We start from the raw sequence: 140,006 nt of genomic DNA on the forward strand, positions 1-140,006 counted from the left end.
AACCAGTCTGCCCATTCTCCTCTGACCTCTCACATCAACAAGGCATTTTCGTCCACACAACTGACCGCTCACTGGATGTTTCCTCTTTTTCGGACCGTTCTCTGTAAACCCTAGAGATGGTTGAGCGTGAAAATCCCAGCAGATCAGCAGTTTCTGAAATACTCAGACCAGCCCGTCTGGCACCAACAACCACGCCACGTTCAAAGCCCCTTAAATCCCCTTTCTTCCCCGTTCTGATGCTCGGTCTGCACTTCAGCAAGTGGTCTTGACCACCTCTACACGCCTAAATGCAGTGGTTGAGATCTTCCCTCTGAAATGAGACCCTCAAATAAAAGAGCATCACTTCATTAACAGCTACCAGCGCTGCTCTGTAGGCGACCCTGCCCGTCTGCAGGGACAGCAGAGGAGGGGAAAGTTCAGCTCCTCACTGCTGGGCTTTAGTTACATTTAGGGATCATACGCCTTCAAAGAGGGGGGCAATTATTTATTATCACCCCCCCTAATTCTTCAGTGATATGAAGCTGAAGTCAGATATTCTCCAGATTCTCACTCAAATTTTCCCGTTCCACCAGCAGTTACATTCTGGCACTTCAGGCATCAGAACTGCTGGACTGTTTAAGGTGGAACGGGAAAGTTAGCTACTGAGACATTCGCAATCTATTAGTGATTTTTTGTGCTTGTTATGAAGAAAAACGACCAGAATCCACTGACACTACATTAAAGTAAGAGAATGCAGTGATTACCTTTATTTTAACGGAGAAAATTCTCATGTTTGTGGGTTTCTTTGGTCTCTTCTGCTCCATCTCGCTGTTCTTTCGTTATTCTCTCATATCTCTCCGTTTGGAGATTCTGAAAAACCTCCGTTTGGAGGGTCATGTAGCCCCAACACTTCACCCCACCCCTCTATCTCAACAAGAACTGGGACGCAATACACCCAGACGAGAACCTGCAAAACAGAGGGCTTAGGGCTGAAATGGGACTGGGCCCAAGTCACAATAACCTGAAGTGCTGAGCAGACTATATAGTTTTTAGTGAGCTATGGTCAGTGGCTAACTGGCCAGCTCAGCACACTGTGAGGGGCCTGAGGTGACCATATTCTGCAGTCTTATTACATTTTACGGCATTTGGCTGACGCTCTTATCCAGAGCAACTTACAACTTGATCATTTTACACAGGCAGGCCAAGGTGGTGTTAGGAGTCTTGCCCAAGGACTCTTATTGGTATAGTGTAGGGCGCTTGCCCAGGTGGGGATTGAACCCCAGTCTACAGCATAGAAGGCAGAGGTGTTACCCACTACACTAACCAACCACTGTTCTGAGTAACCAACTACTATTGTGAGTAGGTTTTGTGGACAGTGGTGGCTTGAAATACTAATAAAGGAACTGTGTCTGTTTCATTCTGTGTACATCTGTCTACTTTCTTGTTGCTAACCAGCTGGCCAGCATTGGAGAGCTGCTACTATGGATGGACTATGGATGGTATAATCTTGTTTGTTTACAACTTTACAGTGAGAAAATGTACTGAATAAAACAGGAATGGCTAATGAGCTCTTTACCGGCGACACTATAAAGACGTTAAAGACTGACTGCTGCCGTCTTAAACACAAAGCTAAATTTATGTTAAGTGTAAGGCTTTTAATATCTGATCAATCAAATCAGTGGAATAGGTCCCTCACGATATTTATAGATTAAAGGACCATAATAACATCATGACCACCTCGTTTCTGTGCTCACTGTCCACTTTATCAGCTCCACTTACTGTATAGCTGGTCTCTGTAGTTCTATAGTTACAGACTGTAGTCCATCTGTTTCTCTGATACTCTGTTACCCTGTTCTTCAGTGGTCAGGACCCCCATGGACCCTCACAGAGCAGGTACTGTTTGGGTGGTGGGTCATTCTCAGCACTGCAATAACACTGATGTGGTGGTGGTGTGTTAGTGTGTGTTGTGCTGGTCACCGTATTTCCCAATGCGCCTCAGCCCGGCTATTTTAGATGGTCTTATCAAGCCACCAAACCATGAGGCAGCCCAGCGTCTCAGCTGGTTCCTGATGGTTTTGTAACATGTTCCGGCTTTTTTAATGGGTAGAAATCACAGCATAATGGTGTAACAGATGACCAGTGCCTGATTCGAAGTGCTTTTCATTGTTTCCTATTGGGATCTACAGGATACTAGTGGTCTCTATTGGACGCCACTAAGTTAACTGCCATTAGAAAGCAAAACAATTAGGTTGTGATCCTAATGTTTTCTAATGGTCCTTTTTCAGCAGGCAAGCCATAATCAAGGAATTGGCCTATCTTAGCTACAGGAAGGCTGGGCACGACGCCCATGGTCGGCTGAAACAGGGTACCGAGGCCCGGATTCACCTGATGGTGATCAGTGAAGCACTCCAGAGAGACATGCACGGCACGAAGCCTCCAGCTGGTGGTTTATGTGTTTTCATACTTCCCTTATATGAGACGCCGCTGACGAGCCCTCGTTGCATCAGCCAGGAAGTGCTGCAGCTGTAGATACGGCTTAGACTTTACATCATAACTGTAAATGGGCAAAACGAACATTTTACGAATAAAATAAAAAGTAAAGAAAGATTTAAAAGGTTCTTTAGTTCAGTATTGAACTTTGTTTTTATTGTCTCTCTTGGTTTTATATTTTTATTGAATATTTATTTTACTTTCTTGTTGGTTGAATTTTTATAGTTGTTTTATTTAGATGTTTTATCTTGTGCATTTTAATTTAAATTATTATTAATATATGGCCTTTTCAGCTTTGCGTTTATTTGATGCATTTTTATTTGTATTATTATTTATTTTAATTTTAATTAAATTTTAATTATTATTTGTTTTTAATTTAATTTTATTTGTTTACTTTTTATACTTTTTCGTACTTTCCTCTTCCTCATTTGTTTTTACTTTGTGTTGTGAAGCACTTTGAGCTGCATTTTTAATGTTTGAAAGGTGCTACATAAATAAAGATTATTATTATTATTATTATTATTATTATTATCAAATTAAGGCACATAATGCTAGCACATGCTAAATCTAGATACAAATAAACGTAAGTAGATTTAATAACAATAAAAACTACCACTATATGAATAATAACAATAAAAATTTCTTACAATTATACAAATGATGACATCAAATGGTAATAAAAGGCCTAAATTGATAAGACATTCAAACAAGTGGATAAAATAGCAGGTTTTTATAATTCGGGCTGCCTCCACTTCTGTGCCACGCCTTTCGTCATGGATTGGGTTGAGGCTACAGATCCAGCGCCGTTGAGTTTTCAGGGTCTCGGAGAGAACAAACCGTGACCTGAACACCAAAACCTCATTAACGGAGACTGTAGAGTTTGTGTTGGACAGTCACTGGTACCACCAGAATACAGCACCAGTTTTGTTTTATTTCCTCTTCAAAGATAAAAAATATGTCAAACAAAATTAATGTGAGTTTCATTTTAAGTCACCAACAGAACAATACAAGGGCACAGAGCCCATTTCTCAATAACCTATAGAATCATTTATACACGTTAATGTCACGTGTTTGTATGCACAGACAGCCACCTGGGATTCCATAGTAATGGCCTAGCAACACCTTAGCAACCACCTGGGACTGCATAGCAATGGTCTAGCAACACCTTAGCAACCACCTGGAATTCCATTGCAATGGCCTAGCAACACCTTGTCAACCACCTACGATTCCATAGCAATGGCCTAGCAACACCTTAGAAACCACCTGGAATTCCATTGCAATGGCCTAGCAACACCTTGGCAACCACCTACGATTCCATAGCAATGGCCTAGCAACACCTTAGCAACCACCTGGAATTCCATTGCAATGGCCTAGCAACACCTTGGCAACCACCTACGATTCCATAGCAGTGGCCTAGCAACACCTAAGAAACCACCTACGATTCCATAGCAATGGTCTAGCAACACCTTAGCAACCACCTGGAATTCCATAGCAGTGGCCTAGCAACACCTAAGAAACCACCTACGATTCCATAGCAGTGGCCTAGCAACACCTTAGCAACCACCTGGAATTCCATTGCAATGGCCTAGCAACACCTTGGCAACCACCTACGTTTCCATAGCAGTGGCCTAGCAACACCTAAGAAACCACCTACGATTCCATAGCAGTGGCCTAGCAACACCTTAGCAACCACCTGGAATTCCATTGCAATGGCCTAGCAACACCTAAGAAACCACCTACGATTCCATAGCAGTGGCCTAGCAACACCTTAGCAATCACCTCAGATACCATAATAATGGCATAGCAACACCTTAGCAACCACATGGTATTCCACAGCAATGGTCTAGCAATACCTAAGAAACCCCCTACGATTCCATAGCAGTGGCCTAGCAATGACCTTGCTTCCAAACCTCCCCTTTCTTGTAATGTGTTGCGCAATTATTATTATCAGATTTATCCTTTTTATTCATACAGTGAACTCACTGTGCAGGTTCACACTTGACCATGATGTCCAGCATGTCAACATTTGTTTGCAACGGATGCAAAAAAAAAAAGTGATAGATAGGTGTGAAAAAAACAAAAGTCTCACTATGTGCCCCAAGCCACCTTTACATTTTTTCATCCTCAGTTGTGAAACTTTGCTGATTGTATCTTTGTGGTTGTTCGAGCATGTGTGTGTGTGTGTGTGTGCGCGCACACGTCAACCAGTCTTGTGGTAAATAGGCAGGAAGAAAAAGATAATGGTCACAAATTTCTCTGCATGAACTGAGTGTCTTCACTCCATCTGCAGCCCCGGAGACGTTCAGCTGTGTTGCCCCATCACAGCTGACCGAGAGCTGCTCTGCAGAAGAATCGCCAAACAGAACGAACAGCAGAAAGGTAAGAACATTTGGCAACACAGGGTACAAACCATTATCTTCACAGAGTTGCCGGCCATTAATGACCGATGATAGAAGATGTTCAGTCTTGGGGCGAGGCAAGTTCATTTCTATGGCACCTTTAATACACTGCTGTCAATCAGTGTGCTTTAGAAATGAGAAAGTACAGTCGGTTAGAAAAGTAAAGGAGATTAGAAGTTAAAAACATGATTGAAATACAATTAAAACAACAGATTTAAGAGAAAAAAATTGTTCAGTTAAAAGTCAAATTACAAAGTAATTTAGGATAATTAAAAATCAAATGAAAAATTACAATTTAAAAGCTAAATTAGGATTAAAAAACTGCCTTGCATTTTTCCGTTTTTGTCCTTTTGTGGTTTTTAGCAGAATTTGAAAATGCCTGTTGCCCTTTACGTTGTGCTTAAATTTCATGACAAATGGACCAAAATAAATGACCCAGAATGACTTGGAAAGACGTCTGGTTCCATTGACTTACATTAAAAGTAAAGTAGCTATTTTCCTTCTCCTGTAAAATGACCAGTTTGCAGATACGAGGTTTTGTTCCGACTACAGCGATATGCTGGTCCTGCACATTCATATAATTTTTAATGCAGCTTTGTTGTGGTTATTTGTTTGCTTTCATGCATTATGTGTCTCTGTTGGACTGTGTCTATGAAAATGACACACTCCTGCCAACATATGGGTCATGATATGCATGGCAAAAGAAAACTGAAAATATGCTTAAAGAGGTATTTGCACTCTCGCTTCCCCAAATCCTTGCCTTATGCTGAGGGCGCGCCAGTGTTCTTCATTTCCAGCCTCATGGAAGACGTATGGTTCGTTTAGTCATCAACAGACAAAAAGCAGTCAAATATATTTGTTCTGGAATGTTTTCACCTTCAGGTTCCTCACATCTTTTCTTTAGGTGGACCTTGCCGTGAGATGAAGTGACCATTTATCTTCTTTTCCAGTCAAACATCTTCAGCATGGACAACGACTCTTACTACTACAGCCCCGACTACACATCACCTTGCTCGGCTACGCTGGAGGATTTAGACAGCACTGGCATTGCGGTCAGCTATGTGATCGTGTTCCTCCTCAGCCTGCTGGGCAACAGCGTGGTGATCTACGTGGTGTGTTTAATGGGAAGCCGCAAGACCTCCACAGACGTCTACCTGATGAACCTGGCCCTGGCTGACCTGCTCTTCTCCCTCACGCTGCCCTTCTGGGCCGTCTACATCCAATCTTCCAGCTGGGTTTTCGGGACCTTCCTCTGCAAGGTGGTCTCGGGTCTGCAGGAGACCACGTTCTACAGCTGCGTCTTCCTCCTGGCCTGCATCAGCGTCGACCGCTACATGGCCATCGTCAAGGCCACCCAGTTCATCTCCAAACAGCGGCACCTGGTGCGGATCATATGCGGACTGGTGTGGCTGGGAGCCTTCATGCTGTCGCTGCCTGTGGTACGTAACATTCCTTAAGGCTGATTTATGGTGCATTTGAATGGTCCTCGCAAATAGGGATGCATGGGTCATTCTACAGAAACGTCCACTTTATCTGTCCATAGCAGTCACTGGTGTTACTGATCCTCATTGGTGTAACACATAATAAAGGAAACACCAGAGACGTTTTTAATTAAAAATGCATTTTACAAAACGGCGGCTACAGAACATCCAACCACATGTGGTCAGTCAAGAAATTGCCACTAAAATATGGAATTTAATCCATTTGTCTTCTATTTATTCACAATGACCTCAGAATAAAGTCGGTCACACCAGTGACTTCAACTTACATTTACAGCATTTGGCTGAGGCTCTTATCCAGAGCGACTTACAACTTGATTATTTTACACAGGGAGGCCAAGGTGGTGTTAGGAGTCTTGCCCAAGGACTCTTATTTGTATAGTGCCTGCCCAGGTGGGGATTGAAACCCAGCCTACAGTGTAGAAGGCAGAAGTGCTAACCACTCCACTAACCAACCACCAGCTAAAAGCTTCATATGAGATCATGAGCTGAGTGAGAAAATCTCTGAGAAATGAAAGACGCAGTGGACTCACCACAAGCTTTTCTTCATAGATCCTCAGAAAGCAGGTCGAAGGAGGTTGTGATGTGACTTTTACTTCAAAATAAGAGATTTTTTTGTTATGCAGTAACACCAGTGACACGACTCCTGAGGACCACAACTTTCATTATATATTTTATATTCATTTGGCATTTGTTTTCTTTATGTCATGTACTTTATATATTCCGTAGTCTGGTATGAATTGTAGCGGTTAAAATGGTAGGAAAACGTTATTTTTACCTCAAAATATGGCCTCATTGTTTACACATGACTGTGGCGATTAGCTCTGCTGTGGTGTTTAGAATTCTATATGATTGATTTAAAAACCAATATTGTTGAATTGACAACTCAAGAAGGTGTAGCTGTTATAATAACTTATTGTTTTATTTTAAAATATAAATAAATTGTAACCCTAACATGTTTTTCACCAGGGACACAAAAATTGACGTTTCTGTGGAATCACCCATTTATGACCCAATGAACCCAGTTTATTGCTATAAATATCTGCCCCTAACCCTAAATTTACACTTAAAAGTAAATTAATATAAGTAAAAAATGGTTTATATATATATATATATATATATATATATATATATATATATATATATATATATATATATATATATATATATATATATATATATATATATGACCATGACCCTGGCAAATCCAGGGTCATGGTCAGTACAGTCCAGGTTCAGGTAGCCAACATGAAGAGAAAGACAATCAGACATAATGAAATAAATGCAGGACAACTACAACAGGGGCTGGAGGAACGAACACCAAAGAAAACAATAAAGACATCAAACAGACAAATCAAACTATCAGCGTCAAGATCAACAACCACAAGGGGCAAACATGGGGCTTAAATAAGGACGACGAGGGACAGGCGGAAAACAGGTGGAAATAAGCAGGGCAGAGTCACGAAACAAGGGGCTGAACCGGGAATCAAAACAAAAAGCACATTGAGGAGTGGGAGGAGCCAGTCGTGACAATATATTTTCGTTGTTTATTTTAAAGAGAAGTTGAAAGATTTAAATTTATCACGAGTTTAATATTTAAATAAAAAACTATTCCGAAAATGCTGACCCATGTTTCCATGTCACTTCCCAAACACAAGTTTAATCTGTAGGCGGAGCCTTATTTTAGCCACATTCCTGCATTTCAGAGCAGGTAGTGAGGCTCCATCCCTGTCCCTCAGGGCCACATGGTGAGCAGTTAGATCCCACTGTTTGGAAGCAAATGTGTCCCAAAGTCTGAACATCAGCCAGGAACATTAAGAATTTTTATTTTAATGAAAAAATATGATGATTTCATGTGTGAACGCCTGGTCCAAGCTGTGTTTGTTAGACGTGTACTGGCTGTGTTTTTGAGTTCTGCTCAAAATGAGCTCAAATCATCCCGACCGAAACAGTCACTGCTGTATCATTTGGCCAAGTTTCGGTACTGTTATGATTGGGGTGTGAAATGAAATGATAACCCTTTCTTTGACAGTCCCCTAAGTTCTAGGTATTAACCAGGTAAGTGTAAAGTATAAATTCCAAAGTACTCAGTAATTATTTTAAGCAATAAGATGGTAAATACCAGGATAGTCCAAATTAATTATACTGCAGTGTCTCCCAGGTTCTAGGTATGACCCAGGTAAGTGAGGTACAAACTCCAAAGTACTAGGCATTGATTCCGGGTAATAAGATGAAATTATGTGAAAAATCTAAACAGCAAAGTGTAGAAATTCATTATTGTATATTGTAATGTAAAAATACAGAGTTGTCAAAAGGCTTTTAATAAAACGGTATTATGACGAATTCTGGTTTCTCTTGATTACACTTGCATAACAAGCGGCAATTTTTCTGAGCTTTGTGGGAAGAACCCAGAAAAACCATAGAAAGAGTCCCTGCTTTCTTTCACAGTTCAGATTCAGTTCATTGTCTATGTGATAGACACATACATAATACTTAAGGCTCTACAGAATTGAGTGACCTGGTTTTGAGTCACATCCTGCTAATTCTTTTGAAGTTCCAAGTAAATGCGTTATAATACACAGATACATTCCCTCTAATATTGACAATCTAGTACCCGTGTGTCAAACACAAGGCCCACAGGCCTGTTCTAGAACCTGTGAGACGTTTCATAATAATTCATTTAGACTGTCCTGGTACTTAATATTCCCTCACCTAAAATAATTGCCTAGTACTTTGGAGTTTGTACCTCACACTTACCTGTTTAATACTTAGAACCTGTGAGACATTTCAGTATAAATTAATTTGGACAATCCTGATATTTACCAACTGGTCACCTACAATAATTACCTAGTACTTTGGAGTTTGTACCTCACGCTTATCTCGTTAATACCTAGAACTTAGGGAAGTGTAAAAGAAAGCGTTGCCAATACGATAAGATAAGATAAGATAAATATAAAATAAATAAAAATAAGAATAAAATAAGAGTTGCATAAGATCTGTATTGGACTCATGAACATATTGCACGATGAAAAATATTTGCATTCTGAATGTGTGTATATTGTGTGTGTGTATATTGTGTGTGTGTATATTGTGTGCATGGTCTACTGGGAGCAGTGCTGGATGAACAGTCTCACAGCTATGAAACAGTCAGTCACGCAGCAGATGTAATTTATTAGTATAGCAGCGCACAGAAAATTCATTTAGATACGAGTTCGTCATTCGAGGAGAGCCGAGGGAAATCTGTAGGATTTAGGTGAGTAAAGGGGGCTGCCTCTTCAGATGAGCTAACAGAGCTAATCAGACACCTACATTAGGTATTTTTTCCTCAGTGGGCAACGTGCCAACAGGTTATCAGAGATAAATATAAATATATAACTTCAATATATTTTCAGTGCTTCTGGATCTGGATCTAGCAGATATCAGCTACAGGATTTAGCATAGTTACTGATTTAGCCACTAAAAAAACACACTAAAATATGGAGCCTGGAGTTTTTCTGACCATGAAATATGTTTTTATGTATTAGGCCACGTTCACATTACCAGATTAAAGTGGCACAAATCTGATTTTGTGCCCTAATGTCACTCAGATCTGGTGTTTTCAGGGCTGTGTGGACACAAATCTGATCTTTTCAACCGCTTTCATATGCTGTCCTAGATTGGACTCGTGTCTGATTCGTTGCCATGTGACCTTAATGTGACGCTCAGATCAGAATTCATTTCCTTTTCTTCATTCAGCGTTACCGTGGCAACAGCGCATAACAGAAGATTAAGCCTGTAAACGGTGGAAAAGCAGCTCATCTCACCTTTTCCTCCTCCGTCTGGCTCTAATAATGAAGCCGAGAGCTGATCAGAGTTAATGATCTTCTCAGCGAAGCTCGTTCTGCTCGTTAGTTTGTGCTGATGATGCAGTGATTCAGTCACGTGACGTTACTGAGTAGATGAGCTCATGAGGGTCATTTCAGGCCGGTTCATCACATTAATGACTGATTCGAATCACCTAAACCAGGGTGAACTGTCGAGTCAGAGATCGGATCTGAGCAAAAAATCAAATTTGAGTAATGAGGCTTATGATGTGAACGTAGCTTTAGCTTCACATGAGCAGGTTAAAAAAGAAGGTCTGGCTCGATGTTCAGGTGCATCAATAATATACACTGTAAAAAATGGTTCTTCAGTTTTACAATTACTCACTACGCTAACAAGCAAATTAACTAGTTTCATTCAAACTAAATAAATACTTTGAACTTTTTTATTCATTCAAAGAATTGCTTGTTACCACATGAAGCCCTTTTTCAGGTTGAACTGATGAATTATTTTTTACAGTGTACTGATGAAATTATGGTGACAACAGTAGATCTTTCACTCACATCCTCAGAAGATGCGTCCTTCACAGTTCTCCTTGAATTCTCTTTAAATGTGATCACAGTAATCAGAATCAGGGGTCTGAAGCACAACACACATTATAAACACTCTTCTGCACATCGCATGCAGTTACAGCAGAGAGGTCACCAAATCCCCAGCACCTGCACAGTGTAGCTTTAAGTACACCATATTACCAAAAGTATTCACTTGTCTGCCTTAAGAGTTCCTTTCACTGGAACTAAGGGGCCGAGCCCAACTCCTGAAAAACAACCCCACACCATGATCCCCCCTCCACCAAACTTTACACTCGGCACAATGCAGTCAGACAAGTACCGTCTCCTGGCAACCGCCAAACCCAGACTCGTCCATCGGATTTCCAGACGGAGAAGCGTGATTGGTCACTCCAGAGAACACGTCTCCACTGCTCTAGAGTCCAGTGGCGGCGCTTTACTCCACTGCATTCCACGCTTTGCATTGCGCTTTGTGATGTAAGGCTTGGATGCAGCTGCTCGGCCATGGAAACCCATTCCATGAAGCTCTCTATGCTGTTCTTGAGCTGATCTGAAGGCCACATGAAGTTTGGAGGTCTGTAGTGATTGACTCTGCAGAAAGTTGGTGACCTCCGCGCACTATGCCCCTCAGCATCCGCTGACCCCGCTCTGTCATTTTACGTGGCCGACCACTTCGTGGCTGAGTTGCTGTCGTTCCCAATCACTTCCACTTTGTTATAATCCCACTGACAGTGGACTGTGGAATATTTAGTAGTGAGGAAATTTCACGACTGGACTTGCTGCACAGGTGGCGTCCGATCACGGTACCACGCTGGAATTCTCTGAGCTCCTGAGAGCGACCCATTCTTTCACTAATGTCTGTAGAAGCAGTCTGCAGGCCTAGGGGCTCGGCTTTACACACCTGTGGCCATGGAAGTGACTGGAACACCTGAATTCGATGATTTGGATGATTGAGTGAAGACTTCTGCTGTTTCTCGGTTTCTTTGTACATTCCGGTTTGATAGGTGTGCCGCTGACCGCAAGTGGCATCACACGAAAGTATGGGGGCAGACAGCAATGTGAACATCTGTGTCTGATGACCACAAATATTTGCAGATTCACAAAGCAGAAATAAACTGAGCCTCTCAGGTATCAGGTGCTAGATTCACGAAGCTTTCCAGAAATGCTTGCAAAGCCCTGTAGGACAGCGAGCTGATAGGCTCAACTTAATGTAGGCCCATGCGCATCAATCAGCGCCCGCCTTGGTTTTGTGCATTCTGCTTAGATATTTTGACCGCCAGCGTTGTAATGATGACTTAGGTCATTATGCTCTCATGGGAACAAGGCAGCTGCAGTTTTCAGAGTCAGGCCCTGCAGTTCCTTTCCACCCGGCTGAGTGAGCCGAAACACAGCTTGATGACAGATTAACTCCTCATTGGCAAGACGCTCCAATGACCACCACGACATTTGCCTCTTTTTCTATTAAGCAGTTCAGTTTCGTTATAAAGGCTTATAAAGAAGCGACTTGTGCTTCATACCGTCTGTATCTAACTAAAATTAGGTACGAAATCTATTCAAACGAAGAGAACCAGAAGATGCTGTGTTCATTTGAGCATAACAGTTTAACAACCTGAACAAAAGTGCTTGATCATCTAAGCAAAATTACTATTAATATCACCTGCAAAACAAAATTAAGACTAGAAGATGATAATACTAACAATTTGTGCACATGCTGGTATTTTACACGCATATTGATATAAACAAATTGTTGCTGTCGGAACAAAACCTTGTACCTCCAAAACGGTAACTTTACAGGTGAAGGAAAAACATATCACTTTTAATGTGAGTCAATGGAACCAGATTTTTTTCCCAAGCAATTTTGAGTCGTTTCTTTTAGTCTATTCTTCATGAAATTTACACACAATGAAAAGGACAACAAGCACTTTCAAATGATGTCAAAAACGGAAAAAATAGACACACAAGGTTTTCTTCCGACAGCAGCAATATATTACATTTCATATATTTAAATTTGAGGAAAATAATCACACCATATTAAAAAATGATTTCACATTTTATTCTTTCCTGTTGTGACGATTTTAACACTAAAAGGTTTTGTCAGTAGGGGGAGCTGTGTGCTCACTGCCGCACCTCAAACCTCGACTACAAGTGCAGCTATAGGCTCATGAATTCCTGAATGTGGATGTTTTATTATAAATGAGGGCGTGCTTTATGTAAACGATATGTAAATAAGGTGCTGGTAGGCTGGCGCTTGTTTTCACGCACTGAAACGAGTTCAGCAGTTGGAGTTAAATGTTTCGACGTCGTTTTAAAGTTTCGTAAATCAGACTCAGAGCAGTTCACGCTCAAATCTCCCACAATTTTGATAAATAAGGGTCAGTCTGTCTTAAAGCGGTGGTGCCTAATTTGGCTGTTGTTACAGGTGGTGCAGCGCGAGGCTCTGCAAATAGAAGGCTACAATGCCGTGATGTGTTACGAGAACGTGACGGCTGAAATCCTGGACGAGTGGCGCATGGCTCTGAGGATTCTCCGCCACACGCTGGGCTTCTTCCTGCCTCTGGTGGTCATGCTGCTCTGCTACGGCTGGACGGTGGGCACCCTCTTCCACTCCCGCAACAGCCAGAAGCACAAGGCCATGCGGGTCATCCTCTGCGTAGTTTTGGCCTTCATGGTCTGCTGGCTCCCCAACAACATCATGGAGCTCATCGACACACTCATGCGGGGAAGCTTTATAGAGGATACATGTGAACTCCGAAACAAAGTGGACATGGCCATGTATGTCACTCAAGTTTTGGCCTTCATTCATTGTGCCATAAACCCCATACTGTACGCTTTCATTGGCAAGAAGTTCAGGAACCAACTCATCATGTCTTTCTTCAAGAAGGGCCTGGTGGGAAGAGAGGTGCTCTCCCGGTACCGAATCGGCTCCCTCTACAGCTCGGGAAGCTCCAGGCATACGTCGGTCACACTGTAGGATGTCAGGAACGGAAACATTAGAGACAAAGCTTACAGCTGCAAGCGGCAATTATAGGGTTCCAAGCACTTTGGGAAACCCGGTTTAGTTACTGCTATACAACCTGACGTGCAACTTCATTATAACCACCTAAGTAGCTGTTATGTAGTCACTGTATGACACACAGCTTTGCATCACACCCCCAGAAGATTATCTTAGAAACAAGCTACACGTTTCAAGTTTGTCAAGTTTCAAGTTCATTTGTCGTTTGCACAACATGTCAGCACATTTATGCATTGAAATGCTTGTGGTGAGGCTCGGAGAGATTTACAGACAGTAAATAAGTAAAAATAAACTGAAATATATTAAATGTACACAAAATATACAGACGATATACATTTAAAGTGGCTTACGGGACTCAGTGTTGTTGTTCTTTAAAGTGGCTTAGTGTTGAGGTGTTATTGTCCACAGCAGAGTGTGGACAATAGTGAAGTTGTGACTGGGGATGGACACTCAGCTTCACAGCTTGTTCAGAAGCCTGACAGCCTGTGGGTGAGAAACCGTTCGTTAGCCGGGTCGCTCTAGCCTGTTCTCCAAACTCAAATGTGGGAGCTGCAAAGTAATCGTAGCAAGAAATGTCCAAAAAAAACAAACACAAAAAGAAGCATTTGTTTTAAAGTTTGGTCAAAAAGTGTTTTCAAACGATCTCTTGCTTTGCTTTGTCTGTAATACTGCAGTTAGTAGAGCTTGTACATTGTGCTGTATATACTAGGACTCAATAAATGTCTCTTTGAAATGAGGTCCGACTTTATTTTTCAGTGTCACTGCTGTCGTCCCTGACTTTACATCTGCAAGGTGGACTGACAAGCTAGAAGTGTCTAATAGAGTGGACAGTGAGTGGACACAGCGTTTAAGAGCACCCGCGTATTACACACTAACACACCACCACCATGTTGATGTCAGTGCAGTGCTCAGAATGACCCACCAACCAAATTATACCTGCTCTGTGGGGCCCATGGGGGTCCTGACCACTGAAGAACAGGGTAACAGAGTATCAGAGAAACAGATGGACTACAGTCTGTAACTGTAGAACTACAGAGTCCAGCTATACAGTAAGTGGAGCTGATAAACTGGACAGTGAGCGTAGAAACGGAGTGGTGGTTTTAATGAAGTGGGCAGTCAGTGTAAACATCAAAGAGCACCTGACACAAGTTGGCTGTTTGGGGTGGAATCAAGTACGAAAACAAATAAATAAAGAAACGAAGAAAGAAATTGAAGTTTAGAATTGAAGTAAAACCCAAATAAATTAGATTTGAGTTTTTTCTTCAATTGATATGATGGTGGTTTGTTTAGCCTCTTATTCTCCAGGGTATATTTTGGTTAGATTTTACATGCTCAAATCATGAGGCAAATTATTCAGTAACTGCATGAAATAAATGTAAATTTTATTTATTCATTTATTTTTTTGTCAAAGCTCCTCAAATGAACAGAACATGTGTTTTATGATCTCCACATATCACAACATGCTCACAATTTACTGCTGAAAGCCAAAAATCTCGGCCGCTCTTTGTGTTGTTCTCTAAAAGTGATGTTTCCAGAGCAGATCACTGAAGAGACGCCGTCTGTTTATAGTTTAGAGCCCAGATTTGGGGGAAAACGGGTCGACTTTCAGTAGAAAAACAAAGTTCAGCTTCTTTTATTATAAGGGTTTAAAATGACGTCACCGTCTATTAGACTGGAGAGAAGAGCTACAGCCTCACACGACGCCCAGCTTCTGAATGGAGCTTATGGAATATGAATGTTATGAAGAACATGACCGAGTGCGGTTTGGAGCCACCGGTGGTCTCAAGGAGTTTAAGACATTAACTCATTGAATTGCATAATGAACCAAATCTGCAATTGCTTTTTAAAACCCAGTGTACATTATTATTTTTAATATTCAACAAGCCCATGTTAAACCTTGCTATGGAGACATTAAGAGGATCTTCGAGACACACCCACACACCACACACTGTGTCTGAAAAGAGATTATCTACAAGCAATCTGTCAAAAACAACCTTATCTTGCCTAACAGAAGGAAGAAAGCAGGGTTCTGTAGTAACAGTAAGAACGTGCACGCACAGGAGATGAAAATACTGGATTACCTGTTTTTAACCCATTTTCTTTCTACAGATATGCTTTGTCTGCCTAATTTCATTTTATGTCATGTTGAGAAAGTAGCTGTTGTGTAGTCACTGTATGACACACAGCTTTGCATCACACCCCCAGATTTTTCTCAGAAACAAGCTACACATTTCAAGTTTGTCAAGTTTCATTTGTCGTTTGCACAACATGTCAGCACATTTATGCATTGAACTGCTTGTGGTGAGACTCGGAGAGCCACCCTACAGACAGTAAATAAGTAAAAATAAACTGAAATATATTAAATGCACACAAAATATACAGACGATATACATTTAAAGTGGCTTACGGGACTCAGTGTTGTTGTTCTTTAAAGTGGCTTAGTGTTGAGGTGTTATTGTCCACAGCAGAGATGATATGATATAATAATAACACTGATAGAGTGACTGAGTGAAGTGGTGACTGGGGATGGACCCTCAGCTTCACAGCTTGTTCAGAAGCCTGACAGCCTGTGGGTAGAAACCGTTCGTTAGCCGGGTCGCTCTAGCCTGTTCTCCAAACTCAAATGTGGGAGCTGCAAAGTAATCGTAGCAAGAAACGTCCAAAAAATTCAAACACAAAAAGAAGCATTTGTTTTAAAGTTTGGTCAAAAAGTGTTTTCAAACGATCTCTTGCTTTGCTTTGTCTGTAATACTGCAGTTAGTAGAGCTTGTACATTGTGCTGTATATACTAGGACTCAATAAATGTCTCTTTGAAATGAGGTCCGACTTTATTTTTCAGAAAACTCCTGTTTTAATAGTGGGAGGAAGTCTCAGAGCTGCATGATAGCCATCTGGTTGTCTCCGACATCTACGTGCAGAATATCACCTCCAGCATGAATTTCCTTCCTACCTTACAGAAAACAGACATTTCATTTAGTGTGACTCAGTAGTAGCGTTTAAATGTTAAAAAGTGCAGCAGAGAAACTTAGACATGTTTTTACAGGGGCGGTGAATCAAATACAGACGTTTTATTCACTATCCAGAACCACCTGTGAACCTGCATGAGTCTTCTGAGCTTTTATACGCGGCACTGATGATAGAAAATAAGATAAGATAAGATAAGATAAGATAAGATAAGATAAGATAAGATAAGGCTTTATTAGTCCCACAGCGGGGAAATTCACAGTATTACAGCAGCAGCAGAGTAACAGATGTAAGGCACTCAGTAATAGAAACGGGAAACAGTTTAAACATCATAAACATTATAAATAATAAAAGTGAAGTCTCTAGACTATTTACAACAAAATAAGAATAAGAGTTGCATAAGATCTGTATTGGAAAAATATTTACATTCTGAATATAAGTGTATATTGTATGTGTGTGTATGTGTGTGTATATATTGTGTGTGTATACTGTGTGTGTGAATATTGTGTGTGTGTATATATTATGTGTATATTGTTTGTATATTGTATGTGTGTATATTGTGTGTGTATATTGTATGTGTGTATATTGTGTGTGTGTATATTGTGTGTGTATGTGTATATTGTATGTGTGTGTAATGTATGTGTGTGTATATTGTGTGTATTGTGTGTGTGTATTGTGTTTGTATATTGTATGTGTGTATATTGTGTGTGTATGTGTATATTGTATGTGTGTATAATGTATGTGTGTGTATATTGTGTGTATATTGTACGTGTGTGTATTGTGTGTGTGTATATTGTGTGTGTGTGTATTGTATTTGTGTGTATATTGTGTGTGTATGTGTGTGTGTGTATATTGTATGTGTGTATATTGTATGTGTGTATATTGTGTGTGTGGATTGTATGTGTGTGTGTATTGTGTGTGTGTGTATTGTGTGTGTGTATATTGTGTGTGTATATTGTGTGTGTGGATTGTATGTGTGTGTGTATTGTGTGTGTGTATATTGTATTTGTGTGTATATTGTGTGTGTATATTGTGTGTGTGTATGTGTGTGTGTGTATGTGTGTGTGTGTGTGTGGTCTACTGGGAGCAGTGTTTGTTGAACAGTCACACAGCAGCAGGAAGGAAGGACCTGCGATAGAACTTCTTCACACACTTGCGTGAAGGAGCCAGTCAGTGAAGGAGAGCCGGTCAGTGAAGGAGAGCCGGTCAGTGAAGGTGACTGAAGGGTGTTGTTTTACAACAGCCTGCGTGTGTTTTTATGAAATGTTTTAAGCCAAAATCTTCTCCAAAAATGACATCAGGCGGTGAATTCATAACCGTTTCCTATAGAAACTTTCTGTGAGGAGCTTTTAGAGGTGGACGTCTGGTTCCTATCACCACTGTGAGCAGTTCTGACTCAGCAAGTTTCTCTAGAACGGAGCGTTTCACACCAAACCGCTCTGAACGACTTATAGTTATAAAATCATAATTAATTTGATTAATTGACTGATGGAATTGATTTTCCTCTTTAATATTATGAGTAATAGTTTTTTATATAGTTCAGATTTCATATGAAAGAGGATCCAGGACAGCAGTGACATGAAGACTAGACACACTTAAAATTGATGGTTCTTGAAGGGATTTTTAATAAAGAAAATGATTCTATGTAGAACTATGAACACTCAAAGAGCCCTTTGATTAACCCTATGATTAAAGGTGGTGTGCACCATGAAATGGTTCTGCAGATTGATGGAGAATGTGCTGTGTATGGTTCTAGATAGAATCTTTTTGAAAATGAGTCTATATAGCACCAAAGCTTGACATCAAAATAATAGCACAAGCTTTTATGGTGCTATATAGAACCATTTTCTTTACTAAAATGTCCTTGAAGAACCATCATTTTTAAGTGTGTAGAATGTTTATGGTTCGATATAAACCATTGTCTCTACTGAAGAACCCTTGAAGAACCATCATTTTTAAGTGCAGGATGGTTGTCTAGTGCCTGGAATCGATGGCACTGAATGATCCAACCCTGTTGATGGTAGTCTGGTGACTGAGAACAGAAGTGGAGCAGCAGTAGAGCCGCAGGTCAGCAGCAGTAGAGCAGCAGCAGTAGAGCCGCAGGTCAGCAGCAGAGCAGCATCAGTAGAGCCGCAGGTCAGCAACAGTGGAGCAGCAGTAGAGCAGCAGGCAGTGGAGCGGCAGTAAAGCAGCAGTGGAGCAGCAGTGGAGCAGCAGCGGAGCAGCAGCGGAGCAGCAGTGGAGCAGCAGTAGAGCATCTAATTAATGTTGTGCTGTGACCCAAACTGGCCATTGTTCATTCAAACTATCCAAAAACCTCAACAGCAAAATGCAGACACTTGTTGTAGACCTTGAAATATTACGTCCCCAGGTGTTCAGTCCTTTAAACCTACCATCTGCTTGAACTGACCCCTGGCATCTTTACTTTGCTGCACATTCATTAAGACTTTGGCTCAGTTTCTGAGCTGCTGAGCTGACATTAAGTCCCAGTCCCATTTCCCCCTTTTACCCCTACCCCTTGTTTTCAAGTGTCACCCTAACCCCTTGGAACTGAGTTAGAAGGGGCAGTGGTTGAAATCTTGAGACCCTCAAATAAAAGAGCATCACTTCATTAACAGCCACTAGCGCTGCTCTGTGGGCGACCCTGCCCGTCTGCAGGGACAGCAGAGGAGGGGAAAGTTCAGCTCCTCACTGCTGGGCTTTAGTTACATTTAGGGATCATACGCCTTCAAAGAGGGGGGCAATTATTTATTATCACCCCCCTAATTCTTCAGTGATATGAAGCTGAAGTCAGATATTCTCCAGATTCTCACTCAAATTTTCCCGTTCCACCTTAAATGGAGCAGCAGTTACATTCTGGCACTTCAGGCGTCTGAACTGCTGGACTGTTTAAGGTGGAATGAGAAAGTTAGCTAGTGAGCTACCGATACATAAGCATACTATTAGCTATTTCTAAGCTTTTTATGAAGGAAACGACCATAACACACTGAAATGACATTAAACTAAGATAAAGACAATGATTATTGTAAATTTTAACAGAGAAAATTCTCACATTTGTGGGTTTTTTTGGTCTCGTGCTCCATCTTTCCATATCTCTACGTTTGGAGTCTCTGGAAAACCTCCGTTTGGAGGGTCATGTACCCCCAACACTTCACCCCACCCCTCTATCTCAACAAGAATCAGGACACCCACCCCTACACCTGACCACGCAAAACAGAGGGCTGAGGGCTGAGTGGTAGAGGCGAGGGGTGAAGTGGGACTGGGCCTAAATGCTTATATTGGTTGACCTGCAACTGAAATGCACTGTTGTGATATGACTGGTGTGGAATTGTTCAGAACTGCGTAGAACTGAGGTGTAACCACGGTCCCTTAGACTGTAGTTCAGGTGGGATTCGGAGCACGTTATGATGCAGTGCATGCTGGGGGCTGTAGTGCAGCACGTTGTCAAACAGGCTATTATTAAAAGAAAATTCATATATTTTGTGGTTTTCGTGTCTGACACATGAGGCCTGGACAGACAGCTGAATCTCCAACACTGACTGTACGCTTTCACTAATAACCATCTTAATTTCTAAGTTTTTAAAAGGATCAAAAAGGACTTCAGACGTCAGATGCTGAGCACTTGTGGGAAGAAGGAAAAAGGTTCTCACTTTATTTGAGCATCAAAGGGCAAGAGGTCTCGGGAGACCCAAGTCCACAGAATGGGGACTTTCTTCTCCCGTTATGAGCCTTGACCTCTCAGAATGAGTAAGTGCTCTTTCTTCCGCTGCTCCACTGATCTGCTGTACTGCTTTCTTCTTTTTTTCCTCTTTCATTATCTACCTAAGGCCATACAGTACCACAGTACAGGAAATGACAGGCATTCTCAGTAGATGGCTGAGTTGATATGATTTTTTGTTTTTGTTTGTCATCTCGTATGTGAGGTTTCTCCGTTTTGTAATTACCTAAAAACACATATCCAGTGTTATATCCTGTTTGTCTTCATTTATGTAATCCAGTATATTCTATAAAGATAGATAACGCACTTAAATGACATTTTACTGCTATTTTTAGTGCTTAATTTCTAATTACAACCCCATTTCCAAAGAAGTTGAGACACTGTGCAAAATATAAATAAAAACAAAATGCAATGATGTGCAAATCATTTAAATATTTCATTGAAAACAGTACAAAGGCAGCACATCAAATGTTGAAATTGAGAAATGTTGTTGTTTTTTGATAAACATTCGCCCATTTTGAATTTGATGCCAACAACATGTTCCAGAAAAGTTGGGACAGGGGAACAAAAGGCTGGTAATATTGTGTAATGCTAAATAAAAATACCTGGTGGTTGATTGGCAACAGTTCAGTAACATGAGTGGGTATAAAAGAGCTAAAGATGATTAGGGGTTCACCGCTCTGTGAAAGAAACGACGTTTCTCAACGTAAAATATCAAAGAACTTTCGCTTTTCATCGTCTACAGTACATAATATTATTAAAAGACCCAGAGAATCTGGAGAAATCTCTGTCTGTAAGGCAAAAGGCCAAAAAGCAGGGTTTGCTGGTCGTGATCTTTGGGCCTTCAGACGGCACTGCATTAAAAACAGACGTGACTCTGTAGTGGAAATCACTGCATGGGCTCAGAAACACTTCTGAGAACCACTGTCTGTGAACGCAGTTTGTCACGAATGCAAGTTAAAACTCTAAAATGCAAAGAAGAAACCAAATAAAAACAGGATCCACAAATGCTGCCACCTTCCCTGGGCCTGAACTCATTTAAAATGGACTCAATCCGGAAAAATAGCTCTTTTAAAATGGACTGAGGGGAAGTGGAAAAACGCTTACAGGGTCTTGTTAAAGGAAGAAGTGGTAAAACACAGCGGTAAACATCACAATGCCCACATCACATGTGTTGTTGCCATCAAATTCAAAATGCGCCTATATTTTTCAAAAAACAAATTTCTCAGTTTCAAAATGTGATATGTTGTCTTTGTAGTATTTTCCTTTAAATGTATGTTTTACTTGGTTTGCAAATATTAAAAGTTCCATATTTTTTTGCACAGGCCACATTTTATGTTTACTACTACTACTAGAACTACTACTACTACTACTACTACTACTACTACTACAACAACAACAACAACAACAACAACAACAACTACTACTACTTCTATAACTACTACTACTACCACCATTACTACTACTACTACTACTACTACTACTACTACTACTACTACTACTACTACTACTACTACAACAACAACAACTACTACTACTACTACTACTTCTAGAACTACTACTACCATTACTACTACTACTACTACTACTACAACTACTACTACTACTACAACAACTACTACAACAACAACAACAACAACAACAACAACTACTACTACTTCTAGAACTACTACTACTACCACCATTACTACTACTACTACTACTACTACTACTACTACTACTACTACTTCTAGAACTACTACTACCATTACTACTAATAGAACTACAACTACTACTACAACTACTACTACTACTACTACTACTACTACTAGAACTACAACTACTACTACAACTACTACTACTACTACAACAACTACTACTACTACTACTACTACTACTACTACTACTACTACTACTACTACAACAACAACAACAACAACAACAACAACAACAACTACTACTACTACTAGAACTACTACTACTACTACCACCACCATTACTACTACTAGAACTACAACTACTACTACTAGAACTACTACTACTACTACTACTACTACCACCATTACTACTACTAGAACTACAACTACTACTACTAGAACTACAACTACTACTACTAGAACTACTACTACTACTACTACTACTACTACTACTACTACTACTACTACTACTACAACAACAACAACAACAACTACTACTACTACTACAACAACTACTACTACTTCTATAACTACTACTACTACCACCATTACTACTACTACTACTACTACTACTACTACTACTACTACTACTACTACTACAACAACAACAACAACAACAACAACAACAACTACTACTACTACTACTTCTAGAACTACTACCACCATTACTACTACTAGAACTACAACTACTACTACTAGAACTACTACTACTACTACTACTATTATTATTACTATATTACTACTATTAGTACTATTATCTGTAGTGTTAACTTATTTTCACTTAGAACATCTGCATAGGGCACTACTCTACTGTAACATATACACTCATGTGCATCCAGGGAATAACTAAAGAAAGACGCTTTAGAGCTTCATTGCTCTATTTTTGATAAAATGGTCCATATCTGAAATAAAAGGCTTAAACCACAATAAACAAATCCTGCACAGCTTTGTTTACCAACTAGCTGAGGAGACACTAAACAACTAAGCAGCTAATCCAGTAAAATTCAGATAAATATTTACTGAATGATTTCCTGTAAAGCTGCAGCAAACTAAGCAATAAACATGCTGGGGTTTTCCCTCAGTGCGACGCACCATCTGAGGAGCGTTATCAGCTGTAAGTGTGCTGATGGCTCTGATAACGCCTGGCCCATCTACAGGGTTTTAATAATCCTGACCAATGTTGAAAGCGTAAACACCCCCACACACGATATCGTTCACTGAATTTTCCTCGTCCCCACAACACATGATCTGCCCTGAGGGGAACATCACACGCTTTCTAATTATGAACGCCAACAAGAGTCCAGACCGATGCATCTGATCAACAAAATCTCGAGGGAGTTTCTTGCGAACTGCTACGTTGTGGGATTTCTCACGAACTAACGTGAAATCTGAACAAACAGGGCAGATGACACTGAGGCAGTTGCTTTGCTGGTGGTGCGTGGAAAGAAGAAACCAAGGTAATGTGGTTGAATCAGTGGTGGACAGTAAATGTAATTAGTTTCTGTACTTTAGTATTTTTGGTGTATCTGTACTGAAGTTTCTCCGTTCTGGGCGACTTTTTCCTTTCACTCCACTACATTTCAGAGTCTAATATCCGACTTTTTCCTCCTACATTCTGAGAAATCTGTCGCTCCTTTTGGTTTCTGTGTGTATAAAAACGTGACATGTCAAAACGAAAGAAGCGCAAAGCCAGAGCACCAATCAGGGCCCAGCGGTCACTTTGTTTAGAGCTGGTTTTGACCTCTCTGTGTGGAGTTTGCATGTTCTCCCCGTGTTTGCGTGGGTTTCCTCCAGGTTCTTCGGTTTCCTCCCACAGTCCAAAGACATGCAGTCAGGTCAATTGGACGTGCTACATTGCCCCTAGGTGTGACTGTGTCTGTCTGTCTGCCCTGTGATGGACTGGCGACCTGGCCAGGGTGTATCCTGCCTTCCACCCAATGACAGCTGGGATAGGCTCCAGCATGACCTGTGAAGCGGCTTAGAAAAATGTGTATTTTGAGAATACAGTTATTATATTTTGAGAAAAGTTGTAATATTTTGAGAAAAAAGAATAGTTGGAGGATAAAGTGGGGGGCTAACTGTAGGGGGGCTGTTATTGAGTTCAGGTGTTTCAGCCACACCCATTGCTAACAGGTGGATAAAATTGAGTACACAGCTTTGCAGTCTTGACAGGCAAACACTGGCAGTAGAGGGTCGTACCGAAGAGCTCAGTGACGTTAAACGTGGCACTATTATAGTCATCATGCCAGTTTGTGAAATTTCTGTCCTGCTAGATCTGCCCCTGTCAACTGTAAGTGCTATTACTGTGAAATGGAAGTGTCTAGGAGCAACAACAGCTAAAGCCACGAAGCGGTAAGCCACGCAAACTCACAGAGTGGGCCACCAAGTGCTGAAGTGCACACTAATGAGTTCCAAGTTGCCTCTGGAAGCAACATTAGCAAAATAACTGCAATAGGAGCTTCATGAAATGGGTTTCCAGGGTTGCCCAGTGGATCAGAGTGGATCAGACACAGCAGTGCTGCTGGAGTTTTCAAACACTGTGTCCACTCACTGTCCACTCTATTAGACACTCCTACCTTGTAGATGTGAAGTCAGAGACGACAGCTCATCTGCCGCTGCACAGTTTGTGTTGGTCATCATCTAGTTCTTCATCAGTGGTCACAGGACGCTGCCCACAAGACACTGCCCACAGGACGCTGCCCACAGGACGCTGCCCACAGGACGAAGTTGGCTGGATATTTTTGGTTGGTGGACTGTTCTCAGTCCAGCAGCGACACTGAGGTGTTTAAAAACTCCAGCAGCACTGCTGTGTCTGATCCACTCAGACCAGCACAACACACACTGACTCACCACCACCACCACATCAGTGTTACTGCAGTGCTGAGAATGATAGTACCTGCTCTGTGAGGCCAAACAGTACCTGCTCTGTGAGGGTCCATGGGGGTCCTGACCACTGAAGAACAGGGTAACAGAGTATCAGAGAAACAGATGGACTACAGTCTGTAACTGTAGAACTACACAGTGCACCTGTATACTAAGTGGAGCTGGTCATAATGAGGCGGTCATAATATTATGCCTGATTGATGTAGAAGCCCCACACCACTGGATAATCTGGGAAGATCATTGTTTAAGATCAACCCGGCCAGATCAGCCCAATTATCCGGTACTGTGGGCCAGGCATAAGTTGCAAAATGATGAAAATATAGAAATTCACACACACACACACACACACACACACACACACACACACACTATATAGTAATTCAAAGTTTCTCAAATGCATCTACAGTTGAATTTCAGAGTCACGCCACTGTAAAAATGGAAAACCTGTTTTAGTTTTAGATGTAAAGCATGTTGGCGTACACTGGGCTCCAAAAGTCTGAGATTACACTCAAAATCGGGGATTTTTAAAATCTAAACCTGTAAAAAATAAATTAATTAATTAATAAATAAAAGTTTTACAGTCTTAACAAAGGTAAAACAAAGAAAAGTTACGGCAAGAAAAATGACGACTATTCAGGCATGATTTCTAGATCACTATTCACATTTATCCTCATTTCGGAGTTAACCACACTGAGGCCTTTGACCACACTGAGGCCTTTGAATGAGAAGCTCAGGCTGTTTTGGAGCCTTATCTCCTCTGAAGCTCGCGTTCAGACTCTCAGAATGATTTAATCTGCTGATCCGAGGCCTTTGCACAGACTTGTGGGCTTCGTGCAGCTCGAGTGCAATCTGTGATTTAAGCAAAATACAGACAGAATGACACACCACCAAATACTGAAATTCTGACCTTCACTCCAAGGTCATGAAAATCTTTCTATTCAATTAGAAACGAAGGCAAATCGGAATCATTTTCACTTGTGCTCTCAGACTTTTGGACTCCACCACTTGTATCATGAGAGCTTTTTAGACCTTTAACAGGTTCTTACGTCACAGAAACCTCTTTCAAACATGGGAACCAAATGTAGACCTTCTGTGGCTTTGCTTGCTCAGAACAACCCTTGATGGTACCTACACTGCCCATATTGCTAAGAGTGTAGTTGTGGTTTGGAAGCTTGTAAATAAACCAGGTCTCTTCAGCACTTGTTGTGGTCACAGGAGTTTTAAAGAGCCCGTCTACTTCACTTTTTTGGTGTGGGTTTATGTACCAAAATCATTTTTCCATGACCATTTTCCATCCTCTCTTCATCCCTTGCAATTAAACAGGCTGTGCTGCCACTGGCTGATATATGTAAATGAACTCGGTTCTCATTGGCTAGCCTGAATTCTGCTTTATTCAAAAACTGACCAGTCTCAAACAGGCCTTGTACCTGTATTGTGAGGGAGCAGAGCTAAACTGCTGTAGGCTGAGTAGGTGGATATACAGGGTGATTCCAAGATGCATCTGATTTCAAAATGATTGATTTCTCTTGTAAGTCATTCCAGATCAGTGCAGTGAGCTCTAAACGGTTTAAATGAGCGTAATGTTTATTATGTAATTGTACAAGATCTCAGTCTGAACCTCCTCCAGCTGTACAGACATCAACTCCACAGTCAAACTCATCCCAGACTGGACTGAGCGTGTCGGGCGTCGCTGCTCTCACGGCTCTTTCAGTGGGGTTTCGGAGATCATCCAGTGCTGTGGAACCAACGGCGAATGCTCTGAGCTGCTGGAGCTTCACTGCCCATGAAAATCAGGCTGCACAGTTAAGACGGATTCACTCTTATTGACGTGGAGAACGCAGAACGTTCTGCTCAGGGGTCTCATCTCCTCTCAGACTGAAGGAGCCAGTCAGAACCTCTAAGACCCCCCTCTTACAGTTGGATTGTGATTGGTTCCTCGGCTCCTCACGGCTGTAAAAATGCAGTGCTTTGAAATCAGATGAATCTTTTTGAATCACCCTGTATAGACGTGTGTTGGTTTTTATGACATTACAAGAACAGTGGATTCAAAACATGCTGTTTTTGACGCTTAATTTCAGTGTCTGGGTCTGTGGACATAGTTCAATATTAACACTGTGCACCTCTCACTCCTCTATTTCTGAGAAACCAAGGATGTTTTCCATGATTACGCACAAAACCACACCAGGAGATACGATGAGTCGGCCCCCTTTTGGTCAGAATGGCGTCTGATTAGAAAAAGTGCAACAATTTAAGACCGTCGATGTTTCCGACCTTGAGCTTTGGAAACGCAGGCGCCTTCGTCAATTCAAGTAAGTCGTCACTGCTGGTTACTGCAGAAAACAAAATATTACCGCTTGAACGCAGATAATCGAGCCATGAGATCATGTAAAATACCACTACAGCTACAGACAACAGACAGGTGACACAGATAACAAGAGGACAGGACCAAGGAGGAGACAAAAACCAACAACAAAAGCACATGGCTGACAAAAATGCATATGGAATAAGAAAATAAAAGGACAAGACTGGATGGATAATAATAATAATAATAATAATAATAATAATAATAATAGTGATTTGAATGGTTCCTTTCACCAACCTATTACACAAGATTATGACAAAGACAAGTAACTTGAAAACCTCACAGAAACTGGATGAAATGCTGTTTAATTGCATGTTTTTAATTAAAGCCTTTGTCTTTTCACTGCTTTGGTTGATCACTACATGTTTTGAGAAGCTGAGAAGACAAATTATTTATGCATTTCTTCTTGAAATTTGAGTCCGTCTTCTGGGTGAACTGTACTCTTGACATGTTCTCTTGACGCTTGACTCCGCGTGTCAACAGAGGCTTTTGTAATTTCCGTGCTGAACTCAGAGGAACTTTGTTTTGTGTGACTTGGTTGTTTTTCCAAATTCAAGCTCTTAGAACTGAACAACACGACACACTTTTCTGAAACGCCAAGGTCCTCGACCTGCCACGGAGAACTCCTCCTGTTGTTTGCTACTTTAATGAATCAATCAAAAATGTAATAAAGCAAACAATAACATGGTAAATATTGGAAATGACTGTTTCTCGCAAAGTCCCACAGCCTGTACCTTTGGCTAATCCCTGATAGCAGCACATATCGGTCCTCTGCTCGATCAGGTCGGCCCCCCGTCGGCTGTTTTCCACTGCTGGTCCATCCTCGAACACCCATTACTGTCTGATTTTAAATGTACAGAGACTTTTATTTTAGAAAACAAACTATGAAAAATATTACAGGACAGTGGACCGCCAGCTTTGCCATCAGTGGGCCGACAGTGGTCCACTGCCCTCTTGTTTTCAGGGAATTTTATTTTTAAACTCTGTAATTTTTTTTTCATAGTTTGTTTTCTAAAATAAAAGTCTCTGTACATTTACTCTGGCACATCACTCGTTTTCCACTCACAGTCCAATTTTCTGATTTTTCCTTCCTTTCTCTAGTTACAGTTTGTAAACGGTTTCTGTCAGTAATTTTAATCCGGCTCAGAGTCAGAAACATTTCCTATAACATGATTTTATATCAGGCCTAGTCATTTTCATTCTCCCAGTTGTTTGTAGTGTTTGAGTTTATTATCTAAAATAAAAGTCTCTGCATTTAAACTGCGCTGGAGGAGATTAAAAACTAGTCTGAGGGTGGACCAGCAGTGGCAAACAGTCAGCGGGGTGCCGACCTTATCTGACCTGATACATGCTCGCCGTCAGAACCAGAATCAGAATCTTTTATTGATCCCAGAGGGAATGTGCAGTTACTACAGTTGCAAGCATTTATATAAAAGACTAAACACTTTAATATCATTTAAAACAAAGAGAAATTTGCAATATGTACATGTTTAAATTCTTACAAATGCAGTAAAGTGGCTGTGATAATAAATATGAAACCTCTGCGATTTTGCACAGTATTATTATTATTATTATTATTATTATTATTATTATTATTATTATTAGTCGTCGTCACGATTGGCCTCTCCCAGTCCTGCCCATGTGCTTTGTGTTTTGGATCTTCTATGTGTGTTTGTTTTGGTTCAGCCCCCTTGTTTCTTGACTCCGCCCCTGATTGTTTTCACCTGTCCCTTGTTAACCCTGTTTTATAAGCCCTGTGTTTGCCCCTTGTCTTGGCTGGTCTGTGTTGTCTGAATTGTTATCTGCTGAGTTGTTTGTTCTGGTCTTTGTTCTGGTCTTTGTTCTGGTCTTTGTTCTGGTCTTTGTTCTGGTCTTTGTTCTGGTCTTTGTTCTGGTCTTTGTTCTGGTTGTTGGATTCTGGTGTCTGTCATGTCTGTTCCCCGATCAATCCGTGTTGGATCTCTGACCCTGGACTGCCTCAACGATGACCCTGGATTTGCCCTTAATAGATCTCGCTTACCTCAGCACGTGCGTCCGCCTCCTCCCTCCCTGTTACATTATTACTACTACTACTACTACACATGAACGGTACAGCTTGGTATTGAGTTTTGCGCCGATGAGCCACAGTATGACACCTGAGGGAGGAGTTATAGGGTTCGATGGCCACAGGTAAGAATGACCTCCTGTGGCGCTCTGCGGTCGTTTCGGTAGCGTCCTACTGAACGAGCTCCTGTGTCTCATCACGGTGTTTTACGGAACCTGTTCCTGACACTGAGCCGGACTGAACCCGTTCACTGAGCTGACTTACATTATAACTAAAGAAAAGGAGGGAAAAACGAGTGAACTAGAACTAGAGAGCGACGATACACCACATCTCGTCTGACACTCTGTGGGCTGTCCAGAAAAGGCCGAGCCAAAGGCCAGCGGCCCACCGACTTTGCCATCAGGGGCCCGACAGCGGCCCCCCGCCCAGCTATCAGGGGTGGTCAGCTGCCTGTGGGCAGCGAAGGAGCGCTGCTGTTAGCTTGGCGCTAACAGAACCCAGGTGGGCAGAGTGGCATAGCTACCCCAGCGGTACTGCTGAGGGGCCATTGCTCTTTATGAAGTCTGCCTGCAGGCTCTGCTCATTAAAAACGGGTTTACCGTCATGTTCACGGTAAATTAGCGGGACGTGCTGTGAAGATATGCAGTGGTGTTTGTGACTGAGATTAGCATCGACTCCCACTTAGCAGAGCCGCGCTTTGCTCGGCCAATCAGACGGCGTTCTGTGCCGGGCGTCATGAATATTAATGAGCTGTGCCCAGCGTGGCTGTATGAGTGTATATCCAGCAAAACAGGAATGTCGCGAGAAAAGACGTGGCGCTCAGCGAACGCCATTACGTCACGCTTGGGCTAGTTCTTAGGAGGGTGCAGGCTGTGCCGGTGGGCGGTAAATGACGCAACACCGCTCGCTGCCGTAACGATAATTTGAGAGAGAGAGAGAGAGAGAGAGAGAGAGAGAGAGAGAGAGAGAGAGAGAGAGAGAGAGAGAGAGAGAGAGAGAGAGAGAGAGAGAGAGAGAGAGAGAGAGAGAGAGATATACATACATACATCTATGCAACGAATAGCGATGTAAAATAAAATAAAGGAAAATAAATAAATAAATAATAAAAACAAAAATTCAAATGAAATTTTTGTTCGGCTGTATTTGTAGTAAGGAATCATAATAATAAATTATTATTGTTATTATTGTTATTGTTGTTGTTTAGTAGTAGCAGTAGTAGTAATAATGCATTGCAGAAAAGCCTAAAATCGCTCGGATTTGTGTAAAATTTACCCACTAAGTTAAAATCCATTGTATGCCATTGTTCAGCTGAATATTCTAAATATTAATATAAAATCCCTGCTTAAAGTGAGTTTCCAGGCTCTACTACTCCGCCTACTACACAGGTTTAATAGCGGGTCTTACTGTAATCGGATCGGCGCTATTTCTGCTAAGGGCGAGTTTTCCAGAGTAAGGTCAAGCCCCAGCCTGAGCCGGCTTTTCAGCCAGGCGGGCGCGTCGGCTACCGCAGGGTCCTCGGGGTGCAGAGTTTGTCGGGGGGCGCGGCGCGGTGTAGCAGTGTACCGGCATCCGGGCCACAGCGACCCGTAAACACAGAACCCCCGACCCGCCGCTTAGCGGTTCTGATTCAGAGGTAATTCCCGGCTTTGTGTCCCGTCTGTCCGGCCGTGGCCGCTACCGCTGGACCGGCCTGCTGTCTGTGTGTCTGGTGTGGCTAACGTTAGCCTGTTAGCTTTAACCGCTGAACTTACTGACGAGGCTGAAGTTGGCTTGTTCGAATTTCCCCGTTCCACCTTAAATGGCAGCAGTTATTATTAGAACGCCGCAAGCGCCAGAGTGTAACTGCTGCACCATTTAAGGTGGAACGGGGAAATTCGAACAAGATGCTGGCGGATGTTACTGCGACGCTGGAGACCCGGTGGAGTTCGGGCAGCAGGAATAGAGAGGAGTAAACTGGGTGCTCGCGGTGACGATCAGCTGTAGTTTAGTTAGTGCTCGTGTTTTGTGTTAGTGTGTGTTGTGCTGGTGCGAGTGGATCAGACACAGCAGCGCTGTTGGAGTTTTTAAACACTGTGTCCACTCACTGTCCACTCTATTAGACCCTCCCACCTTGCCGGTCCACCTTGTAGATGTAAAGGCTGTTGGCTGGGTATTTTTGGTCCTCGGACCTGTAGCGACACCGAGGTGTTTAAAAACTCCAGCAGCACTGCTGCGCCTGATCCACTTGCACCAGCACCACTGCAGTGCTGAGACTGACCCACCACCCAAATAATGCCTTCTCTTTGGTGGGCCTGTGGGGGTCCACACAGCTCTGGTCAGTACTAAATTCAGCTACCATTAAAGTACCTTCATAGAAGATCAGTGACCAATAGGACGGGACACTCTGGAGCACCTGCACATGATCCTAAGGTCACCAAGTCCAATGCCAAGGGGTAGAACTGTGCTCTCTGGAGTGATGGAGCTCCATCCAGTACCTCTGGGGTGAGCTGGAGGTCCAGAACTGACCATCCAACATCAGTACCTGACCTCACTAATGCTCAATCAGATCCTCACAGCAATGTTCCAGCATCTAGTGTAAAGCCTTCCCAGAGGAGTAGAGGCTGTTACTGCAGCACAGACACTGTCAATGCCCTTCATTTCAGAGGAAACGCTGGTGTCCGCAAACTTTTGGACACGCAGTGTGTGTCAGTCTTAGAGGTACATTAACGAAAACAGTCTGGTTTATTCTGCAGGAGAAAAGAAGGTTGCCAAGTAGTTATGAATCATGAATTATAGCGGATTTCGGTACATAAACCATCACAAACATCATTACTGGTCCTCACGGAATTCATACAATTCAAGAAAAATAACCTTTTCGCTGCTGTCGGATCAAAACCTCGTATCTCCAAAACGGAAGCTTTACAGGAGAAGGAAAAAACCTGCTTCACTTTTAATGTGAGTCAATGGAACCAGACGTCTTTCCAGGGCGTTTTGGGCCGTTTCTTTTGGTCCGTTCGTCATGAAATGTACACACGGTGTGAAGAGCAACAGGCTTTTTCAAATTAAGTCAAAAACTGAAAAAAACGACAAAAAATGGAGATACGAGGTTTTCTTCCCACAGCAGCGATCTATAGACCTGTTGCTGTAGAGTGAAGGTAGTGTTGGAGTATTGAAGACCACAGGTGTGTAATAGATGATCTCTTTGGTTAGGTAGTATTTCCTTGTCTAATAGTATGTGTATAGTATGTGGTCGCTCACAGTAAAACCTGATGACTTCCCGCTGTGGCCCGGATTTAGGCCATGTGACGCATCCCTCCTCGGTTTAGACACTCCACCTTCTGTAAATATAGCCAGCGTATGCCTGCGTGTTGATTTCTACGTGGTAAATATTGTAATATGCCGTGTGGATGGCCTTCTGACCGCCTTCTGTTCTGTGCTTACAGGGTTCTTTGTTAGGCACATGGTTTGAATCTTCAGGCATCTTCAAGATCACCTGCAACAACGAGGCATCAGAAATCAAGCATGGCAGTGATCCAGAACTGTCTGAAGCCGTCAAGGAAACCACTGCTCTTCCTGCTCTTCATAATGTGGCTGGTGGTTACCAGTCACTCAGATGAAGATTACTACAAGTTACTGGGAATTTCGCGAGAAGCAAGCACCCGGGAGATCCGGCAGGCCTTTAAGAAGCTCGCTCTGACCATGCATCCAGACAAGAACCCAGTGAGTGCCATAACCAAGAACACAGCAAAGTCCTTTAGAAATGTGTGAAGTGGTTTATGTTCTTACTGGTACCGGCTTTTCTGTTTGTGGTCCATCTGAAGTAATTATGGTTTAGTTTGCTAATGTGTAAGTTTGTCAGATAGTGTGGTGGGATGGTGGAGACACTGATGGATTAATAAAAAGTCTAGTGGGCTGTCAGAGAGTCTGGTGGATGTGCTTTCATGTATTGGCTGGTGGGTTGTCAGGGTGGCTGGTAGGTTAATGGAAAGTCTTGTGGATTGTCAAAGTCTGCTGGGTGGTTGGATAATCTGGTGGGTTTTCTGAGAGTCTAATGGATCGTCTGAAATTCTGATGGATTGTGGGAGAGTCTGATGAATTGTTGGAAAATCTGGGGATTGTTGGAAAATCTGGTGGGTTTTTGGAGAGTCTGATGGATTGTTGGAAAGTCTGGGGGAAGGTCAGGTAATCTGGTAGGTCGTCAGAGAATCTGCTAGATTATCATAAAAAAGATGATGGATTGTCAAAGTCTGGTAGGTTGTTGAAAAGTCCGGCGCGTTGTCGGAGAGTCCGATGGGTGGTCGGATAATCCAGTGGTTTGTCAGAGAGTCTGATGGATCATTGCAAAGGCTGATTGATTGTCAGGAATTCTGGGCAGGTGGTTAGATAATCCGGTGGATTGTCAGAGTCCGATGGATTTTCAGAAAGGCTGATTGATTGTCAGGAATTCTGGGGGTGGCGTGAGAATTTGGTGTTATTGGAAAGTCTGATGGATTATTGTAAAGGCTGATGTTTGTCAACATCTGGTAGGTTGTTGGAAAGTCCGGTGGGTTGTCGGAGATTCAGATGGATCCAACTGAATGACGTGAACCAGCCTGTAACAAAACATTGATTTAGTATCTTTATCATTCCTTAAAAGAACATATAAATAAATGCTGCTATGGACTTCAGTCCAGTGTTTGTTGTGTTTAAGTGAATCGTCGTCATCATGGGACTTTGTTTTCTGCTAAACGGAGACATGTGAGATTGAAATGACCCTTGGAAGGTCTGTTGCCTAGATTAACCGTTTAAACGTGTTGCGTAATTGATCATGTCTCTCTTCACATCTGTACGTGTAGAATGATGAGACGGCCCACGAGAAGTTCTTGAAGATCAACCGTGCGTATGAGGTGCTGAAGGATGAAGACCTGAGGAAGAAATATGACAAATACGGAGAGAAAGGGCTTCAGGACGACCAGCAGGGAGGCAGATACGAAAGCTGGAGCTACTACAGATATGATTTCGGTATGATTTGGTAACTCGAGCGAGTCACTGGTCTGTTTGAAAGACCTGAACATAGATGTATTCCATCGTGTTTAGTGGTTTGCTGACCTGAACCATCCAATGATTTCTGTTTTACAGGCATTTATGATGATGATCCAGAAGTTATTACTCTGGACAGAGGAGACTTTGGTAAGTGATGTCTCTCTTTACCAGACGTGATAAAATCAAGCAGACAGACATTTGCTTGACGGAAGTAAAAGGTTTGGGCGAAGACGGAACGTAATATATTAAGGGTCTTTCACAGTAGGCAGTGTGTAAACATCACATCAACATCACAATATTTCGTTTTTCTGAGGTTTGTCAACAAGTTGGAGCGAATAAAATGCAGCAACAAAGCCGCAGTGCCACATAAAAAAAAAAAGCGGGAAAAAATCTGAGAAAGAATGAGTGAACTAATAATTTGGTAGTTATTAAACTTGTTATTATTGTTGTATTTGTTATAAAATCAAACCGTTGGTAAAAATAAATGAATGAAATGAAACAGGCCTTCAGTCAGCTGCTTGTCACTATGCAGTTTCTATTCACTGGCTGGTTACAGACCCTCTGTAATTGGTGTAATTTGCCTTTCTGATCCACAGAGTTCAGTGTTCTAGAAATATGATACCCATCATATAATCAGTGTATTTTGACAATTTATTATGACAATAACAGCATATTTTAAAATTTTCCCACCTCTCGATGAAAGTACAGTCATTTTGCGGAGACTGAAGACACTTTTCAGCTTCTCTCTGACTGAAAATGAGAGTCATTTGGGGTGACCGGTTGTTTTCTCTCCTCTGTTGGACAGACGCAGCGGTGAACTCTGGAGAAGTTTGGTTTGTGAACTTCTACTTTCCCCGATGCTCGCACTGTCATGACCTCGCTCCAACGGTAAACCTCGCCTGCTGTAACTCACAACCCTGGCTTTTACGCTTCTTGCTCACCCTGTCTTGCGGTAATCTCTCTCACAGGGCTGTACGATATCTGAAATTTAGCGGTCAATATCAAAATGGTCTTTTTTTTAAAAAAAAAGCTGGAATATCAGTGACCTCATCTGCGCCCACATGACTGCATTACATGTACATATCGTTTAATATTCCTTGGAAAGCTGTTTTAAATTAAACCAGTTTTCTAGTTTATTTGGTAATTGCTGATTTTTCAGTTGCATTACCTTCTCGTCCAGCTCTAATGCAAATTATAATTCTAATTAAAAAAAAATCATTGTCATTCAGAGGGTTTGGTGTGAAATGGTTCAGATGTCTTTACAGTCGTGGTGATAGGAACCAGGGGTTGCCATGACTACAACACAGACATTTTATTTACTATCCAGAACCACCAGAGAACCTACACAAGTCTTTTGAGTTGTGTACTGTTGATGATGGTAAAACACTGAAATCATATATACATATATATATATATATAATAATAATATATACATACATACATAAAAATACATCTTTGGGATGATTTTGCTGGCAGTCAAAAGTTTAGGCACCACTTCTCAAACATGTGTGATTGACTTTAAGTTTATTTGCTGACTTTAACATATTTAATATCAGTATTATGCAGAATAAAACAAAATGCAGCCCGTGAAAATGTTATGGCACATTATGTATTTTATGTTGTTTATGTCCAATTTGTGGACTTAATGGTGCAGAAGATGCCGTATTAAAGTGTGTCCCCTGTGTAGAGGATGTCTTCATCACACATAGCCAGACCGTCTAAAAACAGAAGACTAATGTTTTAACCACTCTAATCCGATTCTGTGCTTATATGAATGAACAGTGGCGAGAGTTTGCGAAGGAGATGGACGGTGTGATACGGATCGGCGCGGTGAACTGCGGAGACAACGGCAGACTCTGTCGCAGTAAAGGCATCAGCAGCTACCCCAGCCTGTACATCTTCAGAGCCGGCATGGTGAGATTATTCATCCTTGATGTGCATTTTTTTTTTTCTCCTCCCATATTTAGTCATTTTCAGTTCCATCCGCTAGTTAGGACTCCCCCAGTCACACGATGCTACCAGTGCTAGGAGGGTGAAGGCAGCACAGGCTTCTTCTGAGACCTGTGAAACCAGCCGCTGCTTCTTTTCGGCAACCTCCAACCTCCACCAACCTCCAGATCTGCTACATCAGCTAACACGCCTGCGCTGACCAGCATCATGCTGAGTGATGGGGGGAGAAGGGGGACCATTCTGCCCACCCACAGAGAGCGAGGCCAGTTGTGCTCTTGGACTCGCAGCTATGAACGTCTGTACCATCACCAGGGATCGAGCTCACGATCTCCTGATGGCAGGGCCAGCGCTTAGATGCCCCCTTATTGTGCATGTATTAAAAGCAAAATAATTACTTGAACAAGAAACATCCACAAAAGGTTTGAGCTCGGTGACTGAATCCAGATTTTACTCGTCATTTAATGCATTTTTCTCTCTCATTTCTCAGAATCCAGAGAAATACTATGGAGACAGGTCCAAGGCCAGCCTCACCAAGTTCGCAATGCAGTTTGTAACCAGCAAAGTGACCGAGTTGTGGCAAGGTACGTTCGCCAACTGTCTAAACACATTAAACAACCAGCTTGGTCCATAGTGATACCGTTTGAACAAAGCCTTTCGCCTCTGAATTGGTAATAGAGGAGAAAAAAAAAAAAAGGTCTTTGGCGCTTTATTACGTTTTGGAACATTTGGACCGCTTCTATTGGTCTGTTCATCATGGGATTTGGACACAATGTAAAGATCAGCTGACATTTTCATTTTCAGTATTAACAAAAGAAAAAAAGAAAACAAAAAGGTTTGGTTCCAAAATTCTTTTACTTTGTTGTACAGATAAAAGCTGCTCTTTACATCGTGTGAATATTTCATGATGAATGGACCAACATAGTTGTTCACAATCTTGTTTCATAAACATACATTAAACTCAAAAAACACCGTGTAAAATGTTGGGACGGTGCTGAAAGTGGTATGTTAAGCATCCTGCAAAGTTTGAATGGAATGTTTGGGTGTGGCCTAATATTCTAATGAGCATGCTTGATTGACATGTCTGTCCAGCACTCCCAGTTTGCTTTGTCACTGAACTGAAATGAAACAGTGTGAACGAGGAAAAACAAGTGAAATACAAACGTTACTCTTATTCACGTTACTGCTGAACGAGTGTCCGGGGAACTGAATAAACAGACAGATGCGCTAGCTTGATAGCTCCGTTACGCTGGCTACGTTAGCTTTTGCTTGGTGGTTGGCTTTGTGGACGGGACAAATCACAATAGCCTTGATATCGTCGCTGTCTGAAGAAAAACGTGTCTCCATTTTAATACGTTTTTATTTTTGTGCTGATTTTAACGTGACGGGTCTCCTCCACATTTTGTGAAAATTTCATAATGAATGGACAAACAGACGCACTGCAAAAAATCTTTGTTAACTTACATAAGTTTTTGCCTTCTTGTTATGGGACAGCGGGGAGGCGTACCCAAGTGCAGAACTGAAACCCAGCAAAAAGGGTAAGGAGATGTATGGGGCAGCAATAAAAAAAGTGGGGTGACCCCAAGCCGGGTTCTAACCGCCGCTGTATGGCTTGGCGGTCTGTGACGTTACCGCTGCGCCACTGGGGTGCATGGGCAGCCTCGGTTGAAGCCCTTCAAGGAAGGGAGAGAAAAAAAAGACGGGAACGAACGACAAACAAAGGAAACGCCACAACCGGCGTGCTCAAAGGCTTAGTTGGAAAAAGGGCGAAATAAAAAAAAAATAATCAGAAAACTGGAAACTTCCACTGTGATTTTGAGAGGAAGTTTTAGGTTTTGCAGGTTTGCTCCTCAAGGAGCAAACACTTTAGCGGGGCTTGGAGCCGTCTTTTCTTTTGAGCTCTTAGTAGTTTTAGGGCAGTTTCTCTCTTTTGACTTTCCAGCTCTTTTCCTTTCTTTTCTTTTCTCTTCCTTTTCACTGAGTACCGTACCGGTCACCCCTCTACAAAGGTGTGACACACGCTGGCGTTTGCTGCCACCTTAAATAGGAGAGCTCCCAGGTGTATCAGGTTAGCCTGATTAGTCCATGGCGCCTTGCTGCTGTCGCCCTCTGCTGGCAGCAGGCGGTGCAGGCAGGGCGCCTTGCTGCCGTCGCCCTCTGCTGGCAGCAGGCGGTGCAGGCAGGGCGCCTTGCTGCCGTCGCCCTCCTTTGCTGGCAGCAGGCGGTGCAGGCAGGGCGCCTTGCTGCCGTCGCCCTCTGCTGGCAGCAGGCGGTGCAGGCAGGGCACGTTTTGGAGAGATACTTATGCAAAAATGTATATATCACTGCTGTTGGAAGAATACTAAAATGGAGATACGAGGTTATTTTTTAGTTTTTGACATAATTAGAAAAAGCCTGTTGCTCTTTACATTGTATGTAAATTTCGTGAAGAATGGACCAAAAGAAACGACCCAAAATGACTTGAAAAGACGTCTGGTTCCATTGACTTATATACTGATCATTGACTGATAATATTGGAGATACATATCAGTGTTGTTGGAAGAAAACCGTGTATGTGTGTGGTGGTGTTGTTTGTTTATATATATATATTAATTACATATTACACATTGGGTCACTTCTTTTGGCCCATTCATCATGAAAGTTATACTCAATGTAAAGAGCAACAGGCAAATGACAAAAATGTAGACAGGGTTTGGTTTTTCCTGTAAAGTATAATTTTTGGAGGAATACAAGGTTTTCTTCCGACAGTAGCGATATACGTCTGTGTATCTCCAACATTGTAACTTTACAGGAATATGTTTTTCCCTTGTTTACTTTTAATGTAAGTCAGTAGAACCAGAATTTTATCCATGTCGTTTTGGGCTGTTTCTCTTGGTCCATTCTTCATGAAATTTGTGAAGAAAGTGTTTGTTGTGCCCATGTGGCTTTAACATTAACCTCTTACTCTCCAGGGTATATTTTGGTTTGTCCATCTGAATTTACGTGACCAATAAAGAGATGCCGTCTGTTTATAGTTTAGAGCCCAGATTTGGGGAAAAACGGGTCGACTTTCAGTAGAAAAACAAACTGAGTTCAGCTTCTTTTATTATAAGGGTTTAAAATGACATCACGGTGGTCTCAAGGAGTTTAAGGTTATGAGTATTAAATTATGTAAATGATACATAAATATGCTCATGCACTCCTTTATACAGTGTCCTGGTCTTGAAGAATGTATTTCTTTCTTTTCAAGGAAACGTTTTCACTGAGATCGATCAAGCGTTTGCCTCCAGAATCGGATGGCTCATAACGTTCTGCGCTGACACTGGAGGTAAGATTAAAAGCATTTAATTTCTGGATAAGACAGACAACAGTCTCATTCACAGCTGATAAGAGGAGAGCAATTACAGCTCATACAGCTCTGATTAGTGCTCTTGTTTTCCCCACAGACTGTCTGGAGTCACCGACGAGACAGAAGCTGGCTGGGATGTTGGTGGGCATCGGTCTTCTTTTTAATGACACACAGTCTGTGTAACGTCCTCTGTTGTACAGCGGTCAGTGCCGTTGCGTTAGTCAGTGGTGGTGTCTGTGTTTGTCCCGTCTCTCTGCAGGACGGTGTGGTGAAGGTGGGCTGGATGGACTGCACCATGCACCCTCAACTGTGTGAGAGTTTTGACGTGACGAGCAGCAGCACCGCCCTCTTTCCTCCTGGCAGCTCCCTCGCTCAGGACGGCAGCGTGCTGGTAAGACTTCCTAAGAAATATTCTTACTTATATAAGATGACGGTTTGTTTTATTATGTTTCAGTTTATTTGTCGGGGACAGTGCCCATCGTTACAGGGCTGATATCCTGTATATGTCGTGTATATTTCATGTAAAATATGTCAATTCAAAAAGGAGTCTGGACTGAAACAGCCTTTAGAGGTTCAGAGTGAGTGGGCGGAGCTAAACTGCTGTGGGCTGAGTAGGCGGGATACACTGTATGTAGATGTGTTGGTTTTCGTGACCTCGCTGAAACTGTAAAGCAGTTTTTTTTTTTTTTTTTTTTTTTTTTTTTTTTTTTTTTTTTTATAATTTCTTTATTGAGCAACAACAATACAAAAAAAAGGATGGGGTGGACCCCAAACATAAAAATTGCTCACTTGTTTTACAATATTCAGAAGGAGAAAAAAAAAAAACACACCCACCCACCCGCCCCTCCCACACACAAATCCCAACAACCCCATGTTAAGCACGGTGCATAAATAAAAGTAAAATTAAATCACAAACAAGAGGACAAGAAGAGAAAGGGAAAGGGAAAAGAGGACAATAAATGAAAAAACAAAAATACTAAAAAAATTAGTAGAAAAAAAATCTAAAGGGGACAAAAAAAAAAAAAAATTACTAAATAAATAGACAAACAACTCAGACCTGTGTCTCTTCTGGTTCAATGTCTACAGTGTCTATGATGGACAGCAAGGGGTCCCAAGTCCTGTTGAATTTACTCAATGCACCATTAAGGGAAAATCTAACCCTCTCCAACTTCAGATTGAACAGAACTTCCTTGACCCAATGACTATAAGAGGGGGGTGCAGTATGTTTCCAGTTAAGCAAAATTAAACGCCTTGCCAGTAAAGAACAACAAGCCATGCAGTGTTGGGCTTTGCTTGAAAAGGATTTAGTTTGAAGAATACCAAAAAGAGCTGGGAGGGGGTGGGGATCCTCCCCAACATCATAGGCCTTGTGGAGGGTACCAAATATTTCTGTAAAGCAGTTTTTGCACTGTAGTTTACATGTTTGGACTGTATGGATTGAGGAGTGAACAGTATTTTTTGAAACTTCAACACTGTCTGTGTTTACATGCAAAGATGTTTGCCATTCCGATTGAACACATTCTGATTACAGACTGTCTGAGGTGTTTATTCTCACTCTACTCAACAATCTGATGGAAAATCTCTGTTTTCATGCTCACTACAAGTAATCAGGTCCAAAATGACGCGCATGCATAGAGAATCACCTAGTGTATATGTTACCATGACAACAAGCATCATGTGAGTCCCGTCAGAGTGAGATGAGCAGCAGTGAGCAGTGATTGTGTATTTAACTGCTTTAAAATGACGTCAGACTCAGGAAAACGTCCTTCACACGTCCTTATTAAAGAAGGCCGAGAGGAAGACGTCGTGCTCTGAGACACATAAGCTGGACGTCCGTCCCACCGCCGTCTTTTAAAGATCAGAGCATGAACTTCGTCTCCTCTGCTCCAGTTTCTGCTCCGCCTTGTTGAGCGGTATAAACTCTCACTGTGACGCGACGCTCATGCAGAACGGACTTAAACTTTCCGATAGGGAATGTAATCGGATACAGGCGTTTACACGGATATTATTCTTCTTTTTAATGGATTATTTACAGGATTGCCCACCTCGATCAGTCAGATAGAAACTGTATTCTGATTGGCCTCAATAGGACTAGTCCATGCAGATTGAGGTGATTGAGCTATTAGTCGGATGATTAACGGATTATTAGGCTACATGTAAACGTGGCTACTGCTTACATACTTCACTAAACTCTGAAGAACGTGAAGAAAGTGTGGAAAATGTAGTTTTTCATGATATGGGCCCTTTAACATTAACCACAGAACTGTAAATTATATTAATAATGATTTTTAATTATTATTTATTATTATTATTATTATTAATGGTGGTAGTAGTAACTTTAGGAGTAGTAGCTGCAGCAGATTTAAAAGGTATATATGGAGTGAAAATGTAATAAAACACTTGAGGAAAACCTTTATAGCTAACTTAAAATGTGGTTAATACTGTTATTTTATTCCCGTTAGTTTTTAAAGAGTCAGGGATTAGAAGTTATTTCTAATAATAGAACTTATTAAATCCTAGTACCACTGTGTCCATATTATGCTAGTTAAATTATCACTAACCATCGAGTCGACCTGAAATCAAAACCTGCCTTTTTCACCTTTTTTAAATACCATATTAAATATGATTCGTCATATCATGTGATTTAAAGGACAAAATTCTGGTTTTCCCGTAATCTTCCATCAAACTGCAAACGTCACCTCATTTTTGAAGGTGTCACTGCGCATTAAGGACCAGGGCAAATTAATATCAGCCAATAATGTGATGTTTCCCCGTCCCATCACCACCCCCATCCCTCATAATCATGGAGAAAACGCTCAGCTAGCTCAGAAGACCCTCTCTGATATCATTTCACTTACAGATATGATGAATAAATGTATTTTTTTAACAAAATTTCTAGTTATTACAGTATTTGGGCTAAAGTATTCGCCACCTAACCCATTAGGTCTATAACTAAAAACACTAATCCAGTGTTTTTAGTTATATTTTGCAGTTTGCGTTTTTGAACGTTATTAAACGTGTAGAAGAAGTTATTATTGCACCTCTTCATGATACTGATAATAAACAGAAATCAAGCACAGTTTTTAATCACTGGTTCAATAAAACTAGTTTGAAAGTGATTTTAATTCTTTGTTGTAGTCCTGTTAAATATTTTGGGTTTTTTTTCTCCCAACATTTTTAGTGCTTTTTGCCATTTGCCATTAAAATTGTGCTTTTTTTTAACTATTGCTTTTAGTGTTATTCTTATATTTTCTATTTTTTTTATTTTCTTATAAGATTATATTAAAATTATATTTGGTGAATGGAGGAACAACAAAGTATGAATTTCATTGTACAGTGAAACTGCCTGTTTCTGCTGTGCGTATAACAATAAAACTCTTGAATTGTGGTCATTTTTGGCTGAAACCTTTGGTGGAAATAAAAATGATGCATGATTAACATATTATTATTATTATTATTATTATTATTAGTAGTAGTAGTATTAGTATTAGTATTATTATTATTCCTTCTACTATCGTGTTATAGTATTATGCTAATCACTGTAGTATCTTCTGTAGTAGGACAGCATCTTCCAGGGTTCCTGTTTCTCTTTGCTCCTCTATCGTTCTCTGAATGAATGAATTTCTTGGTCTCGCAGTTTCTGAAGAGTTTGGATGCCCGAGAGATTTACGCGCTGGTGATGCAGCACATGCCTGACCTGGAGACCCTCACCAAGTCCAGCTTTGAGGTAATGGATTTGAGCGTGAGTGAGTGATGTGGTTATTTAGCAGTGCAGCAGTCTGAACACGGAGGAAGTGTGTTGCACCCCCTTCGCCCCTCCCAGCAGGTGTTTGCTCAGTGTTGCTGTTGTGACTCACACAGGATTTCGCAGATACGTGATTTAATCAGCAAACTAATCTGATGATAATCATAAAACTTTGTTTTCAGGACAAGTTGGCTCATCACCGCTGGCTGATCAGTTTCACCTTTGGGGAAAACAGCGTGGCCACTCATGAGTACAAAAAGCTCAGCGCTCTCCTCAAAGACGCCCACATACAGGTTACTGCTTTCTCCAGACAAAAGGGTCTCAGTGGAAACTGAACGTCTGAGTTTTGTCTGATAAGATTGATGTTTTTTTTTCCCTCTCATTTCACATTTGACTGTATAGAATCGGTTAACACATCTTCTGCAAATAAACGTAAATATGGCATTTTCCTGCTGATTTTAGTGCACAGTTTGTATTTATCGATAGGATTCAAAAAAGATTGTAGAGAAAATTAAATGTCTTATACTGATATGTTAAAATATGAATTAAAATGTGCAGACGTACGTCCTCTGTTAACTTATTTTGACTTGGAACATCAACAAAACAGTTTGTAGTTAAATATTACATAATAATATCATATTTTATATATATATATATATATATATATATAATGTGTTGTCAGAAGAAAACCTCATATTTCCAAACTAATAACTTTACAGGGGAAGGAAAAAACACACTTTACTTTTAATGTAACTAAATGGAATTTTTTTTTCCCAAATGTTGGAATTTTTTTCCATGTTGGGCTGTTTCTTTTGGTCCATTCCTTACTAAATTTACAGACAATGTAAAGGGCAACAGGCATTTTCAAATTATGTCAAAAACTGGAAAACAACAAAAATGGAGATATGAGTTATTTTTATATATATTTATATATATATATATATATATATATATATATATATATATATATATATATATATATATATATATGTGTGTGTGTGTGTGTGTGTATATATATATATATATATATATATATATATATGTATGTATGTATGTATGTATGTATTATATATCCATCCACATACAGGGTGAGTCAAAAGTCACACGACACCATTTATGTGTGTATGTGTGTGTGTGTGTGTGTGTGTGTGTGTGTGTATATATATATATATATCTATGCACACACACAGAAGAAACCCTTGTATCTCCTTTTTCATTTCAATTTCATGAAGAATCCTGTAGAGTTATCATTTTGGAGATGTGAGGTTTTTGTCCAATAAGTGTTGTATATGTACACGTTGTTGGGACAAAACCTCGTATCTCCACTTTTGTCGTTTTTCATTTCTCGACATGTTGATAGTGTTTCTCTTGTGTGTCGTGTGGCCTTTATTCCCTGCTCTCACCGCAGTGTGTTTGTTGTATTTCTGCGAATGTGCAGGTGGGGAAGGTGAACTGTGCGTCAGAAGCAGAGCTGTGTGCTTCTCTCTACATCCAGAAACCCTGCATGGCCGTCTTCAAAGGGCTCGGCATTCATGACTTTGAGATCCATCACGGTGGGTTTTAGGCTGTGCGCACTGAGCATTCATGTGGAAAAAGCACTACTCAGATTGTATTTTGAGCCAATAGGGAGAAAATAAGCAGTTCCTGCAGCACTTACTCTGCAGCAATAGCAGACTCAGATTTCTGTACACTGGTGCTGATGGGAGGGCGGCACGGTGGGTAGCGCTGTCGCCTCACAGCGAGGAGGGCCTGGGTTCGATTCCCCGGCCGGGTGACCGGGGTCCTCTCTTTGTGGAGTTTGCATGTTCTCCCCGTGTCTGCGTGGGTTTCCTCCGGGTTCTCCGGTTTCCTCCCACAGTCCAAAGACATGCAGACAGGCCGATTGGACGTGCTAAATTACCCTCGGTGTGAGTGTCTGTCTGTCTGCCCTGCGATGGACTGGCGAGTCAGGGTGTATCCTACCTTCCACCCGATGACCGTAGGGATAGGCTCCAGCACCCCCTACAACCCAGAAGGAGAAGCGGCTTAGAAAATGGATGGATGGTGCTGATGGGAACCAGATGGGAACCATGACTACAACACAAATATAGACATTTTATTTACTATCCAAACCACCAATCAACCCACATGACTCTTCTGTTTTATATGGAACACTGATGGTGCTGAAATAGTGTATAGTTCGAAAAAATAATTGGGACAGTTTTACTTCACAACGCCCTACATTTACCCCTCCACCATGAATGGATTTTACTTATTCAAATCATTGGTAAAACAATGTCTCAGACATCAGACAGCGTGTTTCTGTGAGGGAGCTTTTAGAGGCATTGAGCTCTTAAGATGTCTGGTTCCTATCAGCACCACTGGGGACAACCAGTTAGCAGTTCAGCTCAGACCACTCTGAACAACATCCGACAGATTTAATTACACAGGCATTTTTAAAATCCCCTTTTACAGGTTTCCTTTGCAGTTGTCTGTGCTGCTGTTTCCTCACTGTTTATCTGTAACTTGGTGTTTTGTTTTAAGCTGCTCTCTCGTGTCCTCAGGTAAAGACGCTCTGTATAACATCGTGGCGTTTGCGAAGGAGAGCGTGAGCGCCCATGTTACGACGCTGCGGCCCGAGAACTTCCCTCGGGACGAGAAGGAGCCCTGGCTGGTGGACTTCTTCGCCCCTGTGAGTTTTTACACCCCCACTGCAAGCTGACTGAGGATTTCTCATATTTGATAAAGTATTGTTAGCCTTCCCCATCCGTAATTTACACATGCACTGCAGCTTCAGCTGCCTCTGCGATCCCGTGTTAGCACAGGTCATTGTGAAGTGTTTTTATGCGTTTTCTAAGCCATTTTTTTGGATTTTACCCAGTTTTCACCCCAATTTAGTCGTTTCTGGTGCTACCAGTGCTAGGAGGGTGAAGGCAGCACAGGCGTCCTCTGAGACCTGTGAACCAGCATCACGCTGAGTGATGGGGGGAGGTGGGGGGGCGTCCTACCCACCCAGAGAGCGAGGCCAGTTGTGCTCTCTTGGACTCACCAGGGATCAAACTCGCGACCTCCTGATGACCGGGCCGACGCTTAGACGGTTGCACCACTCGGGAGCCCATTTTCTAAGCCTTTTTAACTGCATGCCTGACCGATACGTTGGTTGGCTGATAATATTTCCAGACATTTTTTATCAGTATTGCCGAAGATGATAACAATCCCAGTTTCAGCAAGATCAAAACTCCGGATCTCTCAATGAAAGGTCATAACTTTAGGTGGTTGTGCCACTGGGGAGCCCAATATGAGTCACTTCCTGTTTACTTAAATGTTGGAGCTGGTCGGTCTGAACATGAAACATAACAAAAATTGAGTAGCAAAATGTATTCAAACCTCATCTTTAGCAGGAGAAACACGAAAAAATCAGAGGTTAATTAAAGAAACTTGAACAGTGAAGAAGTTTGAGCGCCCAGAGTTACAAAAGTGACATTATCAAAGACGTCTCAGAGCAAAAAAACTACAAATAGAGTATAGAATTAAAATATTTCAGTATTTCAGTTGGTAGTCAAGATTTTCAGAAGCAGATTTTTACCCCCTGTAAAGGAGTAGCTTGGCGAAAAATCAGTTTTACCCTATTTTCCCAGATTCTGTTGATCAGCCGAACACGCGGTGAGTCTCCAGACACTAGAACTCAATAGTCACCCAAATAGTCCAAACTGTTTCTGTAAAAATGCTGTAAAGTTTTTCTTAAACTGCGTCCAGGTCTACACTAAGGTGCCGCCGACTTGCTGATGCGGTTTACTGTGAATAATACCAACGAACAGAACAGTGGACGGCCGCTTTAGACAACAGGGTCTGCATGTACAGACCACCTCAGCAGCAGGAGCACTGATCTCTAATCAGTATTTGTCAGAATGAGAATTATTGGACTTATTAATCCGATAACTCAGAATAACTGCACAAACTCAGGATTAGTCAGTAATCAGATTTCTGCTTCACCTCCAGCCGATAAACTCACAGAAGATGATGTGACGTAATAAACATTGCGCCGCTTTACCTAAAAATATGAACAGGCCTCATCTAGTAGATGAAGAATATGTAAGTCCTTCATTTCGTTTGGTTTGGTTTCAGCGTCTCTCCGAAAGCGTTTTGCTGCGTCTCGTGGCGGCGGGGGTTCGCTTGTTTCTGGGACCACGGTCTGTTTCGCTCACGCGCAGACTGAGAAGTCCAAAAGAAATCAGAGTAAGAGTTCAGCTGCACTGAGTGATCTGATTACGGAGCTGAAGCCCAGCGTCGGATTTCTAGAGCTGGCGTTGATCTAAGAAATCAGAGTATGACGTTTGGAATAATCGGAAGTGCAGAACTGCAGAAATTCGATCGTGATCAAGTTGTTATGTGCATTATGTGCATGTAAACCCGCTCGGTGACCACCATAAATCAGAGGAATCTGGTCCAAGTCAAGTTTTTTTCATTTTTATAGTTCATGGAAAGTCGTACTGTGCTTAAAACCACACGGGAAGTCTTCAGGACCGTTGTGAAGACCTGGAAGTGGATTGAGCGGGTTGAGAGAAGCTTTAGGGATGTTTATTTACAGACATGGTTTGGGTGACTGAGTTTTAGTGTTAGAGATTTTTGCCTTGTAGCTCCATTTCTAAACTAAAGAAGTAAAATGTGAACTTGTCTGATCGGCTGCATCTGGAGTAAATGGGAAATTGGGTAGATTAGATTAGTTGGGCAAGTACAGCATTTTACATACTATGGTGTGTGTGTGTGTGTGTGTGTGTGTTTGTGTGTGTGTGTTTGTGTGTGTGACTAGTGGTGCCCCCCCTGTCGTGCTCTGCTGCCTGAACTCAGAAAGGCCTCCATCCAGCTGCATGGACAGATGAAGTTTGGCACTCTAGACTGCACCATACACGAGGGTCTCTGCAGCATGGTGAGAAAACTCCACTCTAACTCGGACCTCCAAGAGACACATATCGATTTATTAAAGGTTGGAAATATAATTTCAGGATGTCACACCTAGGGACTGTTCTATGTTGTGTTTTGATTGTTCTGAGCATGTTTTTTACATATATAAATGTCTGGGATAAATGTTGTTATATTTGCCAGTTCAGTCTTCTGTCCCTGGAATCCACTGTTTCCTAGAACCCAGTCAGCATAAACCACAGAACACAGGGAACCCAGATTTTCACCTTCGTCTCCATCTTCACCCTGCAGTGATCAGCCTTACAACGTGCATGCATGTGTTCAGCGCTCGCGCCGTGCTGCTCTGGCGTACAGGGTTTCGGGGTTATGCAGCGGCTTTCAGTCATTTAAAGCATGAATTCATTTCAACCGGAGTTTTGATGTCTGTGTTTCTTCTAACACATTAATGTGCATATGGGTCTTTCTCCATTTGGACGGGAAACCGCGTCACAGAGGTTTCAGGGCTTAAAAACTTGCCTAAAATGTTTGGCACAGCTCCAAAAGTGGGTAAGTACATTTACACAGTCGACCCAAGATTAAAGACCACATTTCCGTCATGATCTCTCTGGTTTTTCTCTTTCCATCCTGTTTCATAGCCGCTCTGCGCCTGTAAAACCGCTCATCACAAAACCGATTTTCAACCATTTTAAACATAAAACAATATATTTAAGAGGTTTACCTTAGGAAGTTGTTTACTTGTTATGTCATTAAGATTATATTAGATTTAAAATATATGTATTTTATTTAAAACATTCATGTGTCACAGAGATTTTGGTCACTGGTGTTATGAGGACTCTTATTTTGTATTTTAACACAGTATTTTCAGCTCCATTAAACTGCCTCTTTGGGTCGAGGCTCATCAGAGAGGAAGCATCTCAGGGCCTGAGGAGGCGAGTCACACTGGCTCACTGTATTTCATTAATTTATTAATGATTTTATTAATCAGGCAGCTCAGAACTCCTATGTGTCATCGTCGTGATGCGGTTTAATGGCTGGGTGATTAAAATTGAGTCAAAATAATGCCATAAATAACAGTTTTATTCCTGATTTTAAACAGATGCACAAGGTCCCCTGATCAGCCAGTGAGTCGGCCAGTTTACAAAATCCTCAGTTTTAACCAGAAAGTCACTGGAGTCACCGTCACTGGTGCTACACCACATTCATATAATATCCATATAATATATTCAGTGACTAACATATGTTTGGAACTAAGCTCTCCTTTCTGCATATATGATAATAAGCCCATTAACATGCGCTATTAAGATTAATTAGTTTGGGGATGAAAGAAACTTTTAAAAATGTACCCACCTGCATTCCTGCTGCAAATGAAGAATGACCCATACGTGAGATCTTCTTAGGGCCATGTGGTCTCTGAGCTTCCCTGAGCTCATATTTGAGGATATTGTTCAAAATTGAACCATATGGCTTAAATTTGAGCCCTTTGATCGCCCAAAAGCCAAAGAACAAAAGTATTATTTCAGTTTGATTGTATATCGCAAGTGTCAGAACCAGATCGGTGTCGTTTCTGTCATAGTAAATTTGGTCCTGGCACATGAATGGATTTGTGTATTGTTTTAAGGCGCTTTGCATTCATTCATCTGTTGGTCTGCTTTTAATTTTAAAAACAAAGGACAACTAAAGCTGCTGGAGGGTCTGTTTCATAGCATTGTGTCCAGAAAAGCGCATGTATTTGTTGTTATGTCTGTCATTCATGTATTTATGCGTGTACGCTTCTTCTCACTGCTCATTAACTGAGATTCCTCCCTCACCCGTTGTGCAGATTTCAGCAGGAGATGAGATGTTTTTAGGCTCCAGCTGCTTCCTGTTGAGTTTACCACCGCACCGGTATAACACTGATCGCGGCTCCACTGATAACCATCAACCATTTTCCACAGGAAGCTGCAGCGTGCAAATTATCTGATAATTGTACTGTTTGAAGCTCTTCTGAGAAATTATTACAGTCTTTTTAATTTTTTTTCTAAGATAGCATCAGCATTGACTTTTGAACAGGTTGTAAAAGCGAATTCTTTGATTTGAACAGAGACATTTATGGTCACAAACAAGCCTTGATGCCTTTTTCATTTTTGCAGTACAACATTAACGCCTATCCGACAACCGTCATCTTCAACAAGTCAAGCATCCACGAGTATGAAGGGCACCACTCTGCTGACGGCATTCTGGAGTTCATCGAGGTACGTTTCTGTAGCAGCCTCATCAGCCTGAGTGGGCTTAGAGATGTCGGCTGTTTCTCTTCAGCTTTAGCCAAGGGCGCCCACCCTTTCAGGAGGAGCCACTTAAAATGCAGAGCCTTCAGCCAGAGTGTGAGTATGGAAGCCATATACACCATAATACAGCCATATACACACATCCTCTAAGCCGTTTCTCCTTCTGGGTCGCGGGGGAAGCCATGTAGTGTGTAATAATAATAATGAGACCATTTTTCATGATTATGACTGCGTATCTCATATTTAGGACTTCAGATCTCATAATAACGTCTTACTGGTTTTCTCATAAATATGATGCAAAGTCATTATGAGATATTAAGTTGTAATTATGAGATTAAGTCGTTCTTATGAGATGCAAATTCATAATTCAGAGGCTAAGTCTAGTTATGAGATGAAGTCATAATAATGATATAGTAAGTTAGAATTATGAGGCAAAATGATGTGAAACATTCTCCATATTATAAGACCTTATTATTATAGACATAATTATGAGATTAAGGACCAGTATGCCTTGTTTTCAAGGGTCATCTTGCCTGAGTTAGAAGGGCAGTGGTTGAGATCTTCCTCAGAAATGAGACCCTGAAATAAAAGAGCATCTCTTCATTATCAGCTACTGCCGCTGCTCTGTGGGCGACCCTGCCCGTCTGCAGGGACAGCAGAGGAGGGGAAAGTTCAGCTCCTCACTGCTGGGCTTCAGTTACATTTAGGGATCACACGCCTTCAAAGAGGGGGGGCAGTTATTTATTATCACCCCCCCTAATTCTTCAGTGATATGAAGCTGAAGTCAGATATTCTCCAGCTTGTCGATGGAATTTTCCCATTCCACCTTAAATGGAGCAGCAGTTACATTCTGGCACTTCAGCCGTCAGAACTGCTGGACTGTTTAAGGTGGAACAGCAAATTAAACTAGCTAGTTATAGAGATATTAGACTGCTATTAGCCATTTTTATGCTTGTTATAAAGAAAAGGGCCATAATGTATTGAAATGACATTAAACTGAGATAAAACGGTGATTATTATAATTTAACGGAGAAAATTCTCACATTTGTGGGTTTCTTTGGTCTCTCATTCAGCCGTCTTGCCGTTTTGTTTTTTTTTTTTCCTCATAACTCTGTTTGGAGGGCCATGTAGCCCCAATACTTCACCCCACCCATCTATCTCAGCAGCAATCAGGACATCCTACTGCTAGACATAAACTCGTAAAACAGAGGGCTAAGGGCTGAGCGGTAGGGCTGAGGGGTGAAATGAAGTCAGGCCTTAGTCATAGTAAGTCATTCTTATAAGATACTACTTCATAACTGAAGTACTAAGTCTAATTATGAGATAGGAAGTCATAAGAATGACGTAGCAAGTTAATTATGAGACACTAATTCAAGTTTATGAGAAATGATCTCCATATTATGAGATCTCGTTATCATAAGACAGCAAGTCATAGTTATAGACACTAAGTCGTAATTATGAGACAGGATCTGATTAGTCATATGTGGTTGGTTAGTGTAGTGGGTAACACCTCTGCCTTCCACACTGTAGACTGGGGTTCATTCCCTGCCTTGGCAAACACCGTACACTATACCAATAAGGGTCCTTGGGCAAGACTCCTAACACCACCTTCACCTACCTGTGTACAAGTAATCAATGTACAGCATACAATAACTAGACAACTTCACAACCGTTAAGGACCGGACAGTAGAGCCAATGTCCAGATTATGATGACTGCATATGAAGTGAGGCGGTTAAAGTTTCACAGTAAAGTGTGGAAGGTGAGGTGCAACAGATGAAGTGAGTAGTGAGGCAGAGGTAGCAGCTCAGTGAGCTTAAAGGTCCAGCAGGTAGAGCTGTTCAGCAGTCTGACCGCCTGCGGGAAGAAACTGTCCCAGAGTCTGGAAGACTCGGCCCTGATGCTCCGCAGCCTTGTTCCAGATAGGAGTGGCGTCAAGGGTTCTTTAGTAAAGAAAATTGTTCTATGTAGAACAATGAACACTCAAAGAATCAAAGGGTTCTTTGCACCATGAAATGGTTCTTCAGCATGATGGAGAAGGTGCTGTAGATGGTTCTGTAAATATAACTCTTTTGGGTGCTGTATAGAACCATTTTCAGAAAGGTTCTATATAGAACTGCATATAGCACATTGATGATTTTTATTTATTTATTTTTAATCAGTCTGAAGAAGCATTTTATGATGCAGAGAACCTTATAAACACGGAAAAGTTCTTTGCATGGCCATGGTTCTATATAGAGCCATTTTCTTTACTAAAGATCCTTTAAAGCAGCACCTTGTTTTAAGACTGCGTTTGATGGACGACAGCGATTTTTGCTGATGCAGCTTCTTTCCACATCATTTCTTTTACATCTGCCTGTAAGTTCCAAGAGAAGATCAAACCTTCATATCGCTGTTGTTGGAAAAAAATCCTTGGATCTCCAAAATTAGAACTTTACAGGAGAAAGAAAAAACCTACTGTAGTTCTAATGCAAGTCAATGGAACCAGACGTCTTTCCAAGTCATTTGGGGCCGTTTCTTTTGCTCCGTTCATCATGAAATTTACACACAATGTAAAGGGCAACAGGTCCTTTGAAATTATGTCAAAAACTGAAAAATGACAAAAATATGAGGTTTTCTTCCGACAGCAGCGATACTTTGTGACATCACAACCAGAACGTACAGGCAGTGTGACGTACCGTGTTCAGGGTTCAAACCTAAGGCCAGAAAAAGTGGATATTCTGAACTTCTTGGCCAAAAAACAGGCGTGAAATTTGATTTATAGAAAATAATTGCAATTTAAATCACAGTCGCAATATCAGTCAGAAAAATCGCAATTAGATATTTTACCCAAATCGTTCAGCACTACTCTAATTGACTTGCGTATGTGGTTCCAGACTCTGTATGACACACTGTTGTCCTATAAACATGGACTGAAATACATCACATGGCTAGAATCAGTAGCAGCAGCAACGCTGAAGCCTGAAGGTGTCCGTTTTATAGGTGGCGGTACGTTATGCAGTGTGATTTGGGCGATTCACTCAGCTAAACGACAGAACTGAGCTCAGCCTTGTTCCTCAGAGGTTTGACAGTGTGAGTCTGATTACAGGACCTGGTGAACCCGGCTGTGGTGACACTGACCCCAGACAGCTTTCAGCAGCTGGTGAAGCGGAGGAAGCAGGCGGAGACATGGATGGTGGATTTCTACGCTCCGTGGTGCGGACCCTGTCAGGCTCTGCTGCCAGAGTGGAGGAGAATGGCTCGGGTACCAAACACCTGTTTAAATATACTTACGTGGGAGATCAGTGAGATGAACAATAGCTGACTTACAGTTAGGAGGTTTTGGGATGTTTTTAATGGGTTACTTTTGTTTATTTTCCGTAATCCTGTGAAATTTTGTTAAGTTTCAAATTGTTGTGCAGGGCATTTTTCTTTTCTTTTTTATTTGTAACATTTTTTTTATCATTATTTTATTTTTATTTCGTTTATTTTATTTGTAGTTTTAATACTCATGCTGCAGTGTCCAGGGCTTGAAGCCAGCAATGTAGATAATGTTATTTTTGAATAACTTTCTCATCACTGATGTTATATCCATCATTTATTCAGCTTAAAACTAGAAATCTGTTTTTTTTTTAATTAGTTTTAACAGGATTTTTTAGATTTTAAAAGATTTTAAAATGCCAGTGGTTTTACTTTTTCATTAAGTTTACCACAAATGTTTGTTCAGGTGCTTTCAGTGCTGTGATTTTATAGATAAATCTCTTTTACTGACTGCTGTTTTTGCCTGTGTGTAGATGCTGAGTGGGATGATAAACGTGGGAACGGTGGACTGTCAGAAATATCACTCTTTCTGTCAGGGTGAAAACGTGCGCGCGTATCCTGAGATCCGCCTCTTCCCCCAGAACAGCAACCGCAGAGACCAGTACCAGTACGAGCATTCATAAACACGTTATAACACTTGTTATGTATTACTTTTGTTTGTTTAACAATGTGTCTCTCGTCCTTGGTGTCCTAAACATATCAGACAGTGCCCCGTTACAAAGAACTCTGAGACCAGCGCTGATATGAGCGTTCGTAAATCTCACCAGGCCTTTTAACAAGCTGCACAGACGCATTGTAATGCATTATAAAGGCACTTCACTGTGATCACAGTGTGACCAACAAATAGCGTGTATGCAACCACAGAGAATCCTGCATTCACAGATATGTTGTACTGCTTTCACTGTACGTTTAACCACAAGAGCCAGTGCGTTCGTTCACATCCACATCGTCTTACAACACACTCTGTTCCCCCTTTCATGCTGCCCAGTCATCTACGTGTTTCTACATACTCACAACCTGTTCGCTCTACACTTGTCTGGCATTATCAGCTTTTGTATTGGACATTCTCTGTAATTAGGGTTCCACTGATGCTGGCATTCAAACCCAATATCGGCGAGATGGGATACAGATAGCTATAACTGATACCACATTGTGGTGTGGGTTGACAGGCAGCAGTACCAATTCTCATGGCAAAAATCTGTGTGTGTGTATATGTGTGTGTGTGTGTGTGTGTGTGTGTGTGTGTGTGTGTGTGTGTATATCGCTGCTGTCTATATATACATGCAGTCAGGCCAATTGGACATTACATTGCCTCTATGTGTGGTTCTGTCTGTCTGTCTGTCCTGCGATGGACTGGCGACCTGTCTATATATATATATATATATATATATGTATATATGTGTGTGTGTGTGTGTGTGTGTGTATGTATATATAATCCAGCTAAACAAAGTAAATGCCATTTACTGAAGCTTGGTACGTTTTATTTGTGACACAGGGCTTGGCTTCTACCAATATAAAATACTTCATAAAATATTTAAGAAGTGGAATTGGTTGGTCAGGACATATGATGTAGTAAGCTTAGATACAGTTAGTATCAGCATCTGTGCTCAGCATACTACCCAATACTGGCGGATCAGGTATCGGTATCGGTATCGGTATCGGAAGGGAAAACCTGGTATCGGTGCATCCCTCACACTCGAAACGCCTCACACTCTTTAATTAGTATGTAATATCAGTCTTAATACATCTATTCCAATGTAATACATGCAGACTAATACAACAATTTTCTTTTTTTCCCCCCACAGTAGCTATAATGGCTGGCACAGAGACGCTCACTCCCTCAAAACCTGGGCCCTCAGGTACGCTTCTTAAATAAATAGTTTTTGTTTTTTTCCTCTTTACCCCAGGTGTAGTAGAACTGCCAAGACATGTTTGTTGACTGAAATGTGCTTCTTTAGTTCCGTGCTGGAGCTACAGACCACATTCAGGCTTCAAGGTGGCTGCAGTATGTCCTACAGTAGACTTGAGCTGAGTGACGATAGTCACCAGTGGTTCCCATCACAACTACCAGTCGGACGATGTGAGAAACACGCCATCCGTGGCTTAAGACGCACAAAAGTATCAATATTTCATGCACGTTTTAAAAAAAAACGGAGCTCTGTCCATATCAGTCCAGATACAGTACATTTTATAGCTTCAAAATAAAGATAAAGCCATGCTACAGCTTTCCACACACAGGGGCTTAAATGATTTTGAAGTTGTGGTTGAATCCAAATGAATGTGAATAAAAAAGCCAGCGTCTCTTATTCTTATTAATATCCTAATAACAATGATGAAAATAGGCTACAGTGTCAGCAGCTTTTTTGGCTCTCTTGTTGATAAACTTTAGCCGTTTATTATTTTATCGTGAGCCCAGAGTTTTTCATCTTTTCTGTAAACTTTGCCCAAATTAAAAGCAGCAGTTTGCACGCATTAAAACTGATGTCACACCAGAGGAGTCTTTGAGTCTTTAAGGAAATCTTGAGGGCAGCTCGGTTTAAATGAGGATACTGGGTGGATCTTTTGCCCATGCAGGTCAAGTGATCTTTTCAGACTAATGTCAGATTCAGGGCGCAACACAAATGATCAAACAACAGTCAGATTTAGGCAGTAAATAGGATTTAAGCCGCTGCAGTCTGGACATAGCTTTTAAAAACTCGTTCACCTTTGCCAGCTGTGGTCTAGATGTCTTTGTGTTTACTGGTGATGTTTCGGCTTCTGTTCACACTTGAGCCTCCGTAATTTCCTGGGTATTGAGCTGTGCCTTGTGTAAGTAAGTTGATCAACTTAAAGCAGGATTTTGATTGAGTTGTGTTCGTGGGTATTTACAGTTAAATACCCCTGTAAATTGCATGTATAAAAGGGGGATTTGGACTTTTAACCAAACTGTTGCTGTCCGTCGTGGGCTGGAACTGGGAACCGGCTCTGTGACCGGAAGGTCGCCGGTTCGATCCCCAGTGCCGACAGTCCATGACTGAGGTGTCCTTGAGCAAGACACCTAACCCCCCAACTGCTCCCCGGGTGCCGTGGATAGGGCTGCCCACCGCTCCGGGCGAGTGTGCTCACTGCCCCCTAGTGTGTGTGTGTTCACTAGTGTGTATGTGGTGTTTCACTTCACGGATGGATTAAATGTGGAGGTGGAATTTCCCCGTTTGTGGGATTAAATAAGTATCACTAATAAAGCTCTGTGGTGCTCCCTAAGAGAACCTATGAAATCTGATATAAAAAGTTTAGTGATCACGCAGAAACATCAGACATTTCAATAAAATACCTGTTTTGTGCCACTCGACCTGTATAATGTGAACGATGCCTCAGCCTCCTGACTCTGAACCTCTTGTTTCATCTCAGTTCCCTGCCCCGTGCCTCAGTGGATTTGACGCCAGAAGACTTTAAGAGGAAGGTTCTGGAAGGGAGGGAGCACTGGGTGCTGGATTTTTACGCCCCGTGGTGCGGCCCATGCCAACACTTTGCTCCAGAGTTCGAAGTCCTCGCCAGGGTACGTCTAATAGGGTACACAGCAAAGATGATGGCATCTGTCATGACAGTGGTTGGTAGTGGTACCATGACGTGTTTATGGCGTGATCATGTCAGTGTTTTGTTACAGAGTTCGCAAATTACCGTATTGTCCTACCTCAAGACCAAAATAAATAAATAAATAATGCGGCGATGTTTACTGTTTCCCAGTCAAATTCCCAAAATAATGATAATGTTAATGATGCACTGCATTCACTTCACACACATGTGTTTGTACCGAATCCAACGTCAGAGCTGAAACACACATTTCAGACTTTTAAGTGACTTTAGACTAAAATCCTTTGGCTGGGAGTGGCCTTGTACCTTAATTACGTTCATTTAATTAAAATAAATGAATGATTGTGACAACATCAGTCGTAACACTACCGAAACCTTACCAGATGTTTTAGTAGTGACAGTTTCAGCTCATTTTTAGCAGGACGCTCAGAAAATCATAGTATTTTTTATTAAAAAACAAAAAAAGTTCACTTAACTACAGAAAATGTTTTTCGGCAGTGACAGTTCTTAATGTTCCACAGTGATTTTCAGATTTTGGGACCAATTTACTTCAAAACACGTGGTATTCAACTGCTCACCCTGGGGCCATGAGGGACCGGGATACAGTTGCTCTAAAATGCAGGGGTGTGACTAAATAAGGCTCCGCCCACAGACCAAAACTTGTGTTTCCGTAGCGACATGAGATATTTTGTGGAGTTTGTTTCACACATAGCAGACGTAAATGATAATTTGCATACATACATATACATATATATATATATATTCATTCACACACCCACACACACACGCGCACACACACAATTGCCTATTAATGCCATGGGGTTAACTATTTAAAGTCTGAATACTTCAACTCTTTTTGGTAGTTTTTATACTGTGGTACTGCATCTAGTTTGGTAGAATGCTCCATATAGTTAGGATAAATTATATTATGGTTAAAATAATTATTTGGACATTTTCTACTCGTGAGCAGCTAAACAGTTTGAAAAGATTCGGGCTTCGAACAGGTCTTGAAACAGCTGATCGATTACGTCGGATTAAAGGAGAAAGCTGGCAGTTATGCCTGAGCTGTTCATTTAAGCCATTATTTCCCACGGCTGCTACGTCTGTGTAAAGTGACATTGCGTTCTTATGCCCAGTGACCAGATCATATCTCTGTCCGGCTGTTTGCCCACAGTTCTGTGCCAGTTAGATTAAGCAAGAGCATCTGAACCGCTTCACCTCTCAGAGTGACGGTGTTGATGACGATGTTGCCACCACACTGAACAGAATGACGCGTGTTGTTTTTTTTACATGTGTAAAAACCTTCCTGTATGGGATTAATACAAGATAGACACTGATGATTATCTTTGGATCCTGGGCTGTAAATCAGCAGGGCTGTTCAGCCTGTTCTGCAGATCCCACATGTCAGTCAAGACAAGTTTGCTGTTTGCTGTCTGAGGTTTTCTTCTGTAGTTGTGTACTAGAGCTATGAGGCTAAACGTGGACAAAAGTAGATCACTTAACACAAACAAAAGCAGCTACTGTACTGTATTAGGGCTGAATGATTGGGGGAAAAGTCAGATTGGATATACACTATATGACCAAAAGTATGTAGACACCACATTTTTCAGCCACATCTGCCGTTAACGGGTGTTTAAAATCAAGCAGATAACCATGTAATCTATAGACCAACGCTGGCAGTAGAGTAGGACATACTGAAGAGCTCAGTGATTTTAAACGTGGTACTGTCATAGAAAGCCACCTTTGCCAGAAGGCAGTTCCACACCGCTCAACTCAAGTGGTATCGTTTGTGAAATGGAAGCATCTAGGAGCAACAAGAGCTCAGCCACGAAACACCAGACCATGCAAACTCACAGAGCAGGACTGCTAAACTTGTGTAAAAAGTCGCCTGTCCTCTGTCGCCTCACTCACTACACATTCTATACGGCCTCTTGAAGCAACAACAGCCCAAGGACTGAGCATCAGGAGCTTCATGAAGTAAGATCGCTATGCACAATGCGAGGCATCCACCACTGGACCGCTTCACTATCTGGCAGTCTGATGAATCAATCTGGGTTTGGCGAATGGAGAACGCTCCCTACCAGAAAGCATGGTGCCCACTGTAAAGTTTGGTGGAGGAGGGATAATGGGCTGGGCTGGGCTGTTTTTCAGGTTTTGGGCCACTTAGTTGTTAATGCTACAGCACACAAAGACATTTTATAGCATTGTACGCTTCCAGCTTTGTGGCAGCAGTTTGGAAACGGACCTTTCCTGTCCCCTGAGCACGAAATGAGCTCGATAAAGACATAGTTTGATGATTTTGGGGTGGAGGAACCCCAGTGGCCTGCGCAGAGACCTGACCTCAACTAATCTGAACACCTTTGTAATGAACTGGATTGGAGATTGCGAGCCAGGCCCTCTGTCTGACCTCACTGATACTCTTTTGACTGAATCGGCACAAATTCCCAGACACGCTCCAAAATCTTGTGGAAAGATAGAGGGTCAATTCCATAATAATGCCCTTGGTTTTGGAATGGGATGTCAGACAAACTCATATAGACCGTGTGACGGTCAGGTGTCCACATACTTTTGGCGTTGCAGTGTATATGTAATATCAAATTTTCTTACCAATATTGCTATTGTGATTTAAATCATGCTATTTTTATAAATTAAACTCAGTGCATGTTTCCAGGCAACTCTGATACATAATTAGGTTAAATTTCTTTAATTGAAGTTAAGACCGCGTTGAATGATGTAGGATATAATAAAATCACACCTTTTGCAATTTGAAATTTAAAAGCAATTAAAAAAGAAAAATGAACAAATAATTAATTACATTCAGCCTGAATTTCTTTCTGAATTTTGTCTGTCCTTGAGTCCAGTTTTTATGTGTGATGTGAAATTTTGGTTTTAATATTTATTTTTTGTGATTTTTTTGAAATTTTTTTTGATGGTTAGTATTTTAGAGCTATTCGTAGAAAATGAACATATTCTTCTGCAGGTTAATTAGGTCTGATATGAACGAGTGAGTGGGCTTTTTGGATACGGTGTGAACGTGCGAGTGGGCTTTCAGGTGTGGTGTGAACGTGCGAGTGGGCTTTCAGGTGTGGTGTGAACGTGCGAGTGGACTTTCAGGTGTGGTGTGAACGTGCGAGTGGGCTTTCAGGTGTGGTGTGAACGTGCGAGTGGGCTTTCAGGTGTGGTGTGAACGAGCGAGTGGGCTTTCAGGTGTGGTGTGAACGTGCGAGTGGGCTTTCAGGTGTGGTGTGAACGAGCGAGTGGGCTTTCAGGTGTGGTGTGAACGTGCGAGTGGGCTTTCAGGTGTGGTGTGAACGTGCGAGTGGGCTTTCAGGTGTGGTGTGAACGTGCGAGTGGGCTTTCAGGTGTGGTGTGAACGTGCGAGTGGGCTTTCAGGTGTGGTGTGAACGTGCGAGTGGGCTTTCAGGTGTGGTGTGAACGTGCGAGTGGGCTTTCAGGTGTGGTGTGAACGTGCGAGTGGGCTTTCAGGTGTGGTGTGAACGAGTGAGTGGGCTTTCAGGTGTGGTGTGAACGTGCGAGTGGGCTTTCAGGTGTGGTGTGAACGAGTGAGTGGGCTTTCAGGTGTGGTGTGAACATGCGAGTGGGCTTTCAGGTGTGGTGTGAATGAGATCACGCTCTAAACTGTGTTGGTAACCTGTGATTTTTGCCCACAGATGCTGAAGGGAACGGTCAGGGCAGGAAAGGTGGACTGTCAGGCTCACTATCAGACCTGTCAGAGTGCAGGCATCACTGCTTACCCCACCGTCCGCTTCTATCCATACCTGGGCACTCCGCGGGTAAGGGCCGCCACGCTGAGCTCCTGTTCAGCAGAATGGAGGCACTTGTCATGTTAAGAATTTGCGCTGATTATTTCCTTAATAAAACATCTGTAATGTATATTAATTAGAACTTCTGTAAAGTTACCATATTGGAGATACGATGTTTTGTTTGAGCTTGTATGTATCAGTTTTGCAGTGACTCTTTCAACAGAGAGTCCTGGCATAGAGCTGCCGCCGCAGTTTTCCGTTCCTAACAACTACCCGGAACCTGGCTATGATTCATAGTCACCGTCAGTGAAATATCTAGAACTCACAGAAGGACTAGTGAGATGTTTCTTCTCACAAAACTGATTCCACTCAGGCTAATGTTTAAGATCTGCTGCAGACTCCTAACCAATAGGAGAGCTCGCTTGGCTGTATCTGTCTGCATACCACAGAGATAAAAATTCCGATTGGATAATTTCCCGTTGAGTTTTTCAGGATTTCAACCTATAGTTTTCAACCAAAACTAACGATGAAATAAGAATGTTGCTATTACTGTACTTCCAGAGTGTAAATACAACAAGCACGATGACTCTGGTTAATAAAAATGAACTAAAAGTTACAGGTATTTATTTCCAAGAGCTCATGAGACCTTAAGGGCTCCGCACTGATGATGTAGTTTTATATATATATATAAATACATACATATACACACTGTAATGCACACAAAACTCCTTTCACAGCGACAGCAGGGTGGAGAGTACATTAACAGCCGGGACTCCAGCGTCATCGCTGACGTCATCCATCAGAGACTGCAGCAGCTCGCTCTCCAGAACAAATCCCAGCCCAAGGTACGAATCTGACCGCAGCTTCAGTGTGTGGTGTAGTGAGGTTACACTGAGGGTTCACTGAGCGCTAATTAGTGGTCACTACAGCATGAAAGGAGGGGATAGTTTAAGTTAATCTCTCATTTACATTCAAACCAGACTCTAACAAATCCTGCCGCTGAACATCTGCACCAGAGACTTCCATGCTTCTTTATACGTTCATCAAATGCCGAGGCTTTAATTAAATTAAAGCAAGTTTGATGGAAATATGCAGTTGTGTGCAAAAGTTTGGGCGTTCCGGTCTGATTTTTTTTGCTTTGCTGATTTGCTGAAGTGTAAATAAGTGAACATCCTCTACAGAGACACACTTCTGCACACGGGGGCAGTCGTGGGCTGGAGGTCAGGGAACCGGCCTCGTGACCGGAAGGTCGCCGGTTCGATCCCCAGAGCCGACAGTCCATGACTGAGGTGTCCTTGAGCAAGACACCTGACCCCCAACTGCTCCCCGGGCGCCGTGGATAGGGCTGCCCACCACTAAAGGGTTCTTTGCATGGTGAAAGGGTTTCTTTTTGAAAACCCAAACGTTCTTCTGTTATTACAGTGTCAAGCTTGTAACTAATAGAAGAACCGTTTTGGTTACTCTATAGAACCATTTTCAAAATGTTCCATATTTAATCGTCTGTAGCACATTCAAGCTCAATCTCCATCAATCTGAAGAACATCATGAGTGTTCATGGTTGTCTGAACCATCGGCTTTACTAAAGAACACTTGAAGAACCATCTTTATAAGCGTACACATAAATCTTGCTAATGCATCAGACGTACAGCTTCAAAACAGTACCCTTCCACCTGGTAACCCCCACCACCACTTAATCAGTTTTTTTCCACTGCGTGAGAGAACATAGAACCATTTTCTTTACTGAAGAACCCTGGAAGCACCATGTTTGAGAGTGTAGATGATGTTTTGTGTAAAAATGTGCTTATATATTAATATTTTACATTTATTTTTAGTTAGAATTCATTTGATTTGTCTTTTTGTTTTTTTTTCCTTCTCAGGATGAACTGTAAGACTTTTTCAGCTTTCAACCCAAATCTCCATTGAACCCCTTTGGCCTGTGGTAATGATGTGATGGGCTGGAGAAACTTGCGCACACAGAGGATGCTAAAGACTCGGTAAGAGAGATCAATCTGGATTGAGGTTTGCCGCCCCTGAGGGGTCGTTTGGAAGTATTTTAACCTCAGCTTTGTGTGAAAATGTGTACGAGAAGGAGGTGAGGATGGACAGGCTCCAGGACTTCTCCAAGCACCTCCAACGTAAGCGTTACTGAATCCGTTTCTGATTTTCCTGATGAAGAATGTACTGACTCTACAAGACGTCTGTGTACAATGTGTTTCTCATTCACGCTGTGTCCTTTACTGTGATGGCAGTAATGCTGAATACCGTTTTCAAAAGTTTCCTACGTTTTTTTTTGTTGTTTTTTTTTGTGTCAGCCTTTTACACTCCTGTTCTACTGTCAGATGAAATGGTTTTATTTATCTAGTGGAGATACTGTTTGGAAAGACGCCTCTGTATTTTGACAGATGTCAATTTCCTGGGTTTCTAGGAAGCACTGTAAGAATTGAAATACAATACAGTTTCTATGGTATTACATATTGTAATATTGCCTTAGCTTGATAATGAACTACAAGGGTATAACGAACTTTTCTCAACTTTTTTTTTGTTTCAATCAGAGGATTACTGGACTGCACTGTTTACTCTTATAAATAAAGGTTCTTGATGGGACATATGGGTCTAGGAAGAACCTTTAATTGGTGCAGGACCTTTACATGATGTGGAGGTTCTTCGCACGCATTCATATCGTTTACATAAATGGTTCCATCCATTGAAAGTTCTCTAGGAAACACAGTACTTTTATGGCAGTTGGTACCTTTATTTTTAAGAGTGCAGTGTTCGTGTCCTGTAGAATTGGGACTGGCAGGTATTTGTTATGTACATCAGTTTTCTCATTTCTTGTTTTGCAGACACACGTCCCTGATGCCATTATGTAGTGCTGTTTTGCACAGATACATGTTGTAAAATTAAAACTTTTTTCGATGACTTTTTTCGATAACTTTTCTGGGGGGGGTTTGTTACACAAAACTTTGACATATATAAAGTCCACCCTCATGATTAAGTTAATTCATTTACCAAGGTGCTCAGGGTTAACACAGGTGTTCAGTTGTATAATCTCCATAGAACAGCATTTATCAGTACAGCAGAATGCTCTGGAACAACTGCACATGAGCCTAAGTTTGCCATGCCCAATGCCAAGTGTAGGCCAGAAGGGTCTAAAGCCCCCCAGCATTGGGCTGTGGAGCAGTGGAACTGCATTCTCTGGAGTGATGGAGCTCCATCCAATACCTTTGGGATGAGTTGGAGTGATCCAGAACAGACCATCCAACAACAGTAAGTGATCTCACTAATGCTCAATCAAATCCTGACAGCAATGTTCCAACATCTAGTGTAAAGTCTTCCCAGAAGAGCAGAGACTGGAGCAATGAGGGATTCTGTACATGAACGGTCTTCATTTCAGAGGAGATGCTGCAGTAGCAGGTGTCCACAAACTTTAGGACACGTACTGTATCGATACTCCATGGGACTGAACTTCACCATGACGTTTCTCTAGATGACCACTGGGTGGCACCAGAGGAGCATCCACTGTCTGGGACCTCCAAATGACTAAAAGCTTTGCAGCTAATAATGATAATCATAAAAAATACAATAAGCATTTAGTTGTCGTATGTGAATTCTGTGCTACTGGGCAAGAAAGTAGTTTTGTAATATCGTATTTTGGCCATTCGGTGTGCAGCTGTGTCAGTTCTGAATGAACGAGTCTACATAGGCATCATTTTAAGTGCATTTCTGACACAAAGGCTGTCTCAGTTCTTTGATATTCTCAGGATATATGGCCATGCCCAGTCCAGTTAGCGTCATTAAGTCTGGGACTGGGTCACTCCTTTGAAAAAGTAGCGCATTAGCAATTCTGCAACTGAAAGAATCTGAGAAATATGAAATTTGAGCTCCACCCAGACCTCGCCGTGCCCTGTGGCCGTGAGCTGTAGAGCATCTGTTGAGTTCAGCTTAACTGAGATTTATTTGTGTGGTGCTTTCTGCAGCAGAATTTGTCCCAAAGAAGCTTTCCAGAAGTGCAGCTCCTTAATAAGCATTGCTGAGGGGGACCGTGTCAGGAAAAACTCCTCGAGACTGAGGGGAACCAAGACTCAAAAGGAAAAACATTAGGACTTAATATTCAGTGGCTATTATAAATTATTTGATACCTACTGGTAAGCAGTAATCTAGGTTTTGTGCTCTTTATGAGAGTGTGGGATTGCTGGTAGAGGCCCTCCAGGACAGGAGCACGCAGGACAGACAACCGGACACAAAAACAGGACAGAAGACACGAAAGAGTACAGAGAACATGAATATATTAGTGCACAGAGAAAAGACACAGGAAAGAACACAGGACAGGAGGACATATGACAAGACAGGATATATGATTATAGTATAACAAAACAGTGGACACAGTACAGTAACAGGAGACATAAGAAAATGGCAAGAGTGAGGACAATACAGAAGACACAAGACAGAGGATAGGGCATAGGACAATGCACACAAGATAAAGGACAGGACAGAGGACACAAAGATGACAGGACATGGAACAGAGGATACAGAACACAACAGAGGACAAAGGACAAGACAGGAACACAGGACAGAGCACAATAAAGGAGTCACAAGACAGAAGTTGGGGACACAGGGCAGCACAATAAAGAAGACAGGAGACAGGACAGAAGACGGGGACACAGAATAGAGCACAATAAAGAAGACAGAGGACAGGACAGAAGACGGGAGACAGGACAGAGCACAATAAAGAAGACGGGGACACAGAATAGAGCACAATAAAAAAGACAGGACGGGACAGAAGACGGGGACACAAAACAGTGCACAATAAAGAAGACAGAGGACAGGAAAGAAGATGGGAGACAGGACAGAGCATAATAAAGAAGGTGGGGACACAGAACAGTGCACTGTAAAGAAGACAGGAGACCGAGGACACAAGATCAAAAGAACTGGACAGAGGATACAGAACATAACAGGACAGAAGACATAGGAAGCATAGTACATGACAGAACAGGGAATAGGACAGAAAACATGATAGAGGACACAGGACAGGGACAAAACATGCAGGATGGGACACAAGACAGTTGATGGGACAGGACGTGAGGGGCTAATACACTGAGAAGAGAATGGAGAGATGAAGTGAGGCGGTTTGGGCCTCAGAGCACGCAGAGACGCTGGAAAGGCAGAGGTGCTTTGAGAGCTTTGTGGCAGCAGATGAATCTCAGCCGGCTCTCACTTTCCTCGTCCTCCGCTTACCATGAGCGCTTCACACACACTCAGTGTGTGTCCTGGCCCGAGCGCTGGAACTGGACACACCCCATGTCCTACGTGCTGACACCAGGGACAAAGTGCTTAGTCAGGACAAGAGCTTGTACAACAGCACACACGCAGCAGCATGAAATCTCTCAGCGGGATGACCTCACTGTACCCAGCCGGCCAGCTCTGACCACCTGAACACCAGCTACATAATGCAGCGCTCTCCAAATTACAACACCACTGGCCAATAACCGTACGGGTCATTCTGACTCGTAGAGAGGCTTGGAAAGGCATCAGGAGGAGTATATGGTGTGTATGCGTGGCTGAGCTCCACTAGCTGTGGTTCCCTGGTAATGCTGGTCTTCGGGGCGACTCCGAGAGACCGGTGCGTGTTTATTTTCCTGCACACTGACGTGGAAAACGCTGCCCACGGTCCAGGTCTGGCGTCAGTGGGTTGTAACACCTTGTAACCACCGTGCGGCTTTTACGAGGGGAACACTAGAGTTCACGGAAAACACACAATATACTTTTAAAAAGCACACGTCATTTGAAATGATCGTAAAAGACAAGTTTTGAAATTTATCTCGTAATTAAAGTTTTATACTTTTTTTTATTAAAGTGCTTCGGATTTGAATGGCGAGTTTTGCTGCCGGGAGTGGAAAGTGAGCCGTTCACGTTAAAGCGATAGATCTTTTACACAGTCTTTCCCTCTTGCCTCAAAACAGCTGAGGTGAACGGCCAAGATGTGTTTGGTGTCTTCTTTGTTTTCGCACTGGACCTGAAAACGTACCATCGTTTCACCCAAGATAGTTATCTAGTACTTTGGAGTCTGTACCTCCCACTTACCTGGTTAATACCTAGAACTTACAGGACTGTTACAGAGCCCTGCTGGTCACATCCTCTATACATACAAATAATGTGTGTCACCATATTAACCCATGAGGAAGAGATCCCAATGTGTGGCCATGTCTTAGTAAGATGTGGGAACATGGTAATTGAGTCTTGACCACAGCTTAGTAAGGCAGGGAACAAGATCATGGCCAAGGCTTAATTATCTCATTTCCCATGGCTTACTAAGTTGAGGCCACACATTAGGATCTGATTCCCACCCCTTACTATGTTGTGGCCATGCCTTAATTGTCTTATTCCTATGCTTTACGAAGTTGTGATATGATATTATATTAAGCTTATTTCACATAATAGTCTATTCAGGGTATCTTAATGTTATGTAGTAGCCTTGTTTACAGTGATGGTTGATGCTTTGTAGCCGGATAAGTTATAGCATTCCTTAATCCGTGTAGATATTTTTAATTAAGAGACCCTTTTTAGTCCCACAACGGGGAAATTTCACCTCCGCATTTCACCCATCAGTGCAGTGAAACACCACACACACTCTAGTGAACACACACACACTAAGGGGCAGTGAGCACACTTGCCCGGAGCGGTGGGCAGCCCTATCCGCAGCAGCCGGGGAGCAGTTGGGGGTTAGGTGTCTTGCTCAAGGACACCTCAGTCACGTACTGTCGGCTCTGGGGATCGAACCGTGACCAGGGCCAGTTCCCTAACCTCCAGCCCACGAGTGCCCCCAGATTGACATTAGCACCTGTTTACACAAATCTGTTCGTTAACTTCTTATTTGCCAGCTTCTTGTTTGATTTTTCTCGTTCCACCTTAAATGGTGCAGCTTCAGGCACCAGAAAATGACGGCTGCACCATTTAAGGTGGAATGGGAACACTTGAACAAGAAGCTTGTGAATAGGAAGCCAACTTTAGCTTCATCCTTCTTACTGCATTTTGGGGGTTTATTTTATTTCTATGTGTATTAAGATTAGAAGTGATCCACACATTGATGGATTTGTTGATGTGGGTGAGTTTGTGTTTCTACCACAGCGTTACACTCGGTTTTTAACGTCAGGCGGTGACCAAACGCTTTCCTGCTGGTCCAGACGGCTAATTATCACGATCAGTTATTAAAGAAGTAAAAGCTACTGAGAGCAGATCCATCCAGCCTAGATTAATCTGTGTCTGGGGATTATAACAAAACAGATTTGGTGAAAATCGGTTGAGTAATAAGGAGGATGTGGCTGATTTAATCCCGAGACTCATCGTCTCTCAATACACGTGAATCTGATCTTGACCTCTCCAACATGGCGGACATGCAGACGTATCGCCTCAGATAGAGAAACAGATAATGAAGCATCTAGAAAATGTTCATCTATGGTTTAAAATTAATTTTATGATCTCAATAACCAGCACATTCTCACAGATAGCCTATTCATGAAGTTGTGAAGGTCTAAGGAGTGTTTTAGACTTGGCTGATTTTTGAAATAGGTGCAATACAGGGTAGCCAATCACAGCAGAGCTTATTTACATATCGGCCCTAAAGAAACAGTAACAAAAATTATTGTAATGCATATAAAGAGGGAGGAAAATGTCTGTCAAATGAATTATGACTGATACTTAAACCCACACAAATATAATAAGTCGACCTAAAATAGGAGAAACATCTAGGATCTGGATTTGGTTTGACTCAACCGAGTGATAACTTAGGCCTGCAGTTATCACCATGCTAATCGGTGGGGGTATAAGCTTCCATTACTCAGTGGTGGACAGAAACTGAGTAAATGTAATTAGTTTCTGTACTTTAGTATTTTTGGTGTATCTGTACTGAAGTTTCTCCATTTCTGGGCGTCTTTTTCCTTTCACTCCACTACATTTCAGAGTCTAATATCCGACTTTTTCCTCCTACATTTTGAGAAATCTGTGGTTCCTTTTGGTTTCTGTGTGTATAAAAACGTAACATGTCAAAACGAAAGAAGCGCAAAGCCAGAGCACCAATCAGGGCCCAGCGGTCACTTTGTTTAGAGCTGGTTTTGACCTGTTGGTCATACCGACCCAGTGCAGCACACGGTTCAACGTCAGCGCAGCAGCGTAAAACTTTGGGAGAGTCTGTTCAACATAAATGATGAACTAACCTAACTTTGTGTAAATAGAGCTCAATATAGAAATATGTCCACATATGCAGTCGAGACTGACGCGGCTTTTTTCTGAATTTCTACAAACACCATTTCATTTTATAGTAAATGAGTTTGGGCTGGTTTATGTTTATGAACAGACGCCTACAGATCAACATAGTAAAGGAGCTCATCTGTGATCCTGAGTTTAAAGCCAGTTTTTATTAAAAAACAACTTTTAACAAAGTTGAATTAAGGTAATTAATCTTTTACTTTATACTTAAGTACATTTGAAGGTAAATACTTTAGTACTTTTACTCAAGTGGAGGTCTAAAGGGAGGAACTTCTTTCATCCCAGACGTCGTGGCGGATTAAGTGGGTTTGAGGTAAATTGTGTTCGTTTTACCAAACTATCGCTTTAAACCTGGAACAGAAGCTGAAGAACGCTATGCTGGGAAAAAGCAGAGCAGAGGCCCAGGCAGCTCCTGTTTATGGCTTTCACTGCCTGCTCCCCCAAGAGCCTCCTACCAAACCTAATGATTTTCCTCTGACAGGTGCTTGACTCGTAGCCTCAATTTAAAAAGGCTGTAAACCTCTTAGCGAACATTAAGCGCAGAGTGAACTACTTTAGCTGTAAATTTCCTCACTGCAGTAACCTCAGGGCTGTTTTCTATGGCTGTAAACTTCCTCGTGAACAGTAGTTTCTGGTGTCGGGGGAGAGCCTGGGCTTGGCTCTGCTGAACGGCTGGACTGAGCTGTCGGACGCTGTCGCCGAGTTTCCACTTCTCGCCGGGCGTAACGTCCAGTATTGACCTCTATAAAACGCTCTTTTATAAGACAGTAGTCGAAGATCTGACCGCATAATGCCAGCACTAGTCGAAAGTTTGGGCACGTCTGCTTGGATGTGGTTTTGCTAAAGACAGTTTGATATAAAGGCTCATGCTTGTTGTGACTTAATTAACTTAACGACATGAAATTTTGGTCCACGTTCAAGATCTTTAGATGTCGGTATGCTTTTAAGGGCCTGAAATGTGATTGGCTGATTCTGACATACAGCTGCCGCTTCCGTTTTACATTCCTAACAACTAACCGGAAACTGCTTAGACTGCAGCTCATTCACAGTCAGTTACGTATCTAGAACTTCCAGAACTGATGTTTTCCCCTTGTAAAAGTGATCCCATTCTAAATCAAAACATGCCCATCAGTGAAACATGCACATACATGGGCACTAGTGAAAACACACATTCGGGGGGGCAGTGAACACACTTGCCCAGAGTTGTGGGCAGCCCTATCCACGGTGCCTAGAGAGCAGGTGTGGGTTAGGTGTCTTGCTCAAGGGCACTTCAGTAACGTACTGTTGGCCAAGGGGATCGAATCGGTAACCTTCCAGTCGTAAGGCTGGTTCCCTGACCTCCAGCCCACAACTGCCCCCATATATATTCCTCCTCCTGCTGCTGCTGTGAGTACCTGGTCCTGCCACTTTGACTATTGCCTCAGGTGAGATGAACATGCCTTGGTTGTTTGAGTATTAGAATGAAGTATTAATTCTTGCTCTGTTCTTGCACATGAATTGATATGGTTGGGGTGGGTGTGGTCTGGAGCTCCGCAAGTGGGATGTCACTAAGGGCAGGGTTTCTCAACCACTGAACCGCAGAACTCAAGTGTACCATAAAGCAGCTTTTGGAGGTCCTCAGGTCAAAACTGCCAGGGTGGCTGTGGTTGATGTGCTTGATGGACGGACGGATGGATTCTGATGACTTTGCTACACTTTTCAAACATAATAATTCGAAAATAGTAAGAAATAAGGAAAAGCCTTCGATACGCAGGCGTGTCTGAACCTCTGACCGGCGCTGTTTGTAAACTATGACTATGAATAAGCATCTCTCTCCACTTCTTAAAATGCAAATTGCTCTGGTTACGCCTCGAACCCGCAGCGCTAATGACTGAGGAGATGATTTGGAGACCGAGCATTTGCTCAGTGGATGAAATGTTTCTGTAAGCCCTGAGACGGCAGAGTCTAGTAAACACCCTAATTAGTTCTAGGTAAACAGCCAAAGCCACAGAAGCCCACTGTTTTACTGAGAGGCTCTGCAGAGTCCTCCATTAGTGCTGACGCCTGTTTATCTGACCCACAGTCTTATCTTACACACAGCAAACCCTCAACAATACACAATACACAAAGGCTGGATCCCACTCACGCTCGCTGAAGGGTTTCTCTTTCCCTGAAAAGAGCTCCAGCTTGTTTCCAGATAAACAATCAGTTAGAACACAAAGGACGGTGCTCAGACTGAGCGACGGCTTAAAGTTAAAGCCTCAGGGTCAACATTTTCAGGCCGGTGGGAGAGAGAGAGAGGGGAGAAGGAGACAAAAGTCTGGGACAGAGGAACCGTGACCAATCATTATGGACCTGCAGCCAGTCTGGCTACTCCAGGACGGCCTCTGATTGCGGCCCAATGCTCCGCTGCTGGCCAGCAGCTTCTCAGATATGGAGCCAATTGTAGTAACATAAGACAAAGAAGATAGAGGTGTCCAGAAAGATGAGGGTTAGAACCTTCTTCAGCATGACTGAAAAGACTGTAGAACATCCAGAATGTATCAGGCAGTAACCCACCCAGGGGTAGGTCCAAACTCAGGCCCTCAGGTTAGAGAGCCAGTGTTTATTTGATTGAACCATCACTGAGGATCCAACTGCAGAGCAACTTGAGAAAGAGATAACTCAGTGAAACAAGGACACCATGAGCGAGGATCGAACCGGTGGTCTGGAGACGCTGGGGAGGGCCAGGATGAGGACGGCATGGAGGGGTTGCAATCAAAGAGAGAAAAAGGTGGGAAATAAAACAAAGAGGGAAGCAAAGGCCAAACTAAGGAAAGGCTGAAACAGCATCTTCGAATAAAGGAGAGATTTTCAGAAAGTTTGAGGAAAAAGTGATGGACAGAAAAATGCTCAGGGGCTTCCTTTTCTTTTTGAGGAAGAAAGAAATGGAGACAGAGGAAAGACGTTCGAGAGAAACACTAGAGCTTCTACTCAAAATTACTGGCTGGTCTATTTGCCTGAACTCTGAAGCAAAGACTCAGCAACATGAGCCTCGGTCTCAGGCCTTATGTAGCCCTACGGCCAGGTGAGCGGCGCTGTGCTTGATTGCAGCTGGGAGTCGCACTGCGTCACCCCCCAGTGGTCGGAGGTGGCCTTGCTCTGGGTTTCCTTATTACAGAATGAATTTCTGACAAAATTAAGATCCAGAATTAATATCTAGAATGAAGCTCTAATAAAATTAATATCCAGAAACAAGTTCTAATAAATTAATATCCTGAATGAAGTTCTAATAAAATTTACATCCAGAAACAAGTTCTAATAAAATGAATATCCTGAATGAAATTCTAATACAATTTACATCCAGAAACAAGTTCTAATAAAATGAATATCCTGAATGAAATTCTAATACAATTTACATCCAGAAACAAGTTCTAATAAAATTAATATCCAGAAACAAGTTCTAATAAAATTAAGATCCAGAATGAAGTACTAATAAAATTAATATCCACAATGAAGTTCTATTAAAATTAACATCCAGAAACAAATTCTAATAAAATTAAGATACAGAAACAAGTTCTAATAAAATTAATATCCTGAATGAAATTCTAATACAATTTACATCCAGAAACAAGTTCTAATAAAATGAATATCCTGAATGAAATTCTAATACAATTTACATCCAGAAACAAGTTCTAATAAAATTAATATCCAGAAACAAGTTCTAATAAAATTAAGATCCAGAATGAAGTACTAATAAAATTAATATCCACAATGAAGTTCTATTAAAATTAACATCCAGAAACAAATTCTAATAAAATTAAGATACAGAAACAAGTTCTAATAAAATTAATATCCAGAATGAAGTTCTAATAAAATTAACATCCAGAAACAAATTCTAATAAAATTAAGATACAGAAACAAGTTCTAATCAAATTAATATCCAGAATGAAGTTCTAATAAAATTAACATCCAGAAACAAATTCTAATAAAATTAATATCCAGAATGAAGTTCTAATAAAATTAACATCCAGAAACAAATTCTAATAAAATTAAGATCCAGAATGAAGTACTAATAAAATTAATATCCAGAATGAAGTTCTAATAAAATTAACATCCAGAAACAAGTTCTAATAAAATTAATATCCAGAAATAAGTTCTAATAAAATTAAGATCCAGAATGAAGTACTAATAAAATTAATATCCAGAATGGAGTTCTAATAAAATTAACATCCAGAAACAAATTCTAATAAAATTAAAATCCAGTATGAAGTACTAATAAAATTAATATCCAGAATGAAGTTCTAATAAAATTAACATCCAGAAACAAATTCTAATAAAATTAAGATACAGAAACAAGTTCTAATCAAATTAAGATCCAGAATGAAGTTCTAATAAAATTAACATCCAGAATGAAGTTCTAATAATATTTACATAAAATAATAAAATTAACATCCCAAATTAAGTTCTAATAAAATTTATATACATTAATGAAATTAATGTCCAGAATATTGCTTTTTCAATTTAGCTCAACCAATCTGAGTTTTAACTATTATCAGTCTGTCTAATCATTCAAAACTAGACATAAATGAACTATTTTTCCAATTTACAAAAATGATCAGTGGAAATATATATTTATAATGAAGTCAATGATCTGACAGTGATGTCAGCTTCCATGATGGTTATGATTCTAGGCTTAATGGAATCTGTGAGATAAAAATGATTCATTTCTGGGATATTTTCGTTTAGTAAATTCCTATTTTAACTCTGCAAGTATTGTAGTGATACTCTTACCTCATTGTTAAGTTTTAGTTGGAAACAAAAGAATTAAAATCTTGAAACATCCAACAGATAATAAGCCAATCAGGATTTCTAGATTGACACAACTGAGCGAGCGCTGCCATTGGTCAGGACCACAGGAGATGAACTGAAGACCTTACATGTTAGATTATGGGTGGAATCACTTTTGTGAGAAAAAAAGGTCACTTTAGTCCTTTTTAAGTTAAGTGATACTTTTTTTAATCCCACAAACGGGGAAATTCCACCTCCTCATTTAACCCATCCATGAAGTGAAACACCACATACACACTAGTGAATACACACACTAGGGGGCAGTGAGCACACTTGCCCTATCCACGGCGCCCGGGGAGCAGTTGGGGGTTAGGTGTCTTGCTCAAGGACACCTCAGTCATGGACTGTCGGCTCTGGGGATCGAAACGGCAACCTTCCGGTCACAGGGCCAGTTCCCTAACCTCCAGCCCACGACTGCCCCCGTGTTTTGATGTTCTAGATACGTCACTGACTGTGAGTATGAGCTGTAATCTAACCAGGTTTCAGTCAGAAAACAGTGGCGGCAACTCAGTGTCAGGACTCTTTACTGAGTCACTGTAAAACTGAGACATATAAGCTCAGATATATGTTAATGTCTATTACATTATAGACCTAGTAGACACTAGTAGTCACATTCACCACTCATATTATCAGAGACTGATGGACGTTCCCATCTTCTCATATCTGAGGACTTTGGAAAGGCTGTGCACAGTTTGCTCGTTTGGCCTGTTTTAAAACTGATATCATGTTTAATCTTGACAGTAATTAGTTCCCTGTTAATAAGTATAACTGGAGGGGTGTAGAGCTCTGAGAGGCTCTCCTTGCTGTTCCCAGTGTTGTTGATCAGGTGTGTCCAACCCCCGCCCTTTAAGTGCAGTGTTGAAAGAGGTTTCTGTCCAGCAGCGCTCAGGAAGCCCCCACTTGGCCGGCGCTCGTTGGAGGGCAGGGTTGTTTTTCTGTGGTAGGGGGTTAAACAGGGGGGCATTAATGCAGCTCTACAGCTGTTCTAACACTGCAGCTCTGCTACAGTACACAGCTGGGATGGATTTCAGCCCAAAGCACTCTCTCTCTGTCACATACACACAGAGCACCTGCAGAATGCTCACACATACTCCTACACACACTCACACAGCTGCACATTCACTTACATATGTATATAAACACATCTGCAGCTAAGTCTGACCAGTCTGGGACGTGTTCTGAACAGAGGCTCTATTTTGTGTGTGTGTATATATATATATATATATATATATATATATATATATATATATATATATACACAAGTACACAGGTGTATAAAGCCGAGCCCCTAGGCCTGCAGACTGCTTCTACAGACATTAGTGAAAGAATGGGTCGCTCTCAGGAGCTCAGTGAATTCCAGCGTGGTACCGTGATCGGACACCACCTGTGCAGCAAGTCCAGTCGTGAAACTTCCTCACTACTAAATATTCCACAGTCAACTGTCAGTGGGATTATAACAAAGTGGAAGCGATTGGGAACGACAGCAACTCAGCTCACTACAGACCTCCAAACTTCATGTGGCCTTCAGATCAGCTCCAGAACAGCGTAGAGAGCTTCATGGAATGGGTTTCCATGGCTGAGCTGCTGCATCCAAGCCTTACATCACCAAGCGCAATGCAAAGTGTGGAATGCAGTGGAGTAAAGCGCCGCCACTGGACTCTAGAGCAGTGGAGACGTGTTCTCTGGAGTGACCAATCACGCTTCTCCGTCTGGAAATCCGATGGACGATTCTGGGTTTGGCGGTTACCAGGAGACGGTACTTCTCTGACTGCATTGTGCCGAGTGTAAAGTTTGGTGGAGGGGGGATCATGGTGTGGGGTTGTTTTTCAGGAGTTGGGCTCGGCCCCTTAGTTCCAGTGACAGGAACTCTTAAAGCTTCAGCACCAAGAGATTCTGGACAATTTCACGCTCCCAACTTTGTGGGAACAGTTTGGGGACGGCCCCTTCCTGTTCCAACATGACTGCGCACCAGAGCACAAAGCAGGTCCATAAAGACACGGATGAGCCAGTTTGGTGTGGAAGAACTGGACTGGCCTGCACAGAGTCCTGACCTCAACCCGACAGAACACCTTTGGGATGAATTAGAGCGGAGACTGTGAGCCAGGCCTTCTCGTCCAACATCAGTGTCTGACCTCACAAATGTGCTTCTGGAAGAACGGTCAAAAATTCCCATAAACACACTCCTAACCCTTCCCAGAAGAGTTGAAGCTGTTACAGCTGCAAAGGGTGGGCCGACATCATATTAAACCCTATGGATTAAGAATGGGATGTCATTCAAGTTCATATCTGTGTGAAGATAGTCGACCACACACTTTCGGCAATATAGTGTGTGTGTATATATATATATATATATATATATATATCATTACTTCCCATATATAAGCTGTTGGTCACGACACATTCATGACGCATGATGCACTTCTTATTAAAATAATGTGTAAATACTCTGACTGCGTTTTTAGTCTGCGCTCTCCTGGGGGTGGAAAAAGCACTAGTCTTAGTGAGGTCACTGAAGTTGACTGCTGGCTTTTCTCGCTCTTTCTGCAGCTCTGTGCGTGCAAAGCTTAATTAGCATGTGCTGCAGTATCTGTGCCCTCATTCACAGAGGCTGGAGAAACAGATGAGCCAAAACTGCGCCAGAGTTTAAATAGCCGCAGAATAATGATCTTGACCTTGAGGTCACAGAGACTTTAAAAAAAAGAAAACAGAATGCACAGTAATGCCACCAAGTGTTCAACGCTTTTAACACGTGCTCTGAACGCCCATAAGGGCTCTCAAAGCCCTCAGCCTGAAAAAGGAGCCCGTTTCAGGGAAACGTAGCCTCAATACAAGAATATCGAAGCTGTTGGCGCTTGATCGAAGACGTGCTTGGGAGTGAAGCATGGAGTGACGTTCTGGAGAGGAAAAGGAGAGCAAGCCTCAAGCAAAACTGTCCTGAAACATGAAAATAATGAAAGCTCACTCGGCAGGCTTGCCTTTATCGTTACTGAGCGATCGTAGATCTGGGCTCCACTGCAGCCGCTGGAAATCTGACCCGCAGCCCGGACTGTTCGTCCACGCCTCAGCATGTGTTTCTGATCACAGGGGCATATTCGGTGTAACAGGAAGCGAACTGGATCGTGGAGAGAGACCCAGAGGGTCATTTTATTCCTGTCAGCAGTTCGTCATGGTGTGAAGGTCTTTTAAACACTTTCTCACCGTTTTGGGCAACAACAAACTCCTCATTCATCACCCTACACACTGCCTCATGTGTTAAAGTGAGACTTCAGCAAAAAATCAGATTACTCATTTACATAATTTCACCCCTCACCCCAAACGCAGTCGATCAGACGAGACATGTTTAGTGTCTGAATCTGAGGCCACTACGAGACTAAGAGATGCCGATGAGCTTAATGTAGCTGGAGGTCATATATGATTGCCAGCTACATTAACAACATTATATATATTTGTGTGTGTGTGTGTGTGTTTACATAAAATCATAATTAATATATGTATATGTCTCTCTCTCTCCCTCTCTCTCTCCCTCTCTCTCTCTCTCTCTCTATATATATATATATATATATATATATATATATATATATATATATCACTGTTGTTGGAAAAAAACCTTGTATCTCCAAAATGGTAACTCTACAGGAGAAGGAAAAAACACACTTTACTTTAAATGTAAGTCAATGGAACCCGAATACCCCCTGTCACAGGTTAAAGTCACAGGTTTAATTTTATTTTTTATCTTCATATCAACTTGTTCCTCTGGGGTCATCTCAAACAAATGCTGAGAAAATCCACAACAAACATCACCTTCAGCACCGTATTGTGGAGGCTTGTGACAGCGTAAAATAAAAAAATAAAAATAAAATAAATAAAACGGTGTCCTGTGACTTTTGACTCACCATATCAATTTTTATGTACCTCAGACTCACCAAACTGCATATATATATATATATAGTTGGATCCAGGAGGACCACAGCACTGTTGAGCTTAGTCCTGATCCTGTTCTAGCTCATCCAGCTCCAGGCCTCAGGACAGCAGCGTCAGACTCCAGACTGAGTATTTTCCCTAATTTAGCACACCTGATTCAACTTAACGTCTAATTCATGAGCTGAACTGGGTAAACACTGAGCTCTGCAGTGCTGTGGCCTTCTGGGGCCTCAGCCTGGCACCTCTGGGTGAGGGCTTTGCTGATGAACTCAGTCAGATGTGTTGGGTTTCGGTAATTAGTTGAACCAGGTGTGTTCAATTAGTGCAAACATCAACCTCTATAGTGCTGTGTCCCATCAGTCGGGTGTGGTGACTGTGGTGGTCTCCACCGGCATGTTGATCTACCTGGCATCATTGATGCTGTCCAATTGCTTGAAATCAGTTATGTGGTTACATAGATTCTTAAAAAAGATGGTCCTTCAAGGGTTCTTCAGTAAAGAATATGGTTCTATATAGAACCATGAACGCTCAAAGAGTGTTTTGGATGATTAAATGGTTCTTCAGATTGATGAAGATTGTGCTGTAGACAGTTCTATACAGTACCTTCTTGAAAATGGTTCCATTATTGTTACAAGCCAAAGAGCCCTTTGTCGTTACTATATAGAAGCCTTTTTGCTAAAAGTGTAGGTTGACTGAAAAACATTTAAAATGTACTTAAAAAGTGTTTTTGCTCGCTGATAAAGTCATGGGAGCAAAGGTCCTCCCACAAAGTAATCATGGACATGTCCTAGGAATGAATGGGGATTTTCTATTTTGGAGTCTTGGTTCCTTTCAGCGGTGCTTCTTTGTGCTCTTAGGAACTTTCTCCTTTTGAGTCTTGGTTCCTCTCAGTGGCTGTTCTTCTTCATGTTCTTGGGGAATTACTCCATTTGAGTCTTGGTTCCTCTCAGTGGTTCTTGTTCATGCTCTTAGGAACTTTCTCCTTTTGAGTCCTGGTTCCTCTAAGTGGTTCTTCTTCATGTTCTTGGGGAATTTCTCCATTTGAGTCTTGGTTCCTCTCATTGGTTCTTCTTCATGCTCTTAGGAGCTTTCTCCTTTTGAGTCTTGGTTCCTCTCAGTGGCTGTTCTTCTTCATGTTCTTGGGGAATTACTCCATTTGAGTCTTGGTTCCTCTCGGTGGTTCTTGTTCATGCTCTTAGGAACTTTCTCCTTTTGAGTCTTGGTTCCTTTCAGTGGTTCTTCTTCATGCGCTTAGGAACTTTCTCCATTTGAGTCTTGGTTCCTCGCAGTGGTTCTTCTTCATGCTCTTGGGAACGTTCTCCTTTTGAGTCTTGGTTCCTCCCAGTGGCTGTTCTTCTTCATGCGCTTAGGAACTTTCTCCATTTGGGTCTTGGTTCCTCTCAGTGGTTCTTCTTCATGCTCTTAGGAACTTTCTCCATTTGGGTCTCGGTTCCTCTCAGTGGTTCTTCTTCATTTTACCATCATCAGCATTACATACAAAAGCTCGTGTAGGTTCACTGGTGGGTTTGAATCAAAAATAAAATGTCTATGTTTGTGTTGTCATGGTGACCCCTGGTTCCTATCACCACCACTGTAAAGACATCTGAGTCTCTACAATCAACCATTTCACACCAAACCACTCTGAATGACTCAAATCAGTGGAATTCCCTTTAAGCCTCTCCACAGGTTAAATTACATGTCATGACAATTTCAGATCCAGAGAAGCACAAAGGGCTTTGCAGACACATCTGAACTGGACTAAACCTGCTATAAGCAGTCTGCAGACTTGAGAGCTTCCACTGCTCTACTCCCATCTGCAAACTGGACTCATCTTTATGTTCATTACTTCATTCTTGGCCAACACAGCGATGACAGTTTGCAGTTTGAGGCGAGCGTGTGCAGATTCAGGCAAGCTGTTAGCACAGAGCTAATTGGTGTGCTATAAGCTTCCAACATCTGCTGGCAGCATTAGCCTCGTAGCTCCATAAGAAGAAAATATCAGACACCAAAACGTCTTGGTTGATTGACTACATCTGGGGTAAAGTGGACATTGTGTACGACCTTTAATGACCTCTCCAGTGACCTTATTGTGCTCTGCAGGGCAGCAAGTCTGGCATGATGTTCAAGTTTGATAACATAACAGTGGGATGACAGAGAGGGACTGAGAGAAAGAGAGAGAGGGAGAGAACTTCACTCCTCCTCTCACACTGATGGAAGGAAAAACAGGAGATTTACTCTGCCGCCGCATCGTTTGATCGGTCCCACAGGCCGCGTAATTTCAGCGAGTTAAAAGCGCGAAGGGTGGTGGGACAGATTGATGGCAGAGGCGTTTGATTCGGCGTGTCGGAGCGCAGTAAAGCACAGGCTGACGGCCTTTACCAGGGGAACCGTGGGCCGTGGCAGGCGGGTCAATTTGTCCTTATAAATCCTCCGTTTTGTGTTAATTCTCCCATAAACTCCCCAGCTCATGATTGTGCTGACTCCCCTGGCACATAAATCAGGTCAGGAGTAATTTCCGAGCTCCATCTCTCTCTGGGCTGGTAAATACGAAGCGTTAAACCCGCAGCTCTTCGCAGCTCGTCACGCGCTCTTCCACAGGTCGTGGGAAATACAGGGAAGATGAATACAGGGGGAATAAATGAAAGGAAAATGTTATTTAGACAACACTGAAAGTGGTTAAAGGGAAGAACAAGTTTTCTGCACTTTTTTGACATAAGGAACTGAAAAGATGTTACGGAAAGCCCAAATAAAACAGGGTTTGTCCTGAAACAGAATTCACACAACTCTGGTGTGAGCCCCATTTGCATTTGCTACACAGTTCTAGTGAAAATTCCTAGAAGTTGAAATCTAACTGATGCAAAATGGGAGCAAAGCCAAAAGTGTTGCATTCTGCAGGTTTAACTCCGTGGATGTAAATTTTTTATATAATATATATTTTATACATAAATAGTGTATAAACCCCTATTTGAGTTTGATTTCTTTAGCATGGGTAGTGATTTTAATCCAGTATGAATCTGCTGTGTGTAGTTTTACAGTCTGACGGTAATAATTGTGGAGTGATTTTAATCCAGTATGAATCTGCAGTGTGTAGTTTTACAGTCTGACTGTAATAATTGTGGAGTGATTTTAATCCAGTATGAATCTGCAGTGTGTGTAGTTTTACAGTCTGACTGTAATAATTGTGGAGTGATTTTAATCCAGTATGAATCTGCAGTGTGTAGTTTTACAGTCTGACTGTAATAATTGTGGAGTGATTTTAATCCAGTATGAATCTGCAATGTGTAGTTTTACAGTTTGACTGTAATAATTGTGGAGTGATTTTAATCCAGTATGAATCTGCAGTGTGTAGTTTTACAGTCTGACTAATAATTGTGGAGTGATTTTAATCCAGTATGAATCTGCAGTGTGTAGTTTTACAGTCTGACTGTAATAATTGTGGAGTGATTTTAATCCAGTATGAATCTGCAGTGTGTGTAGTTTTACAGTCTGACTGTAATAATTGTGGAGTGATTTTAATCCAGTATGAATCTGCAGTGTGTGTAGTTTTACAGTCTGACTGTAATAATTGTGGAGTGATTTTAATCCAGTATGAATCTGCAGTGTGTAGTTTTACAGTCTGACTGTAATAATTGTGGAGAGATTTTAATCCAGTATGAATCTGCAGTGTGTAGTTTTACAGTCTGACTGTAATAATTGTGGAGAGATTTTAATCCAGTATGAATCTGCAGTGTGTAGTTTTACAGTCTGACTGTAATAATTGTGGAGTGATTTTACTCCAGTATGAATCTGCAGTGTGTAGTTTTACAGTCTGACTGTAATAATTGTGGAGTGATTTTAATCCAGTATGAATCTGCAGTGTGTGTAGTTTTACAGTCTGACTGTAATAATTGTGGAGTGATTTTAATCCAGTATGAATCTGCAGTGTGTAGTTTTACAGTCTGACTGTAATAATTGTGGAGTGATTTTAATCCAGTATGAATTTGCAGTGTGTGTAGTTTTACAGTCTGACTGTAATAATTGTGGAGTGATTTTAATCCAGTATGAATCTGCAGTGTGTGGTTTTACAGTCTGACTGTAATAATTGTGGAGTGATTTTAATCCAGTATGAATCTGCAGTGTGTGTAGTTTTACAGTCTGACAGTAATAATTGTGGAGTGATTTTAATCCAGTATGAATCTGCAGTGTGTGTAGTTTTACAGTCTGACTGTAATAATTGTGGAGTGATTTTAATCCAGTATGAATCTGCAGTGTGTGGTTTTACAGTCTGACTGTAATAATTGTGGAGTGATTTTAATCCAGTATGAATCTGCAGTGTGTGTAGTTTTACAGTCTGACTGTAATAATTGTGGAGTGATTTTAATCCAGTATGAATCTGCAGTGTGTGTAGTTTTACAGTCTGACTGTAATAATTGTGGAGTGATTTTAATCAAGTATGAATCTGCAGTGTGTGTAGGTTTACAGTCTGACTGTAATAATTGTGGAGTGATTTTAATCCGGTATGAATCTGCAGTGTGTAGTTTTACAGTCTGACTGTAATAATTGTGGAGTGATTTTAATCCGGTATGAATCTGCAGTGTGTGTAGTTTTACAGTCTGACTGTAATAATTGTGGAGTGATTTTACTCCAGTATGAATCTGCAGTGTGTAGTTTTACAGTCTGACTGTAATAATTGTGGAGTGACTTTAATCCAGTATGAATCTGCAGTGTGTGTAGTTTTACAGTCTGACTGTAATAATTATGGAGTGATTTTAATCCAGTATGAATCTGCAGCGTGTGTAGTTTTACAGTCTGACGGTAATAATTGTGGAGTGATTTTAATCCAGTATGAACCTGCAGTGTGTAGTTTTACAGTCTGACTGTAATAATTGTGGAGTGATTTTAATCCAGTATGAATCTGCAGTGTGTAGTTTTACAGTCTGACGGTAATAATTGTGGAGTGATTTTAATCCAGTATGAATCTGCAGTGTGTAGTTTTACAGTCTGACTGTAATAATTGTGGAGTGATTTTAATCCAGTACGAATCTGTCGTGTGTGTAGTTTTACAGTCTGACTGTAATAATTGTGGAGTGATTTTAATCCAGTATGAATCTGCAGTGTGTAGTTTTACAGTCTGACTGTAATAATTGTGGAGTGATTTTAATCCAGTATGAATCTGCAGCGTGTGTAGTTTTACAGTCTGACTGTAATAATTGTGGAGTGATTTTAATCCAGTATGAATCTGCAGCGTGTGTAGTTTTACAGTCTGACTGTAATAATTGTGGAGTGATTTTAATCCAGTATGAATCTGCAGCGTGTGTAGTTTTACAGTCTGACTGTAATAATTGTGGAGTGATTTTAATCCAGTATGAATCTGCAGTGTGTGTAGTTTTACAGTCTGACTGTAATAATTGTGGAGTGATTTTAATCCAGTATGAATCTGCAGTGTGTAGTTTTACAGTCTGACTGTAATAATTGTGGAGTGATTTTAATCCAGTATGAATCTGCAGTGTGTAGTTTTACAGTCTGACTGTAATAATTGTGGAGCGATTTTAATCCAGTATGAATCTGCAGTGTGTGTAGTTTTACAGTCTGACTGTAATAATTGTGGAGTGATTTTAATCCAGTATGAATCTGCAGCGTGTGTAGTTTTACAGTCTGACTGTAATAATTGTGGAGTGATTTTAATCCAGTATGAATCTGCAGCGTGTAGTTTTACAGTCTGACTGTAATAATTGTGGAGTGATTTTAATCCAGTATGAATCTGCAGTGTGTGTAGTTTTACAGTCTGACTGTAATAATTGTGGAGTGATTTTAATCCAGTATGAATCTGCAGTGTGTGTAGTTTTACAGTCTGACGGTAATAATTGTGGAGTGATTTTAATCCAGTATGAATCTGCAGTGTGTATTTACAGTCTGACTGTAATAATTGTGGAGTGATTTTAATCCAGTATGAATCTGCAGTGTGTGTAGTTTTACAGTCTGACTGTAATAATTGTGGAGTTATTTTAATCCAGTATGAATCTGCAGTGTGTGTAGTTTTACAGTCTGACTGTAATAATTGTGGAGTGATTTTAATCCAGTATGAATCTGCATTGTGTGTAGTTTTACAGTCTGACTGTAATAATTGTGGAGTGATTTTAATCCAGTATGAATCTGCAGTGTGTAGTTTTACAGTCTGACTGTAATAATTGTGGAGAGATTTTAATCCAGTATGAATCTGCAGTGTGTAGTTTTAGTCTGACTGTAGTTTTACTATCCCAGCTTGATTAGACCCTCTGCTCTTTCAGTGTGTTCAGTAGTGCAGGGAGCAGCTCTGAAGGGACGTTTATATTAATGTGACCTGAGTGACTCTGAACAGCACTCACAGCACTTCAGGCCCCACAACACACACAGACAAACCTCTGTAACTCAGTCATGTAACCAGGCAGATATGTTTAATAGTGGATGTAAATGTGATAACAGACAGAGTGAGTAATGGTCTGAAGTGGGCTTGGAGCAGTGTCCAGTCATCTAGCACCGGTCAGTCCAGTAAAAACACTGCTTTAAAACAACAACAGCTGTTTCAATTAACCAAAGTTTGCATGCCACTCAGTATGCATTCTTACATAAACAGCTTCCTAGGAATGGCTTACGATCAAAAGTACTGAACACGTGTTAAAGAAAAAAAAACAGGACTAAGAAATATTATGCAGGAAAAAAGAAAGAGTTCCTTTTAAATGAAGGTTCAATAAAGCTCAACATTTGTTTTTGTTGTCCTCAATAACATTTCACTCCCAGCGCTGGATCTTCCTCCGTTCTCTTTATGTTTCCTGCCAAAAGATGCTCCCCCCCTCTGTTCGTTGTTTTTCCTTTGAAGAATGTTTAATCCAGCGAATAAAAACTCGGCACAGCTGCAGCTGCTGATGTAGCTGCGCCTTCCACTCCTTTGAAAGCGTGAAAGCCTGATGGAGTCGAGTCCAAACACTCGGCTTTCTCATCCCATCATTGCTGGATCACTGTCAGCCACTCCATTTAAAGCGATAGTTTAGAGATAAATCAAATTGGCAAATTTTCCCCACAAATGTCTAAGACATGTTTGGTGTCTGAAGTTTGCTTCTTTAGCTACGAGGCTGATGTACCTACAAGCAATGGAACCACGGGGACATGGGAGTGGTGTAACCATGGAAACAGCACTTGTTTAAGATTATAATAAAAACTGCAGCTCTTGCAATTTGAAAATTGCACTCTTTCAAATTATGATTTTGATATAAAAACGATCATTCTGCTTTATTTCTGACACTGTGTGACACACGTTTATCTACAGACATGGAAAAAATTTGCCTTGCAGCTCCAATACAAAACTGAAAATCCCACTTCTGACACCAAAGATGCTTTTACTGATTAAGTACATGAGGAAAACTGAATAAAACAGATTTTTTTCCTCAAATGTCCAAGACATGGTTGATGTCTGAAGTTTACTACAAATAATGGAAGCTCATTGCAATTTTTCTGACTGATATTACAATTATGATTTAAATTGCAATGGTCTAGAACTGAAATATAAATTGAGGTAAGGGTCTTTTCTTTGGCCAAGAAGACCATTATATGTTTTTTTCTGGCTTGAGACTTGAACTGCTAACACAAAGCACCAACCTGCCAGTTATATATGGTTGTGATGTCACAGCAGTTCACAAGCTCCATGTTATTAGTTAAAATTTCCCTACTTAAACCTTGCATTAGACTCTACGCCTAAATCGTTACACAAGCTGTTCATGCCTGGAAATAGTTATAGCGTAACCATGGAAATGGAAGCTGCATAACCATGGACACAGATTATAATAAAAATTTAATCTCTTGCAATTTGAAAATTGCACTCTTTCAAATTTTGTTTTTGATATAAAAACAATTTATCTTTCAGCCCTTTTTCTGACACTGCATAACATGGACAAAATTAACCTTGCAGCCCCAACTGAAAATTCCCACTTCTGACACCAAAGATGCCTTCACTGATTAACTGCATGTGGAACACTGAAGAAATCTGACTTTTCACAAAACTATCGCTTTAAGCTCCATGGTATTTTTTCCACTTTGGTTCCTTGACATCTCCCCTTTCAAGAAGCCTTAGATGACCTCTAACCTCCCCACACACACCCATCCAAAATATGTACACACACACACACACACACACACACACACACACACACACACACACACACACACACAGCAATGTCGATTGAACATTTTGTTTGTGCAAATGCAAACAACAAAACAGAGAGAATATAAAAACATCATAAAAGACAACAACTAACAAAACAAATCTCTGCTACAACTCTTCATACTTGACAACATTTGAGAAGAACGTCCAATAGTGCAATTTTTTCAGTTTACTGGGGTACTTCCTGGTGTTTGGGGTTTGTCCGTGTGAGAGTGTGCGGTCAGGTTAGTGGCGGCGAGCATTTCTGATCGTCTCCCAGCGCTGGAAAAAAAAAACAGAGACAAACAACAGAGACAAAACCGCATCACTCAGAGACACAAGCAGAGTTTGGTTTAAACACGCAGTGTGTAGTTTTTAAGGGGAACTATCAGCAGAAATGGAATATATCATTCAAAACCATGTTTTCATTCGTGTGTGATCACCTGTAACTGTAAATCATTGTGTTTTCTTTAGCTTAGAACAAGCTATTCATAGGAGCGGGTTCTCTTCCGCCAGAGGCCGCCATGTTTCTGCAGTAGCCCAGAACGGACCAATCACACACCGGCTCTAGAGAGCATCTTTCGTGTTCTTACATTTGATTGGGACAGGCGATGGCAGAAAACATGACAGCCGCCATAGGCTCTACTACACACTTGGAAAGGGAGGAGTGAGGGAGGGGAATTCAGTTGGTTGCAGTCTGCACCTCACCACTAAATCACTAAATCTAACACACTGTTTCTTTAAGAAGTGTGTGGGCAGGGGAGGGGTAGAAATAGTTGTAGCGTAACTCTGGAAATAGCATCTGTGTAACCATGGAAACAGGACTAGTGTAACCATGGAAATGGGACTAGTGTAACCGTGGAAATTGGACTAGTGTAACCATGGAAATGGGACTAGTGTAACCATGGAAATGGGACTAGTGTAACCAAGGAAACGGCAGTAGTGTAACCATGGAAATAGTTATAGCGTAACAATGAAAACAGCTGTAGTATAATCATGGAAACAAAATTTTACACACTGTTTCTTTAAGAAGTGTGCCGGTAGGGGAGGGGTGGAAATAGTTGTAGCGTAACTCTGGAAACAGAATCTGTGTAACCATGGAAATAGCTGTAGCGTAACCATGGAAATGGGAGTAATGTAAACATGAAAACAGCTGTAGAGTAACCATGAAAACAGCTGTAGAGTAACCATGAAAACAGCTGTAGAGTAACCATGAAAACAGCTGTAGAGTAACCATGAAAACAGATGTAGCGTAACCATGGAAACAGAAGTAGCATAAAAATAGAAATGGGAGCAATCATGGAATCAAATAAAGGTTATGGTGCTCAATTAAATGCTCTGTGACAGTGTTTACTGAACAGAACTGAGTAATATTCATAGAGAAGCACTAATTAATAAGCAACATAAGCAGCTGCTCAGGGGCCACCTAACAACTACTTCGTTATTACTGTACCATTACGTTGTTCCATGGCTCAAGTGACAGGAAAATAGCAACTGATTAACTGTGCCACAAAAAAGAACTTCTGCATCTGGATATAACAACACAAATCAGAAGAAAAAAATAGATGAGTAGAAGACAAAGATAAAAGTATGTTTGTTGTAGTGTTGACACTGTTATATTTGTTTGGTCTTGAAGTTGGACAACAAAAAGCAAGAAGTAGTGGATCAGTCTAATGAAGCGGGTCCAGCTCAGGCTTACTGACACATCAAACACAAACACAGTTAACAGCAAATAACAACTTTCTCTGTTAATCCAGGCTTAGATACTCAGACTGTGATCAGCCCAGGCTTAGATACTCAGACTGTGATCAGCCCAGGTTTAGATACTCAGACTGTGATCAGCCCAGGCTTAGATACTCAGACTGTGATCAGCCCAGGTTTAGATACTCAGACTGTGATCAGCCCAGGCTTAGATACTCAGACTGTGATCAGCCCAGGCTTAGATACTCAGACTGTGATCAGCCCAGGTTTAGATACTCAGACTGTGATCAGCCCAGGTTTAGATACTCAGACTGTGATCAGCCCAGGCTTAGATACTCAGACTGTGATCAGCCCAGGTTTAGATACTCAGACTGTGATCAGCCCAGGCTTAGATACTCAGACTGTGATCAGCCCAGGTTTAGATACTCAGACTGTGATCAGCCCAGGCTTAGATACTCAGACTGTGATCAGCCCAGGTTTAGATACTCAGACTGTGATCAGCCCAGGCTTAGATACTCAGACTGTGATCAGCCCAGGTTTAGATACTCAGACTGTGATCAGCCCAGGCTTAGATACTCAGACTGTGATCAGCCCAGGCTTAGATACTCAGACTGTGATCAGCCCAGGTTTAGATACTCAGACTGTGGTTAATACAGTAGTACCTAAGCATGCAAACAAAAGAGGGATTTTTATGACAAGCGGCCAGTCACATGAAACATGACGAGGAGTTGCCAAAGAAGGAAATAAGAAATCGTTTCATATTAGTATGTAGAAAGTAAAGCTTTTATACTGGTTAAAAAGCAGTGCTGTCACCAAGATTAGATCTACTAAAGGCCCTGAATATTCACTGAACGAAGTACTGAAACAGCCATCAATAAACTACCATTTGGTGCTCTCATCATAAATGTCAGGCTGCCTAAGAACAAACGCTGTCTCTGATAAATCATCACAGCACTGAGGGCTGTTAAAGCAATACTGATACTACACAAGGCTGCGTATGCATGTCAGCCCTTTACCCAAGCACAGTGCTCTATAGTGTCTGCTGTGAAGATCCAGACCAACCCGGTTCCAAATGAGTTTCTCTTGGCGTTTTGATGAACTGACAGAGTCATGAAATCCAACACAACTGGAATATTTTGGTAACAATCTGTAACATAATGTCACATTACTATTTCACTACAAGTTACTAACAGTAACAGACTGGAGGGACCAACTACGAAGCTTTAAGTCCTAGAAATATTGCTAAGGTGAAGTTGTTTTCAAGTGTCTCTTTGCGCCTTAGAGCTGAGCTACAGGGCAGTGGTTGAGATCTTCCCTCTGAAATGAGACCCTCAAATAAAAGAGCATCACTTCATTAACAGCTACCAGCGCTGCTCTGTAGGCGACCCTGCCCGTCTGCAGGGACAGCAGAGGAGGGGAAAGTTCAGCTCCTCACTGCTGGGCTTTAGTTACATTTAGGGATCAAACGCCTTCAAAGAGGGGGGCAATTATTTATTATCACCCCCACTAATTCTTCAGTGATGTGAAGCTGAAGTCAGATATTCTCCAGCTTGTCGATGGAATTTTCCCGTTCCACCTTAAATGGAGCAGCAGTTACATTCTGGCACGTCTGGTGTCAGAACTGCTGGACTGTTTAAGGTGGAATGGGACATTAGTCTAGCTCACCAGTGAGGCATTAGCAAGCTATTAGTGATTTTTTATGCTTGTTATGAAGAAAAACGACCAAAACACCCAGAAACGGCATTAAACTGATACGTGTGCTCCATCTTGTCGGTTTCCATTTGTTCTCCGTCTGGACTCTCTAAAAAACCTCCGTTTGGAGGATCAGGCAGCCCCAACACTTCGCCCGACCCCTCTATCTCAGCTAAAATTGGGACCCCCTTCCCCTAGATGTGAGTGCGCAAAACAGAGGGCTGAGGGCTGAGTGGTAGGGGTGAAGGGTGAAATGGGACTGGGCCTCTGGTTACGAAGTTCAGGTGATGGCTGGCTGTGCTCACAATGCAATCCAAGGCAGACAGATGTCAGCGACAGAACCGCGTCTTCTCGGGTGTCGCACTGAAGTGCTGCCTAGTGCCTAAATACGTCACCAAAAGGTGCATCTTTTGAAACAACTCTCTCTATACGCCAGGCTAACCTGAACCAATCAAACCCACTGTTTATGTACGTTGTTTATTTGGACAAAAATAAGCAGTTTAACTTTAAAAGAAGGAAGAAATCCTAATATATGAAAATGCTTTGATTCCAGGACAGATAACCTAAATCCAGGACGATCCAGGAAAGTCCTGGATGGGTGGCAATCCACGGTGGGTTTTGGCTAATAAGCCACCATTTTTCAGCTGGAGACTCAGGTCTGAGGTGTGTGAGGGAGTAGCCTACGCTAGGAACGAGCACAACTCAGCTCAGTTCCCTTCTGCAGAAACAGCTGAGCACAGTAATGCTGTGTTTCCATTTATGAGCTGAAAAATAAACATGCCTTACTAGAGAAAGACAGTGAGGCTGGTAGGAACATGCAGCCTCATAGATGTTGCCCAGGTGACAATATATGCTGGAAATTGGTGGTGACGGGTTTTGGTGGTCAGTTTCTTCGTTTAAGGTGAATACGAAGGTTTTTCCTGTATTATAAGAACGCAAGACGGAACATTTTCATTGGCGTTAATGACCCCAAAGTGATGGCCAAGCCCCCCGCAGGCCCCCCATAGCTGTGCCCCTTGCCTAAACGTGATGAAGTTTAATACGTTTTTTCTTATTTTTGCTAATTTGTCACATTTAAATGTTACAGGTCATTCAACCAACTTTAACGCAAGACAAAGACAACGTGAGTTATCCCAAAACGCAGCTTTTAAAGATCGTTCCCTTTCCTGAAGATAAAGATTTATTCAAAACCTTTATCACACGTGTGAAAAAGTAAGTGCCCCCTAAGCCTAATGACTGACTGCCCTCAGCAGTTACAGCTGCAATCAAACGACTGTGATAACTTGTGATGAATATTTTACATGGCAGTGGAGAAATTCTGGCCCGAGCAGGAACTGCCCATTTAAGGTTTTGCCACAGCATCTGAGTGCGATTCAAGTCAGGACTTTGACTCTCAGAAGCATTCATGTTTCTTTTTTTTGTCATTTTTTTTTTACTTTTACCAGATTTTTCTCCCTAATTTAACCGTCTCCAATTCCACCCGTTAGGGCTTAGGACTCGCCCAATCACACGATGCCATCAACACTAGGAGGGTGAAGGCAGCACAGGCTTCCTCTGAGACCCGTGAAACCAGCCGCCGCTTCTTTTCTGCCGCTCACGAGACGTCACGGGACAGCCGGATGCGCTCAGAGGAAAGCGCCGACCGCCAGATCTGCTACATCAGCTGACAGACGCCTGCACTGACCAGCATTATGCTGAGTGATGGGGGGAGAAGGGGGGCCATCCTACCCACCCAGAGAGAGCGAGGCCAGTTGTGCTCTCTTGGACTCCCGGCTGCAGACGGCTGCACCAACTATGCTTGAGCTTTAGGTCACAAACTGACATTCTCTTCCAGGATTTTCTGATGAAGTGCAGAATTCCTGGGTCCATCAATTATGACGTGCAGATCTGCAGAAGCAAAGCAACCCAGACCATCACACTACCACCATCATGTTTTACTGTTGGTATGATGTTCTTATGGTGGAATGCAGTTTTAGCTTTACGCCAGACGTTGTCCAAACCCATGTCTTCCAAAAAAGTTCCACCTTTTGACTCATCAGTCCACAGAATATTACCCCAAACGTCTGGGGGGGGGGTCAACTAGCTGTATTTTGGCAAGGCAAGTTCTTGGGTCTTTTTTGGTCAGTAGATGTTTGACCTCACAGCTCTGCCATGGATGCCATTTTTGCCCAGCGTCTTTCTTATTGTGGGGGGGGGGGGGGGGGGGGGTTACTTTTTCACATAAGGACAGGTAGAGCTGAACACCATTTTCTTTATTTAATAAATGAGATCATCACTTAAAAAACACATCTTGTGTTTACCTGAGTTGTCTTTGTGTATTATACTCTGGCCACTCCACTACATTTCAGAGTCTAATATCCGACTTTTTCCTCCTACTTTTTGAGAAATCTGTGGTTCCTTTTGGTTTCTGTGTGTATAAAAACGTAACATGTCAAAACGAAAGAAGCGCAAAGCCAGAGCACCAATCAGGGCCCAGCGGTCACTTTGTTTAGAGCTGGTTTTGACCTGTTGGTCATACCGACCCAGTGCAGCACGCGGTTCAACGTCAGCGCAGCAGCGTAAAACTTTGGGAGAGTCTGTTCAACATAAATGATGAACTAACCTAACTTTGTGTAAATAGAGCTCAATATAGAAATATGTCCACATATGCAGTCGAGACTGACGCGGCTTTTTTCTGAATTTCTACAAACACCATTTCATTTTATAGTAAATGAGTTTGGGCTGGTTTATGTTTATGAACAGACGCCTACAGATCAACATAGTAAAGGAGCTCATCTGTGATCCTGAGTTTAAAGCCAGTTTTTATTCAACTTAAACTTGGAACTAAGTTGTAAATAAATCTGAAACTGAAACTTTGCTTGTGTGTAAAAAGTGATTTCAGAGCCACTCGGTTCTCCCTGATGGAAACTGTTTACCTTCAGTGTTTTGTGCTTCTGATCATTTTAATAGACGTCAGCGTCACTAATTAATGACGTTCTATTAAAAGACTGGTTTACCAAGAGAGACGCTGGAGGACTTTCACCTGAAATGAGTTCATGAAGCCAGTCTGGTTATAAAAATGATAACAGGACATCAGAGCCAGAATTACTCTTTTAGTACTTTTACTTTATACTTAAGTACATTTGAAGGGAAATACTTTAGTACTTTTACTCAAGTGGAGGTCTAAAGGGAGGAACTTCTACTTTTACTGGAGGAATATTTTACCCTGGGGGTCTTGACTTTAACTCACCACAGCTGAGTTCTCACCACAAAGCTCCCAACTCTGTCAAAAACTTTGTTTATTTATCCATCACTATGTTCCAGTAGAGCTATGAGAATATAACTCTCCCACTCAGAGGAACACAGTCACCAGCAGTGCACACACACACACACCACCCCCCACCCCAGACCACACCATGCCCACACAGGCTGCAAAAATCACCATAACATCACTGAGGTCGAGGTAAATACACCTCAATCACCAGACTTATTAAAAAAAAACTAAAAAAGGCTAAATTAGGGCCGCACCCAAATTTCAAAACCTCTCAGCATCTCAAATGAATTCGGCCCAACATTCTCCACATAACTGGGCAACAACAACCCTTTCCTAAAGGAATCTGAGCCGGTCAGTCAGGAGGAGCTCTGCGATCAACCTGGATTCCTGAGCATTACCAGCTTTGAATCATACAATCCTGAACTCAAGAGGAGCTGAAAGGTCAGCTTTGGCCACAGCTGGTGAGAAATGATAAGGAATCTGCTACTTCACTCTCAAAAAGGCCATCGTTTATCCAGCTGATGTGCAGCTTGGGTCTCAGTGCCATATGTTCGAATAACCAGCTCCGCTGTCAGGATTTCTCTGTTAGCTGGATAACTTACACCATACGTCAAGCCTGTCTAACAGGAGGACCGATAGGGGACACTGCTATTGGACATTTCTCACTTTGGGCCTAAAGACATGGACCACTTCACATAAATGTAACGTGGCGTGTCTCTGTGTGTCTGTGGTACCTTCACTTTGTTTCCTAACCGATCCCTCCACTTCTGTGCAATAGAGCCATCGATGAGCAGCAATCTGTAAAACAATAATAATAATGATCATGATAATAATAATAATTATTATTATTTAATAATAATAAATATTATTATTATTATTATAAGTGTAAAAATGCATCCATGTGTCCTGATCTGAAGGTGGCGAGTGATTCAGCTGCACTGATTTTACTACCCCTACTATCACTACCACTATTAGTACTTAAACACAAATATATATATATATATATATACACACACACACACACACACACACACACACACACACACACACACACACACACACACACACACACACACACAGCACTGTGCGAAAGTCTGAGGCACCCAAGACACATTTTCAAAATCTATTTATTTGTGTAGTTTGTGTTTATTTGCTGAGAAAAGTGTTAATATTTGAATAAACAAAATTTATAGAATATTAATTAATAATGATTATGTATATATATAAATAATAAACAGTGATGTTCTGGATGTTGGTGTGTTTGTTGACCCATCTCCAAGCCTCTCCTCGAGGAAGTCCAGTACTATATGTAGTTAAAAAGCAGCTCCTGGTTTGACCAATCAGTGCTCAGTAAATTGAGCTCATGATGTAATTGATGATATTAACGAGTCTCTGTGGCGGCTGTGAAGGTGTCCAGGAAAAATATGGACCCGAGAAATTCTTGTTACTGTTTATTGTTTTTCTGTTTATCTGAATTATGAATACGACTTTATTCTAATGTATATTGTGATAAACTCACTGCTGAGGTCAACTGGTTAAACATTTGATTAGACGCCTAAAACTCTCACTCAGTACTGTATATTATATATATATTATATATATATTGCAAGTCTATAATACCACTAATAATAATAACATTACCTGGAGCGTTCCTCGTTCTCGTAGCCCATGATGATGTATTCCTCGTTAGCGGTGACGGGGGGGCAGAAGCAGCCCGAGTTGTAGTGCAGAGTGACCGTGTCCCGAGGAATGTTGACCAGAGATGACTTCAGGACGTCTTTCACCTCCACGATGGCACTGAGGTCGTGATTGCGGCTCTTTATCTCCTTCACTCGGGCACGTATGACTACAGGGAGAGTTTAGTCACTTAAACTGCAGACTTACAACTCACTCAGTCTAGACTTCCGGTGTCTATTACTGATTACGTAGTAACTACCGTGAATTATTCACTACGTACTACTGAGCATTAATTCAGCAACTACTACACGTTTTGTAGTATCTTCTATGAACCATTCAGTCTCTAATATGAACCTAATGTGTAAGTTCTGTTACGGGAGAGAGGCGTTGAAGCGTGGACCCTCAGACTTACTCAGCATTACAGAAGTCGTGAGGATTTCTGTTTAGACTCTGGTGTTTACGCTCTCTAATTCACCTCCTTACATCACGCGCAGCCCGAAGACTCACCGTAATTATAATTCTTCTTTAAGTAGGTCTTCTGAGCAGGTTTTACTGTCTTGCACTTGCAGCGGTCTGAAAAGAGCAAACACATGTGCTTTCAATCAAAGTAAACACATACAGTCTACATCCACAGTCAGACTGAGTTAATGCCAGCTGCATCAAATATTTATTGCTAAATATTAATAGATATTAATCAGTCACTCTCTACCTCTACCCACTAATTAAAGAAGCATGATATAGATATATATATATACACACACACAGCGGGATCAAAACCTTGTATCTCCAAAAAGAACATAGTCAGGACTGTAAGTAAGTCAAGTAGCTGTAATGTAAGTCAATGGAACCAGAATTTTTTCCAAGTAATTTTGGGCCTCAACAAAAGCAGCTATATATATATATATATATATATATTATACAGCTATATATATATATATATATATACAAACTTATTTCCATTTTTGTCATTTACTGTTTTTGCCATCATTTGAAAACGTCTGTTGCCCTTTACATTATGCCAAATTTTCATGATGAATGGACCAAAAGAAATGACCCAAAATGACTTGGGGGGGAAAAAAGTCTGGTTCCATTGACTTGCATTAAAAGCGAAGCATATTTCGTCCTTTTCCTGTAAAGTTAGCGTTTTGGAGCTACAAGGTTCAGCCTATATACCTATATATGCACAGTGGTTCGAACACCCCTGGTCACATGTTACTGATGTTCTAAGTGATAATACATTGACAGATGGTGTACAGAGAACCCACATCATGTGATTACGACACCGTCACCTGCAAGTTTTAGTGCACAACTGCTGCATCAGTCCTCGTTTCATTCCAACACGTTCAATTCAGCAAGTAAACAGTAACTGTGTAGTAAAATGTGCCGAGGTGTGTCTCTGTGGAGGACGTGCTCACTTATCTTCACTTCGAACCAATGCGCTAAGACCAGGGGCGCCCAAACTCGCACCTACGAGCCTGCATTTAACTGGATTCACAGCCAAATCTGTTCCTCATGCAGCATCACACCACAGCCTCCTGCCTGAGACTCAGGCTCCGCATGTTACGTAACTCTAACATGCACTCGGAGCCCAAACGGTAAAGCTGATGAAGAATGAAGAGTAGAAACTGTGCAAAGTACCACTGACTCCTTTACAGTTTCCATTGGTGGAGTCCATGGGGAAGTCGGGGTTCGACTCTGTAACGGACGAGAAGCGAGTTTAGAGTTTCACCCACAAGAACTCGGACTATTTAACCCCCAAACACGGGACCCAGTTTATCCAAACCTGTGGGGCTGAGATCAGCTTACGCTTTTTCAGGGGCTTAGGAACATCTCTGCGCTGTTGATTTTGGCAAATCTGACCCATCCCTCCCCCCATACTGACCCATTCCTCCCCCCATACTGACCCCCCCCACCCCACCTCTCATTTCTCCTTCTCCTTAGAGTCACGCAGAGAGAGCCTCATTTCATCACTCTATCACATCTCAAGCTGGACAGCAGAAAAACACCCCAGACGAAATACCGAGAGGACAGAGAACTGCAGTGTCTTACCCGGGTTACATTTGGAAGGGTCTTGATAGTAGGGATTATCTATAAAACACCAAATCTCAGCTTTATTTGGATTATAATAACATTACGACTAATAATAATAATCATAATCATAATAACAAGAGGAATGCTTATTAATACGAAGAAGAACAATGTTTAAGCACTAATGCTTCTGAAATACTAATAACATGTGAATACCAGCACTACACTCTTAAAAAAAGGGTTCTCTGGGTGTTCTTTGTTGGTTCTATATGGAACCAGAAACACTCAAAGAACCCCTTTGCATGAATAAAGAGGTTGTGTTGGAGAATGCGTTGTATATGTCGCATACAGCAGTAGAAAGGGTTCTATGTAGCACTAAAAAGGGTTCTGCTACTGTGACAAGCTTGACATTGTAGCCACAGAAGACACCCTTTTCGGTGCTACTTAGAACCCTTTTCAAAAAGGTTCTACAGAGAACCATACACAGCCCATTCTCCATCAGTCCGACGAACCCTTTCATGATGCAAAGAACTCTTTAACCGTGTGAGGGGCTCTTTGAGTGTTCATGGTTCTACGTGGAACCATTTTCTTTACCGAAGAACCCTTGAAGAACCATGTTTTTTTTAAAGAGTGCGTTTCTACTATTACTACTAATAAAAATGGAGTATAAAACGTATCGCTAGTTGTGCTTATACTATTATATAGAAATAGCAATATAAATACAGTAGTTTTATTAATAATAATAATAATAATAATAATGAGAAGAAGAAGAAGAAGAAGAGGAAGATCTTATGTAATCATACTTATAAAAAGACCAAGAAGAAAAAAAAGTTAATTTCACTGCTACTGCACTAAATACAGTCTTGTGCAAAAGTTTTGGCACCCAAATTCCAACGTGGTCAAATTCCACGTTCTGCTGAGTGTGAATAAGTGAACACACCCTCTACAGAGAACACACTTCTGCACATGTCGGAAAAATAAATAAACAAAAATGTAAGTTACAACGTAGCCTGTGCAAAAGTTTTGGCACACGCCCACACCCCCCCACCCCCACCCAATAGATTAAATTCAGCAAATAAACAAACTTTGCGCAGTAAAATGGCAAAGTTACATCATGTGGTAGATGATGTCATTCGAACTGGGGTGTTCAAACTTTTGCATAGGCTGTGTAACACGGTAGTGATACTTTTAACGCTATACATGCATCGCCGGTGAGTGGTTTCCTACCCGGTCCCTCCGCTTTGACTATGGCCTCAGGTGAGATGCACACGCCCCGGTCGTAGACGGGCAGCTCCTCGCAGGCCAGAGTCTCGGGCCAGGTGTGGTTGTAGCGCTTCATGACGGGCTCGCAGCCCGACTTGGCGCGCTCGCACACGGCCTTGCAGGGCTTGATGGGGTCGTGCTGGAAGTCGATGGTGCAGATGGGCGCGTACATGGCGCAAAGGAAGAAGAGCAGGTCGGGGCTGCACTGCGTGCCCAGCAGGCCCTCGAACTGCTCGATGGCCAGCACGGCGTTGGCCTGCGTGCTGTGGTGCAGGTGGTTGGGCATTTTGGTCATGTTCCACGGCATGGAGCTGCACATGGGGATGCGCACGGGCTCGCACGAGGCAGCAGCGGCGCGCCGGACGCCCAGCAGGCTGAGCGAGGCCAGCAGGCACAGGAGAGTCTGGTGGGCAAACATTTCGAGCACGACTTCCCTTTCCTTCCCTTTTCCAAGACAAAAAAAAAGCAATCCGGGTGATCGATAAGCCGATAAGGCGATAGAGAGAGGCTCTTTATAGCGCGCGCATGGAGACGCAAAGCGCACAGAGCGCCCTGCCAACAGAGAGAGCAGGAAAAAAAACTTTCCCAACTATCTCCGCGCTCCTGCGTCACGAAAGTGGAGAAAAGAGGTCATCGCTTTCACTCCTCACCCGCGTTTTAACCCCCTGGATGAAACAGTGACGCAAAGCAGCCCCGCGTCGCTCCTCGCTCCGGAACTGCGCTCCTCTCCGCTGGTGCGCGCCGAGGAAAGTGAGATCACCGCGCGCTCCACCTCGAGCACAAAAAGCAGGACGGGTGGAGGGGGAGGTCTGGGGGGGTTGGTGTTTGGAGGTTAGAGGTGGGGAGGGGGGGTGGTACATGCCCGGTGCTTTCAGCTAGCGAGCCTCCTCCCCTCAGCCTGCGGGCTGCGTGCGTAAACGCTTTAGCCACGCAGCGTTCGCGTCCAAACCTCCAGCACAAACCAGCGACCAAACGTCCCCCAAACTATTCTGAAGATCTTAAACTGAGAACTGACCTAAAGATGGGCTGGCTTTATTATAGGGGGCCATGGCACCATTTCGACAGCTACACTTGCCACAAACGATATGCTCCGCTTTCAGCTGCGTCGCCTCGTTTGTTGACCTTCTCTAAATCGATCAATACCCTGGATCGATTCTTATTACCGAACCGACTATAAAAGTACTGAATTCGTGCAGAAAGTCAGTTTCATAAGTCAGCGCGTCACTGCTGATAGGATTCCAGCAGTTTCAAGCTAGTGCTGAAGGTGTGCCCCAGGGCTCTGTTCTAGGGCCTTTGTTATTCTCTTCATATATGATTGGTGAGAAAGTGTAAGAGTGTAAATTATGCGTTTATGTAGATCAACCCGGTTACTGTACTTTGTGCCGAAAGCAAGCAAGAGATACAAAAAGCTCTTGATTATTTCGTATTGATCATTTTGATTCGTATGATTGCAAAAATGATTTAAGCAACATGTCATTTTTCCAACTTTCTTACTGGTGGTTCTCCAGGTCTGCACCTTTATACACCACATATTTCAATACATCATGTATTTAATGTGTATCAGTTTGTCAACACCTCAGGATTTGGTTAGATGATTGAGGTGGATGGCTGAAACTGAAAAGCTGATTAACACTTGGCTAGGTGTACAAAGCCCCCCAGCACTGGGCTGTGGAGCAGTGGAACTGAGTTCTCTGGAGTGATGGAGCTCCATCCAGTACCTTTGGGATGAGTTGGAGTTCCAGAACTTTGGGTCTCACTTTATTTGGACAGTCCACTACAGTCCTGTATAGATTATCTACAGACGCTCAAACTGTTACCAAACCATCTGTTGAAAGTCAGTTGATTCTAAACAGTGGTGGGGTTTAGGGACCAGGGTTAGGGCTAGGACCAGGGTGAGGGTTGGGTTTAGGTTTGAGGTTAGGATTTGGACCAGGGTTAGGGCTAGGACCCAGCTGAGGGATGGGTTTAGGTTTTGGGTTGAGGTGAAGGCTACGGTTAGGATTTGGACCAGGGTTAGGGCTAGGACCCGGCTGAGGGATGGGTTTAGGTTTTGGGTTGAGGTGAAGGCTACAGTTAGGATTTGGACCAGGGTTAGGGCTAGGACCCGGCTGAGGGATGGGTTTAGGTTTTGGGTTGAGGTGAAGGCTACGGTTAGGATTTGGACCAGGGTTAGGGCTAGGACCCGGCTGAGGGATGGGTTTAGGTTTTGGAAAATTATGGTACATTAAGTAGATATTTAGTTGAATGTAACGTGAAAGTAAATTAAGTATCTACAAAGCATCTAAAATAGACTATCCAAATAAAGTGTTCCCTTAAACCGCGTTTTCTAAGAGTTGGTGATGGTTGTTTATCCCTTTGTGCGTCTTTATTGCATGTTCTTGTATGTTCACATGCTGTTCAAGGCTTCCACCAAATTGCAGCTTCTCCTTTAAATAGGAAAAAAAACCCCTGCAGGACAAAAGTGAGGTTAGCTGTGAAACATCAGACCAAAGCTGTGGGCCAATACGCATGCTCATTTAAAGCAAACATCCCTGACAGCTGTTCTAATTACCGTCAATTAGTGAAAGCGTCTTTTAATGGGGTGTTAACTGTTTGCTGAAGGGATTTTGGCTCATGAATAAACCAAACTGGAGGCGCAGACGGGCTAGTAGGCATGGCAGGCCGAGAAGAACTTTCACACAGAGCAATTCTGTCGCTTCAGTTAATAATACATGTAACACCATTTTAAAAAGGAGATGAAGGAGGCAGGGAAGCCTAACTATAACGAGCTTTATCTCCTCCAAAGGGAAGGTAAGGAAGATAACGGTGATCATGAACAGAGATAAGAGTGAAAACCTCAGAAAACTAAGAGGAACCAATATATCTAATAAAGTATGGTCCGTTTGAAACCGAGACGACACACCCGCAAAAGAAACTCGGTGTGTGTGCTTTGGCCGAGTGGCGGTGAGAAGATTTAGACCAGATCCGCTTCAGTTCAAAGCTCTAACAGATTGCGCTTGTCGGCGTGGACAGAAATTTGCATACTAAAAGAATGGACGAGAGGACACGGTGCCTGCAAAGCTCATACCTCACATACCAGAACCATGCAGGGCATCTTAAAGTGTTCACTGCGCTCTGTCATCAGCAAAGAGAGAAGACCAGGATCTACAGGTTACTCAGCACTCAGAACAGGAACCATTCTTTGGACATTTATGCACCGCATACACCTTCAGCGTAGAGCAGAACCGAGCAGTCCGAGACCGGCCTTTTTTGTCGACTGTACCTTTGATTCCAGCTTCCATTCTTCTCACTTTCAGCTCCTCAAAGAACCTGCAGATACACCTCCAAAGCTCAGTCTCAGAAGCTGGTTGATTTTCTGAACTAATTAAACCCATTCAGTGGTGAGGTCTGGACTCTGGGGCGGTCAGTCCATCGTCCAGCTTCTTTCTTTGGTGTGTCCGTCTCCTTTTCTCAGTGAGGTTCTTCTTGATCAGCTACACATCCTTTCAGACCCACAGCGCTGAGTGGTCTTCTCACAGTGGAAGGATCGACAGAAACACCTGTGGATGTTTTCAGATCTGAAGCAGCTTGACGACCCCTACCCCTTGTTTCTGAGGGTCATCTTGCCTCTTGGACCTGAGTTATAAGAGGTAACTGTTGAATCTTCCTTCTGAAATGGGACCCTCAAATAAAAGAGCATCACTTCATTAACAGCTACCAGCGCTGCTCTGTAGGCGACCCTGCCCGTCTGCAGGGACAGCAGAGGAGGGGAAAGCTCAGCTCCTCACTGCTGCAATTATTTTTATTGCCCACCCCTGAAGTCAGATATTCACCAGGGTCTTGCTCGCATTTTCTAGCTGGCTACTGAGACATCGGCAAATGATGAGTGATTTATTTTATGCTTGTTATTAAGAAATAGACCATAATACACTGAAACGACATGGAACTATTTTACGGTTGGTTTTAGCGTTATTCTTATATTTTTCTATTTTTTATTCTAAGATTATATTAAGATCATATTTGGTGAATGGAGGAACAGCAAAGTAAGAATTTCACTGTACAGTGTAGCTGCCTCTTTCTGCTCTGCATATGACAATAAAACTCTTGAATCTAAGAAAAAACAGTGGTCATCGTAAATTTCAACAGAAAATTCACACATTTGTGGGTTTCTTGTTCAGCTGACTTGCCAGTTTTTCTTATTTAGAGGGTCACATAGCCTCAACACTTCACCCCACCCCTCTATCTCAACAAGAATCAGGACACACACACCCCTAGACATAAACACACAAAACACAGGGTTAGGGTAAGTAATCGGGCTAAGGCGTGAAATACGATTGGGCCAAGGTCTTCCAGGTGGTTGTTAGGAGTCACAATTTTTCTACAGTATCTCAACGTATTCCTAACTTACTTTCCATTGATTTCCCGTTTTTCCCCTGGATTATCCCAAATCTGATCTCCTTAGAACAATTTATTTACATACTTAAAAGCCACTTTGACTAGAAATTGAATAATGAAGCATCTCAAGACTTTTTTTAAAGCACTAAATGTTTGAATCAGAACGCAAGACCCCAGAGTGCATATGACCCAATGTTTATTTATGTTATGGAAGATACATGGTCATTTCCAAAAAATTCAAAACATATAAAATTGATAAGGGGGTCAAAGGGGGAAGAACAACTTATAAACATTCAATAAATATGTAAGAATGTTTATCATACCACACAGAAAGTTACAATGGAACCTAAATGCCGACAGGCATCATGAAAGTTAGTTAAAAAATTATACTATGCTTTATACAAACAACACTATAGGTTGCTTTTATAACATGTAGTTACCCACAATTCTGTTTTTCAAATGAGATGCTATATATCATTATTTTGGCAAACGTGTCAAAGGAACACAAAAGAGCGTGATCATGAAAAAAAAACCCAAAAGAAACAAAAGAAAAGTAAAAGAATTCACAGAGCTAGAGAAAGAATGCACGCGGTAACCCACACAGATTAGAGCTAAACGACATCGAAAAAAAGAATCACTGTGTTTCATAGAGGCATCTGTTATGTTAACGAGTATTTTAGCATCATGTAGTTATTTCTGTAGTATTTCAGCCCCGCCCACCCGCCCCTCCCCACCAAACCAACACACACATCCAAATACTTTAGTGTTTTTTTTTTTCTTCCTTCCCCCAAAACGGCAAATCCCACCCTTCCCACCCTAAACAAAACAAAAAAACCCAAACAAAACAAAATCGGATCAAAAATTATATTTAGTGTTACTAGTCCCTGACAACCAAACTCCAGGATTATTGTAACTGGTCAATAAACAACTTGCTCTCTATCTTTTTTTTTATCCTTTCTATTTTGTTTCTTTTAGAGTTTTGAAGAAGGTTTGATCCCATATGAAGTCTTGCACTGGTTAGACTGTAAGACCGGATGGTCCTACAGGAGTGTGTGGAATGACGCTGGTCCACGTCTCTGAGCGACGCTCGACTCACGCGGACGCGGAAACGGACTGCTTGTACACGGCGTGGTAGGCGTTCCGGAGCAGCACGTAGGGGAAACAGGACTCCAGCAGGTCCATGGTGAGGAATGGAGACTCCTGGACAATCTACAACATGGACAAAGAGTTATTTAAATTGGGGGGAAAAAAATCTGAAAATAATCTAAATTAAATTCAGGAATTATCGATTTGTTATGTTTTTCATACTGTCACATTTACAGGAAATAACACGACTTTAAACGCACGTCAATGGACCTCATTCACCAACTGGTCTTAAGTAGAACTTTCTTCTTAAAACCCATTTACTGCGGTTTAGTGAAGATTCTGACATTCAGTGTTTTATTTGGGGCTTGTTCTTAGGTAAGATCAGAGTCTACACACACTCACGAGCACAGAGGTGAGAACAGTTCAAGAAGCCGTCATGAATCTGACAGAGATCTTCTTAGGACCTTTATCAAGAACACACCTAAGAAATAACTAAGGCAGTTATTTGTGGATTTGAATGGAAGTCAGTGGTCTTGGTTTTGAATGGAAGTCAATGCATGCAATGATTTGCACCACTTCTGTTCTGAGGTCACTGATGATCTGTGAGGCACTGCTGGCCAATATATCATCTAACCTGGTTTTTTTTTTTAAACATTGCACCACTTGACCTGAAAATATGAACACAGATCATCTAAAACATGAATGTCTAAATCTTTCATTTCGTGTTTGGCTTCAGCGTCGCTCCAGAAGTGTTTTGCTGCATCTCCTTGCTTATTTCCTGTCGTCTGTTTTCACACGTGCTCAGTCTGAGTAATCCGAAAGAAATCAGAGTAAGAGTCACGTGCACTGAGAAATCTGATTACTGGGCTAAAATCCAGCCTCTTCATCAGATTTCTAGATCAGAGTGTGGTGTTTACGTGACCGTTTGAATAATCGGATAACTGCAGAATTATGATCGGATTATTGAGTGCAGGCAAGTAAGTAGAATTTATTTATCCAGCGCTTTTCACAGACACAAGCCACAAAGTGCTTTACAAAACATAACTCAATATAAAATATAGAACACAGTGCAAAAAAATTTAAAATGAAACAGGGCTGGCAACGCCTTGACCATTTATCCCAACGCCTGCTTAAAAAGGTGGTTGCTTTTTGAAAGACTCCACAGAATCAATTGATCTTAAATAATATTCCGTATTCCACAATTTAGGAGTGAAGACCTCAAATGCTCGATCTCCACGAGTCTGTAATTGAGAACAGACAGTATATTTAAATTACTCGACCTAAGAGAACGAGCTGATGCGTACGGATGAAGCAGATCGACCACATACGTAGGAGTCTGACCACGCAATGCTCTGTAAGTAAGTGTAAGGGTTTTAAACTGAATCCTACACTCAGCCAGAAGCCAGTGTAACGAGACTAACAGGAGTAATGTGAGACCGTCTATTTGACGTGGTCAGTAACCTTGCAGCAGCATTCTGAATCACCTGCAGTCGGTCACGAGCCGACATACTAAGAGAAGAGAAAAGAGCATTACAGTGATCAATACGAGATGAGATAAATGCATGGATAAGCATCTCTAGCTCCGCCCTCGAAACCACAGACCTCAAACACAGGTAAACACACTCGGCGTTAGAGCTGTAGTGCGACTGATGAGCATTATATTCACGATAAAATTCTACTCCATAAAAAGCATCTCAGAACATTGTTTTGGGGTTTTGAGTTCTATTTCAAGGCTGTTCCAAGACAAAAAAACGAAATGCAATGCAATGATTTGCTGGATGCTTCAGACTGTTTTGAAAGAACTAAATAAATAAATAGTTTCCTTTCTGGAAATTTCTGTCTGGTTAAGGTTTTAATGCCTGTTTAATGTAATATGCTGCAACATTCCACTATAAGAGAAGAAAACAGAACAAAGCGGTTCAACCAAAAAAGCTCTATCCCTGTGTTCAAGCAGAAGACCGCCCTTTATTTACTTAGTTTCCAGTCAAGCGGCCAGTAAGTGAAAGTTAATCGTTTTTCAGCGCAGTTTTCAGTCATTTTTCGGTATTTATTATTACTCTTTATCTCTATTCCAGAGCCCGTTCTTCTCAGGAGACTCACTCTCAGCTCCTCAAAGAACCTGCAGACACGCCTCCAAAGCTCAGTCTGAGAAGCTGGTTGATTTTCTGAAGTGATCAAACCCATTCAGTGGTGTTGAGGTCTGGACTCTGGGGTGGTCAGTCCATCGTCCAGCTTCTTTGTTTGATGTGTCCGTCTCCTTTTCTCAGTGAGGTTCTTCTTGATCAGCTACACGTCCTTTCAGCCCCACATCGCTGAGTGGTCTTCTCACAGTGGACGGATGGACAGAAACTCCTGTGGATGTTTTCAGATCTGAAGCAGCTTGATTTTCTCCTCTCTCTCAGAGATCAAAGCTTTCAGTGCTGTTTATCTGATGGGGGCAGTTTTGGGGTCGACCAGCTCTTCCAGGTGGTTGTTAGGAGCCATATACCCCCCCCCCCCCCCACTTATTTTCCTGTAACATTTCCCTTCCCATTAGTTACATATGTAATCTCCTCAGACATTTCTTCTGAAAAATGAATGACTTGCACTTAATGTCTCATTTGACTGGAAATGAAGTAGATGTGTGACTTTTTTCTCTGATTTTTGTACAGTACTGTATTTCAGGTCTGTAAGTTTTGACTTTATTAATGCAAAAATAGCACTGAATACCCCGATATATGTGAAATATGTTGTGATACAGAATATTATAAACACTTCTGGGAAGAGCGGGTCAGAAGGACAGTGCTATACAGTTGAAGACATTTTCTAATAATGCAACATTTAAACTTCGCAGGCACAATTCTTGAAAAAGTCTTAAAGATTTGTCCTTTTATTAAAATTTCATATTAAACTGGGAAGTTTAAACGTTGCATTATGTTGCAATATAAAATTTCAATACAAGGACAAACGTTTAACAAGTCTTGCATAAAGTACTTGTATAACCTAAGAACAAAGTTGTAGAAGCCAAGAAACCCCCCCCCCCCCCCCCCCACACACACACACAGTTGTGGGAACACACATGTGCAGGCAATCATTTACAGGCACACAGATCCACCCAACTCGTCCAAAAGCCGTGTGAACAGATTCTGAGGCTTTACTGGTGGTTTTTCTAGTCTGCCATGGAGCTGTGTGCGTGTGTGTGTGTGTGTGTGTGTGCGTGTGTGCCTGTCACTGGGTGGAGGACACACACATGTCCTCAGTCAGATAAAGACATTTGTCACTTTCCATTACACAACAGCGGCCGGCTGCCTGTAGATTACACTTCAAAGAGCCGCTAATCCCGCAGCCAAATCCCACATGAGCTCTTCTGATCAAAAGACGGCAGATACATATGCATGACTGCAGATGTACAGTCGAATACAAATCCCCCGAAAAGCTTTAAATTCTACAGTGCCGAAGAGCCAGACGGTCTTTCTCTTTTCTTAAAAAGAAAAAAAAGAAAAAAAAACACTGCCACAGTTTTCATCCTCTGTTCACTGCTCAAAGTCGGCCGAGTCGATGTTCAATATTGTTTCACTGCTATGAGCTCTATCAGGTCGGGGGGCAGGATTTAAGAGCGAGCGGTGCAGCTGGTGGGCACTCACCATGTCAAGGAGAAGATAAACAGACTCGCGATTCCTGGTGGTGGTTTTATCTGTCTCCTGACCAATCTTCAGCAAGCTGGAGGAGGCAAGCTGATGGAAATAAGATTAACAGCACAATTAAAACAACAAGTAGTAACTTTACGTATGTCAGTGTGTTAGTTTAACCGCTTCCAAACATCTGCTTGAGGAAGCCCGGTATTATAGTGGTCATCCAATACCTGGTTTTGGATATTCAGTACTTAATCATGTTAAATCAGGCGTGCAGGTGATATAACAAATCCACATAACGGCTGGTATTGAGGAGGAATCTAGATCCAAACTTTGCTCTTAACTGCTTTGTTTAGAGAGAAAAAGAGGAAATTCTTGTTAGTTCTACCAAGATAAATGTTTTTAAAAAATGTGCTTGAGGCATTTGCATAGAACTATATACAGTGGTGCTTGAAGGTTTACGAACCCTTTAGAATTTTCCACACCTTTCCTCAATAACTAAGACCAAGTCTAATGTTTCTGTCTCATTTGTTTCATCTGGTTGTCTTTATATACTATTAGGACTTAAGTTTTACGTCAAATTTATGCAGAAGCACCACTGTACATATGCACTCTATGCCTAAAAGTATCCAGACACCTCTTCTAATTACTCCATTATGTATGGTCTGGAGCATCTGCATATGAGCTTAAGGTCACTTTGCCCAATGCCAAGCCTGGGCTGCGGAGCAATGGAACTGTGTATTTCTGGAGTGATGGAGCTCCATGCAGCACCTTTGGGATGTGTTAGAGTGATCCAGAATGGACCATCCAACATCAGCACCTGACCTCACTAATGCTCTTGTGGCTGAATGCAGTCAAATCCTCACAGCACCTGAAGCCCTCTGAGAAATGTAGAGGCTGTTACTGCAGCAAACTCTCTACCAACACTCTTGATTTTAGAAAGTATCTACAAACGATAGTGCATGATAAGCCATACAACAACTGGTAAACACTAAGAACAAAACTGGGGCCTCTTATCCACAGACCAGACGCTCGGTCACTGGTTCTCAGACCTACAGCACTGTTTACTTTGGTTCCTCTGCTCCAACACACCTTACTCAGCTGCAGGATAGCTGGATAATTACACGCCGAGCTGAATTAGGTGTGTCATTGCAAGTAAAACACTCAACTGTGCAGTGATGAAGAACCACTTGCATAAACCAATGAGCCTGACTTTGTTGAATTTGGAGAAGTTAATCAGCATCGTGTCTGCAGATGTGCTGAACTCACAGCGAGGAACTCCTTCAGACGATCCTCAATGCTGCCCTTGTGGATGGTGAACAGCGCAGCGGCAATCTGGTTAATGGCCTTAGCCAGACAGTGGATGTTGTTGCAGTGGCCTGAAATAAGTTTGCAGAAAGTCAACAGTTACACACTCAAAATAAGCTTAAAACAACAAAGTCCTGCAAAAGAAGTACATAGTTTCCCCTCCTTATCCCAAATCTAGTCCATCGCGTTTGGAGCTCATGTGGTGAGTAAAAGAAGCTCGTACCTTACTGATTGTCTCAATGGACAGAAGTACAGAGGAAATCCAGCTTCAGTATGTTTATAATTACACGACACTCTTACCCAAATGTGCAAACAGTGGGATACAAAGCCATATAAAGAAATAAGGGCGATGTCCGTCTTGATTTAGTTACAGTATTGAATAAACTACCTATTTTTTCCATGTAGTGAACAGTAAAACAGGATATTTGCAGAGAATGGGTGTAAAAATATGACCCGATGATTTAAATATGAAGTGTGAATGAGTCCAAAAGGTGGCTGCCACAGTTTTTAGCTGTATCTGTGTTATTCATGTTTACATTTATGTGGGTGGGAACTCAATATCGGCTGCTGTTATTGATTAATGTATTTGCTATACCACAGTATGGATATAATTTACGCAGGATGCGCAGACACACACAGTAATGATGTATGATATAAAGCTGTTACCTTCAATCGCTGGGCTGTACTGAGACATCACGTTGCTGGCCAGGGTTGGCAGGGAGACGGCCACAAACACCATCAGCAGGCAGGCAATCTTGTACTCCTCCTCTGGGCTTATGTTCTCTGTTATCAGACACGGGCGAAAAGGGAATTACTCCACCACCCCTCACACACACACACACACACACACACACCTTTATTTTGGTTCCAAAGGGAACGGAGCGGAAACCTCGGGGAGGAACGTTCCCTCTCACCAGGCGCCGTGCGAAAGCTACGCTGAGGAGCCAAGAAAAATGCCGCCAATGTCCAACAATTAACTCTTATTTGTAGTATTAGCGCTCTGGGAGTGATTGGGATGAGGTGACGCGCTGTTTTGACAGTAAATAGTGGAGATCTGTGTTAAAACACAGGCAGAATCCATCCAACAGGCAAACAGAGCCAAGGCCCTGTCCTATTTCTCAGTGTTATATGGAGTTCTGTAGAGTCTGATGGGACTCGATTGAGCTCTTCCGTTAAGTTCTATTAGGCTTTTCTGATAGGAAGACTCAAATCTCTGTACTGCTTAGCAAAGATAGGGCTGTGCAAAGTGCACTATATTTTTGTTTAAAGGGGAATTCCACCAATTTTTCAAACGTCCTGAATAATCCAGCCCTTGAGATGCAAAAAGATTCATCCAGCGTGGTTTGATTTGAAGAGGGTTCACTGTAGAGAAGCTTTACAATGGTGGTGATAGGAACCAGGGGTCACCATGACAACACGAATATAACCATTTAATTTACCATCCAAAACCACCAGTGAACCTACACGGGTCTTCCGAACTTTTATAAAGTGGTAAAATAGTGGAACATCTGAAAAAATAAGTTTTTCTTGGGGACTATTTTGCCACGCGACACCCTGCATGCGTCCCTCCACCACGAACAGATTAAAATAAATGGATTCAAATACATTTCAAGCCAAAACTTTATCATAAAACTGCTACAAAACAATTCAGCAGACATCAAGAAGCATATATCTGACCATTTCATCCAATAACTTTGTGAGCAAGATTTCAAAGGCATTAAACTCCTCAGACGTCTGGTTCCCATCACCACCACTTTGAATAATTCTGTATCTCTAGAACAGACGATTTCGCACTAAACCACTGAGTGACTTTGTTTACGTCACATTTAGTTACGCAGAGTTTTTGGAAGAACAGTGGAGCCCTAGTCCTACACAGACTTTTGAGTGGAGATTTTCCGCGGTAGGGAAAACATAGTCGAGAACTAGGTTTAATCTATGGCTGGGAAACCGGCTCAGTATGTACTGTGGTTTTAGCAAGTCAATACGTTTTTGACACAGAAGTAAAAAAAGAAATGGCAACATTTATTCAGCTTTTCCCCTCAAAACCAGAGGGCAGCGTCCGGCACCAGCAAAACTAACAATTTTTGTATGAGACCAAGACGTTTATAAGACAATCAAAGTTTTTCCTTACTTGTGTGGTTCTGGAATTTTTTTAGTATAGCAGTTTAAACCATTTCAATTCATGCCAATATATCTGTCAATATAGCAAATACTTTTACAGTATAAAACCTTACTGAGCTCAATGCGTAGTGCATACTGTGCTGCAACTTTCACATCAGAAAAATTGGTATAAAAAAATAAATAAATTCATTTTGGTCAGCTTATATCTCATCTAGGATGATCTCATCTGCAAATAACAGTAATTACCATACCTGCTCTAGTGACTAGAAGCGGTTTTTATTTGATGTTAATTTTAAAAATTAATTTTAAAATTTTAAATTAATTTTAAAAATTAATATCGTTCTATCCTATTAAATAATTCAATATTCCTAAAATTTTACTTTTCTCATTGGTTATTATCCAAGTTGGTTCCTTCACTTAACTTTAATGCGTCTTCATTATAAGTTTTATTGATATTTTATGCCCGTTTCCTATTTTAGCTGTTATTTATTTATTTATTATAAATCTTTGTCTGGCTGATTTTCATTGATTTCACTTGACATATTTCATTGGGAATTTTTCAATCCCTCTGTAATTTGCTTGGCTACCCTGTAAATGAGGGTCACCCTCAACGTACTTCAGAGTCAAAGTAAAGAGCGATTGATCGACTGATTTCTAAAGTGTATTATGGTTTCTGATCCATGCTTACTGAACGACCGAATGATTCACGATTCAATTTAATGACCAAACTGCCTAAATTGCCTTTGATATTCACACAAACTACACTTAAGGCTATTTCTATGGTTAAAAAAGAAACACAGGTTGCAAAGAATTCTTGGGGGCAGTCGAGGGCTGGAGGTCAGGAATCCAGCCTTGTGACCGGAAGGTCGCTGGTTCGATCCCCAGAGCCGACAGCACATGACTGAGGTGTCCTTGAGCAAGACACCTAACCCCCAACTGCTCCCCGGGCGCTGCGGATTGGGCTGCCCACTGCTCCGGGCAAGTGTGCTTACTGCCCCCTAGTGTGTGTGTGCTCACTAGAGTGTGTGTGGTGTTTCACTTCACAGATGGGTTAAATGCGGAGGTGAAATTTCCCCGTTGTGGGACTAATAAGGGTTAATTTAATTTAATTAACCTGGAGGAAGAAGGCACTGCCTAACCTGGACACGTCATGGCGCACCGTTTCTGAGATTTGAGCTATTTTGTTTCAGAATTGCTGCACCATCTGCTGTTCTGCACGGCCCTCAATGAAAGCGAAAGCTGTGTAAGCTGTTGACAGCTGTCTGAAAAGTCTGTGTGGTATCTAATGGTGATAGATGCTGTTTCTTTAGGGTTCCAGATCCAGTTTTCATTTTGAGCTCAGAGGGGATGAATGATAACAGACGGGCTTTCTTTACAGCTCTATTCTGTAGTGCTGAACTGAACTATATGGGTTCTGAGCTCAATGGGGTTCCCTTCTGATGGGCTGAGTGAGAGGTCACTAACAGGCCCGGACCCAGGCGCTGTTGTATGTGGACCTGGGCCTATAAGCGATAAACTATGGAGAATTATTTAATTCCTCTTTTAATTGGCATAACTTTTCTAGAATTGCACGTGACGCTTCTCAGCCAATCAGATCTGCCCATTATGTTGAGCACTGTGACTTGAGTGAGTGTCGCACACACAGGGGAGGGATGAGGCGAGAACAAAGCAGTTAGAAAAGAGTGAGCCAGATTATTCCACATGTCGTGCTCTAAAAAGAGAAAACTGACAGTAAATATTGCTGAAATCTGACTGAACTGGACTTTATTTGGTCTGATATTCAGCTGTCGACTGTATAAGATGTTGATATTCCTACTCGGCTACTTCAGTAAACAGTATATGCCGCTGAGTCATGATGCAGGTTAGAGGTTATGATGCTCTGGACCTTCGCTTGAGGACATTTTCTCTAACTGAACTTTAATTTAAGATCCCTGGACTGATGATCTCTCTCCTGACAGACTGGACATCAGCATAGCTGGGAAGGATTTACTGCACAGATCAAAGTTTCCTTTTTCTGTTTGATCAGTCCCCTTGAGCACTTCAATAAAGACTATTAAAGGGCCCGGATATTATAAAAACACTGCCCCTGATAAAAACTACTTTACAGGTTTGAGTGGCAGAACTGGCTGCAGTTTTCTTACACAAACGGCTCACCAACATTTTCATTAATAAACATGAGTCTCAAACTTTAGACTTATTAAGTCAATACTAATCATTCACTATAAACAGCCATTAATCTTAAGGTTTATTACTTAATAATTACTATAAATGATTATGAATTACACGTGAAACTCGTTTGTATGTAATAACGTTATGAAAGTGAAGCTGGTAAAGATTAAAGGGTTGTGATTTTCATGCTACTTTTGAAAGGTTAAAATTCAGAGACTTGATCGTTGATGTTCTAGGAGTATTACAGGCAACATGATGATGTGGGGCACCAACAAGATCCTCCTCAACTACTACTTACCGGACTTCTGGGAGGACAGAGCCACCACGAGAGCCGGATCAATCTCACAGGGCAGTCCTGCTGCTGACGACAGCTCATACACGTTCATCGCCACCTGAGAGAGGGAGAGAGAGCGCGAGAGAGAGAGAGAGCGCGAGAGAGAGCGCGAGAGAGAGAGAGCGAGAGAGAGCGCGAGAGAGAGAGAGCGAGAGAGAGAGCGCGAGAGAGAGAGAGCGAGAGAGAGAGCGAGAGAGAGAGAGAGAGCGCGTCAGAGAGAGAGCGAGAGCGAGAGCGAGAGAGACCGAGAGAGAGCGAGAGAGAGAGAGAGAGCGAGAGAGAGAGAGAGCGAGAGAGAGAGAGCGTCAGAGAGAGAGCGAGAGAGAGCGAGAGAGCGAGAGAGAGCGAGAGAGAGAGAGCGAGAGAGCGAGAGAGAGAGAGCGTCAGAGAGAGAGCGAGAGAGAGCGAGAGAGCGAGAGAGCGAGAGAGAGACAGAGAGAGGACAGACAGAGAGAGGACAGACAGAGAGAGAGAGAGAGAGAGAGAGAGAGAGAGAGAGAGAGAGAGAGGACAGACAGAGAGAGGACAGACAGAGACACAGAGAGAGAGAGAGAGAGAGAGAGAGAGAGAGAGAGAGAGAGAGAGAGAGAGAGAGAGAGAGAGAGAGAGAGAGAGAGAGAGAGAGAGAGAGAGGACAGACAGAGAGAGGACAGACAGAGACACAGAGAGAGAGAGAGAGAGAGAGAGAGAGAGAGAGAGAGAGAGAGAGAGAGAGAGAGAGAGAGAGCGCGTCTTCAGAATGAAATATCAGTAATTTATGATCAGGTGTAACATTCTGACCACCTCCTTGTTTCTATGCATATTAAAAAAAAACAAAAGGTTTAAATCACACACACACACACACACACACACACACACACACACACACACACACACACACACACACCTTCATGTCTGTTTCTCGAGGAATGTGGTCCTTGAAATCTTCCACAGAGCTGAGCAAGAATGGGATGTGGCAGGACAGCACCTGCAGAGGACAAGAAAAGGCCAGCGGTCAGAACACCTGCAGCGGTCAGATCGACCCAATGCACCCAGTCAAGCATCAAACGCAAAGCAAACAACACTGCAGAGACGAACAGCATCTTTCAGCAGAACAGAGAGCTGTCCAAACACACACTTCTGCTGAGTCATGAGGAGTGGAAGGTGAGGGGGCGGTCCACTTACGTCTCGCAGCGCCTCCTGAGCCAGGGAGCGGAAGGACAGGATGACCCCAATAATGGTCATCCTCTTCAGCACACTGTCCACAGCTAGAGAGACAAAAGAGAAGCAACATCAGTAACAGCGTCAGTCCAAGAGGGGGGAAAGAAAATCATCGACATTTTTAGGATGGACAAAAATAGTGTACTGTTCGTATTTACTCAGTCATGCTTATTACACTTGTTATGCGATATACAGCAACGCTTCATACACAGCACATGTAAACATTCCAATTGCAATATTATCTCCAAAATGTTTTATTTCAAATAATCAGGACTTAACACTTCGGCAGACAAGAAAAGCTAAGGGCAGTGAAAAAAGGCTTGAGAAACTGAAGCCCTTCTAGTGGGTCAAGCGGCGTCGCTCCTAGAACAAAACGTTAGTGATTTGAACATGAAAGTCTGGCGTTCTCTGAAACTAAACAAAAGGGGAAACTCTTGCGAAACTGTTTGGTCCTCTGAGTTCAACACAGCTCAACAACTATGCAAATACAAGTCACATCCAAATACTGCACTACTTTCCAGCCATTTCATCTTACCATAACAAGGTCATTGTGAACACAGTGTCTTTTGAGACCCCACAACTATAACAAACAGGTCATTTCAAAAACACTGCATTCCAATTATTTATGTTCTCCTGGTTCCGTCAGGCACCATGTGCCTAGACCCCAATTATCACCAGCTGATGCAATTTGCATGCAGCTGTCTAGAGTTCATGACGGTCAAGAGCAATCGACACCATTTTCGGAGAGAAACTAAATCAAACCTGGCCGTTATGGCTGCTAACAATAATCATTTACTCATGTTAACTGTTTGAAAGAAGAAAGACGGCTAAACAAGGGCTGCCTGAATAATGAGCCCGAGCTGCTACCGTGCTGTGTTTGAGGGAGAGGAGGGATTCTCTCAGATCTCCCTCTCTAGACTGGTTTAATCAGCTTTCAAAATGTTACATTTTTGCTAAAAGTGGACAATTTTGTACCAGTGGTTTAGATGCAATCACAGTCATTCAGAAGTTTGATGTGTCATTCAGTGATGTGCAGTTTCTACCAGGCTTTTATTGAAAGTGTCTTAACCTTTTCGTTTATTTGTTGGTTTAATGGGCTGTCGGTGAGGGACAAGAATTTGTAAAAATTTGTTCAAAGATAATTGGAGTTCGACAGAGAGACCTGGTCTCCCTGTGGGAGAAACGAGTGGCTCAGAAAGCGAAAGGAATCATCACTCAGTGTGATCACGTTTCGTCCAGTGAATTTACGGTAATGCCGTCAGGTCGGCGTTATTTTACGCCCTTCAGTAGAACAAATCGCTATTCCAAATCTTTTATTCCTTCTGCTATCAAGCTATTAAGTGTGGATAATAGTCTTTTTAAATGATTGTTACATTGTGTTTGTGTGTATATGTGTATAGTTGTGTGTGTGGACGAGAAGGCTGCAAATGAATTGCCATCTTGGGACTAATAAAGTACTGTGAACTGTGAACTGTGATGTGAAACGGTTCAGATTTCTTTACAGTGGCGGTGATAGGAACCAGACATCGCCATGACTACAACACACATTTAGCCAGAACCAGCGGTGAACCTACACGAGTCTTCTGAGTTTTTACATGGAACGTTGATGATGGTAAAACAGTGGAAAATCTTGGGGTGGGGGGGGCATTATTTGGGGTCTATTTCGCCCTAAAAGCTTAAAATATGTTTCATCACAAAAGTCGTCCAACAAAGTCTCCGACATCAGAAAGCACATTACTAACGATGTCACGCAATGACGTTCTGTGAGGGAGCTTTTAGAGGTGGACGTTTGGTTCCCATCACCACCGCTGTGAACGGTTTTGTGAAGTATCACTAGTATGGAGCATTTCACATCAAACCTCTCTGAATGACGCTGCTTACATTTTAACCAGTTCCCTTTAAAAGAGCTGTTGCTTTCCATGTATTACATAAAACCTGCTAGCGTCCACAGAAAAACTATTTTAGAATAATTTTATGCATCATCTACATCAAAATTGGCTTTACAGTATTAATATGAATTCCAAATTTCAGGACAGTGATTCCAAACTTTTGAATCGTAGTATATGGCCCTGAATCTCTCTCTCTCTCTAAACAGGTCGCATCTTGAACGTTCACTCTTTATCTGCAAACTGCAGCCGAGAAAAAACGCCTTCAGAATAAGGAAGGAACAGCTGTTTATCAGTAGGCTCTGTTACAGACTCTCATGTCTTATTGTTAAAACTACTGAGGGTGTGTAGTTGTAAAGCCCCAGGTAGCTCTGTGCTGGCACCGGCACACAGAGGAGAAGGACACAGTCATTTAGCCGAGACTTTTATTGAAAGTGACCTACCATAAGCACAATGAAAGCACTCCAGAAGCTAGTCGGAGTTCAAGTGCCTCGCTTTGGAATTCGAGTGCCTTGCTCAATGATGCGATGGCATGAGGCATGAGCTCGAGCCAAACCCATGATCTCTTGAGCTCCAGCCAAACGTTCTCTGGCAAGTTCTCTGGAGTTATTAGCACCCTCAGTTGGATACTCACACGTAAGTCTTTTGAACAGTGCTGCCATGTGATCAGGCTTGTCGAAGCTGGTCCTCATCTGGGTCAGAACCTCCATGTTCTCCACCACCAGTTTCTGGGGGACAAAAAGAGGACAAGAGTAGTACAGTGTGGACCAAAGCCTTCTAAACACGAATGTCAAGACCAAAAAGTGGACGCTGCTCTGCAGCCAAGTAAGGAATTATGCAAAGCACCTCTGCACAACGTGCATTTGGTGGTGAGCATATGATCGAGGCGTTATGATAAACAAGTAATGAAGATCAAGTGGCCAGATTGCAAGACTGTAAACCGTTCCACGTTAAGCAATTTGGTGCAGAAAGGAGAAATAAAAATCAATCAGACATCAAATGGTTTTCATTGGCGAGAAGGAGGCATACACATTAGAGAACATCATACATTCATCTGAAGCATCTCCCACACACTTCCACAGACTAGTGGCAGGTTTCAACTACATTTCATAAAACGTTTCGCAGTATGTTGACATTTCCAACGCTTTCCACCCAATGCAATACAACATCAGGGCAATCTCTTCCTATTACTATTCAACACATTGTACATTACAGCACACAAATAATGAACACCATGGTTTTGCTCTGAAGACCATGTTTGACAGTTCCCAATAGTTACCCAACAGGCAAAAGCTTGGGGGGAAAAAAATCTACATGCTACCCAAACAGAGTTACCGGTAAGTAAGTCCCACTGGCTCCGGGAATCACCTCATTAAGGAATAATGAGGAGAGTTTCTAATTGCTCCCAGGCAGTTTCCAGGAGAATAGCGGAATGCTGGAACGCTCAGAGCAGCTAAAGCAGCCAGTAGAAAGATGCAGGCCAGCCTGCCCTGGGCCCTTACTGTTCTCTGCTGCTCCTGGCCATGACCTGGCCCACCTGTGACAGCTTTAACCCTTAGACGTCAGGTAAGAAAAGCTGGGTGTAATCCGATATGAATTATTCCTCTCACATACAGCAGCTCCCTAAAAAAAGGGATTCTATTGAAAGTTTGGATTGCTTGCGTTTGTGCGTAGAAGAGACGTGTAATTATTTAATAATTTGAATTTAATGGAAGGTTCTTGAGCACTTGAACTTTTGGCATGTCGTCATTTCTTCATTTTGTAAACAAGAACTTGTGGATTCAAACTGTAAACACAATTGTGCAACTTGGCATGCAATTACACATGTAAACAGGTAATTACATTTAAATTGTAGTTGAAAAAAGAAGTAGTTTCTCTACTTGAAGGGTTAAACCCCAGGACACCCACAAAGCCCACCGCACCGCTCCGTCTTCCTCACCTTTAACTCGGCCACCTGGGAGGAGATGTGCCACATCAGGCTCTCGCTCAGGAACTTCATCCCATATGGACCCAGCAGCTCCGAAAGGGAACGCATTTCTGAATCACAGAGATGAGAGATGTTTCTTTAAACAAGCGAAACACAAACTAGCATCCTAAACCAATCACACAGTCATAATAAACTCTTACAGAAAGCAGAGCACTAAATTACACAATCATCCTGAAGTTAGCACGAACTCCTTCGGACAACTTTTTTTCTGTGACTGCTGTGAGGCTTACGAAGACTTTACCTGAAATATCGGAATACTCCTCGGCGTTGAAGGTAAGCTCGTTCTCAGTGGGCAGATTGACGAAAGCCTTCATTGCAGGGAAGTAAGCTATGTGACCGTTGCTCACCTGCCGAAGCAAAGTCTCCAGATACCTGCAAGCACAGCCAACGCAAAATTAGATGAGTTCAAAAGATCACACCACAACAACAAACCTGTCCACTCTAATACAGCAGATGTTGAATGTTTTCACAGTGCCAGATTTCGCTCTGGCTCCACAGTCTTATCATGCATTCTTCAAGTCCTCAGAGCACATGTGGTAATGAATGATGAAAGATAATGGTTGATGAAGATTATCCAGCTGTAAGAAATACAACTGTGAGAAAAGTTTGTGCAGGGGATACAAGAAGGTTTTGAAAGACATAAATAGAAGAAATTCAACATGATTGCTGCTCGCAATCTCAGGTCTCACGGTAGGACCCTCAAACAACTGATAAAGGATGCGCTGAAAGGCTAAGGTGTACAGTATACAGCCAAGCAGCATCTGTACTGCTGTTTGTGTTGATGTCAAAGCAAACAATGTAGGGCCTAAAACTGAGCCTTGAGGTACACCATTCAGCACGCAGCTCAGTTTGTATGTTAAAACTAGGTTTACAGACGACAGAGTTGAATTAACGTACATGATGATGGTCTGGTAGAAGTCTAATACGGCAGATCTTGGATGTTTTCACAGTGCTAGATTACACTCTGGCTCTACAGTCTAATCATGCATTCTTTAGGTCCTCAGAGCACAAATGATGGGAATAAAGTAGACACAGTGGATAAAAAGCACAATTTGTACTTGTTGCCCAAGTGTTATAAGGAATGATGAAAGATAATGGATGATGAAAGTTATCCAGTTGTACAGAAATGCAACTGGGATAAAGGTTTGTGCAGGGGACACAAGAAGATTTTGAAAAGCTTAGGCCTCTTTATGTCAGGCAGAAATAGAAGAAATTCACCATGATCACCAGTCTCCAAAGTGGGCATCTAACAAAGATGTAAAGGCTCACTGTAGGATCCTCAAACAACTGACAAAGGACCATTTGAAAGGCTCAGGTGAACAGTACACAGCCATACAGCATCTGTACTGCTGTTTGTGTTGATGTCAAAACAAACAATGTAGGGCCCAAAACTGAGCCCTGAGGTACACCATTAAACATGCAGCTCAGTTTGTAAGTTCAAATTTGGTTTGCGGACTACAGAGCTGAACTAATGTACATGATACGAGTCTGGTAGATGGTTGAGCTAGACTTCATGTTAATACTAATACTCAGAAATATGTAGTGACACCAAGATTTACTTCTTTTGAAGCACAGTTATGAATGTGTCTCACCAGTTAGTGTAGAGGCTGGTGATGGTGGGCTCTCCATGGCTGTCCAGGTGCTGCGTCTGCTGCAGCAGCACATTGTTGAACACCCTGGTGATGTCGATCTGCACATAGTTCTCAATAGACTGCAGCACAGTCATGTAGGCCCTCACGCTGGTCAAAAGCTCAGATGGCTTGGCTATCTCCTGTGTGGCCTGGTTGTACATGGTCATTCCCACTATGGACCTGAGGAATCAAGTACAAAACACTCAATTACCAGATGACAAAGCATTAATAATATACCATTGACTCTGCTGGCTCTAGGTACAAGTATTAAGCCTAGTCTTCGGCTAGATTTTCACATCAGCTATGATTCACCTTTAAATGCCTTTTTAGTCCAGATTAAGCTTCCGGTTTATGTTCAAAATGGGACAACAAAACAAATTTGTATATATAAGTACTGAGGCCTAAACCACTTAATGGGCCACAACAGTGCAGAGTCTGTTTTTCCTGCCACAACTCACTTGATCCAACTTGATAATTAACCCATTATCAATTAAGTAATAATTGAGATGAACCACCAGTGTTGGTGAAGGAGAGTAAACTGCAGTATTTTGGCCCTTTCAGACTTCACTATGACCCTTAAACCCTGTAATGGTCTACATATGAGTTATGCAAATAAAGGCCTAAGCAACAGTGAAGTGAACGTTTTTCAAACAATGGCTGCATTGTAGTTCGATCTTTCCACAATGGTAAATAATTTGGCGTGCTCACTACTGTGAAGCTAGCAAATACGGTGGCATTAAAAAAAAAAAAACACGATAAAACTTATTTGTTTTGTTTTTTCACACTCTGATCGACCGTAACAACCATGTACACACCACAGGCAGCTTAGTGAGGTCCACCAGAGCAAGGCTGGGAAATTAGTACGCAATAAAACGCTTTACCCAGTCTGACCTGCGGGGAGGCTGTAAGAGGGTGTAGCAGTGAACAGTGCTAATAGGGCCTCTCATCGCTGAGAAGCGCAACCATTTTGAGGGGTTCACAGGCCGGGAGAGTGGGGCCGGCCAGCGTACCCGCGTCAGAGCCTTTGAATCCCACAGTGGAAAATACCTGTTATTCCTCAGCTCGTGTTTATGTGGTTGGACAGGGCTCGGATTTGGAGCCGCGTCAAAAATCACTCTAACCCAAACTCTGTCGACTGGACCAATAAATCACACAAATCGAATAGCAAAGCTGAGAACGGGCCCTTCACAGTCGTTTTTCAATTCTCAACTTAATTAACAAGGGAGAACTGAACAACACGTTTCTCTGAAAGAAAATACTGCAATAACTTCCCTGTAAGGAAAATTAATAAGGAACAAAGACTGTTAGGAAAAGTATTGACAGAAAATGGGGTCAGACTAATGTGGGTAGGTTAGGGTTAGATAAGAAGAGAATGCATGCTCTTTGTGTTTGAAGGCCTTGGAAACATTCATGTTTATATAAGCTGTACTTGCATGTGCTTCACACAGGGGACTGTTTTAAAAAGTGAAGGAAGTCAGCTAAAGGGTATTGACAGGAAATATGTCAATACAAATGCAAGTAGTGGGCTGGATAAGAAACACATGTAGGCTCTTTTAGAGGAGTTTTGAAGTTGCAGGTGAGAATCAGTTTTTAACCAGTGGACTTTCTTTCCTTGAGAGGAGAGTTAAATGAAGCTGAAGTGCATTTTACACTGAAGGCAAGAACCATTCCGTTTCTGCGCCGCTGGACACAGTATTTAATACAAAACACAACAAATATAGCCATCAAGTGTCAGGCAAACAGCAACGGAAACAATGCTACAATGCACTCAAAGCTTCAAGTCTATTTTTTTTCCTTGCCATGAGCTTCCTGCAACTACAAATGTAGTAACAAAATTGGTTATTTCTTGGTGATTAGTAAACTGAAAGCAACAGAGCACAGAATCTACTAATCTACCTGACAACAGAGATCAGAACTTTAAAAGAGTTCAAAGTAACCAAAATGAAAGCACCTATGCAAATGTACAAAATACTTTCAGCATAATAATCACCAAGAAATAATCAATTGCGAATGACAAAAGTATTTTGTACGTTTGTAGCTGCAGGTAACTTATGGCAGGCAAAAAAATAGACTTGAAGCTTTGAGCGCGTCGCTTCCTCTACACCACACGTTGCATCCGGAAAGCCACTAGCAATGTGGACGACCCCGTCCATCCCTCACACTGACTTTTTTCACTGCTGCCGTCTGGCAGAAGGTACCGGAGCATCCGTGCCACCACTGCCAGACTCTGCAACAGCTTTGCTCCTCAAGCAATCAGGTTTTTAAACTCACAAGGACTGACCTAACCCCACCCCACCCGCCCCAATGCACTGTGACTTCAGAATTTGCTTTTAAAGATGTAAAGTGTGTGAATGTGGCCTTGGAACCCGTTCATTTACATGAGCAGAGCATGTGTAGCAGTCTAAAGTTTCTCCATGGAGCATGCAAGCCAACGCAAGTTCGTACAGACGGTGAAACAAGACCTTCGAATTCAGATAAGCTAACGGCATTTGTTAATGACTAATAGAAGCTATAGTTTTTAAAAACAAAATGTACCAAAATACATCAAGATGCATCGAGAATTGCTTCATAATCAACTCTTGCCACCCTGATTTAAAATGAAAATGAACCATGAGGTGCTTAGAGAGTCTCGCCCATAGAAAATCTAGAATAAATTCTATAACAAAACACGTTTCGTTCTTTTATCACAGTATGCTACAGTCTATAAATGAGTGTATGTCTTATTCAGAACAAAAACCACCTCTACGTGAGTCTCCTTTGGGAACTGCTGTGCTACTCTCCTTATATAAACACATGTGCGATTAGTTAAACTGTACTTGTGTAGGCTTCTCAGATAAGAGAAGTGAAGTGGCAGTCTGCCTCCTGGGCTGCAGTTTTGACTCACTTGGTGAAGCGGATCTCCAGGTGTGAGGTGAGATATTCACGTGGGGTGAAGGTGTGCTCCCACACCACCATGTTGGGTACATAGTTGATGGAGAAACAAAGCTCCGACAGCGCTGTGTGCAGTTTATCCAAGCTAGGAACACAAAAAATCTAAGTCAGACAGCAGCGAGCATTAAAAACTCATTTCCATCAGATTAAAGAGCCAAACTGGTCAGAGAGAACGCTGCTTAACCTCCAATATATCCCGGCTAACGTTACACAGTACAGTCAGGGATAGAGGTCTATCCTCTTTCTACTGGGAGGGGGATCGTTGTGGGTGATTGTGTGTGTGTGTATGGATTTGTTTGTGTGTTATGGGGATGATATTGCAGCAGAGACCTCCAGCAGGCTGGGATTAGCTGAGCTGGTACTTGTGGAAGTTGCTGGAAAGATGCCAGCTCCATGCCTGAGGGCAGCATATTTAAACAGTGACTGAGACAGAAAAGTGTGGTTTGGACATGAAATGGACATGTTTGCTGATTTATTGTAGTTACACCACTTCTGGGATCTACTTGGGTACTACGTGTGTTATAACCACTCTTATTAGACACTGTAATTATAAATAATATTTGTTCTTGCATGTTTTTATAAACAAACATAACAATGATAATAATAATAATGATAATAATATGCAATACATATGGCACATATTATTATTATGTGTGTTTATATGTAACAACATGTCCCATATATACTATATGCATGTTAGTATTCATATAAAATATTATCTCCCATATGTGCAGCACATATGTAACCACCTACGGACCAGACTGCCAGACATGCATTAAGCCTGGTAAGCCAGTGACGAATCACCCTTAAAAATTAATTTTACTCTAGGCTTAGGCTTGATCTGGGTCTTGGAAACTGGCCCGATATGCAGACACAGTACATCCCAAATGTATTACATGTATATATAATATATATATATATATATATATATATTCCACGTCTACAATCACATTTACCTCATGCACTATATACATATGCAAGTATCTATACTCAGTGCAACACTTATGTATTAATTTTCTAATCTACACTAATCTCAAACTCAGGAATGTAAACGTTTTTGGCTCTAAGCTTTGAAAATCTAACAATGGGCTTTTACTTTATAAAGAACATTTTGCTGATCCTTATCACTGTACATCCACTTTGATTTTCACTGGTTTGCAAACAAAGTTGTGACATTTTAGTCCTGAAAAGGTACTAAAACAAATAGACACACAGCACACTCTCCACTCCAGTGTGGGGGTGTCCCATGGAGAGCTGTGGAGCTGCTTACTTGGTGACGAGGAGTCTGTTTTTCCTCATGCTCTCCACTCCGGGCTTCTCTCTCTCAGGCTCTCCCTTCTTCCCCGTCTGCTTCTTCGACTTCTTGTTCACGGCCTGACTGATGGTCTTGGCGCAGTGTTTTGGCAGTAGCTGCAGGAGTGGGAGAGGGGAACAGGAGAAGTCCCCCGCTTTTTAACATCCATAAACCCAACGAGCAAGCAGACATGAGTGCTGTGCTTAGAAAGAGTTATGAGTGCTTGTCTTGTTTGCTTATGTTATTGCAAAAACAAGACAAGGAGAGATTTCCCTGAGCATTAGCTGGGTCATTAGCTGAAGAGGAGGATGAGGAGGAGGAGGAGGTGATGATGCCCCATGGACTGGCAGAGGAGGAAAACATCTGGGGAAGTTTTGCTTTCCTAAAGCTACACACACACTCAAACAGAGAAAACAGGGGAAGAGGTTGCGAAGAGGTGGATTTGTTCCACATAACGCTGCAGAAACCCTGCAGCGTTTACAAAAGTAAACTTTTCTTAGCTCCTGACAACGTGCCAGTTAATTATAAGAAAAGTTGGCGTATTTCTTCTCAATGTTTGGCAGCTCTGTGTGTGTGTGTGTGTGTGTGTGTGTGTGTGTGTGGCTGCGCAGGGGACATGGATTATGATTATGATGAGGGCTGAGGTTGGGTCAGGACACTGAAGAGTCAGAGACTGGGAAAGAGTCATAGACAGAGTTATAGGCATGATTAGGGTCAGGGTGAGGATACTAGCCTAGATGCACAGGGTTAGGTTTATAGCTGGGCTTGAGTGTGGGCTTGATGGGTTCTATCTGGATTTGACAGTGGTAAGTAGAGGTATAAATGGGTCTGAGGGCAGTCTGAGGTGGTCTAGCAGAGTTTCAGAGGGGTTTGAGGTGGTCTAGCAGAGTTCAAGGAGGGTCTGACGTGGTATAGCAGAGTCTGAGGAGGGTTTGAGGTGGTATAGCAGAGTCTGAGGAGGGTTTGATGTGGTATAGCAGAGTCTGAGAGGGGTTTGATGTGGTACAGCAGAGTCTGAGAGGGGTTTGATGTGGTACAGAAGAGTCTGAGAGGGGTTTGATGTGGTGTAGCAGAGTCTGAGAGGGGTTTGATGTGGTACAGCAGAGTCTGAGAGGGGTTTGATGTGGTGTAGCAGAGTCTGAGGAGGGTTTGAGGTGGTATAGCAGAGTCTGAGGAGGGTTTGAGGTGGTGTAGCAGTGTCTAAGAGGGGTTTGATGTGGTATAGCAGAGTTTGAGAGGGGTTTGAGGTGGTGTAGCAGTGTCTAAGAGGGGTTTGATGTGGTATAGCAGAGTTTGAGAGCGGTTTGAGGTGGTACAGCAGAGTCTGAGAGGGGTTTGAGGTGGTGTAGCAGAGTCTGAGAGGGGTTTGAGGTGGGATAGCAGAGTCTGAGAGGGGTCTGAGGTTGGATAGCAGAGTCTGAGAGGGGTTTGAGGTGGGATAGCAGAGTCTGAGAGGGGTTTGATGTGGTACAGCAGAGTCTGAGAGGGGTTTGATGTGGTGTAGCAGAGTCTGAGGAGGGTTTGAGGTGGTGTAGCAGTGTCTAAGAGGGGTTTGATGTGGTATAGCAGAGTTTGAGAGGGGTTTGAGGTGGTACAGCAGAGTCTGAGAGGGGTTTGATGTGGTATAGCAGAGTTTGAGAGGGGTTTGAGGTGGTCTAGCAGAGTTCAAGGAGGGTCTGACGTGGTATAGCAGAGTTTGAGAGGGGTTTGAGGTGGTACAGCAGAGTCTGAGAGGGGTTTGAGGTGGTACAGCAGAGTCTGAGAGGGGTTTGAGGTGGGATAGCAGAGTCTGAGAGGGGTTTGAGGTGGGATAGCAGAGTCTGAGAGGGGTTTGAGGTGGGATAGCAGAGTCTGAGAGGGGTTTGAGGTGGGATAGCAGAGTCTGAGAGGGGTTTGAGATGGTGTAGCAGAGTTTGAGAGGGGTTTGAGATGGTGTAGCAGAGTCTGAGAGGGGTTTGATGTGGTGTAGCAGAGTCTGAGAGGGGTTTGATGTGGTGTAGCAGAGTCTGAGAGGGGTTTGATGTGGTACAGCAGAGTCTGAGAGGGGTTTGATGTGGTACAGCAGAGTTTGAGAGGGGTTTGAGGTGGTGTAGCAGAGTCTGAGAGGGGTTTGATGTGGTGTAGCAGAGTCTGAGGAGGGTTTGAGGTGGTATAGCCAAGTCTGAGAGGGGTTTGAGGTGGGATAGCAAAGTCTGAGAGGGGTTTGAGGTGGTAGAGTAGTGCATGAGGATGTTTGAGGTGGTACTGCAGGGTTTGCACGGGTGCAGAGCTTGGTTTAAGGTGGTACACCTGGGTTGGAGGCGCTACAGGCGGATTGGGCTAGTTGAAGTGAGAGGTTTGGGGAAATAGGTATGGCATAGGCGGGTCGGGTGTTGGAGGTGGTTGAGATGGTCTTAAGGGCTTTAAAGGGCAATATAGATTGTTTGGAGGGGCTACAGCCTGGTTTGATGGGATATTTGAGGTGGTATGGCAGAGTCTAAGAGGGATTTGAGGTGGCAGAGCAGAGTCTGAGGAGGGTCTAAGGTGGTATTGCAGTTTGAGGAAGGCTTGATGTTGTATAGCTGTGTTTGAGGAGGGTCTGATGTTAGCACTTGGGGGAGTTTAGATGGTATAGTTGGGCTTCTGGATGTTTGAGATGCAGATTAGTTAGAGATGGTATAGCTGGGTTTAAGAAGAATTTAAGGTGTTATACATTGGTTTGAAGTGGTGTAGCTTCAAGGAGTTTCAAGGAGATTTGAGGTGGTACAGTTGGGTCTGAGAGGCATTTAAGGTATTATTGGTAAATCTGAGGTCGAATAGATGGGTTTGAGGCGAGTGTGAAATTGTAAAGTTGAGTTTACTCCTGGGTTGATTAATGTGTGTTGTTCCCGATATTCAAGACAATTAAATAATATATGAACTTTGCAGGACTGCAACTAGACACACCACCAGTGAGAAAGAGTGGAATATGAACTTTGACTCACTTGGGTGTGGTCACTTATACCCAGCGTACCAATAAACAAATTGCTGCTCTTAACTCTGACCCTGGGAGTGGTTTGCTCCGGTCCAGAGAAGTGGTTGGAATTTGGAAGTGGGTAAGAAAATGGCTATGGCTATGGAAAAAAAGATTGTGGTCAGGGTGATGTTACTGACCTGGTCACTCAGGGTGCATTGCTCTGTGCAGATGTCTGTAATGAGGTTGCGAGCTTGCTTGGCCATCTCATCCAGGAACATGTTACAGAGAGACAGGCTGCGGTCTCCAATATGGTGTCTCTGCAAAAGTGAATTATAGAGAACGACGCTTAGGTGGGGGACAAATGTTTGAGTGAGATCCATGTCTGAAATTTATGGCTTCTGAAAGGACCCTCATGCACGCATTAGTCGTATGTCCACACACTGGATGTATATCTGATATAGTAGCACGTATTAAATCCTGAGAGAGAAAGAAAATCAAAAGAGAAGGAAAAGAACTATAAGAGAGCAATAAAAGCCCTGCTTCTGGCCTCAGGTTGTGGTTTATGGAGACACATCAGAACTCACGACTCCATTCCTGCCATTCAAACCACAGGCAAAATCCCGCACACATGGATCTGATGGATCTGCCACTGTGGGTAAAGGCTCAGGTGGAGGAGCCAGCTGCAAATAACATGTTCAAGTCAAACGCGAGGGCGACACTGACCCTCGCAGAAGCTTCCTGATCTGTTAGTGTTACTATAAACCGCTTAAAAAAAAAAAAAGCTTCTGTGTTAGGAATGGAAATATTCCTGGAAACTTTTTAGTGCTTTTCCAACATAAACAAAGCCTGCAGCTGTCCAAAGCTGTGCGAAAGTGGACATAGGAAGAGGCACATTTTGGAGACGTGCTGAGAGAGGGACTTTCGTGTTTGAACAAGGGAAACCCAAGCCTTCTATGCCTCAATAAATCTCTTTTATTCCTCTAAAAGCTCCGAGGCAGCCCGGCCGGCGTGGTCCCTGCTCTCCTCCACTCACATGCCCTGCGTGAGCGCGCTCGTTTTCGCGCTCATGTTGGTGCCGTTTTGTCAACCGATTAGGAGGAAAAACACACAGGCTGTTTACTGGGTCTGGTTGGGTACTGGAGGGCAACGGTATTTAACAGGAACAAACACAGAGTGAATAAGCCAAGCAGCCCAGGGAACAGGGGAATGTGCTGTGCGGCAGACAAGTGAGCGTGTTGGGACCGTGGGCCTGGGGGAGCGCGGCTAACTGCTCTAGCGTACGGTTCAATTAGACGCTGAATAAATCAGACTTTTCAGCGCCTCCCCCCCTTTTTCCCATGACGGATCCTGATCTTCTCACTTTCAGTACGAGGTCCTCCTGTACTCTCATACATGGGGGAGAGAGAGAGAGGGAGAGAGAGAGAGAGAGAGAGAGAGAGAGAGAGAAAATGGAAATGTGCTAGGTAGAGTGAGACAGAGTGACAGGAAGAATTTAAAAAAGTGTAACAGGAGAGAAGAGAGACAGAAAGGAGAAAGAGGCCAATGCAAATGACAGACAGAAAGAAGAATGAAAAAGAGGGGAAAAGTAATAAAAATGAGACAAAGTTCTAGAGACAGAAAGTGAGTAAGAAACCAACAAGGAGAGAGTACATAAAGACAGAGCGAGACGGAGAGAGAGAGAGATGTAGAGAGAGAGAGAGATGTAGAGAGAGAGATGTAGAGAGAGAGATGTAGAGAGAGATGTAGAGAGAGAGAGAGAGATGTAGAGAGAGAGAGAGAGAGAGAGAGATGTAGAGAGAGAGAGAGATGTAGAGAGAGAGATGTAGAGAGAGAGAGATGTAGAGAGAGAGAGAGAGATGTAGAGAGAGAGAGAGAGAGAGAGAGAGAGAGAGAGAGAGAGAGAGAGAGAGAGAGAGGGAGGTGGAGAGAGAGAGAGATGTGGAGAGAGAGAGAGAGAGAGAGATGTAGAGAGAGAGAGAGAGAGAGAGAGATGTAGAGAGAGAGAGAGAGAGAGAGAGAGAGAGAGAGAGAGAGAGAGATGTAGAGATAGAGAGAGAGAGAGATGTAGAGAGAGAGAGAGACAGAGAGAGATGTAGAGAGAGAGAGAGAGATGTAGAGAGAGAGAGAGAGAGATGTAGAGAGAGAGAGAGAGAGAGAGACAGAGAGAGATGTAGAGAGAGAGAGAGAGAGAGAGAGAGAGAGAGATGTAGAGAGAGAGAGAGACAGAGAGAGATGTGGAGAGAGAGAGAGATGTAGAGAGAGAGAGATGTAGAGAGAGAGAGAGAGAGAGAGAGAGATGTGGAGAGAGAGAGAGAGAGAGAGAGAGAGATGTGGAGAGAGAGAGAGAGAGAGAGGTGGAGAGAGAGAGAGGTGGAGAGAGAGAGAGATGTAGAGAGAGAGAGAGAGAGAGAGAGAGAGAGAGATGTAGAGAGAGAGAGAGAGAGAGAGAGAGAGAGAGAGATGTAGAGATAGAGAGAGAGAGAGATGTAGAGAGAGAGAGAGAGACAGAGAGAGATGTAGAGAGAGAGAGAGAGAGATGTAGAGATAGAGAGAGAGAGAGATGTAGAGAGAGAGAGAGAGAGAGAGACAGAGAGAGATGTAGAGAGAGAGAGAGAGAGAGAGAGAGATGTAGAGAGAGAGAGAGACAGAGAGAGATGTGGAGAGAGAGAGAGATGTAGAGAGAGAGAGATGTAGAGAGAGAGAGATGTAGAGAGAGAGAGAGAGAGAGAGAGAGATGTGGAGAGAGAGAGAGAGAGAGAGAGATGTAGAGAGAGAGAGAGAGAGAGAGAGAGAGAGAGAGATGTAGAGAGAGAGAGAGAGAGAGAGAGAGAGAGAGATGTAGAGATAGAGAGAGAGAGAGATGTAGAGAGAGAGAGAGACAGAGAGAGATGTAGAGAGAGAGAGAGAGAGAGATGTAGAGATAGAGAGAGAGAGAGATGTAGAGAGAGAGAGAGAGAGAGAGATGTAGAGAGAGAGAGAGAGAGAGAGAGAGAGATGTAGAGAGAGAGAGAGACAGAGAGAGATGTGGAGAGAGAGAGAGATGTAGAGAGAGAGAGATGTAGAGAGAGAGAGAGAGAGAGAGAGATGTGGAGAGAGAGAGAGAGAGAGAGAGAGAGAGATGTAGAGAGAGAGAGAGAGAGATGTAGAGAGAGAGAGAGAGAGAGATGTAGAGAGAGAGAGAGAGAGAGAGAGAGAGAGAGAGAGAGAGAGAGATGTAGAGAGAGAGAGAGAGAGAGAGAGAGAGAGAGAGATGTAGAGAGAGAGAGAGAGAGAGAGAGAGAGAGAGAGAGAGAGAGAGATGTAGAGATAGAGAGAGAGAGAGATGTAGAGAGAGAGAGAGACAGAGAGAGATGTAGAGAGAGAGAGAGAGAGAGAGAGAGATGTAGAGAGAGAGAGAGACAGAGAGAGATGTGGAGAGAGAGAGAGATGTAGAGAGAGAGAGATGTAGAGAGAGAGAGAGACAGAGAGAGATGTGGAGAGAGAGAGAGATGTAGAGAGAGAGAGATGTAGAGAGAGAGAGAGAGAGAGAGAGAGAGAGAGAGAGATGTAGAGAGAGAGAGAGAGAGAGATGTAGAGAGAGAGAGAGAGAGATGTAGAGAGAGAGAGAGAGAGAGATGTAGAGAGAGAGAGAGAGATGTAGAGATAGAGAGATGTAGAGAGAGAGAGAGAGAGAGAGAGAGAGAGAGAGAGAGAGAGAGAGAGAGAGAGATGTGGAGAGAGAGAGAGAGAGAGAGAGAGAGAGAGAGAGAGAGAGAGAGAGAGAGAGAGAGAGAGAGATGTAGAGAGAGAGAGAGATGTGGAGAGAGAGAGAGAGAGATGTAGAGAGAGAGAGAGAGAGAGATGTAGAGAGAGAGAGAGAGATGTAGAGAGAGAGAGAGATGTGGAGAGAGAGAGAGAGAGATGTAGAGAGAGAGAGAGAGATGTAGAGAGAGAGAGAGAGAGATGTAGAGAGAGAGAGAGATGTGGAGAGAGAGAGAGAGAGAGAGAGAGAGATGTGGAGAGAGAGAGAGAGAGAGAGAGATGTAGAGAGAGAGAGAGATGTGGAGAGAGAGAGAGAGAGAGAGAGAGAGATGTGGAGAGAGAGAGAGAGAGAGAGAGATGTAGAGAGAGAGAGAGATGTGGAGAGAGAGAGAGAGAGAGAGAGAGAGAGAGAGAGAGAGAGAGAGAGAGAGAGAGAGATGTACCCTACACACCCTAATTGACCTACATGTGAAACAGAACCAAAATAAAATCTTTGCATGTTTTATTGATTTCAAAAAAGCTTTTGATACCATTTGGCACAACGGCCTATTTTACAGAGTTCTTGAAAGCGGTGTAGGGGGTAAAACATATGACATTATTAAATCTATGTATACAAATAATAAGTGCAGCATAAAGATTGGAAACAAACAAACAGAGTTCTTTTCTCAGGAGCGTGGAGTGAGACAGGGCTGCTGCTTAAGCCCAACACTGTTTAACATCTACATTGACGAATTGGCCACAGCCTTAGAGCGCTCTGCAGCACCCGGTCTCACTCTGCACGACTCAGAAATCAAGTTCCTGCTCTACGCCGACGACCTGGTTCTGCTGTCCCCCACAGAGCAGGGCCTACAGCAGCACCTGGACCTGCTGGAGCAGTACTGCCAGACCTGGGCCCTGGCAGTGAACCTAAACAAGACCAAAACTATCATTTTCCAAAAGAGATCCAGATCTCAGGGAAGCACTTCCTGCTTCACACTAGGGACACATAAATTAAACAGCTGTAAAGAGAAGAACTATTTAGGACTGAAGATTAGTTCAACTGGAAACTTCAGTCCAGCAGTTAATGAGCTGAGAGAGAAAGCATGCAGAGCATTCTACGCCATCAAACGACAAATTCCTGTTCAAATACTAATCCGGATCTGGCTCAAATTATTCCAATCAATTATAGAACTCATTCTCCTATATGGTAGTGAGGTATGGGGGACACTCTCAAATCATAATTTTGACCAATGGGAGAAACATCCCACAGAAATGATGCACACCGAATTCTGTAAAAATATCCTACAAGTGCCCTGAAAAGCAACAAACAACGCCTGCAGAGCTGAATTAGGACAATACCCCCTATTACTCAAAATTCAAAAAAGAATTATTAAATATTGGCTACACCTACAAAACAGTGACCCCCACTCCTATCACCATAAAGCCCTGCAATGCCAAGAGCGGAGCAAAGAAAAGAGTTCCCTCACACAGCTGGTCCTGACGCTGAGTTCACTAACACACACTAACACTGTTACACGTCAGGACCAGTCTGTAGTACAAACAATCAGACCAAACCAAATTTTAACACTTCAAAAACAAAACTACATCTCCCACTGGAACACACAGACACAAGCACAGAGCAGAATGCAGTGCTATCTGGCCCTAAAACGTCAGTATACTGTAGCGGAGTACCTGAGCACAGTGACTGACCTCAAACACAGAACCTCAGTGACCACAGCCTGGCCGTGCAGACCGGCCGCTATAGACAGTCCTGGCTGCCTAAAGAGCAGAGAGTGTGTCAGCTGTGCAGCAGCAATGCTGTAGAAACAGAGCTGCACTTCCTCACAGAGTGTGAGAAATTCAAAGAGCTGCGGGAAATTTACTTTAAACAGTTTGAGAAAATTCACCCCCAGTTTAAACGTCTCTCTGCTGACCTCACACTGCCCCTCCTGCTAGGAGAACAGAGAGACAGCAGCACCCTGGCAGCACGGTACGTTACAGCCTGCCACAACATGAGAGACAGTGAGTGACCCACCCAAACACAACATATACACACACACACACACACACACACACACACACACACACACCAGTTGCCCTGATTGTAAATATCTTTTATTTGTAAACATTTAATGTATATATTATATCTTTGTATGATTGTGTTACAGTATCACTAACTAATTTTAAACTTAATTGTTATTATAATTATTATTTTAATTGTTTAATGTTCAGAAAGTTAATCTGTGTTGTTTTTGATGATGCTTTGGCAATACTGTATCTGACTATGGTCATGCCAATAAAGCTTACTGAATTGAATTGAAAATTGAGAGAGAGATGTGGAGAGAGAGATGTGGAGAGAGAGATGTGGGGAGAGAGATGTGGGGAGAGAGATGTGGGGAGAGAGATGTGGAGAGAGAGATGTGGAGAGAGAGATGTGGAGAGAGAGATGTGGAGAGAGAGATGTGGAGAGAGAGATGTGGAGAGAGAGATGTGGGGAGAGAGATGTGGGGAGAGAGATGTGGAGAGAGATGTGGAGAGAGAGATGTGGAGAGAGAGATGTAGAGAGATGTAGAGAGATGTAGAGAGAGAGATGTGGGGAGAGAGATGTGGAGAGAGAGATGTGGAGAGAGAGATGTAGAGAGATGTAGAGAGATGTAGAGAGAGAGATGTGGGGAGAGAGATGTGGAGAGATGTAGAGAGAGAGATGTGGAGAGAGAGATGTAGAGAGATGTAGAGAGAGAGATGTGGAGAGAGATGTGGAGAGAGATGTGGAGAGAGAGATGTGGGGAGAGAGATGTGGGGAGAGAGATGTGGGGAGAGAGATGTGGAGAGAGAGATGTGGAGAGAGAGATGTGGAGAGAGAGATGTGGAGAGAGAGATGTGGAGAGAGAGATGTGGAGAAAGAGATGTGGAGAGAGAGATGTGGAGAGAGAGATGTGGAGAGAGAGATGTGGAGAAAGAGATGTGGAGAGAGAGCTGTGGAGAGAGCTGTAGAGAGAGAGATGTAGAGAGATGTAGAGAGAGAGAGATGTGGAGAGAGATGTGGAGAGAGAGATGTGGAGAGAGCTGTAAAGAGAGAGATGTAGAGAGATGTGGAGAGAGAGAGAGAGATGTGGAGAGAGAGATGTGGAGAGAGAGATGTGGAGAGAGAGATGTGGAGAGAGAGAGATGTGGAGAGAGAGAGATGTGGAGAGAGAGATATAGAGAGAGAGATGTAGAGAGAGAGAGATGTAGAGAGAGAGATGTGGAGAGAGAGATGTGGGGAAAGAGATGTGGGGAGAGAGATGTGGAGAGAGAGAGATGTAGAGAGATGTAGAGAGAGAGATGTGGAGAGAGAGATGTGGAGAGAGAGATGTGGAGAGAGAGATGTGGAGAGAGAGATGTGGGGAGAGAGATGTGGGGAGAGAGATGTGGGGAGAGAGATGTGGGGAGAGAGATGTAGAGAGATGTAGAGAGAGAGATGTAGAGAGATGTAGAGAGAGAGAGAGATGTGGAGAGAGAGATGTGGGGAGAGAGATGTGGGGAGAGAGATGTGGGGAGAGAGATGTGGGGAGAGAGATGTGGGGAGAGAGATGTGTGGAGAGAGATGTGTGGAGAGAGATGTGTGGAGAGAGATGTGTGGAGAGAGAGATGTGGAGAGAGATGTGTGGAGAGAGAGATGTGGAGAGAGAGATGTGGGGAGAGAGATGTGGGGAGAGAGATGTGGGGAGAGAGATGTGGGGAGAGAGCTGTAGAGAGAGAGATGTAGAGAGAGAGAGATGTGGAGAGAGATGTGGAGAGAGAGATGTGGAGAGAGCTGTAGAGAGAGAGATGTAGAGAGATGTGGAGAGAGAGAGAGAGATGTGGAGAGAGAGATGTGGAGAGAGAGATGTGGAGAGAGAGAGATGTGGAGAGAGAGATATAGAGAGAGAGATGTGGAGAGAGAGAGATGTAGAGAGATGTAGAGAGAGAGATGTGGAGAGAGATGTGGAGAGAGAGATGTGGAGAGAGAGATGTGGGGAGAGAGATGTGGGGAGAGAGATGTGGGGAGAGAGATGTGGGGAGAGAGATGTGGAGAGAGAGATGTAGAGAGATGTAGAGAGAGAGAGATGTAGAGAGAGAGATGTAGAGAGAGAGATGTAGAGAGATGTAGAGAGAGAGAGATGTGGAGAGAGAGATGTGGAGAGAGATGTGGAGAGAGAGAGATGTGGAGAGAGAGATGTGGAGAGAGATGTGGAGAGAGAGATGTGGAGAGAGAGATGTGGAGAGAGAGATGTAGAGAGATGTAGAGAGAGAGAGATGTGGAGAGAGAGATGTGGAGAGAGAGATGTGGAGAGAGCTGTAGAGAGAGAGATGTAGAGAGAGAGATGTAGAGAGATGTGGAGAGAGAGAGAGATGTAGAGAGATGTGGAGAGAGAGAGAGATGTGGAGAGATGTAGAGAGAGATGTAGAGAGAGAGATGTAGAGAGAGAGAGAGATGTAGAGAGAGAGATGTAGAGAGAGAGATGTAGAGAGATGTAGAGAGAGAGATGTAGAGAGAGAGATGTGGAGAGATGTAGAGAGAGAGAGAGATGTAGAGAGAGAGAGAGATGTAGAGAGAGAGATGTGGAGAGATGTAGAGAGAGAGATGTAGAGAGATGTGGAGAGAGAGATGTGGAGAGAGAGAGATGTAGAGAGAGAGATGTGGAGAGATGTAGAGAGAGAGATGTAGAGAGATGTAGAGAGAGAGATGTGGAGAGAGAGATGTGGAGAGAGAGATGTGGAGAGAGAGATGTGGAGAGAGATGTGGAGAGAGATGTGGAGAGAGAGATGTAGAGAGAGAGAGATGTAGAGAGAGAGAGATGTAGAGAGATGTAGAGAGAGAGATGTGGAGAGAGAGATGTGGGGAGAGAGAGATGTGGAGAGAGAGAGATGTAGAGAGAGAGATGTGGAGAGAGAGATGTGGAGAGAGAGATGTGGAGAGAGAGAGAGATGTAGAGAGATGTAGAGAGAGAGATGTGGGGAGAGAGAGATGTGGAGAGAGAGATGTGGAGAGAGAGATGTGGAGAGAGAGATGTGGAGAGAGATGTAGCGAGAGAGATGTAGCGAGAGAGAGAGATGTAGAGAGATGTAGAGAGATATGTGGAGAGAGAGATGTGGAGAGAGAGGGAGGGAGGAGAGAGATGTAGAGAGAGATGTAAAGAGAGAGAGAGAGGAGAGAGAGAGAGATGTAAAGAGAGAGGAGAGAGATGTAGAGAGAGAGAGATGTAAAGAGAGATGTAGAGAGAGAGAGAGGTAGAGAGAGAGAGATGTAGAGAGAGAGAGAGAGATGTAGAGAGAGAGATGTAGAGAGAGAGAGAGAGAGAGAGAGATGTAGAGAGAGATGAGAGAGAGAGAGAGAGAGAGAGAGATGTAGAGAGAGAGAGAGAGAGAGAGAGAGAGATGTAGAGAGAGAGAGAGAGAGAGAGAGATGTAGAGAGAGAGAGAGATGTAGAGAGAGAGAGAGAGAGATGTAGAGAGAGAGAGAGAGAGAGAGAGAGAGAGAGAGATGTAGAGAGAGAGAGAGAGAGAGAGAGAGAGAGAGATGTAGAGAGAGAGAGAGAGATGTAGAGAGAGAGAGAGAGAGAGATGTAGAGAGAGATGTAGAGAGAGAGAGAGAGATGTAGAGAGAGAGAGAGAGAGAGAGATGTAGAGAGAGAGAGAGAGAGAGAGAGAGAGAGAGAGAGAGAGAGAGATGTAGAGAGAGAGAGAGAGAGAGAGAGAGAGATGTAGAGAGAGAGATGTAGAGAGAGAGAGAGAGATGTAGAGAGAGAGAGAGAGATGTAGAGAGAGAGAGAGAGAGAGAGAGAGAGATGTAGAGAGAGAGAGATGTAGAGAGAGAGATGTAGAGAGAGAGATGTAGAGAGAGAGAGAGAGAGAGATGTAGAGAGAGAGAGAGAGATGTAGAGAGAGAGAGAGAGATGTAGAGAGAGAGAGAGAGATGTAGAGAGAGAGAGAGAGAGATGTAGAGAGAGAGAGAGAGAGAGATGTAGAGAGAGAGAGAGAGAGAGAGAGAGAGATGTAGAGAGAGAGAGAGAGAGAGAGAGAGAGAGAGAGAGAGAGAGATGTAGAGAGAGAGAGAGAGAGAGAGAGAGAGAGATGTAGAGAGAGAGAGAGAGATGTAGAGAGAGAGAGAGATGTAGAGAGAGAGATGTAGAGAGAGATGTAGAGAGAGAGAGAGAGAGAGAGAGAGAGAGAGAGAGAGAGAGAGAGATGTGGAGAGAGAGAGAGAGAGATGTAGAGAGAGAGAGAGAGAGAGAGAGATGTAGAGAGAGAGAGATGTAGAGAGAGAGAGAGAGAGATGTAGAGAGAGATGTAGAGAGAGAGAGAGAGAGAGAGAGAGAGAGATGTAGAGAGAGAGAGAGAGAGAGAGAGAGATGTAGAGAGAGAGAGAGAGAGAGAGAGAGAGAGAGAGAGAGAGAGAGAGAGAGAGAGATGTAGAGAGAGAGAGAGAGAGAGAGAGAGAGAGAGAGAGAGAGAGAGAGAGAGAGAGGGAGAGAGAGAGAGATGTAGAGAGAGAGAGAGAGAGATGTAGAGAGAGATGTAGAGAGAGAGATGTAGAGAGATGTAGAGAGAGATGTAGAGAGAGAGAGAGAGAGAGAGAGAGAGAGATGTAGAGAGAGAGAGAGAGAGAGAGAGAGAGAGAGAGAGAGAGAGAGAGAGAGAGAGATGTAGAGAGAGAGAGAGAGAGAGAGAGAGAGAGAGAGAGAGATGGAGAGAGAGAGAGAGAGAGAGAGAGAGAGAGAGAGAGAGAGAGAGAGAGAGAGAGAGAGAGAGAGAGAGAGATGTAGAGAGAGAGAGAGAGATGTAGAGAGAGAGATGTAGAGAGAGATGTAGAGAGAGAGAGAGAGATGTGGAGAGAGAGAGAGAGAGATGTGGAGAGAGAGAGATGTGGAGAGAGATGTGGAGAGAGAGATGTGGAGAGAGAGATGTGGAGAGAGAGAGAGATGTAGAGAGATGTAGAGAGAGAGATGTGGAGAGAGAGAGATGTGGAGAGAGAGATGTGGAGAGAGAGATGTGGAGAGAGAGATGTGGAGAGAGATGTAGCGAGAGAGATGTAGCGAGAGAGAGAGATGTAGAGAGATGTAGAGAGATATGTGGAGAGAGAGATGTGGAGAGAGAGGGAGGGAGGAGAGAGATGTAGAGAGAGATGTAAAGAGAGAGAGAGAGGAGAGAGAGAGAGATGTAAAGAGAGAGGAGAGAGATGTAGAGAGAGAGAGATGCAAAAGAGAGATGTAAAGAGAGAGAGAGGTAGAGAGAGAGAGATGTAGAGAGAGAGAGATGTAGAGAGAGATGTAGAGAGAGAGATGTAGAGAGATGTAGAGAGAGATGTAGAGAGAGAGAGAGAGATGTAGAGAGAGAGAGAGAGAGAGAGAGAGAGAGAGAGATGTAGAGAGAGAGAGAGAGAGAGAGAGAGAGAGAGAGAGAGAGAGAGAGAGAGAGAGAGAGAGAGAGAGAGAGAGAGAGAGAGAGAGAGAGATGTAGAGAGAGAGAGAGATGTAGAGAGAGAGATGTAGAGAGAGATGTAGAGAGAGAGAGAGAGAGAGAGAGAGAGAGAGAGAGATGTGGAGAGAGAGAGAGATGTAGAGAGAGAGAGAGAGAGAGAGAGATGTAGAGAGAGAGAGATGTAGAGAGAGAGAGAGAGAGATGTAGAGAGAGATGTAGAGAGAGAGAGAGAGAGAGAGAGAGAGAGAGAGAGAGAGAGAGATGTAGAGAGAGAGAGAGAGAGAGAGATGTAGAGAGAGAGAGAGAGAGAGAGAGAGAGAGAGAGAGAGAGAGAGAGAGAGAGATGTAGAGAGAGAGAGAGAGAGAGAGAGAGAGAGAGAGATGTAGAGAGAGAGAGAGAGAGAGAGAGAGAGAGAGAGAGAGAGAGAGAGAGAGAGAGAGAGGGAGAGAGAGAGAGATGTAGAGAGAGAGAGAGAGAGATGTAGAGAGAGATGTAGAGAGAGAGATGTAGAGAGATGTAGAGAGAGATGTAGAGAGAGAGAGAGAGATGTAGAGAGAGAGAGAGAGAGAGAGAGAGAGAGAGAGAGAGAGAGAGAGAGAGAGAGAGAGAGATGTAGAGAGAGAGAGAGATGTAGAGAGATGTAGAGAGAGAGATGTAGAGAGAGAGAGAGATGTAGAGAGAGAGAGAGAGAGAGAGAGAGAGAGAGAGAGAGAGAGAGAGAGAGATGTAGAGAGAGAGATGTAGAGAGAGATGTAGAGAGAGAGAGAGAGAGAGAGAGAGAGAGAGAGAGAGAGAGATGTGGAGAGAGAGAGAGAGAGAGATGTAGAGAGAGAGAGAGAGAGAGATGTAGAGAGAGAGAGATGTAGAGAGAGAGAGAGAGAGAGAGATGTAGAGAGAGATGTAGAGAGAGAGAGAGAGAGAGAGAGAGAGAGAGAGAGAGATGTAGAGAGAGAGAGAGAGAGAGAGAGATGTAGAGAGAGAGAGAGAGAGAGAGAGAGAGAGAGATGTAGAGAGAGAGAGAGAGAGAGATGTAGAGAGAGAGAGAGAGAGAGATGTAGAGAGAGAGAGAGATGTAGAGAGAGAGAGAGAGAGAGAGAGAGAGAGATGTAGAGAGAGAGAGAGATGTAGAGAGAGAGATGTAGAGAGAGATGTAGAGAGAGAGAGAGAGAGAGAGAGAGAGAGAGAGAGAGAGAGAGAGATGTGGAGAGAGAGAGAGAGATGTAGAGAGAGAGAGAGATGTAGAGAGAGAGAGAGAGAGAGAGAGATGTAGAGAGAGAGAGAGAGAGAGAGAGAGAGAGAGAGAGATGTGGAGAGATGTAGAGAGAGAGAGAGAGATGTAGAGAGAGAGATGTAGAGAGAGAGAGAGAGAGAGAGAGAGAGAGAGAGATGTAGAGAGAGAGAGATGTAGAGAGAGAGAGAGAGAGAGATGTGGAGAGATGTAGAGAGAGAGAGATGTAGAGAGAGAGAGAGAGAGAGATGTGGAGAGATGTAGAGAGAGAGAGATGTAGAGAGAGAGAGAGAGAGAGAGAGAGAGAGAGATGTAGAGAGAGAGATGTAGAGAGAGAGAGAGAGAGAGAGAGAGAGAGAGAGAAATGTAGAGAGAGAGAGAGATGTAGAGAGAGAGAGAGAGAGAGAGATGTAGAGAGAGAGAGAGATGTAGAGAGAGAGAGAGAGAGATGTGGAGAGATGTAGAGAGAGAGATGTAGAGAGAGAGAGAGAGAGAGAGAGAGATGTAGAGAGAGAGATGTAGAGAGAGAGAGAGAGAGAGATGTAGAGAGAGAGAGAGAGATGTAGAGAGAGAGAGAGAGAGAGATGTAGAGAGAGAGAGAGAGAGAGAGAGAGAGAGAGAGAGAGAGATGTAGAGAGAGAGATGTAGAGAGAGAGAGATGTAGAGAGAGAGAGAGATGTAGAGAGAGAGAGATGTAGAGAGAGATGTAGAGAGAGATGTAGAGAGAGAGAGAGAGAGAGAGAGATGTAGAGAGAGAGAGAGAGAGAGAGAGAGAG

The 140,006-nt window shown here is 42.5% G+C and overlaps 4 protein-coding genes across 11 annotated transcripts in view; 2 read left to right on the forward strand and 2 right to left on the reverse strand.

Annotated features, from left to right (window-relative positions):
* Positions 1-4,697: 4,697 nt before the first annotated feature.
* cxcr2 (chemokine (C-X-C motif) receptor 2) lies at positions 4,698-14,486 on the forward strand. 2 transcript variants are annotated; one of them, XM_017722888.1, is made up of 3 exons: positions 4,698-4,848; positions 5,773-6,307; positions 13,157-14,486. In XM_017722888.1, exons 2-3 carry the CDS (start codon positions 5,834-5,836, stop codon positions 13,706-13,708), a joined length of 1,026 nt encoding a protein of 341 aa, XP_017578377.1. In that variant the 5' UTR covers positions 4,698-4,848; positions 5,773-5,833; the 3' UTR covers positions 13,709-14,486. The 2 variants fall into 2 exon arrangements, with proteins under 2 accessions (XP_017578377.1, XP_017578376.1); XM_017722887.1 differs by having other exon boundaries at positions 5,819-6,307.
* Positions 14,487-23,470: 8,984 nt separating this feature from the next.
* On the forward strand, positions 23,471-64,132 carry dnajc10 (DnaJ (Hsp40) homolog, subfamily C, member 10). 2 transcript variants are annotated; one of them, XM_017722891.2, is made up of 23 exons: positions 23,471-23,565; positions 32,820-33,096; positions 34,212-34,377; positions 34,495-34,545; positions 35,204-35,286; positions 36,181-36,312; positions 36,836-36,929; positions 39,575-39,652; positions 39,771-39,814; positions 39,933-40,064; positions 43,311-43,400; positions 43,601-43,711; positions 44,857-44,971; positions 45,962-46,089; positions 48,208-48,324; positions 50,447-50,548; positions 53,668-53,823; positions 54,353-54,486; positions 55,685-55,738; positions 57,267-57,414; positions 61,121-61,243; positions 61,951-62,058; positions 63,091-64,132. In XM_017722891.2, exons 2-23 carry the CDS (start codon positions 32,899-32,901, stop codon positions 63,100-63,102), a joined length of 2,376 nt encoding a protein of 791 aa, XP_017578380.2. In that variant the 5' UTR covers positions 23,471-23,565; positions 32,820-32,898; the 3' UTR covers positions 63,103-64,132. The 2 variants fall into 2 exon arrangements, with proteins under 2 accessions (XP_017578380.2, XP_017578379.2); XM_017722890.2 differs by lacking the exon at positions 23,471-23,565 and adding an exon at positions 30,880-31,030.
* A 20,460-nt stretch (positions 64,133-84,592) lies between these two features.
* frzb (frizzled related protein) lies at positions 84,593-98,720 on the reverse strand. 3 transcript variants are annotated; one of them, XM_017722892.2, is made up of 7 exons: positions 97,936-98,720; positions 96,730-96,768; positions 96,319-96,375; positions 95,188-95,253; positions 94,645-94,849; positions 93,738-93,801; positions 84,593-86,639 (listed from the first exon to the last, which is right to left on the reverse strand). In XM_017722892.2, exons 1-7 carry the CDS (start codon positions 98,387-98,389, stop codon positions 86,604-86,606), a joined length of 921 nt encoding a protein of 306 aa, XP_017578381.1. In that variant the 5' UTR covers positions 98,390-98,720; the 3' UTR covers positions 84,593-86,603. The 3 variants fall into 3 exon arrangements, with proteins under 3 accessions (XP_017578381.1, XP_017578382.1, XP_017578383.1); XM_017722893.2 differs by lacking the exon at positions 96,730-96,768; XM_017722894.2 differs by lacking the exons at positions 96,319-96,375; positions 96,730-96,768.
* Positions 98,721-103,192: 4,472 nt separating this feature from the next.
* The window catches only part of nckap1 (NCK-associated protein 1), a 109,207-nt gene continuing 72,393 nt past the window's right edge, over positions 103,193-140,006 (reverse strand). For 3 of the 4 annotated variants that reach the window (XM_017722898.2, XM_017722897.2, XM_017722896.2), the window contains 14 exons: positions 127,036-127,155; positions 123,880-124,019; positions 122,563-122,694; positions 119,640-119,858; positions 118,289-118,419; positions 118,000-118,097; positions 116,695-116,788; positions 114,139-114,221; positions 113,861-113,941; positions 112,939-113,032; positions 109,017-109,133; positions 108,312-108,421; positions 107,055-107,144; positions 103,438-103,554 (listed from right to left, as the gene is read on the reverse strand). In XM_017722898.2, coding sequence (XP_017578387.1) covers positions 103,438-103,554; positions 107,055-107,144; positions 108,312-108,421; positions 109,017-109,133; positions 112,939-113,032; positions 113,861-113,941; positions 114,139-114,221; positions 116,695-116,788; positions 118,000-118,097; positions 118,289-118,419; positions 119,640-119,858; positions 122,563-122,694; positions 123,880-124,019; positions 127,036-127,155 — 1,626 coding nt within the window. Of the gene's footprint in view, positions 103,555-107,054; positions 107,145-108,311; positions 108,422-109,016; positions 109,134-112,938; positions 113,033-113,860; positions 113,942-114,138; positions 114,222-116,694; positions 116,789-117,999; positions 118,098-118,288; positions 118,420-119,639; positions 119,859-122,562; positions 122,695-123,879; positions 124,020-127,035; positions 127,156-140,006 lie in introns of all 4 variants that reach the window. The other variant, XM_017722895.2, reaches the window with a different exon arrangement.

The sequence above is a fragment of the Pygocentrus nattereri genome, chromosome 6 (assembly GCF_015220715.1).
Source record: "Pygocentrus nattereri isolate fPygNat1 chromosome 6, fPygNat1.pri, whole genome shotgun sequence".
NCBI classification, from domain to species: Eukaryota; Metazoa; Chordata; class Actinopteri; order Characiformes; family Serrasalmidae; genus Pygocentrus; species Pygocentrus nattereri.

Excerpts from the sequence above, each read along its gene's own strand:
- cxcr2 (XM_017722888.1), top strand. The coding sequence starts at position 5,834 with ATGGACAACGACTCTTACTACTACAGCCCCGACTACACATCACCTTGC. Across the intron at positions 6,308-13,156 it reads TCATGCTGTCGCTGCCTGTG|GTGGTGCAGCGCGAGGCTCT; the intron begins GTACGTAACATT and ends CTGTTGTTACAG.
- dnajc10 (XM_017722891.2), top strand. The coding sequence starts at position 32,899 with ATGGCAGTGATCCAGAACTGTCTGAAGCCGTCAAGGAAACCACTGCTC. Across the intron at positions 34,546-35,203 it reads TCTGGACAGAGGAGACTTTG|ACGCAGCGGTGAACTCTGGA; the intron begins GTAAGTGATGTC and ends TCTGTTGGACAG. Across the intron at positions 46,090-48,207 it reads TGGTGGACTTCTTCGCCCCT|TGGTGCCCCCCCTGTCGTGC; the intron begins GTGAGTTTTTAC and ends GTGTGTGACTAG.
- frzb (XM_017722892.2), bottom strand. The coding sequence starts at position 98,389 with ATGTTTGCCCACCAGACTCTCCTGTGCCTGCTGGCCTCGCTCAGCCTG. Across the intron at positions 96,376-96,729 it reads CCCTTCCAAATGTAACCCGG|AGTCGAACCCCGACTTCCCC; the intron begins GTAAGACACTGC and ends CGTCCGTTACAG. Across the intron at positions 93,802-94,644 it reads GAGAACGAGGAACGCTCCAG|ATTGCTGCTCATCGATGGCT; the intron begins GTAATGTTATTA and ends ATTGTTTTACAG.